Source organism: Rhipicephalus microplus, chromosome 9, assembly GCF_043290135.1.
Source record: "Rhipicephalus microplus isolate Deutch F79 chromosome 9, USDA_Rmic, whole genome shotgun sequence".
NCBI classification, from domain to species: domain Eukaryota; kingdom Metazoa; phylum Arthropoda; class Arachnida; order Ixodida; family Ixodidae; genus Rhipicephalus; species Rhipicephalus microplus.
The window spans coordinates 71,873,941-72,018,119 of NC_134708.1; the positions used below are offsets into that span (position 1 = coordinate 71,873,941).

Below are 144,179 nucleotides of genomic sequence, written 5' to 3' on the forward strand. Positions count from 1 at the left end.
ACTGTCTTAGCTATGCACGGCACTGGCCAACTCTCCCGGGGGCTTACATGAACATAAATACCCAACGAAGTGGACGGAATATCACCTTTTGTCATAGCTCAATAGGAAGAGTATCGGACGAACAGTTCAAGCGTTGTGCATTTGCATCTTGTCGGTTGAAGGAGTGATTTTTCATCCACTTTAATGAATTTCAATTCAAGTCACAATTACTACACTGCTGCGAAAGACAACTATTGATGTTGCCCCCCATACTTTCCTTGGCCTAATTGTCTTAAGGATTCAGGTCGTTGCATCCAAGAGACATAACTTAAACATTTACACAAGCAGCAATGTCACGCACTTCTGCATGTTCTTTATTCAACCACAACAATGAAGAGAAGTCTTTCAGGGTGCACCCCTACGAGAGCGATGGTGAGGTGTGCTACTGCTCTGTGCATTTCCGGCAGTGGGTGACCAACTGAAAGTGCTGCACAAATCTCTTTCCGCAGAGGTCGCAGGCGAAAGGCCGCTCGGCCTTATGGTTCCTCAGATGCGCAGTCAGGTCACATTGAAGTGCAAAGGTATCGGTGCAGTAAGGACACTTGTGGTCCCCAGTAGCACTGGGCACGTGCATTTTGTGGTGTTCAATGAGTGACGCCTCCTTGATGAAGGTAGCACCACACTGCCCACACTCCAGGCGCGTCGTGCTTCTCGGGTGGCTGTGAACATGCTTCAAAAGCTGCTGCTTCGTGGTGAACCTGCGTACAGAAAAGAGACACTTCGATGCCGTCGATCGCATAGACTTTCAATACAAACCTATATATGAGATGCCGGACATCACGCATGAAACTCTAGGAAAAGACGACTCATTCATATTAAACATATGCAAACAAGAGCATGTTGTTTGAGGTCCAATTCAGAAACAACAGCCAATACATTTTCGGTTCTTTAGTTTATGAGACCCTTTTCATAATTATAAGAATAGCTTTCCTTCGATGCAGTTTGCCCATCTAATGGCGGCTACTAGCTTCTGCAAACAGCGTGTACAAGTGCAATTTGTTCGCGCTATGATTCAGAAAATGTAGCCACGACTCTTTCGATATAAACACACATAATAGACGAGCATGAAACTCCCTCGTCGGCCTACTCTCCAATCGAAGCACAACATGTGCTGCCTTTAGTTAAAAAAAAATTCAATGAGGTGGTTTGAAGCAATTACATAACACATTAATAATTGCAAATATTAAGTATTAAGACAGATTCATTGAGGTAAGGAGATGGAGAGCAGATGACGGCACAAAAAAAAGAAAGAATGGAGAATGAAAGAAACTACGAGAAGGGTCTTTCATGCGTCAGAGAGAGATAACTTTAGCTGATGCCTGCAATGCGAAGTTGTCAACGAACTGCACATATACTTGTCTCAATGGCATCACATACATTACCAAGTCAAATGATCAGTGCAAGCAAAGAATGCGAATTGGATTGCGTACACCATGGGACACAGGTTGCACTTTAAGGTTCCGATACCGCTCTTGTGACGCCGCATATGATCTCGTAGCAGAGTGCGATGGCCAAAGTCCTTGCCGCAGATCAGGCAGCGCCGCTGATGCTTGTCAGGATGTGTCTTTTCGTGCTCTGCCATCTCTAAGCGGCTCGGAAAATTGGCACCGCAGAGGCTGCACCAAAACGGCCACTCTTTTTTGTGCACAATTGAGTGCTGGAGAAAGACATTGTGTGTGTCAAAGACTTCTCCGCAGAGTCCGCATTCGTACCCAACACTGCCTTCGCTGATGCATTCGTTGTCTTCTCGACCACCCGTCATTTGCAAGGTAGTGCCCGTAGCTGCTGCTTCGCACTGATCACTATTGGAATTTGGAAGCTCCGTCTTGGTGTTAATGTGCCCTGGATCGCCACACCCTGAAAGTTTTGAGAGAGATTTAAAACCTTAAATGGCAAAAGATTGCGCTAGTTCGTAGGTGGCTATCATGAAGGAAACTACAGCACGTAAACATAAAACACAAGAGATATCTCAATATCTTGCATCGCTCGTTAAAAAGAGGAAAGTAAAAAGGAATAGAGAAAATTACAAACACGCTCGGCACAACAGGCGACGTGACCATATAAAATATGCAGAAAGTTGCTGGGAGTCAACATGTGGCCTTGATTTTCCATTTAGGATCTGAAGCCCAACCTCATGCATTGAATGTTATGCATTATACAACTTGCACAATGAATCAAGCAGTATAAAATATCAAGCTCAAGGACAAGAACATTTTTTTTTCAAATGAAGTCAGGAAAGACCCATTCAATATACATTAGTATGCCTGGAAGAATTTCACAAATGCCAAACACAAAGGAGAGTGCTAGGGAAGTGGCAAGCTACCAATGATGAAACAAGAGTATAGTTTGTTAATCCTTCTTGCACATCATTCTACTCTACTCAAGACATACAATAAACTGATCATACATACGGAAGTGCTCAAACACACCTGTATCCCTAGTAAGTGTACAAAATTAGTTAATGTCGTTACAATGTCAAATAAGTCTTGACCAGCCTATTTTATACACACAGCACACAATTATGAATTTAAGCAAAGTTTATCCATGTCATTAATGGCAACTTTATAAAACAACAAACAAGATTAAATGCCCCAAAATCGCACTAATCGGGCAAGTCTTCAATAACAAGAGGTAGTCAGGGCAAGTGGACCAATAAACGAGAAATCATCAGCCATGACAATTTCTCATAGGGACCAGAAACTACACAGGAGATGTATTCACTGAAGCGAATAAAACTAAAATATACAACATGAGAACACGGCTACACACAGCAACACCAAGGAATGACTCTGTAAAATTATAACCACGAAGTAGGGCCCCAACATTAGTTTTTCTAGTAGCTTCAACTGCAACTTGTGGCATAACCAGAAAAGTGGTTCGGGGGATTCAAACTTCCCTCGAAAATTTTACATGTTCTATGTGTATATAGATATGCTCACTTTTACAAAACACGTATGAACGTATATAAAGGAGAGTAGGACTTGAAAAAGACATTTCTGGCTACACCCCTGACCAGAATCCTGTATCACCGTCAAATTGTTGAAGAACAATATGGCTCCACTGCAAAACAATCATGCAAAAATAAATTTGTATAAGCCCCGTATTACAACATTACCTAAGTTTTTTTAATTTTTGTGCCACTACAAAGCTAAATGCCATGACATAAAAGTTGCTTACAATTGAAAATCGAACCATAAAAGCATATAGACTGGTCTACAGATATTTGTTGAAGCCCCTCATAGACATAGTCAAAAACAAGCAAGTTACAGAACTACCACAACGTAATAAAAAAAATTTGCAGAACTTTTATGCTTCACTCAAGGGTCTTCCCAAAAAGCCTCATTTTTGATACATAAAAACCTTGCAACAAGCATATGGAATATAACCCCTTCATGAACGTCTCATGTGCAAGCACCCATATTTTACACAATGCTGATGGTTTTAAAACATGCCTGGTAATTAATGAAGCCACAGCACTCAAAACAACGGCACCACGAAAGAAAAAGGAATGTTTGCTACTCGAAATTGAGTTAGGAATAGCGCATGCCCCATCCTCGGTTCGGTCTCTGTGCTTGCAGCACGATGGTTTCATTGAACGCAATAAACCGACTAGACCAAAAGCCCTTGGATGCTTGGCATATTTTCACTAAATTCATGGAGTATTGTCAACTTTTCCTTCGGGCGCATTTGGGCACGGAGAAGTAGTTAAGACAGATTACATCGACAAGAATACTATATACACGTTACCTTTTACAATCATCATTACCTGGTTTTGCTTGTCATGCCTTTGCAACATATAAAGTGGTAATTCAAGCGGCGATTCAACAGCAAGCATAAGAGCTTCACAAAAATTGCAGTGGGACATGAGAAGAGTGAGACACTGACAACCACACAATGTTCTAGTGTTAGTTCCCTAGATGTTCAGCGCTAAGTAGGTAACAATGTCCCCAGTACGGTCTTGCAGTCTACATGGATAGTTGTTTACAGCATATGTAGCTGTGGTATCGCAAATGAACGCGCAGCGTGAATGCCTTTCCACAGAAGTTGCGAACAAACGGCTGCTACCTCGTATGAGTCCTCAAATGCATGCACAATTCAGACAGCCGATCGTAAGCCTTGGAGCAGTGATGGCACTCGTGGCACTTTCGATCATTCCGATCATGCTTCTGGTGCCTCTTGAACGACATATTGTCGGCATAGGTTTTTGTCGTGCTGGACGCAGTCGAAGCTGGCGTGGTTACAGTGGCTACGTAGATTCTTTATAAGCTACAGCTTCGTGCCAAACCTGCAGGTACATCAAACACATTACTTGTACGGTTACTGCAAAAGATAACAATCTTCAATGGGTGCATAGCAGCTGTCACAGCGAGATGTTGCCGAGAATTTCAAAAAAAATGAAGAGCTTCACGTAAACAGTGATCATTGTGTGTCTATCACCAGAAATGCTAGTCGTTATCTCATTATTTCTCTTAGAGTATGTGGTTATTAAGCTTAATTACAATTTTATAATCAGCTAACCTAAGCTATCAGTCCGAAGGTTGCGGAAAACATTTATAAATGGCCTATCTGTTAATAAAATCAAAGGTATAGCTTGTTAAACAACGAAGAACAAGCCTGGTACATTAAATGAGAGTTTTGTTTTGCTGCAAAAATAAGGCTGGTCTGCATTAAACAGACTGTAATTAATTATCTATTGTGCGATGCAACAAGCAATGTGCCATGTCGTAACTGAAGCCCCTCCAGCAACATATTGCAGCAAAAAAAATGACACACCCAAGATTTTTTGCGTCAGTACTCCTTTAGGACATTGACAAGCATACCTCCAAAGGTAACTAGTAAAGAGCCATAGGCATGGTCAGAGGGGGCTGGGGGTGTTTTAAGTTTACACCCCTCTGAAACGTATGTATATCGTAATATATACAAACATATGCACAAAAATGTATAAAGGGTAGTCAGACACTCATTTCCCAGAAATGAAATCCTGGATTCACCAATGTTAGGAGGGTCAAGTATAATTGTTAGTGCTACTGCTAGAAATTACAGATTGTTGTCTATCAGATGTGCAGTGACCATGAACGAATGACATAGTCTCATATGAGTTATTATAATTGCTGTGTAGCCAATAATTATCAACCCATTTGTAAAATCACACTTTACAGAGACACTCCTGATGATTGCAAATTTCATTGTAAGCCAAGAAAGCGCTATGAAATGAAAACTTTTCTCAAAACCTTCTCAGTTCAGCCGCTGAGCACATGTCCATTCATTTCACATGTGCCCTTCCATAACCTTGCACATGTAAAAAACGCAGCCAACACTCACAAGGCAGTTCCAAACACACACACAGGTGGAGGAGTATAGAAATTAAGTAGGACATGGTAAACCACTGCGCCACATCTTTACGTGATCTAGACAATGACACTGCTTAAATGTTCAATGCCAAGGTTCAAAATACAAGCTGTTGTAAGCCAGCATTGCATCATTCATACACTATGATGTATACACTTGTAGATACACTTGCACACAACATGTATATTGTAAGAGCAGAGACAAATAAGGGCAGTACATCATGTGGCTTTAGGCCAAACTGCACTCTGGAAAAAGCAGCTTGCAATAAACAGAAACGTTTGTCCAATAATGACAGCGATATAATGGTCTAGAGAGCTATCAACCATTTCTTCAAGCAAATGAAAACACCACAAATGCATGAGAACAGATTATTTTCACTATCGTGTAGCGGAAGTAGGTTTGCTACAGATCATATAAATTATTGATGTGATAATTTAAGAGGTCCTCAGAAATCATCACCACTGAAATCTGGCAGCGTCATACCTTTAATGCCATTTAAAGTGAGCGGGAAAGCCCTTTGGTACATTATTTGCAGAGCCTTTATTTCTATTGATGTCTGTGGGCTCTGTTAATGAAACATAATATGCTATGCAACTGTGCCTTTTGCGGGAACAGGGACTTTGGCTAGTATTTCTATGGTTGTTAATCGAGTGCACCACTGCTTCAGAACCACTGCTGTGAAAGTGTTTGGAGAAGCATTCATTACATCTAGCAAAGAATTAGATGCTTGCTTTGGATGTACAAATAATTCAGGCTTTACTTTACGAGCAAGGGGGGCCCTTTGAGCCTTTAGGTCCAAGGTCGAAATTGGGTGCAACTAGGATTTTATTTCAATGGGGGGGGGGGGGGGGGAGATTGCGTGTTTACTCTTATCTGTGTGTGTGTGTGTATGTGTACGTGTGTAAACAGTTTATACTGATGTGATAGCTGTAAAAACTTTTGGCAGTGTTGGCACACCTTAAACCACTGCTTCTGATGATGCCAATGAACTAAACGCCTTTTTCAACATAGCGTCAGACCAGGAGTGCAATCTGATCAGTGTGTGGTCACGGGGTGCTATAACGAGCAGCACGAACTTAAATTTGTGAAGCCACGCGCAGTAAGCAACACAGAAATTCTTGCATTAACATGCCTTCAATTTCGATTCACGGACGTGACATTAGCTATCTAGAGTCGAGTCCACTGATGCGACAGTTTCTAGATAATGTTTGCTGTATGACCTTTATCATATGTGCATTTATGCTAGTGTTTCGTGGTTCTGCGTAGACACCGTTTTATATATATGGCTATTGTTTTGGAATAAACCTTGTTTGTTAGCTCAGTGCCGCGTCTTTGTCTCATTCCGTCATTAGCGCTATTTTATTCTTTGTCTACAAAAATATGCACCAACCATTCCAATCAAGGGCAATGCTGAAGTGCAGTCTTAATTGAAGCCAGAACCATATAGTGTGTTTAAAGGTGCATTAAAAATATACATGTGCTTGTTGGCAAGCTTAACCATCATGATTTCCTTTTACCTTTAAAAGGCTTTGCAATAAGTAGTTTTGCAAAGCCACGAGTGCGCAGGTGGCACTCACACATGCTCGGGTCCGTAGTGTCGCAACACACCAAACGCCTGCAAATTGCAGGCGCCCCTGCGGGAGGGCGTTTTTTTAGAGAGATTAATGAGGCTTCGCTATAGTGCACTAACATAGTACAGGTAATAAAATATGCAAAACATTGCAAACTTTCTCAATAATGTGGAGGAAAGTAAAAGTTCAGCAATGGCTTACTTGCATCTTGTATGTACTCTTTCAAGTGCAACTACAATAACCGATACAGAATTTTTTCTCGATAGAGCGACTTTTGTAAGCACTTATTTCACTGTCCTTTCAATATTTTTCCAGCCCAGAAAAACAGGGGGCGGGAGATGGCTAGCAGTGTAGGAAGCCTCCTTTTGTATGCCGGGCCACATTTTCAGTAGCACCTTTGGCTGGTCCTTCGACACCAACTTCGCGACTCTGCTCATCACCAATATCTGAAGGCTCCCTCTCAATGGCTGCGCTCATGAATCCATTGTCTTCGTGAACTGCGAGTTTGAAGAAAGATGTATCAATAGTGATCACAGGGTGGCAGAAGACAATACTATTCCCATCTTGCTTTGAAAGAGTTCAAGAAATTTAGGAGAACACACCTTCTGCCGTTTTATGAAGGTTCTTGCCAATGGCAACAGGAGGTTCGACCTTCAGGGCAATGCTTGCATGTCCAGGATCTTCTTAAAATGCATCACTCTATCTACCTTTATTTTATTTATTTCAATACTCTAAAAAAAAATATGGCATTAAATGAATGAGGGATTATTATACAACTAGAAAGTACACAGGCAACAAGAAAATCGAATAAAGAAATACAACAGAAGTAGCTGCAGGATTCACTTAAAGCCTGTACCCAGAGTTCTAAGCAATGCTGTTTTACATCATTGATAAAACTAAAATCAAGCAATAGTACACGCCGAGAGAAATTAATATTTCTGTACCTATGCATATAGCGAAGATGCTTAAGTAAGATTTTATTAACAGCACAGCACCTTTAATCACTTCTGAGCCTGGTAGATATTAACAAAAGTGGGACTTCAACTGCTAAAAGCCAATGTACATTTAACGGAGCTAATGCTAATTACATCAAAAATTGCTGTAGGTCTACCTCCCTTATCTTGGATGGTAACGTGTATATTCTGCAAGTTCATTGCACTCTGCTGAATAAGATGCTGAGCACTGGTTAAACTGATCCATGCATTATCAGTTTCCACCTTCTTACAAATATTACCAGCAAGTGCTGTATCCCAAATCTGGAACGACTTGTTCTTCGACATCAACATTCAAGAATCACTTTTCCAATCAAGAGATGAGTAAGGGCAATTGTAAGCTACGCACAAATAGGCAAAAGATACAACGGGGTGCAGAACATGCGACTAAGGAAGAAACTCGTAAGCTACTTGCAAGGCAGAGAAAGACTGGCTTGCATTGTAAATGCAGAATTGTATAAACTACAACAGTAAAAACCAATGTCCTCAAATAGCAATCTCAGTTCACTCTACTTACCATAGCATTTCAAAGGTCCATTAACTCAGGAGAAAGATAGAGAAAGCTACTTTAACAAACCATGTAGAGGTTTGCCTAACATTATGCTTAGCATGCCATTTCATATGGTTATCATGAAGAGCTACGTGCTATAAAGAGATACGAAACATAGATGAAACACCACAATGCTAAACAAACTAACGTATCTTCCCTTTTTGAGTGCCAAGTATTTTTCAGTTTCAGGTATCGGGCTTGTGTCCTTGTCGGTGCGCAATCACGTGATACCGCTTCACAAAACACTTCATGCATGAGGGTGGTAGCTCTCCAGGTTGCTATCTCAGGTGGTCGATTACATACTCTCCGAGGAAGAATGCCTGGGGCAACAGCTGACAGTTTGACTCTCGTTTGCCTTGGTGCATCGTTACGTGCCTCAGACACGATCGCCTGTGAACGAAGGTGGCACTGCAGTGGATGCACACAAGAGCAGGTTTGAAGCCCTGAGTTTGCAATGCTTTGCCAGCTGCTTTGAGGTGGGAAACCTGACAGGGAGAGATGGGACCAAGCCACTGAATATGAAATGTGACGAGACTGACGTTGCGTGTAAACATCACTGCAATAATACTCAATGTTATCTTGTATTCCGTCATCCTCGTGTACTAGTGGAGATGAGAGATGGCTTGTTTTCGCCAAAAAATTACCTATACGCTAACATACTATCTTACTTTTCTTAAGCTGAAACAGCAACAAAACACTGTTGCCTATAATTACAGCCAAAGAGTCCGTGGATGATGCTCTAGAAACATTGCACAACAAATTTCAATCACAAGACAAACATTTCGCCACAGCCCTCACCTAAGGGTGAAGCATTTACCAGGCAAGCAAGACGTGCTTGCATGAAATCTTGGTATCCCAGCGTACCCAGAAATTTTTCTAAATGCAAGAGGTGATCTTAAGCCTCATGCTCAGCTACTTATCGAAGTTTTCTCCTCATAAAAAGAACCCCACTGTTCTACTATAGGGTGCAGTATCTTGGGTACTCTACCTTTCCCTAACTGCAGGAGAGTTCACGCACCCTCACAAACTCAATACAGCAACAGCTCTGTGGTATTTTTTTTCTTTAGATTCCATAAACAAACAAAACAAAACTTTTAATATCTAACTGCACAGCATGAAAATAAGGGATAAAACAGAAGAAAACATTCTAGCACTCACTGATGTTAAATTATTTAGCTTGTCATCTTGTCCACATTTTTTTCAGTGCTACAAGATTACGCCATGCATTACCAACCAGCCCAGTGTTTAAGACTGCTAGAAATGTCTAAACAATGCGTGTTGCAGATCAAGCAGAGAAATTTCAAGAAATCCCATCTGCACCAAGAGACAAGCATGTCAATCGCTGTATATGAAAATTCTGCAATGTTTACCATCAAGACTTGAGGCATTAAGAACAAAGCAGCAATTAAACTATGACTTGCACAGCAAGGTGTGAGGATCATGCGGTTCAAAACAGAACAGTAAGTAATGTAAGCAATTGCACACGAAACATTTTGTACATAGAAGTGAATGTATAGCCTATTCTGCGGCTTTTGCCCGTGCGAACTAGAGCTGAAGTGACTCCATAAAGCTGCGATTTAGGTCGAGTCGTCAAAACACTGAATGCAGAAAGACAGATACTAACTTGTTTATTTCCAGGAAAGGGTCAGTCAAAATAACACAGTCTAAATTCTCCAGCACTAAAATCAAACAGACAAAACCAACGGTGCTCACCAACAACACAAACAATCAAAACATAGACATGTGGTTTTTTGAAAAGTTTGAATCATCACAAATGTACAGAAACTATATGCGGTGACTTCCACTGTTGTGAGGGTGCGCTTGTGTGTGACAGTGTCATAAAGCCTGTGTGTATGATTCTCCCATAACACAAAACTGCACATGTTCTATTCTTAACACAAATCAATCAAGTTGCCTCAAACCTCAATATCTTCTACCCTGGGAAGCACTTTGTCACGTAAAAGCCACCATGCAAAACCATACAATACCAATCAAATGATCAATACATTCTCTAGGCTTCAGAGAATGTAATTTACGGTCACATATACCACTACACAGATATAATCAGAGTGATATAACCCAGCTCTGTATACAAAAAACAAAACAATTAAAGAAAGAAAATTATGGCACACCATGGAGTTGTGTGAATCAATACTTTTACAACGGTATGTCACACTTAAAGCATAAGAGCAAATGCATCATTCACGAACATTTTTCATGCGTAATGCTAGAATACTATGCTCATCTCACATTGTGCAGTGCTGGCACTGCAGTGAGATTTATGAATGCATTGTGTGGTGCACTCAAAGGTAGTATTCTCTTTGAGAACCACTTAGAAAGTAAGAAAAAAATTGTCCCATTGGAAAGATAGCTAAAGCTAGACCTCGTCAATGAAAAATCTAAGAAAGACCACACGGTATGAGAAAATGTCACATAGCGATTTAGATATTGTCATTAGGTATCTACCAACAAACCTCAAAATGAACCTTGGCGACGAGTGCGAGCTCAAGCTCACGGACCGTCATTTTGTTTGTAATAACCTAAACAGGCACCGCTGAAGCTATGCGTGTTCAGGTGAGAACAGAGCTGACGCATGAGTCGTGTGAAATGCCAGACCCACCACAAGACGACGCTGCACACACTGACACCAAGATCGACAGCACATTCTGAGCCTCAGTCGCTCCCCAACATAACTTAAGTTGTTCCATGAATGCCAGTACATCGGACTAGAACTCTACTGATAATATCGATTTAATCGAAGTAGATAAGGCATTAGGCCAGCATAAAGAGAGATTTCTTTTAGTTTATTTCTTGCAAGCCTGGTGGCACACATGTATCCGCCCCATTATAAAGAAGACGCTCATAGCATCTATCCATCCATCCAGCCGGCAGTTGCTGCAGTTCCCACCGATTCCATTAGATATCACACACAAACTCAGAGGCAATACAGTTTACATGAACAACTGAAGGTCCAAACTTTTAAATTTTCCCCAAATTTATTATGTTGCAGATTTTGGTATACAGAAACATACACTGATTATAAAAACAATACCTTCAGTTTAACACCCTAACTCCACGATATTGTCACGGGGAAAAGGCGTCGGAGAAACACATTTACTATCGAGAAAACAAGCAGGCACACAAGATGGAACCCAGTCTGCACTTGTCTTCCTTATCGAGTTTCAAGTTATTCGTGGCACCACGTAGCATCACCCCCCGGCGGCGAAGGCACCGTCTCGGTGCTCGGTTGGTCCGAGTAATATCGCTTCAGCCGAGAAACGTGCACGTCGGCACACGAGCGGGCGCTGGTGCTGTGAAATGGTTCAATTTCATAGCTCACATTGGTGTCAGCTTTTCGCACAGGCCAACTCGCCATGATGGCTTGCTGAGAAGGACCGTGTCACCACGCTGTAAGTTGACATCGCGGTGGCGGGCATTGTACTGCAGTCGTTGATGGTCTTGCGAATCACTAAGACGCAGGCGAGCAATTTCACTTGCCTGTAGAGCTCTAGAGATAACATCGTGGGCGTAGTCCGATGTGTGGGTAACGGTAGGAAGGAGCGTGTCAAAAGGTAGCGTGGGTTCTCGTTTATACATGAGAAAAAAGGCGAGAAACTTGCAGTATCATGCCGGGACGTATTATAGGCAAATGTCACAAATGGCAGGACCGCGTCCCAGTTACAATGATCGGTGGAAACGTACATGGCGAGCATTTCTGTGATAGTTCGACTTAGCCGTTCTATGAAGCCCGTTGGTTTGAGGGTGATAAGCTGTTGTGCACTTGTGTCTTGTAGCGCAAGAATGCAATATGTCTTGTATAACCTGGAATAGGAAGTAGCGACCCCGATCGGGAAGTAGTTGTCAAGGGGCGTCGTGATGTAGTATGACGTCTTCTAGGAGAAAGTTGGCGACGTCGGTTGCACAACTGGTAGGAAGGGCCCGCGTGATGGCATAGCGAGTGGGGTAGTCCGTGGCGACTGCTATCCACTTGTTCCTACTGACCGATAAAGGGAAAGGTCTAAGTAGGTCAAGACCTACCCTATAAAATGGTTCCGATGGTATCTGAATGGGCTGAAGGCGTCCTGCTGGAAGGGTTGTTGGCTTTTTGCGGTGTTGACAGGATTTACAAGAAGCAACGTAACGATGGACGGATCGGTACATACCAGGCCAGAAGAAGCGACGTCGAACACGGTCATAAGTTCTTGAGACTCCTAAGTGACCAGCCATTGGAAGTTCATGTAACTGCGCGAGGACAGTCCGACACATATGTTGGGGTATGACCAGTAGCAGCTCAGGTCCGTCAGGATGCATGCTGTAGCGATATATTACGCCGTCTCGGAGCAGGAACATACAGAGAGACGGAGGAGTTGTGGGACCACTCAGCTGTAGGATTATATCTCTCAAGTGAGGATCACGACGTTGCTCATCTCGGATGTTGCCGAAAGTGGAAAGTGCCAGCCCGCAAGTAGACTCGCTGCTTTCAGGAACGTCCGGTGGGTCAACTGGATGACGTGACAAGCAGTCGGCATCCTTATGGTGGCGGCCCAATTTGTAAACGACTGTGTACGAATATTCTTGTAGCCATAGAGCCCACCGGCCAAGACATCCACTAGGATCTTTTAAGGACGACAGCCAGCATAAGGCGTGATGGTCAGTGATAACTGTGAATGGCTATCCATACAAATATGACCGAAATTTGCCCACTGCCCAAACGAGCACAAGACATTCACGTTCAGCAATTAAGTAATTTCGTTCCGCTGGCGATAAGAGACGGCTAGCGTATGCAATGAGGCGCTCGCAGCCATGCTGTCTTTGTGCCAAAACTGCTCCGATTCCATGGCCACTTGCGTCGGTGCGCACTTTGGTTGGAGCGGACATATCAAAGTGGACGAGAATCGGTGGCATCGTAAGTCTGGTGGTCAGCTCAGAATGCTCTGGCTTGTTCAGGTCCCCACACAAAAGTCACATCTTTCTTCAGTAGCTCCGTGAGTGGGCGCGCGACATGACCGAAATTCCACACAAATCTGCGAAAGTAGGAGCAGAGGCCCAGAAAGTTCCGAACGTTGTTCGCGGAAGTCGGCAAAGAGAAATCTTTGACTGCGCGGATTTTCTAAGGGTCGGGACGAACACCAGAAGAATCAACAAGGTGACCAAGGACAGTGAGTTGGCGGCGGCAGAAGTGACATTTGTACGAGTTCAACTGAAGCCCTGCCTTGCGGAAAGCAGAAAGAATAGTCGAGAGACCCTCGAGAAGTGTTTCAAAAGTCGGTGAGAAGACAATGACGTCATCAAGGTAACACAAGCAGATTGAACTGTGAAGGAGAGCGTCCATCATTCGTTCGAATGTAGCTGGGGCATTGCATAACCCAAACGGCATTACCTTAAACTGATAGAGTCTATCAGAAGTTATGAATGCTGTCTTTTCACGGTCTATGTCATCAACTGCTATCTGCCAGTAGCCAGAACGGAGGTCAATGAAAGAAAAATAACTTGCTCCACTAAGGCAGTCAAGGGCGTCATCTATCCGCGGCGGGGATACACGTCTTTTTTTGTTACTTTGTTAAGATTCCGGTAGTCGACACAGAAACGCCAGCTGTTATCTTTCTTTTTGACCAGGATGACTGGCGAAGCCCAGGGGCTTGAAGAAGGCTCAATGATGTTTCAAGCAAGCATCTTGTCGACTTATTTCTGGATCACATGGTGTTCGATAGAGGATATCCGATAGGGCCACCGATATACCGGATTTGCATCGTCGATGCTAATCCAATGCTTTACGATGGTCATTTGGCCTAGTGGTCGGTCGTGGAGATCAATGATGTCTTCATACGACGCAAGAAGGCTATGAAGCGCGTGCACATGCTCGGCAGGGAGATCAGGTGTGATCATTTTCGTTATGCCATTTCGGGTAGTGCCCAACTCAAGACTAGGAGGTGACGGTGTATCCTCTATAAAAGCAGAAAGGTTGTAGTCGCTGGCCGAGGCAAGTGTTGCTAGGCATATTCCTCGAGGCAGTACTTGCACACAAATTCCAAAGTTGACAATAGGGAGACGTGTCACATTGTCCTTCATAGTGGTAATCATGTGCGGGAACGTTACATTGAATGAAGAAAGGACGGTAGCGTTAGGTGACACCACATAATCTCCGTCGGCCACAGGCGGATCAGAAGAGACGTCCATATACGTCACAGCTCGACATAATAGGCGAATGTGCTTGACGGAGCATAGCCTTGGCAGCGCAGGAGCAGGATGGTCAACGGCGTGTGGTAAAGCAAGTTGAACAACACCCAGAGAACAGTCAATTAGGGCAGAATGCTCCGACAGAAAATCTAATCCCAGAATGATTTCATGTGGGCAGTGGTACAGGACGTAAAACAAAACAGAAGTATGACATCCAGCCACAGTGACACGGCGACAAACATCCCAGTGACAGTGACTGTTGACGTTGCTTCATCAGCCACTCGAACTATAGTGATAGGAGCAGGCGTAAGCACTTCTTTTAGCCGAGCACAAAGACCAGAGTTCATTACAGATATGTGAGCACCAGTGTCAATAATTGCTATTGCAGGTGTGCCGTCTACATTTACGTTGATCAAGTTCTTGTGTCCGGGTAGCGTGCGCAGAGGAATTTCGGGTCGGGTCGTCAAGGCAGGCTCACCTCTAGGAGCTGCGCCCGCTAGTTTTTCGAGGACTGGTGGCGGTAGGAGGGAGAGGGAGAGCGGTTTGGTCGGGCAGGCATGGGTAGCGAAGCATTGTCGTGGTCGACGTATATTGGCATGCGGGAACCATTAGGTGGGAGCCGGGTGTTGGCGTAGTGCGGCCATGACTGCCAATTCCAAGAATTACGGCAATAACGTGAAATGTGGCCAACTCGTCCGCAGTGGAAGCAGATAGGTCTATCATCGGAGGTTCGCCATTCAGCCGAGTTTCGGTAATGTGGATGGTTGTACGGACGGCGGGGCATATCAGGTACACTAGGTGATTGGTCAGGTCTGTTAACTGGGCAGAGCGCCTGTAGTCCGGCGTTGGCCAGTTCCTGCTGGACAACGGTCTGTATTAAAGAAATTGTTGCACGAGAATTGTCAGTGGCACGGGCATGATCAACAATAGGAGATGTGGCCTCGATTTCATGGTGGACAATGCACACAATATTGTCGGTAGTAGCAGCGGCTGAAGGGAGACGGGCGTCTTCGCAGGTAGATGTGGCAGCCGTGTTGGGAAGGCGCGTAAATTGGGGCGTAATACGACGACTTTTCGCTTCTTCAAAGCGTCGGCATTCGTTAATGACGTCGTCCTTTGTCGAAGAGTTGCGGAACACAAGGAGAGTGAAGGTATCATCCGCGATTCTTTTGAGGATGTGCGCGACCTTTCGGATTCCGGCATTTTGTCGTCTAACGTGCCGCAGAGGGCGAGCACATCCTGAATGTATGTGACGTATGACTCAGTGCAGGACTGCAGTTGGCACGCGAGTTCTTTCTGTGCCGAACGACGACGTCCAATGGGCTTGCCAAGAGGTCGATGTTTTGTGTTTGTAAATATCCCAACTCGTGATTTTTTCTTCATGGTTGGAAAACCAGACTTTGGCCGTGCCCTCAAAATAAAATAAAATATTGGCCAACATGAGTGTCGAGTCCCAGTTGTATAGTGCACTGACCCATTCGTATAGCTGAAGCCATTTTTCAACATCCTTGTCGTCGTTGCTGGAAAAGGTGCCTGGGTCATGTGGAGATGTCAGAACGACGGTGCGGTTCGTGACGGCTGGATGCAACGCTGTTGGAAGCTGCGCGGTCTGAGAAGGCACGCTTGAGGAAAGTACCGACGAATCCCCGTTCTTGTCGTGATCAGCCATCGTAGAGGCATCCAAGGAACGCCCGCTTCGTAGAATCGTCGTGGATGTTGATTCTGGGAGGACCCGCACTCTCCACCAAAATGTTACGGGGAAAAGGCGTCGGAGAAATATGTTTGCTATCGAGAAAACAAACAGGCATACAAGATGGAACCCAGTCTGCACGAGAGCTTCGATATCGTCTTCTTCCTTATCGAGTTTCAAGTTATCCGTGGCGCTACGTAGCAATATTATCATGAGAGACGCTGTAGAGGAGGGCTCCGGATATTTCAACCACCTGAGGTTCTTTAACGAGCATCTAAATTTAAGTACACGGGCCTTAAACATTTTCGCCTCCATTGAAAATGCAGCCGCCGCAGCCGGGATTCAATCCCGCAACCTTTGAATTAGCAGTTGAGTGCTGTAACCACTAGACAACCGCAGCGGGGCAAGCACGCACTGAGGTTCACATATACTGGCTAACAGTGAATGCCATCAAAAGCGATTAAACTGGTAAAAACATAGAAGTTACAATTCGCAGATTAAAGAAAAAAGTTTTTTTGCAATGTCCGAAAGGAAAGGATGTTCATCTACACCATATACGTTAGAAACACATGGTTTGGTACAGTTAGCACTCAGTGCCAAGAAACATCACAAGAATCGGCAACCAGCACAGATTAAATTCAAACAAGCTTTGACAAGTGGCAACATGCTTGCTCTGAACAAGCAAAAGATTTGGCATTGAAACATATCAATCTTCTATATCAGCAAATTTCACGCATACATTACAAGTAATGTGTACTTAAGCACAAGGGCAAGCGATTGCAGGTGGAAATATACAGAGTCAATGAACATAGAGGACCTCATCACACTCTCGCTGACCAGAACACACAGCTACACAATATGGCAGAACCACATCATACCAGCCATCAAACCTATCTGTCTGCCTGTCATCATCATCATCATCATCAGCCTATGTCCACTGCAGGACAAAGGCCTCTCCCATGTTCTGCCAGTCAACTCTGTCCTGTGCTTGCTGCTGCCAATTTATACCCGCAAACTTCTTAACCTCATCTGCCCACCTAACCTACTCTCTCCCTCTAGCCCGCCTGCCTTCTCTGGGAATCCAGAGAAGGCAAACGTATGTGTCTGTCATCACATACGAATAATTCTAGCTGCAGAGTCGGCACAAATTTTTCAGCTTTTTTGTTTGAAGCAACTACTCCCTTTGATGGAGCAAGGATATGGGTCACATGCTCCGACAGATGCTCCAACAGAGAGCACATTCTGAACCTCAGTCGCTCGACAGCACAACTTAAGTTGTTCCATGGATGTCAGTACATCGGACTAGAACTCTACACAAAGCATTTCCTTCGTGCATGTCTTCTACTGCATGCTGGACCATCAGAGCTAGCCAAGGTGGAGCAATGGATTGCACAATGCATCGTTAATGTCATATAACCTTCCTAAGTATGCTCAAGGAAACTTCTGCATAGAGCCCTTAGCTTTTCAAATCAGTCAGGAGGTTAAAAAAAATGGCAGGGATTTAGTGCCAGATCGTTCAAAAAAGCTCAACACCCTAGCTGTGAAGCCATCGTGGTTGCTTAGCCAGTAGCAGTATGTTCGGAACTCATACTAAAAAGAAAAATACAGTAGAGCTATTCTCGAAACATTAATCTAGTGAACTGTACATTTCGATCCTCGCTGTTCGGCCGAAACTTGAGAAGCAGCGAGTCCTATTTTTGTTTCTATTTCTGCAGTGTCATTCTGTTGTCTAAAAGCTTTCACAACTCTCGACATGAATGAGAGGAACGGAATGCACTTGCGACAAATGCAGGCACTCTATTCCACGAAAGATTTTAAAAAAAGCTGCATAGTCGATGTTTCAGATTTCCCTGATAGTATTGCATGTTATGCCCACATGACTGAAAAACGCAAAATCGTAATTCGTTTTCAAATAAACATTGTTTTCAATGGAGGAAAATTTGATAAGTGTCGCCAGTTGGCGGTGACAATTTTACGTAGGTTGCGCTTTCTTAAGTCTGCGACCACGCCGACAGCCACTGATGCTATATACCGCAAATATATTTATTTTAAGAACAGAAGTAGAGGAAGTAGCTCTCACCGTTTTATTTAATTCTGAAGAAATTATATATTTTTTCAAAAACCCCCAGGACACTGCATTTTTTAAATTTAGTCGATTTCAGGACACTGTGGCTACCTCTGTGAAAATCGTATGCTGTTCATATTTGCAGTATGAATAGACCTTTATGTGAGCAAGCAACCTGTGCAGTTGTATTTCTACTTTAGCCTTTAAAGTAATAAATTTTTGTGCTTGAAACATCAAGAAGGCAAAAGGCAATATAAAAAAAGACCCACTCTTAATTTTGTTCAAAACCCCGCAAAATGTTTTCAGAAAACTTCAGAATGATGTCATGAAAAACATGTTGCACCATTTTTGTTGAAACAAAATTAGAAAGCTTTAAACTTTGTGTTTCTACAGCGTGGTTGCTACTGCGTATTAACATGTCTTGTGACAAGAAAATAAAATAACACGCCTTTTTTCTCCTAAAGCATGGCTTAGATAACAATAATGATGCCTTTTCGGTGAGTGGGAACTGTTTCGTAAAGAAATCAATTGTTCTAGTTAAAGGCGTTTGCGACACAATTTAGTCTTCATAGATGGCCACCATGCACTTTTTCATTCCTTTTTTCATTCCTTTAGGTTATGTTCTAAAAAATGAGGTAATACAAAAACAGTTAAGCTAAACTTGAAATTCGTGTAACCGAGCTGATCGTGCATTGAATCTCAAACAGTGACAGTGGCTAATGGTGAGTACCGCAGTGCCATCTTGAGGGCAACCCCCGCGCATTATTTCCCGTGCTTTGCCGTTCTGTCCGAGAGAACACTAAGATGTCCTTACATAATACATTTTTCCCGCTCGTCGCTGTCCCGCCTGTTCTTTAGATCTGCACTGTGCAGATCGTGTGGCGGATCGAGTGGCCTGCACTCTACGCCTTTGTGTAAGTAAAGTACTATGTGTGGTGCGGTCTGTTGCAAAATGCGACCAGGCAGACGATAGCAACTGACGAAGTGCGGCTGAGCCAGTGAGCCAAACACCATCAGAGATAGAAGTTATGCTTCTAAACGGTGCTTCTTTTTGGGGCAATCACTGTCCTCTGCTCTGAAAGTGGCTATGGCGAAGCATTATAGCCACGACCAAATTTTTCATGCGGACTATGTTATGGTGCACAAGAAGAAAATTCTGCTGTGGCTGAATTCTCTAGGTATAGAAGGTTTTGGCGCCTTTCTTTTGCAGAGCATCTTGAAGCAAGTTGCGTGCTCAGTTCCAGAGGGAAACCAGATCTGCCAGCGCTGCTTAAAGAGATACAAAGACATGGTTTCATCTTACTCAGATTTTAGCAATACTGGTGACTCCTTTGTTCCTGAGCAAAAGACAGTCGGTGAGATGAATAAGTTCATAAAGTTTTTTAACATTCCCCCTCCGAGGCTTCCTGGTCATATTTCTCAAAAGCTAAGAAAAGTTTACGCAAAGAGAAAGCAGAAAGGAATCTAATGTGCAATTTTAGGGAGAACTCTCTCGGGAGTCAGCGCCATATTTGGGACAACCAACAGTCCTGGGCCCTCAAGGAGGAAACGTGGCGATTGCAACGAATGGCTGACTAACTTGGGAAAAGCCTACCTTGCATCAGCATCATACCAAGAATGCCTGCAATTGTAGACGCTACTGCCAGCGAAGCTAGATACACGAATAATTCAAGTCGCCATACCAAATCTATCATGTTATATGCTTCGAGAGTCATGAATTTGACGTGAGAAGCACGTTGTGCCGGCTGCACCAGATCCACAGCACGATGATTGATGATGATGATTGATATGTGTGGTTTAACGACGCAAAACCATCATATGATTATTAGAGACGCCGTAGTGGAGGGCTCATCAAAATTTCGACCAACTTGGGTTCTTTAACGTGCACAAAATCTCAGCACACGGGCCTACAGCATTTTCGCCTCCATCGGAAATGCAGCCGCCACAGCCGGGATTCCACCCTGCAACCTGCAGGTCAGCAGCCGAGTACCTTAGCCACTAGACCACCGTGGCGGGGCTAGATACACAAAACAGGTCTCGCTTAACTGCTAAGGGTGTGGAAAATGCCATCAGATATTAGGCTAGAGATGAGCATGGGTGCTCATGGCCTGAACAAGAAGTAAATTGTGGCTGTTATTGTTGACGGAGAAAAACGGCATATCGCCAGAAGATTTATGATTCACTCAGTGCGGGAGTCATATCATGTGCTTAAAAAGACTGATCCGGGAATTCCTATGGCACTACCAAAGCTTTACTTGCTCAGTCCTAGTTGGGTTCTGCTTGCTCCACATGAAGAAGTTTGTCTTTGTGTGCATTGTGCCAACACCACGCTTTGTGTTTCTACTTTGAAAAGCTCAATGGGGGATGAGGATGGGTGACCAAGGACTTGAAGGAACTGTGCATATGTTTGTCACCAACAATGCAGTGCCACCTAGATGACGGTGAGTAGTGTCCTTTGATAGATCTAATAACTATCAGAATATTGGGGACACCTTTCAAGACCGACGTCTCTTATGTGGTGTGGGACGACCTTACAAAGAAAATCTCCTATGGCTTGCCTTGTGATGGAGCTTGCAGACTGGATCTCCAAAAATTGGGCTCCGCACGATTATGTGCGGTGAACACAATCTGCAGCAATTCATGAAGCAAAACAATGCGAGCAGCAAGCATTGATTATACTACATTTTGACTTCGCAGTTAATTGAACAGCCGCACCGTTTGTAAAACAGTCGCCGTCAACCAGCGATGCTTGTCGAATTTTCCTCTGTTCAAAAATTTTTTTGTTTGAAAACGAATTGTGATTTCACACTAATCTGTCATGTCAGCACAACATGCGGAACTACGTATCAGGAAAATCAGAAACATAACAGATTCAGCTTTCTTTTATCCTTCGTAGAATAGACCCTACCAAGATCCACTGTTGAATGCGTAAATTTAATAGACGGTGCATTATTTCTGATTTGGTTTCCGCATTGGCCCTCGAACTAGGTTTCTTGTGGCCTTTCATACAACGCATCTGCGAAGGTCGAGACACACTGCCTGCATTGTTCGCAAGCATCTAGGTTGCGCTCATACGGAAGGACAGACTTAATAAGTTTATTTAAGTATCCCGTGATTATGCATTTCGTAGACTATCTCCTTTCTAATAGTATGCTCTGCAAGTGGGACACATTAACGTGGTCAAGAGTGAAATGACGTTGTGACTTGCCCCATTCTTGTGTAATTGGCCGAAATGGACATGGCCGTTGGATGGACATGTTCGAGAATAGCTCACCAGAACTTCCTTTCAGTTGCCAGCTTTTATCTAGGTACCACTAGGCACACAAGCGCATCGAGACGCTGCGCTGACGACTAAATTACGAGAACATCATTGTTGTAGATAAATCGGGACAAAAACACAGTGGCTACAGAGTTGCAAGTTAGTGGCCCGTTTTCTGTCGGTGCACAATCAAGTGTCCTCGCTGCACAAACCTCTCGTCGCAGATGTTACAAGCAAATGGCCGTTCCCCGGTGTGGATTCTTTCGTGCTCCACGAGATAGCCGCGCTGGAAGAAAGCCTTGGGACAGTGTCTGCACTTATACTTTCGGACGCCTTGGTGGACCCTCTTGTGCCTGCACAGTGACTCCTTGTACATGAACCTGGAATTGCACTGCTCGCAAACGAAAGGCAGCTCGTTGCCGTGGGTGCGCAAATGCTTCGACAGCTGGTGCTGCAGGGGAAACCTGGAGGATCGGGAAAGAAGGAGAATTAAAACGCAGGTTGCAGCACAAGAAGAGTGTGTGGTTAATTTCTATAAAATGTCTGGTCACTGTCCCATATCTTGCGCTGCTCTGCCATAATGTCAATAAACCAACTAGTCCGCCTAAGAAACAATATGACTACCTATGCACTGGAAGCAAGCCTTCAAGTGGTAAAAAACAAAAGGGTACTTGCACAGAGTGCAGAACTGGGGATGTCTATTGCTGCATCGCCACTGAACAAGCTTGACCTGGCGAGCTTCCTCTCAAAGTTGTTCTGGTCAAACAAGTATGCCTGCAAGCCAAGCTCGAGTCATGGCCAAGACAAACAAGCAGAAATTTGTTTGCATGAGTAAAGTGATGTTTAGGAATTGAGCTAAGCTGCATGATCCACAAGAACAATGGTATAAACTGTTTTCTTTTTTTTTCTGCTTATCTTTTATGGTGGTTGCAGGAAAATGAGTAAATTTGTAAGCTTTTACCATAGGTAAAGATTGCTTTGGTGACGTTCGATGCAGGCTCCCATCATTTAGTTTTCACAAACCACCCCAGGTTTTTGAAAAATTTCCTGCCTTTTCCAGACATGGCCAGGTATTCCGAGAATTTCAGGTTCTCCAGGTTTGTAGACACCCTGATAACCTTTATCTGCTTGCTGTTCGGTTTTTGTTTTCTTTAGAATCTAGTTTGTTTTGTCATATTTACTGTTTTATTTATCTTTATTTCATTTTATTTTACATACTGCAACCTCGATGAGGTTATACAGAAGTGTGAAAAAAAAAATAACAAATGAATGTTCATGAACAGCCTTTCAGAAATTTTTTAAGTGGTAAGAAACGGGCACCCCAACAGGGCAATTGTTCCAGGCTTCGATGGTTGAAAGAAAAACGCTATATGTTGACATATCAGTGCTGGTGAAAAAGATTGAGATCTTATGGGCACGGTAGCTATTCATAAAGGCCTGTAAGTCTCAAAAGTGTAGAGAATCGAAGGGAGGAGAACTGATTCGAGTGCAACTGATTCGAGATTTCAGGCATTCAACGTGGCAAAGCTTTGCAAGTGTAATTTGCAAAGCAGGAGAAAAAACAATGCTGCGGGCCATTATCAGTGAGACAGAACAAGCAAGATGAGTGATATTGACTGATATGTGGGGTTTAATGTCCCAAAACCATTATGTGATTACAAGAGACACGGTAATAGAGGGTTCCGGGAATTTCGACCCCCTGAGGTTCTTTAACCTGCACCCAAATCTTAGCACACGGGCCTACAGATTTTTGCTCCATCAAAAATGCAGCCACCGCAGCTGGGATTCAATCCCGGGACCTCCGCATCGGGAGCCAAGTGACTTAGTCACTAAACAACCATGGCGGAGCAAAAGTGAGAGAAGAAGACAATGATCTGAAGCTGTCGTGCACCGTTACCTTGCGGCGAAGTGTCCAACTATTTGCTCGTAAATACTCTCATATTAGCCTTACGTCCAACTCCTTTCACGTAACAATATTTTAGGGGCGAAGCATTTTAGGGTTTGGCTTGTTAGCATCTAACGTTGTCACGGTAAGTGACGTAGCCATGGTTCATCGTGAACGGGTATGTGAACACAAAAATGGGTAAATCACAACACTCGCCACCGGTCCAGTAAAAATTAAAAAGGCAACAGCTGATCCAAGAAACAGCCAACTATGTTAGTGGCACTGAAGTACCCTTCTTTAGATGCCTCAGCGAACTGAAACTGGGCATTTAGAGAAAAAAAAAGCACCACCTTAGAGTGAGCCACGTCCCGAGCCGCAGTTTTCAGAAGTTAGTGGAACGGTAACACCCTTCCAAGTTACATGCCCGGCTTCAAGCTTAGCACCCCAAGCCCTCATCTAAAAAATCCCTCTCAAAAACAATGCATGCTTCGCCCCTCCCCACATTTCACGTAAGTTTGAGCTGGAACCCGTTTCCCTACATGCTTGCCCAACCCAACTTTTTTAATTTATTTTGCGACCCTATTGCTGTCATAATAAAAATCTGAATCTGGTGAGTACGATATAATATCGTCACCATCAGCCTGACTACACCCACTGCAGGACAAAGGCCTCTTCCGCGTTTTGCCAGTCAACCTCGGATGGTGTTCCGCCAGTCAACACGATCCGAGCATAACATATGACCTTCAGAACTCTTAATCTGCGAAGTAAGAAGTAAGTGAGACTCACGCCGCGGAGCACAGGTGGCATTTATAGTCGGGGCTACCATAGTGAGACTGCATGTGCTCCCAGAGCCGAGTCCGGTTGACGAAGACCCTGTCACACCTGATGCAACGGTGCTTCCCTCTTCTGTTCCCGTGCTGGGCTTCGTGCTTAGCCATGTCTTCTGAGTGGGCGAATGCTGCGCCGCAATGGCTGCACCAGAACGGCAGCTGATTGATGTGTGTGATGGAGTGCTGGAGCAGGTGCAAGCATGTTTCGAACATCGTGTCGCAAATCTTGCAGTAGTGCTGGTGATCACCGAACCCCACACATTTGCCCACTGTCTCCACTTGAACGAGAGTGTTCGATGGTGCAACGAAATTTCGTGTGGTCTCCACTTGAACAAGGAGAGTTTCTGTTGGTGAAACGACATTTTGTTTGTTCACATAAGTGTCCGGTGGTTCAGTTTTAACGAGAGAATTTGTGAGCACAAGCTGTCCGTGACCTGCAGAAATAAGAATGAAGATATTGAAATATGGCTTAGTTTGCAAACGCTGCAAATACGGTTGTAGACAAAAGTTAATGCAACATAAGCTTGGCAAAATCAAAACTAAACTGCCATTTAGCCTCAAAAATTAGCCCCAAATTAAAAACTTCAGCTAATAGTAGCTTCTGCAACCTACACAATCATCAATTAAATTAGAAGGGTCAAGCATTAAAATAGCAAAATTTTTCATTTCACTAGGATCTGCATCCTGCAAACATTTGTCCCTGACAGTACACACACATTTACACTGGCAGAAAGAAATACTGAAAGTGACAAACTTAGCACACAGTGAAAAACAATAAAATCTTATTTTCTAAGGCCACTTTCATTGCTTTATTTTCACTTTCAAGAGGAAGCTGTGCAGGATTTAAATTTAAGCTGACATGAAATGAAGCGTGAAATAGAACAGCTTATATACACAGGTATTGATGAGATCTCAAAAACTGTTAATGGCTCCTTTTCAACTGTTAACCACCAAGCTTGAGCTGTAATTGTCCTGGCAGTTTATACCAACATCTTTAAAGATTAGTATGTCCATGCACAAACTCCAGCTCCTTCTCAACAGACCCTTTTTATAATCCGCAAGTGCGTTTTTCAGAGCTGGATGTTAACCCAACTAATGACAGCACTTGTTGTGCTTCATGTGAAGACGAGGTCCTAGTTGCACATGCTGGGGCTCGTTTATTATGCTTAATTATGTCAACAGAGAGGAGGCCACATTTTCGACATCATAGCACAGCCAAAGTGCGCTTGAACATGCTTTTTGCAATAAATAACTTGCCACCATTAGTAGGGCTAACTGTAGAGCAGGAAAGCTTGCTTTACAATTATGAAAAGGGTCCATAGCTTGCCAGAGACTAGTCAGGCTTGTCAACTCAGTTTTGGCTATGCATATGAAATCCTGTTTTTGGCCACCTTCAACAAACAGCAAGGTGTGCTCCCAGGCACTACGGTGATTGAATGAAATGGCACACCATAAAGCAACGTGGCACCCTAGTGCACACCAGTGCGATTTGATGATGATCCTTTAATGTTTTTGGTTTGTTTCACTATTATATGTTTAGATAATTAAGTTCAAGCCTTGCACTTGGATTGATTACCATCTTTAGAGCAGGCGTCCATTATTATTTTGGCTGAATACAAGAGATAAACTTTATGTGAAAGTTCATTTTATTATGGAGACGTGTTTTGTACTTTCACCTTTTCGAACATGATTCATCCACTGACACCCCCCCCCCCCCCAAAAAAAAAAAAACCTCTCCACTGGACAACACAAAAAGGAGCCTACTGTCTGTAGTTAGTATGAAAAATTAGCACTTTTTTTGATGTATGTGATCAATTCTCACTTCATGAGTGATCAACAAAAAAGAGTCCATATACTTGGCTGTCCTTGTTTATGTTGATGGGACAGTACAGGCATTGTAGGGCTTAGTTCTCAAAAGCAGTGCTAGTTCCTGTTATGTTTTTATGGCTTTGTCTTACCTGACTCTCCAAAGGCAGGAATTATACAGGAAAGCATTATTCATGCATTCAGAACATGAAGTGTGTGACAAACACAAAGATGTGCGCAAACAAGAGAATGCAAGCTGATTAGCAAATCTACATCAAATCGACATCAAAGCAAATGCATCCTTGAAAAAATTGCACAATGAGAATAGTAAAGTGACTCGTGTGCTTTACTATCTGCAACATACTGTAAGGAATTTCATAAATATCAAACTATTAAAAAAATTTGGCATTTCCAACTGCTACCAAATCAATAAACGTGAAAAGCATAAGTCGACAGTGTTTAAACTCAATCTTCAAACACGAAAAGGCGTGCGTGTTAAACCTTTCTCAAAAGTACACGGGATACTCCATGGCTTCAAAGTAAGGATTGCTTGGCTGTTTTAGAGCTGGTGCCTATACGCAATTCCAGACACTTCTTGATGGTGATGCTTCAGACTTTTGGACGGCAATTACGAGTATTTCTGTCAAGTTGCATCCTCGTGGCATAAAAAGACAGCACTGCAAATGTTTCGAAGCTATGGTTGCTTCTGCTAATGCATAGAAGGGTGCGTAAGTCGATGATGGTGAGTGAAGGAGATGCCGTCACAAGGCTTTCATTTGTGCAAACAATCGCACCCGGCCCTACATTCTTTTGTCACAATGGTCACTTGTCACTTGCAAGGCAGGGCTTCGTGTACCCGTGACAGTTACGCATGCAGATTCATCCTTAGTGATCACATCTTCTGAAGAATGGATAACATTTTCTGGAACTATTTTGCAGGACCCTGTAAGATAAAAGAAAATGATGTCAATAAATAAATGCATTCACCATGGCCGAGTCAATGTTTCTATCCCTATCACTGTATTTACGTGACCACCACTGCACACTTAATGTAGTGCCCGTCACTCAAAAAGCGACTATGTTCCCTTTTTCTAGGAGCCCTAATATCTCTAGCAGATGCAGTCACAGGTTTTGTAGCAGTTCACAACAGCATTTTAAATGAAACTATTCTTTGAATAAATGAATGAACCTTATTTGAAGTTCGGCAGTTTTATTTGGGGAAAATGAAAAAAAAATATTAGGTTCTGATTCGATCATACACTGTAATGAGCACTAGCACCATTTTTCAAGAGGAATTGAAGGTTGTGGCTTCAATTGCCCTAAAAGCTGGAAACTTTATTTATTCGATTTAAGCAATACAACATGCTTTTTATATTATTTGATGGTAACTACAAGCTCATAATAATGAATACATGCTTTTGTTGTTTTCCACATTTCTGTGCTATTTGACTATTTCAATTTGCCTTTGTATAATTGATAACACTGATAATAAAACGTGTTGCATTTGTCACGTAAAGTTGTTCATTAAAATTGTTTTTTGTCTCCACTTGCTTTTGACTACTTCCTTGTTATTTTTCAATAGTGAGTATAACCATTATGTTGTGTATTGATCGTATTTTTATTGTTAATCAAGCTTATTCATTATCACTCACAAGTCTGTATACTATTACTGTATTTTTTGTGATTACCCCATCCATGTGGCCATAGGAGGTCCCCCTGTCAGTTTTTCTGAAACTTTGGGACCTCCTGCTGTAATAATGCTAACCATGTAACTCAACTGAACTATTTAATAAACTTGACTTGACTTGACTTTTCCAATAGGTTCAAGGAAGCAAGATGTGATGCTTTTTGGAGGTCTGTGACACCAGTGAACGGCACGTAAGCAGTTCTAAATAAGTTTTCTAAGTTCTCTTAGCATCATATCATTTTTGTATGTCTTACAATTACACAAGATTAAACTGGCAACCTAACAGTGAGTGCGCCAAGCAGTTGGCGTAAAACACAAACATACATCCCAACTAAACTCTCCCTCGAGCCTTCCAATACTACCACGAATCTTGCGATACTGGTTTGGCTAGAGCAATAGAATACACATGAAAAGAAAGAATGGCCATCCGAAATTTAGGTTTAGTTGTAGCATTTACAGTTCCAAGCAATCAATCTTGACTGTATTTCTTAGCAGACTTAGAGCACTTCTCATCAGCACAATAATAATTGGCACATTTATTAACATTTGACTCGTTACATGAAAGCCAAGTTTTAAGAGTTATCAGTATCTTTGAAGAAACAGAGAAGCGTTTTTTTTTATCCACTATGGACGTGTTCGCACAGCTATGCACATGGCATGCTGCTCACAATGATGATAACGACTCATGAAGTGACACGTTTGTGCACAGCAAATGCAAAGCATTCAGAAAAGTACGCTGCAAAAAGTATGCTGCAAGAACAAACGAAACTAAATGCAGAGTGGCATAAAAACGTGAAACAAGATAACACTTTAAAACTTGCTTTCAATGATCTATGCTCAGTACTACCTGGTGCTGGTCCCTCTAGAGAAATTGAATATGGATCAAAATCTTCTGTGAGGATCAGAACCAGCAGTAAACCTTACTTACCAGCTTTTCCCGAATAATTTGCTAGCATTTAATCTTTGAAATGTGCCCCAAGCACTTTAAGCTGCTCCTCTTTTTATCATATTTTCTCCTTGTAACAGCCTCAAAATCTTGTACCACTACATGCAAAAGGTACGTGTTAACTAACACAAGAGGTATTGCAAAGATCGAAGGGCTAAGTAACAGGATGCGGAAGCAGATGATAATTTTAAAATGCTGACGTTCAAGCAACTACACTAAAAGCAGGCATTAGTAAATGAACGAGCAAAAGGGTGTTCAAAAAACTCTACAATGCCACAAAGCCTCACTGTTACAGTGTGCTAGATTAATTAAACTTAGTGGCACTGCATCCATTATCTGTGACATCAACAAGAAAGCAAAAGCACTTAAGTACAGTGAAACTACAAACAGAAAAGTCTCTGAGCTCCTGCTGCCAGCACCACTGCCAACATCACCCACGGTTGTGGATGAGGATATTCATTGTGGAAACTTCTTGAAGTTTGAAACACAATTACATGAATGAATCACTTTCGCAATTTCATAATGTCTTTTCATTCACAACTTAAAGTAGCAGTGGGAGTCTTAGGTATAAAAAGTTGAAATCGGGCTTTTCAAATATACTGAAATCACAGCACAATACGAGTACAAGACACATTGAAGTGAAGGCTGAATATTGAAGATTCCAGTAGTAGACTGCACAAAAGGCCTCACAGTAAGTAGTCAGCATTACAGACTCCGCAGAATCGACCCTGCAGTCAAGCCTCCAGTGTGATAACATTTTTTTTTCTTTGTGCTGTCTTTGTGCTTTCCCTGCTAGCAATGTACCAACTCACCCAAATCAAAGTCCTGTTAGACATAACAGCTGTTTCTTTAATTAAAGGCACTGAGACCAATTAGAGACCTTTAACTGTCATCTTAATTTCAGTACAGTAGATGCTTTTTAATCACCCTCCCATTGAAACACTGTTGCCACGGCTGTGAAACAAGCGTACATGTTTGCCCTGATCAGAGCAACATCACAGCTGTCAAGTGGGCAAGTTCACTATCTACGAGACAGAAATCGCAAGGCACTAAGTGGTATCAAAACCCACTGCACTGGTTACTCTACTCACGAACAACTTATCCTAGCAACGAAGGACAAGAAGTCGATAGGTGGATGGAAACCCGTCTGGTCAGGAACAGACATGAAGACGGTTAAAATGACATTTATCTTCAATCATGGAGAGTGTGTTGTTTTAATTATTTTAATGAAGAAAAAGCCACAAGGGTACAGCTTCCGCACATGGTGCGAAGTAGTCTGGCATGGCGCGCTTTCACATCGCTGTCGAAAGTGATGGCTGCGGGCAGTCAGCATTTCATAATGACGCCACTTAGTGTTCAATGCACGTAAAGGCACGACATTCTCACTTGTGCAAAATGCCAAGTGACAACATATAAAGTAAAACAAACACACATCTCACCGGTGTAAGCTTTGTCTCAAAAAACTACATATAGAAAATAAAGTAGCATTTTTATATCACACTAAAAAATAACTGATGCAACTGCTGAACAAGATTTATTGGCAGTGAAATAGGTACAATTTGACTCAGTAGCCTTCGCTTCATTTCCAAGAAGTGTTGTCCACAAGTTAGGGTACAAATACAACAAGAAGGAAAGAAGGTATTTATTTTCCGTAGATTTCTCACCACCTGAAAAGTACAAATATCTCACAGAAGACAAAACAAAAAAAAGAGCTTCATTCAATTAAGCTATGAACTTCAATACAAGCCCTTTTTGCGTGCTTACACAGCAAGCACATCAGATAACACAAAGCCAGAAGTATGTTGCCTTAACAACAAAAATGCAACGAACACTTTCACATACCTGATATAAGTGTAAAAAAAAACCAGAGATGTGCTATATTGTCACAGGTAATGGGTATGAGCCATAACTGTAACGTGAAATCGCTTGGAAGTAGATAAAGAAGAGAACATTGCTTCCTGATCTGGGAGCGAGCAAGACGTCAATTCATGGCTGCCTGTTATTTCATTCGTGGCACTGACGGAGGTGCTGGGTAAATGCGCCTCGGCTCCAGATTTTCAGCCGACACACCGATCTACTTGAAGCTCCCATAGCAAGAAGCAGTCGCCGCCTGCGAGGACTATCTCCCGAATACGGTCCTCTCTCTCAAGACGAGATAGCAACCTCGACTACCAACCAGGCGAGTCAGACCAACGACGCCTATTCTTTTCTCCCGTATGTTTTTTCATGCGCCGCAAACACCACGCTCATTTCATGGAGACATTTATGAGGATGTTGATGACTGGCTTGATCACTTCGATCGAGTTGCCAACATCAACGAATGGGATGAAGCTCGCAAGCTGCGGAGAGTTTACTTTGCGTTGGAAGACCCTGCCAAAACGTTGTATGAGAATCACGAGGATTCCTTTGCGACGTGGCAAGAGTCCAGCCGACAGTTTCGCCATGCATACCACAGCGCCGAAAGAAAAGAGAGAGCGGAGCAGGCCATCTCGTCTCGGAACCAATGACCAAACGAGAGAGTTTTGATGTTTGTCGAGGACATGCTTCGACTCTTCAAGCGTGCTGACCCTGCAATGTCTGAGGAAAAGAAGGTGCGGCATTTAATGCGTGGTGTAAAAGAGCAACTCTTCGCCGGACTCGTGCGCAATCCACCGACGACTGTGGCTGAGTTCATAAATGAGGCAACCGCAACGGAGCGTACTCTCCAGCATCGGTCGTCACAGTATGAGCGCCACGATGTCACCACTGCTGCATGCTCTATCGGGGCTGACAGCGAGAGGCGTGCCCTCGCAGAGTTCATAAAAAGCGCCGTGCGGGACGAGCTGCGCCAACTCCAAGCAGCGGGACCCCAACCAACCGTAAATGCTCTCGCTGACCTAATCCGAAATGAGATCCGACAGGTGGTCTCCCCACTCGCGCCAACAAGGCCTGAGGCCCCTGTGCTAACTTATGCGGCGGCTCAGCGATCTGCGGCACCACATGCTCCTGATCCCACTATGTGGACAATGGATCAGGCTAGCCATCAATTCCAGGGCACCTCTTCGACTACGCCACCCGTCCCAAGGTTCCCAAGTGCACCCACTTATCATCCGTCTGGATCGCGACAGAACGCCACAAAGGCCAGCGTGTGGAGTACGACAGATAACCGTCCACTCTGCTACCACTGTGGCGAAGCCAGTCATGTCTACTGCAATTGCCAGTACCGCCAACTTGGTCTCCGTGGCTTTCACCCTGATGCTCGATGCCCGCGTTACGGTGAGCGTCCCCGTGACATCAAAGCGTACTTTACAGGCCAGCAAGCTCCTCGCCTTGGTCAACGCCCCCAATCACGATCACCATCAGCTCGCCGCCCCACGTCACCTAGCATTCCCTCGTCATCTTATGCTCTTTTCAGAGGATGGTCACAGAGTCCCCACAGGGGAAACTAGAAACTGCAGCTCCTGGAGGTGAAGCGGCATCCCAACGAACTGTCAAAGAGCCTCCCACGACGCAAAGACCCGACAAAGATTGTTCTGATTTTTCAGTCGTTTCCGAAAGTCTTAAGACTGTTTCCGCCTACATCACCGTACACGTCGGTAATCCCATCGTCACTGTCCTCGTCGACACCGGTGCCGATTATTCGGTTATGAGCAGCGCCCTGGCATCCTAACTGAGGAAGGTAACTACCCCTTGGCAAGGACCCCCGTTGCGCACGGCAGGGTGCCACCTCGTCACGCCGACTGGAATGTGCACAGCCCGTGTTCGAGTCCATGCTTCAACGTTCACAGGGTCTTTCCTCGTATTGCCTGTGTGCTTCCGTCCACTCATTCTGGGACTGGACTATCTTTGCGAACACAACGCAATTATTGACCTATGAGACTTGCAGTTGTCGTTCGAGGACTTGTTTCATTCTGAACCTGAAAACACCCACTTATCTAAGGCTGCCCTACGTGTATCCTCCGAATTTGTTACTCTGCCTTTCTGCAGCAGCCTCGTAATCAGCGTTGAATGTGACCAAGACGCCCCCGATGCTGCAATTGCGGAAGGAAATTTGTCCCTACTATTTGCACAAATATGCGTTGTCAGGGGTATTGTTCAGCCCAGGAGAAAGCAGGCTTGCCTATTAGTTGCGAATTTTAGCTAGGAGTATCGTCATCTTACCAAACACACTGCGATCGCATACCTTGAGGATATTGCCGACGTTCCTGGTCCTTCAACATTATCTGCCCTTTCGTCTTGCGACCATTCTGCCATGACATTCGCAAGCACTCTCGATGTAAACCAGGGTGCGCTGTCTGCACAACGGGAACGTCTTTTAAAGCTACTTGACTCATTTCAGGACTGCTTCGCTACGACTTCGAAAGTGAACCAAACACCGCATGCCAAGCATCGTACCATCACCGAGCCTACTGAGAGACCCATTTGACAGCATGCCTACAGAGTCTTGCAAAAAGAACAAGATGCTATACGCCAACAGGTCCAGCAGATGCTCAAGGACGATGTCATCCAGCCGTTGACCAGTCTCTGGGCGTGCCCTGTTGTGTTAGTAAAGAAAAAAGATGGTACACTGCAATTTTGCGTCGACTACCGAAAGTTGAATAAGATCACGAAGAAAGACGTGTATCCTTTACCACGAATAGATGACTCGCTGGACCGCATTCGCAACGCTCGTTACTTTTCTTCCATGGATCTACGCAGCGACTATTGGCAAATTTCTGTTAATGAGTGCGACCGCAAAAAGACCGCCTTCATTACTCCTGATGGACTCTTCGAGTTCAAGGTCCTTCCCTTCGGCTTATGCTCTGCGCCAGCTATTTTTCAAAGAATGATGGACACGATTCTTTCTGTGCTAAAATGGCAATCGTGTCTTGTCTACCTTGACGATGTGGTCATCTTCTAGGACAAGTTTGAGTAGCACGTACAGCGCTTACAGACAGTTCTTCAGGCGATTTGAACAGCTGGACTTTCTCTCAAACCTGAGAAATGCCACTTTGCTTTCAAGGAACTGAAGTTTCTTGGTCACGTTGTCAGCCACGCTGGTATACACCCAGACCCTGAGAAAACGAAAGCTGTTGCCACATTTCCTGTCCCAACAAACAAGCGCGATCTTCGCCGATTTCTGGGACTGTGCGCATATTACAAATGCTTCGTCAAAGGCTTTTCTAAAATCGCTGAACTGCTAAATGAACTTACAAAGGACGGCGTACCATTTGTTTAGGGTCAGGATCAGCATCACGCCTTTGACAAGCTACGAAACCATCTCCAATCCCCACCTGTACTCGGTCACTTTGACGACAACGCTGGCACAGAGCTACACACGGATGCCAGCAACGTCGAACTTAAAGCTGTATTGGTTCAATGGCAAAATGGCGTAGAGCGCGTGATTGCCTATGCTAGTCGAACACTATCATCCGCAGAGAAAAGCTACTCTGGAACAGAAAAAGAATGCCTGGCCAATGTTTGGGCTATAACAAAGTTTCGGCCTTATTTGTACGGTCGACCATTCCGGGTAGTTAGCGACCACCATTCTTTATGCTGGCTCACCAACCTCAAAGATACTTCCGGTCGTCTAGCACGGTGGAGCCTTCGGCTGCAAGAATTTGATGTTACAGGCATTCACAAGTCAGGAGGCAAACACACCGATGCTGACTGTCTCTCACGTGCGCCAATTGGAAGTACGAACGCGGACGTTGAAGAGGACAATACATTCCTTTGCTCTGTATTAGCACCTAACTTGGCTCAACAACAACGCGACAACATGGAGCTAAGCCCGCTCATTGACTACCTCGAAGGCCGAAAAAGCAATCTTCCTCGAAACTTCGCACGTTCGCTGGCCTCGTTCTGCATCAGGGATGGAGTCCTCTATAAGAAAAACTTCGACCGTGCTAAGGCTACGAACCTACTGGTTGCGCCGACCTCGCTTCGGGACGATATTGTTACGCACAATCCAAATTATAAAAGAATAACTGTTTATTGGGGCTAACTTGTGCTCGAAAAGTAAAGGAAAATGTAGCGGCGTTTCTAACAGGCGATCAGCAAAAGAAATCAATCTCCGAGAAGCCCACGAGTGGTGCACCACTTCTTTTTCGTTAAAAATCTTGTGCTGAGGAGGCGCGCGTCGTCACAGCCTTTTCTTGTCTTATCATCGGGCCGCCGGTCTCTTGGGGGGCGCACAAACTAGCGCGCGTAGTTTGAATACTGCGCCTGCCTTGCGTCATTATTCCTCCTCCAAGAACGCAACGTCCCGATGCGTAAAAGCAGTGTTGCTGAGATGGTCTGAATGTGTGGTTTCCATTGAAGAAATAGGTATTCTTTATGATCGTGTGTGTATAGTTCGATGTTCATCACCTGTCATAGTATGGCTTCTTTCTGACTGCATGCACGAGTTCTGTGTTCCTTCGGCATCTTGATGAGCTCACTTGTCCTTCCGGTGACACCTCGTAGTTCAAGGAGCTGATGCCATGAAGAACTCGGTAAGGGCCGAAATAGCGGCGCAGAAGCTTTTTGGAGAGGCCGAAGTCCGCACGAAAGTCCAAATCCAAACTCGGTCGCCTGGTGCGTAGTCGACTCCTCTCCGCCGGTTTGCATCCTCGCGTTGTTTTATGTGGTGTCACGCCAACTGCCGCGCTTCTTCAGCTCGCTGAATGAATTCGCTGATGTCAGGCTTGTGCTCTGTATTGTCGCTTACAGGCAGCATTGCATCTGATGGTGTGGTAACTATTCAACCATAGACTACCTGGAATGGCGTCACTTTAGTAGTCTCCTGCACAGCAGTATTATAAGCGAAAGTGGCGTACGGCAGTATCTTGTCCCACGTACGGTGCTCCAAGTCAACGTAAATGGACAACATATCGGTTAGAGTTCTGCTGAGTCGCTCGGTTAGCCCATTCAATTGGGGGTTGTAAGCCGTTGTTTTCCTATAACATGTGTAAGTAAGTTTCATAATAAACTGCGTCAGATTGGCTGTGAATGCAGCTCCTCGATCCGTGATAACGACCTTTGGGGCACCATGCCGTAGTACAATGTTGTTGACGAAAAATTCAGCGACTTCTATAGCCGGTGCCCCTGGTGAAAGAGGCTGTCTCGGCATACTGGGTTAAGCAGTCTGTCGCCACTACTATCCATCGGTTGCCCATTGCTGACGTAGGAGATGGACCAAGTAGATTCATTCATACTTGTTTAAATGGAGATTCAGGGGGTTGGTTCGATTAGTTGGAGAAATCCTGCAGGTTTCAATGGAGGCGCTTTGCATCTCTGGCAATCTCTACATGTCACATAATGCTGTACAGCATCCAGTAACTTTGGCCAGTAGTACTTGGTGCGGATGCGAGCCAATGTTCTACTCACTCCGAGGTGTCCTGCTGCTGGGTCATCGTGGCAGGCTTCCAGGATTTCGGGTCGCAAGGCCGAAGGAACGACGAGTAAGAATTTCTCCCTGCTCTGCTCGAAGTTTCTCTTGTATAAAACATTGTTTCTCATCAGGTATGAGGACAATCCCCGGACAAAAACTCGAGGGACACACACGGGTTGCCCTTCCAGATGCTTGATCAGTTGAAGCAACTTTGCGTCAAATCGTTAATATTCAGTCATGCCGCGGTGCTGACGGTTCCAAGAAACGTAAAGTCCTCTCCATCTTCCACAGGTGCAGATTCCACTGGTGCACGTGACAGGCAATCAGCATCGCTGTGCTTGCAACCCAACTTGTATACAACTGTTATGTCGTATTCTTGCAACCTGAGGCTCCATCTAGCAAGTCGCCCAGAAGGGTCCTTTAGGCCTGCGAGCCAGCACAGCGAGTGATGGTCGCTCACTGCTCGAAATAGTCTACCATATAAGTACGGTCGGAATTTCTGTATGGCCCATATTACCGTCAGACTTTCTTTTTTCGTCGCCGAATAATTTATTGCAGCTCTCGAAAGAGTGCGACTAGCATATGCGACCACTCTTTTCTCTCCGTTTTGCAGCTGCACAAGGACGGCGCCTAGTCCCAAATTGCTTGCGTCCGTGTGAATCTTTGTTTCGGCTTCTTCGTTGAAATGTGCAAGGACAGGGTGGTTTAGGAGTCGCTGTCGTAGCTCATTGAACGCGTCTTCATGCTCCCTTGTCCAGGTGAAGTGGTTAGTGATTCCACAATCGTCGAAAAATCTTTGATGAATTTTCTGCAATAGGCACAAAGTCCTAAGAGTCGTCTCTAAGCCCTTTTATCCGTCGGCCTAGGAAACTTTTCTACAGCTGCTGTCTTTTCGGGGTCAGGTCGAATGCCTTTAGAGCTAACCACATGACTGAGGAAAAGCAGTTCATGAAAACCAAAATGGCACTTTTGGGGTTTTATCGTCAGCCCTGCTGAACTAATCCCTTCGAACAGTCCGTAGTCGTTCTACATGCTGATCGAAGGTGGCCGAAAAGATCACGACGTCATCGAGATAAACAAGGCAGGACTGCCATTTTAACCCGGACAGTACGGTGTCCATCATCCGCTGAAATGTGGCGGGTGCGGAACACAGGCCAAATAAGAGTACCTTGAACTCGTATAATCCATCTGGGGCGACGAAAGCAGTTTTCTCGCAATCTCGTTCGTCCACCTCTATCTGCCAGTATCCGCTCTTGAGGTCTAGAGAGGACAAGAATTTCGTGTCTCATAGTCTGTCAAGGGTGTTATCGATCCTTGGAAAGGGATAGACATCCCGCTTTGTGACGACGTTCAATTTTCGGTAGTGAACACAGAATCGCAAGGTCTGGTCCTTTTTCTTTACCAGGTGAAGCCCATGGTCTGGCCGATGGTTGAATTACGTCTTCCCTAAGCATTTCCTCAACTTGGCCTCTGATGACTTTTCTCTCTTTTGGTGACACTCGGTATGGGTGCTGGCAAATAGGTCTAACAGATTGATCGGTTATGATGCGGTGTTTGGTGATGGATGTTCTTTGCACATTCGATGACGTGGAAAAACACGAGGCGTACTCCCGTATAAGGCTCTGGATTTTTGTTTCTGGTTCGGTGATAGGGCTGCTTCGATGTGAATAGATGCGAGTATAAAATCTATACCGTCAGGGTGTAGTGGTGGAATCTCGGAAGAATTCAAATCCATAATCGGAATGTAATCGTGCAAGTGGCCAACAAAAGTTCCCTTCGCAAGATGTAGCAACCTCATTTCGGAAATTTGTCAGGAAGACACTCGTACATCCATCACGCAGTCGTACAATACCTCTTGCTGCACAGATCGCTTTCTCGAGTAATAGCCCAATATTGCTTTCTGCCATTCCTTCATAGTCGTTGTACACATTGCTTTGTACGGTGACAGTGATGATGGATCTTGGAGGTACTGTTACATCATCACCTGCAATCTGCAGCGCATCGAATCGTTTTTCACTCTCGAATGTCGCGATAGCGTGTTTCGTCGAGAACGAGACGCACATTTCCTGCAAGTTTATCACTGCGCCATTGACCTGCAAAAGGTCCATTCCAATAATTGCATCTCTTGAACACTCACTCCGACAGGACAATGAAGCTGGCGACGTAGGTGAAGCCGCGTATTGCGACTCTAGAAGAACTAGCGCGCGTAGTTTGATTACTGCGTCGGCCTTGCGTCAATATTTTACATGCTAGTCGCGACGAATTATCATCCGGACACCTTGACTACACGCGCACCTTGGAAAGAATTCGCCGCTCATACTACTTTGTGAGGCCACGCCTCACAAAGACAGTCAAGCAGTACGTCCGCACATGCCGCGACTGCCAACGCCGTAAGACTCCACCTGTCCGACCAGCAGAACTACTACAGCCTATCGCCACGCCGAAAACACCATTCCATCAAAATGGCATTGACTTGCTCGGATCGTTTCCCACATCTTCGTCTAGAAACCGGTGGATTGTGGTTGCCACCGATTATTTAATGCGTTACAGCGAAACAAAGGCCCTGCCCAAAGCTACCGCAACCGAAATCACCCAGTTTTTCGTCATTAGCATCGTACTTCGTCACGGAGCGCCAGCTGTGATAATTACTGATCGTGGGACAGCTTTCACCGCAGAGATGCTTCAAGAAGTGCTGAGCCTAAGTGGTACAGAACATTGGAAAACCACTGATTATCACCCCCAAACAGACGGACTCACTGAACGGTTGAACAAGACCATTGCAGATATGCTGTCTATGTATGTGGCCGTTGATCACAAGAACTAGGATGACATACTCCCTTGCGTAACTTTCGCTCACAATACAGCAGTCCAAGAGAGTACGGGTTTCACACCATTCTGCTCAATTCATGGTTGAGAGGTCACTACAATGCTTGACGCAATGCTCCTTCCCAACAACCTGGGCGTATTCAACGCGGACTCTGCCTTGTTCGCTCAACGCGCCGAGGAGGTCCGTCAACTCGCCCGATGCCGTATTCAGGCTCGCCAAACTGCCGACGCACGCCACTACAACCTTACACATCGAGAGGTTACCTTCCAACCAGGCGATGAAGTTTGGGTGTAGACCCCCATTCGACAGCGTGGTCACTCTAAAAAGTTGCTGCGGCGCTACTTTGGCACGTACAAAGTTCTACGCCGACTCAGTGACGTTACATACAAAGTTGTCCCTGAGGGCACCTCAAGACGGTCCTGTCGGTTTCCACAAAGTAATGTGGTGCATGTGTCAAAGCTCAAGCTATATTTTTCGTGTTAGCAATCGAACGTGGACTGACTTACCATGCAATGACTATTTTTTGTCACTTTTGTTTCTTTTTGATTGTCTTGTGTCCCAACTCTTTTCTTTATTGAGTACTTCCATGATACCAGCCCATTTTTTTTTTTTGCCTTACCACGCAGTTGTTAGATGTCATGGTAGCGTCTTTCTTTCTCATTTTCTTTTTTTCAACGCTCATCACCAGCATCGAGACAATGCTTTTCGAGGAGAGGGAATAATGTCACAGGTAATGGGTATAAGCCATAACTGTAGTGTGAAATCGCTTGGAAGTAGAGAAAGAAGAGAAGATTGCTTTTTGGTCTGGGAGTGAGCAAGACATCGATTTGTGGCTGTCTGTTATTTCATTCATGGCAATTTTTTATGTTTTTATCGCAATGCTTGTTTGATTTTATGTTTCCTTCATCTCTATTTTTTTTTTTAATATTTAAACTTCATCTTTATATAATGGGTATTATCCACTTACAGCACTGGAATGTCTAATAACTTTGACAGCTATCTCTTGTTTAGAATATAGCTTCTCGCCACAGAATAGTCTTCTGCCTTTCTTTTTGGTTCATCACTTGAACGAAAAAAATCAAATTAAGTTTAACAAGTAAGCACGCTTTTCACACAGAAACAGTTTGCCCAACTCTGCAAATGAGTACGCGTAAATTTGAAGTACAGCCATGCAATTTTGTACTTGGACTTGCAAAAACTTCTTCGACAGCCTCTTAGAGAAACAAGGTGACGTACATGTATATGAGAAAAGTCCTCAAAACGACAGACCCAGCAACAATGGCAGAAAAGGCAGCAAGAAGAACCAACAAAAGTTGCATTTAGTTCCATGTAAACCACCGTTCCACCGTAAACCACCAGGTTAAGGATATCATAGCTGAAATAAAGAAGAGGAAATGGACATGGGCCAGGCATGTAGCGCGTAGACAGGATAACCGCTGGTCATTAAGGGTAACTAACTGGATTCCCAGAGAAGGGAAGCGGGTTAGGGGGAGACAGAAGGTTAGGTGGGCAGATGAGATTAAGAAGTTTGCGGGTATAAATTGGCAGCAGCAAGCACAGGACCGGGTTGACTGGCGGAACATGGGAGAGGCCTTTGTCCTGCAGTGGACGTAGTCAGGCTGATGATGATGATGATGATGATGATGATGATGATGATGATGATGATGATGATGATGATGATGATGATGATGATGATGATGATGATGATGAAACCACCGTTCCATTTGTGTCACAAGATATACCACTCTCACTTCAGTGCTTCCTGATTTGAGAATTTTTTTTCTTTTGTTTTTTTCACACTGCCAAGTTAGAAAAATTTCTGCTTAGTCAACTGACACATACTTTTGAAAACAACTGCTTCAAGTACAAACATCTCGCAGGACAAGCTATTCATTGTGCCACAAAAAATGAGCAGTTCAAAAATCAGTTGTCCGTCCCTTTAGGACTGACAGTGAGAATGCCATATTCTTTTAATGAAATGAAACGGCGAACTTCTAAAGCAGAACACTGAATAACTGCAATCACTCAAAGGTGCGATCTCACTTTATAGCACATATATATTTACGAAAGTTCGTAGAGCACTTTAACCTAGGGAGCATTAAATTACACCGTTTACATGCAACCTCGGAATGTTGGAAACAAATGTGTGTATAGTTTCCCGAATCTGCCACGCTGCATTCTTGGGCACAGTACACTACAGCTGTGTAGCACAAAACAGCCAGAATACAGCTTGAACAGAGGAAGCTTTCAACCACATTTACTATATACCAACTCTTGAACGGACATTTGGTGGTAACATGTTACTTATGCACTAAACAAGGGTGTTTCACAAGTGATTGTTGTTGTGCAACCAACTTATATTTGCATATCTGAAATTCTGGCATTACTGAGTGCAGAAAACTAAAAAAATCATAATGCACAATGTCTGACAAACTTGGGAATATTGATAGATTTTGAGAAGCTGCTCATTTTCTTTTTTTTTTTCCAAATGTCTTTTCTGCTCTCCTTGTTTTCATGTTTACACTCACATGCCAACTTTTCTTTTGAATATTAAGTACAAATATGTGTTAAAATTACACACACATATGTAAACATACAAAAGCCAGTAAATGCAATCATTGTGGTGTGATAAAAGGATATCTGATCGGACCTAAGTGTTTTCTTGGTTGCCCCAAAATGAATGGCCGGGTAGCTACAAAAGACTGTAACAATGTGCCTATTCCCTGTACATGCTTGTCCAGTAGGGTTCGTAAAAGATCCTCTTCTGCAATCAAGCGAATGATCCCGTGGCTAGGAATGGGTTCAACCAAATGCCTATTCATCGTAACTGCTCAACTAACGGTCTACACTTTTGTGCGCAACCAAACCATTGGTCAAGCACCTGCAAACAGTTGCATTCAAGAACAAGGTTTGAAAAATTCTGCAGGGCCAGCCATCTCTAAATGTTACTGCCTACAGCTCGGCTTTGAAATCAAGCCGAGTCACAGTTCAACTGCTCTTGCTATATTATTGTAAACACTGGGTATAAGTGGAGAATAAAAGCTTCTCTTGTACAGAAATATTACCAGTGAGTACAGATATTGTAATCTTCCACACATATTCTCATGACATTCAAGTTTCATCCTAATACTCGTGACAAAAGCACACTGTCAACCTATCCAGCAAAATTTAGCCCATGTAAGGTCGTAGAAGCAAGAAGATAAGACTTTTTATTCTTCGATATGTGCAAGCGTTAATGTGGTCTTACGATAAGACACCTACAGCCGGCAACACGAAACATGACTTCAACAGCCCTTTTTTTTTTGTTAAACACCTCATTTATGACTTAGTGCTTGGCCAGCAAGGTCAGCTTATTCCCAGACATTCAAAACTATCACCAGCTCCTTCTCGCAGACATCCAAGGGGGCACGGCAAGGCGGTGAAGTGAACGCCTTGCAAGTGCTGCCTTTCTTTGGCTTATATTGCATGCTGCATTCGATTATGAGCAAGCAGGGTGGAGTGCCGGGTAAAGCTTTTCTTGCACACGTCACAGCTGAAGGGCCGCTCCCCTGTATGGGTCCTCGTGTGGTCCGCCAGGTGTCCTGAGTGATAGAAGGTCCTGGGGCAGTGCGGGCACTTATAGCGCAGGGGGCGGACGCCCTGAAGCTTGACGTGGGCACTTGCGTGACCAGACAGTGCCTTGATGTTGATGAAACGGTCGTTGCACACTTTGCACTTATAAGGCTTATTGTGGCTGTCCAGGTGATTCAAAAGTTGCGGATGCATGGCATACCTGGGAGTATCGACACAGAGACAAGGCAAACACTGAACCCATGGTAAAGTTGGCAAGCAGCCACACGTCTTTAGTGCATTTAGACATTTCATAAGATTTTTTTACTACAGTGGAACCCCGCTGTTACATTCCTCACTGCTACGTTTTCTCGGCTGTTACATTGTCTTTCATCAGTCCTGGCATAGCTCTCAAGGAATCCCCTGTATTGCCAACCCCGCTTTTGCGTCGCAACTGTGAGAACGATCCTGCATGACGCGTCGCAACCTAGTCGCCCGGGCACCGCCATTTTGATTTGACATTTGGCAGTCTTGGCCTGGCTTGGCTATAAAAGATTCTACAAAAAGCTGCAGGCGAGTTGGAGAGGCCACCCCTAGATGGCCATTTGTGAAAAGTGCTATCACCATCATCACTGTGCTTACAACGTAAGTTTCACTACGAAATGCCGGAAGTGCACGACAGTCCCACCCACCGTGGTCCCACCGATGCATGTTGTGGCTCATCTTCAGTTGCTGTTGTGTACGCTAAGGCTGTTACTGTTGAAATTGTCAACGTAATCTATGACAATTTCGGTGCTCGATGCCATGCATTACGTCGCATCAGCGAGGAGTGCAGTGAGCGCGTCAATTTAGAGCACTGTTTCGCAAGGTGTAGATTCCATGTGGACAGTCCAGGAAAGCCTGCCATCGAAGCTCTACAATCGGAAGCAGCCTCTTGAGAGCAAGAGCTCAATGAGGCAATGAATGCGATGAGTGCCACGGGTACGACGTACGACTACATTGCTGTGGATACTGCAGTCGCGACATCGGACTGCCAGACAATCGCACAGATCGTTGCAAACTCAATTGCAACTGAAGACGAGGACATGGATGACGACGACGAGCACAAGCCTCACGATTCTGAAGAGTTGGCAGTGGAGTCAACCGATCTCAACTTTGCAGGAGCCGTCGCAGCCCTGGAGTACTTCGCAGGTACGTCGCATACCAAAGCGACGCTGAAAGCAATGCGGCCTTCCAGATTACTGAGAAACGTATGGTGCTTACCAGCGAGCGAAAGAAGCGGCAGTCAACTATCTTGAATCATCTAAGTCATAGGTTCATCTTTCCAAAATAAATTGTTTGTAGTCAAGGCACCGGAGCTTTCATTCATTTTCGAAGCTTTCTTCACTCTTGCGTTTTCTCGGCTGTTACATTTTTCTTACCCAGTCCGCTGGACAATGTATGAACGGGGTCCCACTGTGCTCACATTACGCCAAATCATCCTGCTACAAGTCATTAGCACAAATTGAAGGACGTCCCATTCGACAAACAAAAAGTGCACCAGCATGGCACATTCTTGACCATGCCTGCGATGTAATGAAGACAATAATCAAAGAAGCATTCGTGTTGTTGTTGATCAGCCATCTTTTACTATAGCTTCTTCAATTGTCATCTTTTAGCTCATGATTAAAGCGTGAAAAGTATTGGCGCAATACAATGAAGCTTTGCAGTGGCCAACCAGTGGCTCTTCATTCCAGCAGTGAAAAGCTGGCTTCCACAACAATAGTGGCAATGTTAATCGTTATTTTTACCTAGCACCTCTAGCAAAGTGCCATGGGTATAAGAGTAGGCCAAAATTAAGACCTATGTACAAAACAAAGTCGCGGGCAATGCAAGACCCACAACCAGGAGTCGACGCCTGTCCCAAAACCAGCGCAACAAAAATTTTTTCTTCTTCAAACCCCTCAATGTGTAGGAGCCACAGCCGATTGCACATAAATGATATGTGTCAATACATAATTCTTGCTGTTTCACCATCTTTACCACATTGTCATGTGGCAAAGATGGTGAAACAGCAAGAATTATTTTTCCTTTTCTCATTTCCTTTTCTTTTGTTTTCTGTTTCCTTTATAACAGATGCAATAACAGTAGGGGAAGCGGTTGTGAATTGCTGCTTTACTGTCCGTAGTACAACAAAGTCTATAATAGGTCTAAACTACGTGGGGACATCAATTCGCTGTGTTTTATTTGCCATTCGAGCACAAGACATAGTTTCTACATCAGGGATTAAGGCCCTGACCTAAATACTACATCAGCATGCATCATGGCCTTGGGCATTTTCTTTTTATGCGCGTGCATGTTGGCCACTTCTTTTAATTCAGCTGTGCACTGCATTCTCTAGAAATGCTAGGGCTACTTAGACTGTCTAGCATTGCTATGAGGCTGGCGGTACGTCATCAACAAAGACCAATCAGAATGTGCAGTTGTAAGCCAACAAAAGGAGCCGACCATGGCTCACCGTGGCATGTAGCAGCACAACGCAAAAGCTATGGTAGCTAGGCTATGCAACAATATGCAGACACAGAACATATGTTGGTTACTTGAACAGAGTTATGTGACTGACTATGACTTGAATATGATTTTAACTATGAAAAAGTTATGTGAATGACTTTGAACAGCCCACCCTCATGCACTAAAATCCAGCCTCCAAGTACCACTGTAGAATAACTTGCTATTGCGAAATGTAGCAAATAACACAGGCGAGAAAAGCAGCAATGGCTACAGAAAATCAGGCACCGTTCTAAAACAATGCCAACGCACGACTTTAATGTTTCAGAAATCTAACCAGTGGTTCCAACACAAGATAAGATGATAACTGTCAGCTATGGCGGTTGGGAAGCGTTCAGTGTTATGCAAACACCAGAGCTCATGTAGTTCACATTTTTCTAGTGATTGACAGAAAGCCGTATCCAGTGAAGTTACAGAGCCACAAAACTGCTTATATGACTATATGAAAAAAAAAACCAAAAAACAATGAAATTAGGTCAAAGAATGCGCCATGTTGAAAAGCTTCCAATATTCAAGTTTCAAGATGGGAATCTGTTGATAGAAAAAATTATTGAAGTAAATGATTCAGGGCACTTTGGTGCTTTCAAGCATTGTGGCTACAGCTTACATAGTCCAAATCTTAATTTAAAGAAGAAGATATAAAAGAGAAAGCAGATATGACTTATGTCATTTACTGCCCCTTTATCAAAATGATCACCTCTCTTGTAACAACTATAAGGATTACTGCTGCAAACTTAACTCGATAGAAACACTCTGAGGGGATGCAGCATTAAGCATTGTGGTCCCGCAAACCGTCGTGAAATTACAGAGGCATACGACAGAGTCTGACTTCTTAACGAAGCTAAATGATCTGTAGCACATCTTGCTTTTCTCTGCTTTCTTGTTTCTTTGTTTTTCTACAATGTTTGTATGTATTCGCATATATCTTGAGCTTTGTGCCACTGTATGTCATGCACTGCATAATTTCATTCGTATTCACTGACTGTGTTCCAAATCGTGTGGTCGCAATCTTATGTGCATAACTCAACGCAAGATTTTTAGCACATGAAGCTTGTATGTCGTGCACTCATGCTAGTGGGTTCATTCTAGAATCAGCGTAAGCACAGCAAATAAGTGAATAGACAAAAACAAATAAACAAGCTCAGTGGCACGTCACCGACTACTCACACCATGGGGCACAGGTGGCAACGATATCCAGGATGGTCTTGGTGAACTGTTGTGTGACCTCGAAGCACGCTCCCGCTGACGAATATCTTGCTGCACAGTGCGCAGCAGAACCGATCCTTATCGACGTGCATGCTCTCGTGCTCCGCCAGGTCCTCCCGGCACACGAAGGTGGCGCCGCAATTATGACACCAGAACGGCGAGTTCCACGAGTGCGTGACCGAGTGCTGAAGCAGGACTTCCGCACTGCTGAAGTATTGCCCACACTGTCCACACTTCTGCAAACCACTGTTTCCGTCTAAGCTCTCCACATCTGGTGCTACGTCTGTCGCTTCGATGGGAACATCTTCCGAGTCCTTGGACACCTCCTCTCCTTGGGCACCTGAAGTCCAGTTTGTGACAGTGTCGTCCCTTCCTGTGTCTGTTGTGGACGCTTCGTCAGAGCTGGATGGGGGTTCCTCCTTGATAAAAATGATCTTGGGTACTTCGAGTCCTGCATACAAGAAGAAAAAAAAAAAGATCGAAGCGACTAGCTCGTGGATTTGATCACACACCTTTTCCTGTTAAGAAACAACTTTTGAAAGTCATCAAAGCTATCGCGGCTACATGAAACAAGGAAAACCTTATAAATTTGTAATTTGGTAATTTAATTTTTTTGGCTACTTCACTGTAATTAACACTCTTACAGAGGAATTCCAATGCCTTTGTGTAAACTTTATTGACTTATAAACACTGCCTATGTCCTCTTTCAATACAAAAAATGTAATTATCAATTTAGTAACGACACAAAAGTGCTTCGTAGTTCATGGATCGCCTACCACTCCTGTGCAACATGTGATCACCAGCCTACGTCCTTTCGAAACAAACTGAATCTCAACGAAAAAAAAAAAGTGACAAATTACAGAAGGGGTACCAGAATCGTTTGATACCACTTTTCAATAAACTAACAAATAGCAATACATTGATACAAGTTGATACAAAAGCAGTTTGTGTAATCACGCGGCCAATACAAATACTCTAAAACTGTGCATAAAGGACACAGATAAAAGACACAACCCTGTGAGCTACTTATGGCTTGTTCATTGAATAGCACAATAGCATCCAACTGGAGTAAAAATCCATTCACATGTTACCTCGCGCTTGCCACAAAACAAAACACGCAACTTTTCGAGTGGTTTCGAACCAGTACAAGCAGCAGGACTACAAGCAGCAGGACTGCATGCATTCATTTTCATAGCATAAGCCAGACTATGAGCTCGAGGACACACGCAGGTACAACTACAAAGAAGAAATGAGGTTACAATGCAGTCATACTTTCCGTATTTCATTTTCAGATTTATCGGTATACTTCAAAAAAGTTCAGTAGTGCAGTGACAGCACTTTAAAAGGCAACAGCAAGAAAACAGTGCATACTAGAGAAACTGTACTGGCGCAGCACATTAGAAGCACCCCTTACAATTTTATTTACAGGCGTCATTTGAGAACCCAGATAAAATTGTCAGCGCCACCTAAATCTTGTCACGTCATTCCCTTTTACAAAATATTTGGCGGATTTTCAGACTCCAGTTTTAAAGGATATACAAAAGGGAAAAGTAATGTTTATTTCGCTACCGAATTACCCTCTCACGATATCAAAAGCGCGGCCCTTGCTGCATGAAGGCATCTGGTAAGTGAGAAAACGCCGCCAAGTAAAGCGCATGTGGCAACACTGCCGTGACATTCCCGCACCTATTTGCTGCAATGCCGCTGATAGAAAAGGCATTGTCGCTGCAATGTCGCTGATAAGAGAGGCATTGTCACTGATTTTGATGGCCTCTACTAAGGACTAGATATCAATGGGTAAACATAAAGCGCATTGTTCGCTGACAGAACCACAGACCTAACACACTAAGTCTAAAAATTTCACAGAGCCAATTTAGTCGAAATATGAGAGAGCACTTTCGTATTCCATAACATCCCGCTGACAGCCCCATGCAATGATTTCAGCACCAAATTTAGAAATTTATCTTTGACCTTAGTTTTTATTTCCATCAGCAAACCTATGATAATGAAATCAATTGCAGTAGAGTTTTAAAAAAATATTTGACCAGTCTATATTGATTCGTCGTTTCACCTTAGCGTTCCTCCAAGAGCTAAAAGATACTTTGTAGAGTAGAAAAAATACCGCACACAGTCAAAATTTGTGCGGAGCAGTAAACATTAGCTAAACAAAACAAAAACCCACATAAACTTTGTACAACAAAACTGGAATAAATTTACACAAATAATATGAGAAACAAAACTTACAAAGCTGTGGTTGAATGACTTTCTCAAAATAGCCATTCACAGACTTAATCTAGCCAACAAACAATAAAGCCGACGGAAACATAGTGGACAGTATCGTTTGCTTTGAGAATTAATTAAACTAGGAAAACATGGGGAATCTGAAGAATAACTTGAATGTTTCATCGACTTTAAACATTTTTGTACACTACAGCTAAAAACAAATGATTTCCGTGGCTTCACTGTTTGTTGGTTTCATAATAACCCCTAGATCAATTCGCATGTTTTCATTCCCAGACTTGAGGCACATGCGGTGCATCACACCGAGCTTATTACAGATACACACATGAATGAATCGTTTGTGGCGTGTACCTACAGTTGCCAAATCTGACTTCACCACATTACTCCCAGGTTTTTAATCAGCAAACATGATGAGAAGAGCAACTGCCCGCAGTTTACGTGGGTGGCAAAAAAAAACAGTGAAACATCAATGCAAGATGCCTATAGCTGAAAATTAAGATGGTCTCATAGCCACGAAATGGACAATGAAAAAGCCCAAAGACAAAAATAAACACACTTGCACAGAATAACAGAATAAAGAAAAGCGAGTATGATAAATAGCCAAAAGGGAGTCAAATCAAGGGAACTTCTCAGTGACGATAAGAAGCCAGAGCGACATAAACTTAATTCTTTGGAGAGACTGCTGCTAGCAATAGCCATGTCTGCAGAGCGTACAGCAACATGCTGGTCAGAGGCCATGATCACAAAATGAGCGCAGTTCACTTATTCACGGGACCTCCTGACACACACAATTGGTTGTCATGAACAGTGACAAGCTTTGGCAATGCTTGGGGCTGTTGTTTCAAAAATATGTGTGAGATGAGGACAATGCTCTTGTAACAGCCATGGTCGGCAGAACCTGTAAGACATAGAATACCCGAAAGTCAGAGTGAGGTCAACAAAAGGCCTTGTGCAGTGAAAACTTATTGTAACACAGTCACATCTGATTCGAAAATGGCTTTGCTATATCGCAATATTCGTTACAAATGTATATTTAAAAGGCCATATCAATGGCAAGACTATTCTAAACTTACTTTATATGTCTCACTCTACAGGGCATTAATGTTGAAAAAAAAAAGGGGGGGGGTAAATGAGCATAATGAAAAGTGCACTATGCACAGTTATATTTTAATTTAAAAAAAAATGTTAGCTCCACACACAGAACAACCATCACCTTAGAAGGACAGTTGTGCTAGCTGGTTTTCCCTTGAACCGTGAGTACAATTTTCTTGGCAAACGTAAACACTACAGATTGACATCTAAGGTTTGACACAACTACCTAAAACAAGGATCTCAAACATGCGTACCCCTACTGGTGGCCTGCGGTCTTCACAAGATTGTCGAATAATCCTTTTTTTTTTTATTCTCTTTGTAGCTATCTTCATGAGCTATGCAGATGCGCCTGGTCCCAAGAATTCTTTTCGTGAGACACCCCATGCGGTCACATTGTGTTAAAACATAACTATGGGACAAAACCTTCGTACGTCAGAATCCTGCCCTATGTCAGAACGTTGGCATATTTTTCAAAATATGCTGTCAGGTTCCCTTCAGATGTGACCTATATGCGACATGGGGGAAATGTCTTCCTTTACCGGCAATGTTAGATGACATTTTGTTCAAACTCGCCCTTCTCTCACGACTGAGAAATTCTCTCACTCCCTCTCATGTACTCATTCCTTGCCCACAAAGTCATTGCATCGTTCGCCAGACAAACTGGAGCATGTCCGCTGGTAGCAGAGCAGAAGAGGAAGGCGGTGAAGGAGAAGGCAAAGATGTGTGCCAGGTTATGATGATGACCACTTGTTATCTATAACACACAGCTAACCTTGACTCTTAACGCTCTAGTAACCGCCGAGGTTTTATTTCTCACAGCCACAATATGATAATGAGGGATGCCGCAGTGGAGGGCTCCAAAAATTTTGACCGCCTGGTGTTCTGCAACGCACGCCGAATGTACACAGTCCTCCAGCATTTAGCCTCAATCAAAATCCCTCTGCTGCAATCAGGATTCAATTCCATGACCTTTGGGTCACCAGCTGTGCGCCATAACCACCACTAGACCATGGAGAGTATGAGCAGAAGAACTGTACTTAATTGGATCATAACTTATGTAAGTGCTAAAGGCACGTACGTAAGACGAGCGAAGGACACAGGACAAGCACTTGTCCTGTGTCCTTCGCTCGTCTTACGTACGTGCCTTTAGCACTTACATAAGTTATGATCCAATTAAGTGCAGTTCGACAAGCACTTGTCCTGTGTCCTTCGCTTGTCTTACGTATGTGCCTCTGGTGCTTACATAAGTTATAGATCAGCAACTAGCCCGAACCCAGTGCCTCCCAAGTTACAATTGGGGATGACATGTTCCTGAAAAATAACTTTCCCGTGGATTTTCACTGTGCGACAAAGAAAACAAAATAGTTTATACATGCACCATGATAACGGTGCATGCCTGAAGCAAGCAGGCCAGGAATTAGGCCAGGCTATGCAAGCATACTACAATGACTATATGTGCAGCAAAGTCTTCAGTTTTGTGGAAAAAAACATGGGCTCATTTTGTCATTTGCAGCACCCAAAGTTCTGGTATGAGACTTCACTGTAATCCTGATTCTGTTGGTTGCGATATGCGATACTCGGTAAAAAAAGTAAGATAAACGTATACTTCTTCCTGTATGCTGTTGTGACAGGTGATAGCCAGCTTTTGTCATGGTTAATTACACGCAACAAGTTAAGGTTATGGCCAACATATGGGCAGACAACTAGATCATGATGCCACCAAGATGCAGGGTTTCTCGCTCACTGGTTTTCGGCAAACTTTCCACGCACAGACTTTTGTGTAGTGAGAAACTTGTATGCTTTAATGAGTATTAAAAAGAAGTGTAACAATTTTCTTGAGCAGTAAGGAATGTGCTAAGCGGACATGACTGTAGTGCTTCCCGTCGCTGCTTTTGTGCCTGTTAAAATCCAAAGAGTCGTGAATATGCACATGAGCATTTACAGAAATACACCAAGAACGTAATATTAGATTGACACAGTATTGCTATAGGCATCCATGCACTGCAATGATTACTTCTGCAAAATTCATCCAGTACATTCATTGATGGCAATATAAAAACAGCTACATTGGCTACAACATTTCCTGTTCCTCTTTCAAATTTGGATATGTTTATTCTACACCCTCCCAATCTCGGCTAAGCCACCTCGAGGAACATGGCACGAAAATTCTTTGTTATATGCGGTACTTAGTGAAATCAGGTTTCCTTAGATCGAGTTTTAACTGTAGTCGGCCAGTGCTCGATCGGTGTCAAATGGGCCCTGGTAATTCACTTTTCAGCAAAGTTCTGCGAAAAGCGATGTAGTAGGTTGCAGCACGGGTTTCAAGGCGCTGCAACCAACGGCTTTAGCGCATCAAATGAGCTCTCACCTGGGAATTCCTCGGTGCTCCCTCCATGAAACGATCTTACCTCTAAAATTACAGGCCGCAGGGTGTGGACAGTGCATAGGTTTCAAGATTATAATACGCATTTTCAAAGTGTGTTTTCTGGTTCTAGTACATACGTACCAAACGGTAAAGTGTTCAATCCATCTAAAGCATCTGTAATGATGACAAAGCGGCGATCGTGCTCGGCGCATACCTGGGAGAGACGAAAGACGACGAAGACGAAGTCAGAATAAGAACAGCCGGCCTGCAGCAAAGGCGTTGTCTCTTATTTCTCGTCGTTACAATGGCGCAGTCGCGAACTACTGACCCCGATATCCCTGCGTCCACTACACTTCGAAGTGGACGAGTGCTCTCGAACTCCCCACCGATCACGGACGGCGTCCAAGCCTCCACGGCGGCACCGCATCATGACTGCAGCGAGGCCATTTCTCGAGGCTTCTCTCTGTTCGCCCAAGAGCTCAAGACATCCGGGTTTGGCTGCGCCTCTTTTGGATCGTTCAACGAGAACGAAATTCCATATTTTCATGGATTCAAGGATGACCCTACCAACTGGGTAAGCGTGATAAACTCGGTTGCCCTTAAATACTCGTGGAGCGACACGATTAAGAAGTCGGTCGCTGAAGGACGTTTGCGAGGATCTGCCCAAGCGTGGCATCGTTTCCAAGGCAGTACATACGCTACATGGCAAACATGGAGCGCGGCCCTGATGTCCGCGTTTGCGCCGCTTCCGAGCGCTTACGACGACCGTTTCATGACCATGCGGTCACGCCGGCAAGGTGCAACCGAGGACGTCGCGACTTACATCTACGACAAGCTGGACCTTTTACAAGCTTGCGATATACAGTGGACCTCCTCCGCAGCCAGGCAGTACATCATCGACGGGATCCATGACTCGACGCACGCAGCCGTCTTGTCCGCCCACAACCACCCAGTCCACATCTCCACTTTCGTACGCCAGGCAATGGAGTTGCAGGACACGTCTCATCGCCGGGCGGCTGCAGTTGGCCCAAAGGAGCCAGCTTCACCGAGACGCGGATGCTATACGTGTGGCCGCATCGGGCATGGGTATAAAAGCTGCCCACAAAGCCAACCTCAAGCGATGCAATATCAATCACGCCCACTTCCAACCCTCAAGGTCCGCGTCGACGGCATCGGAGAACTGACAGCTCTCGTTGATACCGGAGCTCAACGTACGGCGTTGCTTCGCCGCCACGCCTCCGAACCTCTCCAGCCTTGGACTGAGCCACCACTGCGGGGTCTCGGTGGCGACGTACTACCGGTCGGTGCCCTAAACCTGCAACTCAACACCGAGGCCGGCAGCAAGTTTTTGTCCTCGGTGCCCGTCTTCGACGACCTGCCCACAGACATGGTTTTAGGGGCCGACTACCTGCTCTCCGGGGAAGTGCGCCTCACGGTGGAAGGAAGTACCGTCAACCTCCATCCTGTGGCTCCAAGTGTGCCTCCGGCGCAATCCCAAGGTGAGCTGACGACGCCACTTACACTTCCCGCAATACTCGAGAGGCACGCATCGCTCTTCGCTGATACTACTACTCAGCTTCCCGGAACTAGCGTGCTAGTGCACCATATTACTACCGACAATCATCCGCCGGTGTCCATACCGTTACGTAGATATGCCGAACGAGAGCGGATATTAATTGACCAGCAGGTGCAAGAAATGCTTGCCGCAAGCATAATCAGGCCATCTTCTAGCCCGTGGGCAGCACCTGTTGTCCTAGTCCGTAAAAAGGACGGCAATCTCCGATTCTGTGTTGACTACCGAGAGCTGAACAAGCACACCATACCAGACTCGTACCCGCTACCACGCATTGACGACGCTATTGACGCCGTACGAAAAGCGAGGTTCTTTTCGTCGCTAGATTTAAAAGCAGGGTATTGGCAGATCAACGTGGCTGAAGAAGATAAGTTTAAGACGGCCTTCCGAACACCATCTGGCTTGTACGAGTTTAATCGGATGCCGTTCGGTCTGCGAACTGCTCCAAGCACCTTTCAGCGTGCCATGAACACAGTGTTAGGCACACTGATAGACCGTGCCTGCGTCGTGTACCTCGATGACGTTCTAGTCATCGGGGAAACAGAAAAACAACATCTACAAAATCTCGACACGGTTCTGCAGAGGCTATACAACACCGGCTTTCGACTTAACCGCGAGAAGTGCCAGTTTGGGTTGACGACAATATCTTATCTTGGTTATCAGATATCTCATAATGGCGTACGACCCTTGCCTGAACGTATAGACGCCGTTGCCAAATACCCTGCACCAACATCTATAAAACAGCTCCAGGTATTCCTAGGAATGGCGTCATACTTGCGCAAGTTTGTACCGAGCTTTGCGTCAACTGCTGCTCCACTCACGGACTTACTGAAGAAAAACGCCCAATTTCAGTGGGGTCCTTTGCAGGATAACGCCTTCCAAACCCTCAAACACCAGCTTACACATAGCCCGGTGCTCTGCCACTTTAATGAAGATTGGATGACAGAAGTCCATACTGATGCGAGTCAGATTGGCCTGGGGGCGGTTTTACTTCAACGTGACTCGAGTGGGCGTGGGCACGTCATCTGCTACGCCAGTCGTAAACTATCGGACGCAGAACGGCATTATCATTCGAATGAACTGGAGTGTTTGGCTGTAGTATGGAGTGTGGATGAAAAGTTCCGCCACTACTTGTTTGGCCGACACTTCACGGTAGTAACAGACAACTCCGCGATTGCGTGGATGTTCCAGAAGCAGCACCTCAAGCACAAGTTTGCCCGATGGATTGTTCGGCTCCAAGACTATACGTACGACATCCGTCACCGTGCTGGAGCACAAAATCAGCTTGCGGACGCTTTATCGCGAAATCCGATCGAGGAGTTCTCCACACGAAATCGAGAAACCTGGATCCTGTTTTCTCAACAGGACGTGACCAAGGCTCAGCAAGCCGATGGAAGACTCGCATCCGTTATAGACTCCATTGGCGATGCGGGACGCAATGCCAAGTTTGTCTTACGTAATGGAACGCTGTATCGGCGTCACTGGGCCGATAAAAGCACCGAGTGTCATCTCCTGGTCATTCCTGACACCTTAAGATCGAGCGTACTACGCGCCATCCATGACACTCCCGAGGGAGGCCATGTTGGCTACAGAGCCACCTTACGCAAGGCACAAGAACGTTTTTGGTGGCCGAAAATGGATAAAAGCGTGCGTTCATACGTTGCCAGTTGCGAGATTTGTCAGCAACACAAACGACGTCCTGGAGCTCGACATGGACTTCTTACGCCGATCAAGCCTCCAGAGACAATTTTCCACACGTTGGGCATAGATCACATCGGGCCTCTTCCAATGACGACAGCGGGCAATCGTTACATTATACTCGCTGTGGACTACTTGTCCAAGTTCGTAGAGGTCGCGGCCGTGCCTTCGCTTGCTGCTAGCCATGTCATCCGATTCCTGAAAGATCGCTTCGAATGGCGACACGGTCTTCCTAACAAGTTGATCTCCGACCGGTCGACCACCTTTCGCAGTCGCGAGCTCCGCACTTACCTACAACAAGCTGGAGTGGACCATCACTTCGCGTCGGCATACCATCCGCAGGCGAACGGACTGGCCGAAAGGTCGAACCAGACTATCCAGGCTAGACTCGCACCGTACTGTAAGAATCACAAACGAGGTGAGGCCGACTGGGATGATCATCTCCAAGCAGCTGCGTACGCAGTGAACACGGCGGCACACAGCTCCACAGGAATTTGCCCCTACGAGATTGTCTATGGTCAGCTCCCGCAACTGAATGCTACGTTCGGTTTGGACACTCCCGTTAAAGTAGGGCGTTCCGCTGCACGCCAGAGACTTTGTCGCGATATCCGTGTGGAGGCGCGTAGGAGGATTGTGCATGCTCAACAGGCACAAAAGCGATACTACGACCGACGCCACCGTCCCGCGCCGAAATACAGTGTAGGTGATGAGGTGTGGCTACAGCGAGGTGCGCCATCGTCTTCAAACAAACTGCACCCAAAGTACGACGGCCCTTACATTATTTCTGAGCGCTTGGGAGATAACACTTGGCGAGTACGATCCACAGCTTCTGATACGCGCAGAGACAAGAGAAAACGGAATAACTTTGCGGTGCATGTGTCGCGGATGAAGAACTGCATACGGCGGCAAACGTGACATTGGTTTGTGTTTTTCTTACAGGAGTAGACCAGCTGCAGCGTGGCCGAGTGTAATGATGACAAAGCGGCGATCGTGCTCGGCGCATACCTGGGAGAGACGAAAGACGACGAAGACGAAGTCAGAATAAGAACAGCCGGCCTGCAGCAAAGGCGTTGTCTCTTATTTCTCGTCGTTACACATCTTTTGTGTCTTACTCTGGCGTATTCGCGATGCTTTTAAACCTTAAGTCCAAAACATCGTGCGGACCGGATGATCTGCCAAATATGTTTCTAAAAAGGTATGCTGAACAAGTCGTAAAATTCCTGTATAAAATTTTTTGTGTTTCATTGTTGTCATCAAAGCTACCAGGTGACTGGAAGGCCGCTCACATTAGTCCCGTATTCAAAAAAGGGGACCGTCTTTCTCTTCAAAACTATCATCCTACATCTCTAACGTCATCCTGCTGCTGTAAATTAATTGAACATATAATTGCCACCCAAATAGTAAACTTTTTGGACCAACATTCTATTTTGACACAATTTCAACACGGGTTTAGAAAGGTATACTCAACAGTAATGCAATTGGTTACAGTAATCCACTCTTTTGCACTAAATCTTGATAACAATAAGCAAACTGACATAATTTTCTTAGATTTCAGTAAAGCGTTCAACAGAGTACCTCACGATAAACTGATTCAAAAACTTAAGCGTATTGGCCTTCCAGACATTCTCGTAAACTGTATTGCCGGATATCTTACTAACCGGTCACAGCTTGTTGCCATTAATGACCACCGTTCACCATCTCTTCATGTCTCATCAGGTGTGCCCCAGGGAAATGTACTGGAGCCATTGCTTTTTCTCATTTATATCAACGATATTGTCAATGTCATAACACCTACAGTACAAACTAGATTATTTGCCGATGATTGTGTTTTGTTTCGTGATATTTACTCTATTCATGATCAAAACAAACTTGACACAAATCTTTCCAATATAGATCAGCGGTGTAATGAATGGGGAATGACCCTCAACGTAGACAAAAGTGTCTCTATGTGTCTGACACATAAAAAAAATCCGCTAGACTATATCTACCAACTAGGGCCGTCAACCCTGAGAGAGGTCACTAGCTATAAATATTTGGGCTTGATCATAACTAACAATTTATCTTGGAACGTCTACATAGACAATGTATGTTCAGCTGCCCTCCGAAAACTCGGCTTTTTAAGACATAAACTGTGTAACTGCCCTTCAAATGTAAAGCTTCTATGTTATTTTTATTTTGTAAGGCCTAAATTAGAATACGCCAGCACAGTGTCGGATCCTTATACTCATGTTTAATATTGATAAAATTGAGCGGGTTCAAAGAAAAGCAGTTCGTTTTATATACAACAAATACCATCTGATTCACCCTCTGCACTAATGACTGCAAATGGCATTCAGCCACTTGCTTCGCGCAGACTCAAACAACGGCTTGATTTCGTTTTCTTGCTACTTAACACTAAACTCGCCGTTGATCCATCACTGTATCTATCTTTCCTATCAACTAGGCAGACCCGACATCGCCATCCCAATTTGCTTACCCCATATTTCGCGAGAACTGATGTCTTTATGTATTCTTTCTTTCCAAGGACAGTGTCTGATAGGAACAAACTATGTGATCCCCATTCATTGTGAATTAAGTAGAGAGAATTGCATTATGTATGGTGCATGTTATTCCAGTTTTGTTTTATGTGATGTGCCCTTCCTGCTTGGACCATTTATGGTTCGCAGTATGTACTAAATAAAAATAATAAATTATACCATTTCTTGAGACAGAGGACGTTTTGCGCGCTGCATAGTGGGCCCCTCGGTGAATTTTCGGATTCCCGTGCAGCGCACAGTAGTCTCGGAGATAGCAGCTACTACAACGTCAAACAAACGACGCCGCGGGGCGCGATACGAGCGCGCACTTTCACTGGGTTCACTTTCGAAGGATGCCACTTCGGAACGGGCTTTCACACGGACCAAGGTATGAAAACACAACTAAACGGTGCTTTTCATTATATTTCGCCGCTGTATTTTGCGCTGCCTTTCTACCTGAAGGTGTTACGGTGTTCACTGTGAGCACGGTTCAGCAACGCGACGCACAAGCAAAATAACCTGAATGCTTTAGCCACTGAACACCTATACACTACCATTCGTTGATGTTCAGCTGAGCTGAGCATCAACAGACAACCACAGCCAGCAGAACACCTACCAGTTTAGCACAGCTCCACAGGCAACTCGCAGATAGAGGCGATGATGGTGTCGTTGGCGCTTCCGCTGTTGCCTGAACCCCTGCCTGGACATGCCTTGTGTGTACAGAAATTCCAGGAAGGGTTTAGCATAACTTCTTTGTTTAGTACAAGCAGAGAACAATAGACGGTCGGAGGAATGTAATAGTAGTGTGAGGTTTAACCATGGTTTAACAAAGAGCCTACATGAAAGAAAAAAAAAAAAAAGAGCTGCGGTGGCAGCAGCGTCGTCATAGCGCCAAGTATAAAAATGGCTTCCATGGCCTCTTCACGATGTCTTCAATATTTCCTGTTGTTTTTTGCTTAATTCCTTCGAGTAATTGTTTCTTCGCGGAACGAGAGACATTTGTAAGCACTTCCGTCATCACGGTAGCTGGCTCCCCGGTGGATGGCTCCTCTCCATCGTCCACATAGCCGATGCTCGCGGGTGAGGAGACACTTTCTTAGAGACAGAACGAAGGTTTATTTACATGATGGAAGAGAAATGGAACTGTACAGCGATTCAGCTTATGTACAAATGTCTTCGGCTTTTATAGCCCGTCGTTTTCTGTACACGGCAATCTGAAGAAGGCGGCGACCACTGTTACCGCGAATCAGGTAAATTTTACCCCCGTATTCAGAAACGCTACTTGACTTGAACTTGACTTGAGCCCCGCCGCGGTGGTCTAGTGGCTAAGGTACTCGGCTGCTGACCCGCAGGGCGCGGGTTCGAATCCCGGCTGCGGCGGCTGCATTTCCGATGGAGGCGGAAATGTTGTAGGCCCGTGTGCTCAGATTTGGGCGCACGTTAAAGAACCCCAGGTGGTCTAAATTTCCGGAGCCCTCCACTACGGCGTCTCTCATAATCAGATAGTGGTTTTGGGACGTTAAACCCCACATATCAATCAATCAATCAACTTGACTTGAAACCACCTTCAATGCAGTGCGTTCGCAGCGGGTCTGTGCGTTTGTGGTGCCTCGGCACGGCCTAGAAACAGAGCGTTCGAAACGCGTTTGTGCTGCATTGAAGTCGGTGACAAGTCAGTATCAAGTAAAGCAGCGTTTCTGAATACGGGGGTTAGTGTTTCACCCACGAGAAAGGATGCAGATATTGGACAGCTCGGCTAGTGAGGAACACGGGCAAAAATGTCCAATTGGTGGAGTGCACGAGCGCACCACACAATGATGCACCCGGCCCACGCCTTGAAGACATCGCAGGGTAGTCCGGTGGAGGGGGAAAGTGGAGCTCCTCTCGGGAGAAGATGGCCGCCGACACAAACGTCAGCCGCGGTACAGTGGCTAGAATAGGAAAGCGTGATGAACGGGCCGGCTAGCGCTTAACGCCTTGGGAGGAAACCGCTAGATGGCGCTGGCACACGTTTGGGAGCTAACTACCGAAAGGGCAAAAATGAAATAAGGAGGGAGGCATTTTACGATAATTCAAGGGGAAGCGCTTTACTGTTTGAAGCGAGATCGGGTTGCCTTAGAACGCGTAGTTATAAAGCAAGATTCAGTAAAGAAGAAGAACAATGCACATGCTGCGGGAAAGATAAGGAAACGGCGGAGCATGTTCTGATTGAATGTGGAGATATCCACCCAGGTGTACGTTTGGGCACGAGCCTACAGGAAGCCTTGGGTTTTAGGGACAACAATGGAAAGCTGAACACACCCGCGATTGAAATAAGTAAGAGACGGTTAGAGTATTGGTGGCAGAAAATTAGAGAGAAAGGACAAAAATAAATATTGGAAAAATAAAATATGGACAGTGTGCCGTAAATGGCAGAGAACTTAAGCTGAAAATTTACCTTTTTTCCATTAAGATAGAATTTATCGAAGTAGAGGCATTAGGCCAACATAAAAAAAAAAGAAAAAAGGTTTGTTTTTTTTGTTTTTTTTTTGTCGAGCCTGGTGGCATACTTGTCACCACCCCGTTATAAAGGGGACGCTCATAGCATCCATCCATCCATCGAGCCTGGTGGCATACTTGTCACCACCCCGTTATGAAGGGGACGCTCATAACATCCATCCATCCAGCATCCATCCATCCACGTCACCCAAGCTGGCGATGCGCTGCGCATGTATGAGACGGGAATCAAGCACGCGCGCGGGAAACGCGAAACATATAAAATATATTTTGTTGCTCGTGCATGGTTTCCAATTGCGACCGAGAAAATATGCTCATAAGCTTCTGGAATTACTGGATGCCTGCGCGGGTGCGCGACTGAACTGAAATATCGAAGGGGTGCCGAAAGTGAGCGCGTTACGGCACTGAAACATTTTATTGATGTGAAATGATAGAAGAGTGGAACGATGGACTAGGTAGTGAGCCACTCTTTGCAACACCTTCTACGGCGAACCATCATTTCAGGGACGAGAATCCCGAGTGGTATCTTAATCAAAACCTTTTATATTCTGCACACTGGTCATACAAGGCATTTCCGAGTAGTGACTCACTATCTGTTTACAACAATGCATACTTGATAATTGGTCGCGCGTCTTTCTTTTTTTTTTATTCCCAAGGAAAAAAGTTTTATACTTCACAAGCACCCCACAGAACATTGTTTCCTTTAAACTGAGAGCAGATGACGCGCCTTGGCTTCAGGTACTTCTTTTCACGGGAAGATGCTCGCTCCTTGTGGAGTGCCTTGTGTAAAGACGCAAATGGGTGAGCAGAAAAAAACGTGTTCACTTGATTGGTGAGGCTCGAACCATGTTGTGCGCAGCCCAGTGTGACATCTGTGTTTTGTTTTTGTTTTAATTCAGAAAAAAGGCTCTTTCAAGCTGTCACTGTCAAGCTCGTTGTCGCAAAACCACTTTGAAAAGGGGATTTCAAGGGCGTCTACAAATACGAAGAGATTCACGAAAAAGCCTACCAATAGGCGTCCGCACAAGGGTGGCAAAGGGGATGAGCACCCCCTAGTCATCTGTGAGGGGGACGCTAAATCTGCTCTATACATTACATTGACTAGGCAGCGGGGCACACTTTAAGTCATCTAAAGGGGGGGGGGCGCAAAATCTGCCCCATACCCTGAATTAATAGGGAGGGGGCGCACTGCAACGAACCTTCGCCCCCCCCCCCCCCCCCTGAACGACAAGCACGCCTATGGGCCTGCCCCTTTCTATGCGGACCATTTCGCCGTTCACAGTGAGCTCGAAGTGCCGGGAGATGTACATACCTCTCATCGAAGTGCAGCTTGCACACAGCCAAGTTTTCTTGAAGCGGCTTGTCAGCGCGCGGGATCGCTCTCCACCACTGCGCAGAGCTTTGTTCTTACTGACACCGAACAACCTGTCTTGTAGCCTGTAGTGCACCCCGGGACGAAGCAATGACTTCATTTTCGCGCCATGAGAGTGCATACAGAAGCATTGGTGTGAAAGTGCCACAGAATAAAAAAAAAAAAAAAAACGAGGACGAACGCGCCCGACCAACCTGTTGGAAACGTGCAAACAACGTGGATGGATGGATGGATAGATATGGCTGTACCCTTTAGATTAGGCGGTGGCTAGCGCCACCAAGACATAATACTCAATGAACCAAAAAATTAGATTTTTTTTTCTTTAAAAAGTGAGTTTGAGGATTCGTACCTTGCAGTAAAGGGTTTAATTTTCACTCGTGCCTTGACTTTAGCCCCCAATCAGATAACCTCCTCATAGTTAAGTCTACCCGCTTAAAGTCTATTTTGCCCTCCCGGTCCCTAAACCCCAGTGCTTTGAAAAAAATCTGCGCCATCATCCTGAACTATAGGGTGAAGCCCTTTACAGAACATTATCAAGTGTTCGGCAGTTTCTTCTTCCTCTCCACACGCACTGCATACTGTGTCTACCCCTTCGTATTTGGTCCGATATGTCTTGGTTCGCAGTACTCCCGTCCTGGCCTCAAACAGTAGAGAACTACCCCGAGTATTGTCATAGATCCTTTCCTTGGCAATTTCCTGCTTAAAAGTTCGATAGATCTCTAGTGCGGACTTCTTAATCATGCCCATTCTCCACATGTGAGTCTCCGTTTCCTTCACTTTCTTCTTAACCAAAAGTTCTTTTTGGTTTGGCCACCTGCTGTTTTCTAAGTATTTATCAGTCAACTTCCTGGTTCGCTTCCTTCATTTTGTATCGACATTTTTTATGTACAAGTAGCTGAAAACCTTCCTAGCCCAACGCTCCTCCCCCAGTTCTCTCAATCGCTTCTCAAATTTTATCTTGCTGCTAGCTTCCCTGCACTCAAATGATGTCCATCCCATATCACCTTGTACTCCCTGATTTGGTGTATTCCCGTGAGCTCCTAAAGCAAGCCTACCTATTCCACGTTGCTTAATTTCTAATCTTGCTTGAACTTCTGATCTCACGCACAAGACGGCATTGCCGAAGTCAGTCCAGGAACCATGACCCCTTTCCATATTCCTCTCACAACATCATACCTATTGTACTTCCACAGTGCCCTAATTTTCATGACTGCTGCATTCCTGTTACCTTTAGTCGTCACGTATATTTCATGTTCCCTCAGATACTCGGTCCCATTGCTTATTCATATGCCCAGATATTTGTATTTATCTGTTATCTCTAGCGTGACCTCCTGTGTTCTAAGCTCATTACCTTCGTTGTCATTGAAAATCATGACTGCTGATTTTTCCTTACTGAATCTAAAATCTAGCCTATCTCCCTCATTACCGCAGATGTCCATCAATCTCTGCAAATCTTTCTTGTTGTTGGCCATTAACACTATATCATCTGCGTACATTAATGCTGGTAGTGCCTGATCAATGAGTTTTCCTTGTTTGACTAAAGAGAGGTTGAAGCGCAGTCCACTTCCCTCTAATTTGGCCTCTAATCCTTGTAGGTACATCATGAATAATAAGGGTGACAGGGGACACCCCTGCCTAAGCCCCCGTTTTACCTCTGCAAGCTTGGATACCTGTTTTTCCCACTTTATAACTACCTTACTACCTTTATAGATATCCTTTAAAAGATTAGTGACTACATGTTCCACGCCTAGTGTGTCCAGTATTCCCCAAAATTCCTCTTGAACCATGCTATCGTACGCTCCCTTGATATCCAAAAACGCTAGCCACAGGGGCCTGTGTTCCTTTTCTGCTATTTCGATGCACTGCGTAGTGAGAACAGATTATCTTCCAACCTCCTGCGTTTCCGAAACCCATTCTGCAGTTCCCCCAGCACCCCCTCATCCTCTATCCATGCCTGCAGTCTTTCCTTTATAATCTGCATCGCCAGCCTGTAGACCACTGATGTCACTGTTATAGGACGGTAGTTGTTTATGTCAGCTTTGTCCCCCTTTCCTTTATAGATATCATGCTCATCCTGCTAAGTTTCCATCCATCGGGAACTTCACCATCGATTATTATTTTGCTGCCTGCCTCTCTCAAATCCTGCTTAGACTTCGGACCTAATGTCTTTATCAGCCTAATTGGAATGTCATTTGGGCCTGTTGATGTCCTACTAGGAACCCTTTTCTCAGCCCTTTTCCACTCTCGTTGTGAAAATGGAGCCATTGCACCACTTGATTCGTCCTTGTCTATTGTGGTGCATAAAGTACTTCTTTGTTGAAATTTTTCTGTAACCTTTGTTCTTATATATTCAATAGCTTCGTCCCCTTCTAGCCTAGCACCTTGGGCTGTAGTCATAAAACTCTGCTCTAGGCTCGTCTCATTTCTTAGGGAGTTTAGATGGTTCCAAAATTTCGCAGCTGCCTTTCTATCTTTTTTATGTACTTCTGCCAGCCACTGAGCTCCCTTTCTTCTAATCTTTTCATTGATCAGAAGGGATGCATCCCTTCTACAGCTTAGAAAGGTTTCCCATTTTCTTTCAACATCATCTGTTAGTTCACCCCGCTGCTTAGCATGTCTGTGTTCCCTAGAGGCTTCCTGACGTTTTGCTATGGCTCTCTTAGCTTCCTCATCCCACCAACTTTTGGGTTTGTGTGTTCTTTTCCGGGGTGACTTGTCACGCGTCTTAGCAAGCTCTAGCTCAAAGAGTCTAATTAGATTCGTGTATGTCCACACTGTTTTATTATCCTCCGTGATTACTTTCTCAATTTGTTTAGTGGCTATTTCAATTTGCCTTTCTGGATAAAAATTTTTTTCCTGTAGTTGCTCATCTTGCCTCCTTCCCACTTTCACTGCTCTTCCAAAACTTAGCTTGATACGTTTGTGATCACTACCCAGACTTCTGGAGCCACCTTCATCTATGTGCATTCCCCTGGGCTTATCATACATCCTATGTGACATCAGTGCATAATCTATTGTCGACTGCAGCCTTCCTAGCTCCCATGTTATTTGCCCTTCACACTTCTCGGTACTGTTGCAAATGGTCAAATCAAGCCTTTCACACATATCCATGATCATTTCGCCTGTCGGATCGGTATACCCGTCTATATCTTCTATGCGCGCATTCATGTCTCCTAGTATAATTGTCTCGCACTCTCTTCCTAACTCCTGAATGTCCTTTGATATACACTCTACCATTGCCTGGTTTTCCTCTCTGGCCTTTGCTCACGTCCACAAGTACACGAAACCAAGGAGTGTCATTTGACCTGCCACTTTTCCTTTTAGCCATAAATGTTCCTTGCACTCCTGCTTGACCCTTTGCCAGTCTGTACTTTTATGAATGAATGCCCCAATACCACCCCCTTTCTACTGCCTTCTGTTCTATTACAATATTCCCACGCGTAGTCCGGATTGTTCGGAGGTTGTTCCATGTCCCTGAGATGTGTTTCTACAAAACCGTATACCATCGGCATCTCTTCCCTTAGCTGTTCTTCTATCTCTTCCCACTTCAGCCTGTTCCTACCACCCTGCATGTTAATATACCCTATGTCTGAATTGGCTCGGCGCTCGTGGCTACGTCTATTTATGCCCCGGACCCTACCTATCTTAGATATTGGTGTCACTTTGGAATCGTATCTGTCCATACCACCTGTTTATCGGCGCGCTCCGATAAACGACTGCGCGCGCCCCCACGCGGCTCCTCCTCAGAGGCTTCAGTGCGCTCCCTAGGCGCTGCTTGCCGCTCATCACACTTCCCTATTCTAGCCACTGTAGCCGCGGTCCATGGCTGCGTTCAGCTACAGTGTTCCAGAACCTTCTCGAACACGGCAGTCCAAAGTGGATCTCCTCTGGGGAGAAGATGGCCGCTGATACAAACGTCAGCCGCTGTCCATGGCTGCGTTCAGCTACAGTGTTTCAGAACCTTCTCGAACACGGCAGTCCAGGCGCTCGATTCCTCAGAACGGCTGTGGCGATGTCATCCCACGCTTCCGAACCATCGGTTCTTTGTCAGGACCCCGCGTGGCGACAATGGCTGTGTGGAGAAGTTGACTCCCTGAGAACTGCGACAGTGATGCCGTCTGACGCTGTTCGACCCCGCTCAACAAAAAGATTATTCGTGAAGCTTCCGTTGATTGTAACCCGACCACGGTGTCGTGCTCTGTGCTTCCGACCAGGCACCAATATCGCTTTGAAAGCATTCTTGCAGACCGGCTCACGCACAATAGGCACCGCTCACTGACCAGAGGGAGCTGCGTTGCTCACACTGCCCCGTCTCGAAGCTTTTGACATTAGCCGTTAGGGGCACGCAGAAAAGAGACGCGTGCTCGCGTCCCCGAAGTATCCCGGGCACAATCCGCCAAACAGATGCAGGGCGCGAGACGCGCGCGTCACGTTCCATTTTCATCGATGCCTTCTCAAGGTTTCTTTTTTATCCGCTAAGCATTGTATTCTGGCGCTGCAGTCAGACTGGAAAACTCGACTGAATGGTGCCTATGGCGTCTGCTAAGACGAACTGCCTGGCCAAACGTAACACCGAGTGTTGCTGTAACCTGACCTTCAGTTTCCTGGCTACTTTAAGCCGGTAAAGAGTTTTTCGCTGTGCCTAGATGGCCGGACGCTGGGTCATCAAGACTCATCATGCATAGCCTGCAAGACGGAATCGTGAAGACTCTTCGGAACCACGAGAAGATATCGTGAGCCGGTCGCAGTATAGTTTTTTTTTTTGTACACTAGCCCATCGCGGGTGCAGAAGCGAGTCACTGATGATCTTGACTCGGTAGGAAGGAGCTGCTGTATGGTGCAGTCCCTTTGCTGCTCAGTCTTGAAGGCGTTGCTATCAGGAAATGGCAGGTCCAATGATGCGATGTAGGTGTCGAACTTGTCCGCATCACAGACCGTCGATGGAAGCTGTAGTCGCGAAAGGCAATCTGCATCAGCGTAACGACGACCACTTTTATAGTATTCCTGTAGACGGAGTGCCCAACGCGCTAGCCGACCAGGTGGGTCACGCATATTGACCAACCAGCTGATCGAATGGTGATCTGTCACGACGGTAAAGAGGCGTCCGTACAGGTAGGACCGGAAGAGCTGCACTGTGAAGACTACTGCGAGGAATTCTTGCTCTGTGACGGTGTAGTTACGCTCAGACTTGCTTAGCGAGCGACTTGCATACGCAACATGTTCTTTGTTATCCAAGCGTTGAACCAACATGGCGCCTACACCGACACCGCTAGCGTCTGTGTAAAGTTCTGTGGGAGCCAGCCGAGTCAGGATCCAAGTGTCGAAGAATCGGATGGGATGTCAAAAAGAACTTCAACTCAGAAAAAGCGGACGCATAATGCGGAATCAAGTAAACTGGCACGCCTTTCCAAAGCAGCCATGTGAGTGGGTGCGTGATATATTCAAATCCAGGAATGAATCGACGGAAGTACGAGCAGAAGCCCAAAAAGCTGCGCAGTTCTTTCGCCCAGGGAGGTTGTTTGAACGCCTCCACTGCGGCCGGCTTCGCGGGATCTGGTCGTATGCCTTCTTCGTTCTTCAAGTGTCCAAGGACGAGTATTTGGCGCTCTCCGAAACGACATTTCTTTGAATGAGTACCAAGCGTGGGCAGTTCAGCACGAGGTCGAGGCGTGTGTTGTGCTCACAGAAAGTGTGCCCAAAAATCACAACATCGTCCAGATAACACATGATTACTTCCCACTTCAAACCCCGCAGAATATGAAGCACTTAAAAGTTGCAGGCACACTGCATAGTCCGAACGGCATCATATTGAATTCAAAAAGTTCATCTGGGGTAACAAATGCCGTTTTCTCTTTGTCTTCCTCGTGCATTGGAATCTGCCAATACGTACTCTGACCTCAAATCGACAGACGAAAAGTAGGAAGCTGATGAAAGACAGCTCTATGGCATCAGCAATGCGTGGTATACGTACTTCTTTGTGATGACGTTGAGACGGTGGTAGTCGACGCAAAATTACCATCTCTAATCTTTCTTTTTAACCAAAATTACGCGAGTAGCCCATAGACTACATGACTCGATCTTGAATTAAATTCTTCTTTAGCATCTCTCCAACCTGTTCATTTATCACTGCGCGTTCCAAAGGTGATACCCGGTATGGTTTTTGTCGGAGAGGTCTATGAGATGCCGTATCTATGCGGTGCTTTATAAGAGAAGCAGGGAATGACAGTGAAGCCTGTATCTATGAAAAATCGAAAAGACCAGCATGTTTGTGCAGAATACTCGCCAGGTCATTACGCTCGTTGGTGCTAAGATACTTGTCGATCATTGCCATTATGGAGGTGTCTATGGCGAGCAGATGATCGGAATCGGGCTATCCTGGAAAATCGCTGCTCTCTGCAAGGATGGCAAGGGAGAACACTTGATGTTGACGAATCTTAGAAGGTTGTAGACCCTATCGGAAGTATCGAATGTTCATTGGAGCAGTTGATCATCCACAAACCAGTATGCCCTTGCACAACCGACAACGTACAATAGGGTATTAAAACATTTTTCTTAATGCAGCTGAGGTGAATGGGTTCTACGGTGGCATCAAATGCCGTTTCGGTTGCAGGGGAACTGACAGGAACACACTTGGCAGACAAGGCTGGTACAGCTGTGTCCATGGACACGCTAAGGGTGCTTTCCTGACAGGGCGGGTTTTCCATAAACGCTATTGGAACATTTTAATCTACTGTAATCTCTGATGTGCGGCAATCGACACTGGCACCATGAAGCTTCAGGAAATCGAGGCCTAGAATTACATCATGCGTATACGAAAGAGAACAGCAAAATCCGAAATAAATTTCTGGCACCCCAAACTAACAGTCACTGTGCAGATACCAACAGGTTGTAAGACATCTCCGCTCACTTCCCGAAACGTATCAGCACGGTCCCAACGGAACATAACCTTTCGTTCAAGAAGGAATTTGAATGCTAGACTCATCACTGATATGGTTGCGCCTGGGTCCATCAAGGCCATTGTTGAAGCACCGTTGATTAGCACATGAACCCTACTTCTAAAGATGCAAATTAATGGAGGTATTTCTATGGAAATCGAAGTCTGTCCAGCGACCTCACCTCCAACGGTCGTGCCGACTAGTTTTCAGGAGGAGGCGAAGGGTAGCGGCGCCGAGGAGACGGCGACCGATTGGAGCGAGGGGCTGGCGGGGGCGCCATACTACGGTCAGAAGCCGGAGAACGGTTTCGCAGTGGCCTTGGTATCTGGTGAGATGCGCTTCCAGAGAACGGTGATGCTTCTGCAAAGCCGGACAGGTGGGCTCTCGGTGGTGGTCGTACCTCGGCGGCTGCCGATAGTTGCAGTACCTGGGAATGTGGCCTTCGACGCCACAGTTGTAGCAGACGGGTAGGGATCACTCCCTGAACCATTGCTGAGAGCGCTCCGCTGTGTAGGGTCGCCTATAACCGAACGAAGTGGAGCAGCTTGCTGAACGGGAACTGTTGCGAACGACGGACCGATCCCGCCGAAGCCACCACTGTTGCGAAAGACGGCGACGCCGACACGGCCCCGAAGGCGCCACTGCTTTCAACTCCGCCGGGAAGGTCACCAGCCGTTTGGTAGCGTATGTTTCTCAGCCCGCGACTGCTTCTGCGCAGAGCTGATAAGACGAGCGGACGAGACGACGGACGAGACGACGGTGAGTTAAACAAGGTTTATGTACAGCATATATACAGAGGCGTTACAATTTCGGCACTGGGGCCGACAGAGACTCGAAGAACCGAGCTCTCCTCTCTAACACATAGGTCAGCTTTTCGCCTAAGACCGCTGACTCACACACATGTCGGCTCTCCGACATGGGGACTCCTCTCTCTCGTAGGACTGCCGATCGCGACGCGCCGCAGGGCTTCTTTTATTTACACCGGGTCCAACCAAAATGTCCAATCAGAAGCGCCGATGGTCGTCAGGGCAGATTCTTCCAATGGGGTTGCCGCGCCATGCGTCAGACCACCAGACACGAGAACGCCGGCTCGCTGTCACGTGCGCCGCTGACTCAATGCACGTGGGCGAGAGAGGCGCCGCGCGTGTTCACGCCGTTGAGATGTTCGCGTCAGGCGGACTGCGGGCTGGCCTTGACCCAGATTGCCTTTTTCCGAGGCACGGACGTTTGACGGGGACTCGCTGGCATAACAGCACCCCCGCCGCCAGACAATGCACCGGAAAGACGAGCTGCTTCCACGGGGCTCGGATGTCAGGTGCGCTCGTTCGCCAGGTCCCTCCAGGTTCGCCTCCAGGGCCATGGGGAGAATACAGCTCCAGACTGTTCCGGGAACACGTCCCATTTTGACGACGGATCCCAGCTCCACTGGCTTGTCGCCACAACTTGCTGACCAGCTTCACTCGTCTCTTCTGACCATCTTCGGTTTCAGCACTTGTCGATGGTTCTGCAACTTGCGAAGAACGGATCGACAACAGACCACACACGACACACGCAAGTGCCTTCGGTCACCCGACAGAACACCAGACACAGCATAATACAACATATACCTATCTACGTGTTTATCGGAATTTTGTTCCCTCTACATCAAGAGGCACATGTGGGACAAAAGACTCTTAAAATGACAACTCAATTTTTTTCCCCACGTACAACAACGTAACGAATTAGAATACCACAAAGTTGGCCCCTTGAGATCACTCTGAACGAGAGCGCTCAGCCCAGGTCGTGATGAGGTCAAAATTTTGCCCCGAATCGCCAGCCAGAAACCGAAAGGTTGAGAAGGTACTAACTAAACGCACTGCTCAATGCACCTGCATTAACGTTTACCTTTCCTTTTTTTTTCTTTAGCGAACGTCAAAGTTGCGCTGTGGAGCAACATGCTCCACCTCAGTAACCGGCCACTTTTAGGCGACGATACCTATGCGGCACCAAGAGCGGCTCACACTTGCGACGTTGCACAGGGGAACAACGATACGACTTGCTACTGATTGACTCCTCACCGCTTAGCTCGATATCGTGTTCGATCACCGTCGTGTCTCCGGGACGGTCCGACAACACATACCCAAACTCGGAAACAATCTTTCTCAGGTCCTCTTTCTCAGGTCCTCCTTCACTTAGGCTAGGCTCTAGGTTTATCTGCTCCCGGATTACTTTCGATCCCCCTTCAATTACCTCACTAGAACTCAAAATTTCTGCTTCCTCTTCCTTTGAAGCATTCAACAACAGATTTACGACCGCTTGATGTTGAACGCATGGTTTCATCAAGTTGTAAATTTTGTCCGGCCGCCTTCCTAATTTCACTTCATAATTTGAATCGCAAGGCTTCGATAATACTGTGGCGGGCCCTTCCCAATCAACCTCAAGCTTGTTCTTTTTGAACGGCTGCAGCAGCATTACCTGACTCCCTACTTCAAAAGCACGCTTCTTCACCGATTCCCCGTAGTGCTCCTTCGACAGCACTTTTGCCGCGTTTTTCTGGCTTTCCACTAGCGCTTCAATTTGGCTTTCCACTAGCGCTTCAATTTGGCTTTCCACTATTGCTTCAATTTGGCTTTCCACTAGCGCTTCAATTTGGCTTTCCACTAGCGCTTCAATCGAGAGATCCTCACGCTGCTCTCGAATGAGCGTCTCTCGATCAACTCTTGGCAGCTCGCTCCAACTATCCGCTACAGGCGAGAGCGTTGCAGCCCTCTCGCTCTGACTCAATGGCGCCATGTCGTCTCCCCTTTCTCCGGAAACCGCGCCGGTCGTGTAGGCGACGGGCCGCTCGCGTGACTGCTCACATGACTCATGCGGAAACTTTCCTTTCTGGGGTTCCATCGACCCGCCGACAAGGTCACTTGAGAGTTCACCGCATGGAACCAGGTCCAGCTTCCGCGAAAGCTTTCGCGCTCGCGATCGCGTGAGGGCCATGCACGCAAAGTTGGGGAAGAACGATTTGCCCTGCTCTTTGAGGAGCTGCTCCGAGTTGTTGGAGAAAAGATAAGGGAAACGATCGTTCAGCGCGGCAGACACAGCCGCTTCGGTGCGAAGCTTACCGAACGGGCCTTCAATGACAACCGTGGCGATTGGTAAGCGAACACTCTGCTCCTCGGCGACTTGCCTGATCCACGCGCATTCTCCTGTGAAGTCATCCGGAGACACCAATGAAGGATGGACAACGTCCATGGTTGCCGCTGAGTCTCTAAGTGCTTGGCATGTTTTCTCATTGACCCTAATTTCTTGGAGATACGGCTCCAACAACCGAATGTTTTTTTCTGATTCTCGGATCGTTGCGAAGGCAAACTTTTCCTGACAGTTTCTAGCGATGTGCCCTTCCTTTTTACAGTTGTAGCAGATTAGCGGCTTCCGTTTGTTTTCCGATTCAAATGCCTGTGAAACGATCGTTCAGCGCGGCAGACACAGCCGCTTCGGTGCGAAGCTTACCGAACGGGCCTTCAATGACAACCGTGGCGATTGGTAAGCGAACACTCTGCTCCTCGGCGACTTGCCTGATCCACGCGCATTCTCCTGTGAAGTCATCCGGAGACACCAATGAAGGATGGACAACGTCCATGGTTGCCGCTGAGTCTCTAAGTGCTTGGCATGTTTTCTCATTGACCCTAATTTCTTGGAGATACGGCTCCAACAACCGAATGTTTTTTTCTGATTCTCGGATCGTTGCGAAGGCAAACTTTTCCTGACAGTTTCTAGCGATGTGCCCTTCCTTTTTACAGTTGTAGCAGATTAGCGGCTTCCGTTTGTTTTCCGATTCAAATGCCTGTGTGGTAGAAACCTCACTCGATTTCTCCGCTTCTGTTTGCCCTTCCCCTACACTGTCCTTCGTAAGAGACGGGTCCTTTTTGAAATTACGGTGCGGAACGGGTTTCCGTTGATCAGGTTTCCTTGAAAAGCCCTCTTTCCTTTCATCCTTTTCAACGCGCACTGCCCTGCTATGCAACTTTCGGCGAGTATAATACTCCTCATATACTTAGAAATTTTGGCGCAACCTCGACTCACGCAAACACTCACACAAGCACACACACTTACACCAGAGCAACACACACGACACGATGTATAACCAACTAGCCCAACAACAAGTTTTAATAATACTCCTCAGCTAACTCAGCTGCCTTATTTAACTGTACTTCACCAAGTTTGTCCTGCAGCCAAAGTCTGACATTATCCTCGATGCAGCGGTAGAATTGCTCCAATGCAACGCATTCCACCACTTTATCGCGGTCGTCATACACACCTTCGCCCTTGAGCCATTCAATTAAATCGGCCTTAAGACGAAACGCGAAGTCAACGTGCGACTCATTCCCCTTTTCAGCATACCGGAACCTTTGCCTGAAAGCCTCGGGTGACAACTTATAACGTCTCAAGAGCACTTCCTTAACCTCGTCATAGCTCTCAAACGCTTCCCTCGACAAGCAAGTTATCGCGTCGGACACTTCGCCGGGAAGAAGAGCTAGCAGGTTCCGCGCCCAAAGAGACTGCTCCAAAGCATTTCGCTCACAGACGTGTTCAAACTTGACGAGATACTTCGCCATGTCCTCGCCTACTACGAACGGTGGCAGTTGGTCCCGAATTCTAAAACCGCTGACCTGAACTGTTGGAGAAGCTACGCTAGGCGCCTGCGAACACTGTAGGATTGCCAATTCTATTCGTTTCATCTCGAGGCGCTCCTGTCTCTCGGCCTCCTCGCGCTCGCGACGTTCGCGCCTTTCAGCTTCTTCACGTTCGCGAGCTTCTCGCCTTTCTTCACGTTCGCGAGCTTCGCGCCTTTCTTCACATTCGCGAGCTTCGCGCCTTTCAGCCTCCTCACGTTCGCGAGCTTCTACTTCTCGCCTTTCAGCCTCCTCACGGCGTGCTTTGATATCCACCCAGGCCTCATCGACTTCCTCAGCCGACACTCCCTCATCCTTCATGATCTCAAGGATCGCTTGCTTTCGTTTCGCACGGCCCAAAGTAATGCCGAGTTCCTCACAAATTTCGATGAGTTCCTTCACTTTAAGGTTCTCCATCGTTCATACTAGCCTCTTGCTGTTTGCCCCTGTTAAGAATCTACTTGCCGTACCCACTATAAGCCTACTAGCAAGACGCGCAAGCAATTTTTCACACTCCCGTGTTTACCCCCTCCGCATTAACTTTGGTTTCAAAGCGCTTCGACTTGGCTTGAAACGATCAAAGCTCACTTCAATGCTTCACACAGCCCTTCTCTAAACTACTACAACCTGAGCTAGAGTAGTCTGGTGAACTGAGGGGAAAACATCAGGCACTCACCGCATCGATGTCGCTGACGCCGGCCGATCCCGCAGCTGCCAACCACTGTTGCGAACGACGGACCGATCCCGCCGAAGCCACCACTGTTGCGAAAGACGGCGACGCCGACACGGCCCCGAAGGCGCCACTGCTTTCAACTCCGCCGGGAAGGTCACCAGCCGTTTGGTAGCGTATGTTTCTCAGCCCGCGACTGCTTCTGCGCAGAGCTGATAAGACGAGCAGACGAGACGACGGTGAGTTAAACAAGGTTTATGTACAGCATATATACAGAGGCGTTACAATTTCGGCACTGGGGCCGACAGAGACTCGAAGAACCGAGCTCTCCTCTCTAACACATAGGTCAGCTTTTCGCCTAAGACCGCTGACTCACACACATGTCGGCTCTCCGACATGGGGACTCCTCTCTCTCGTAGGACTGCCGATCGCGACGCGCCGCAGGGCTTCTTTTATTTACACCGGGTCCAACCAAAATGTCCAATCAGAAGCGCCGATGGTCGTCAGGGCAGATTCTTCCAATGGGGTTGCCGCGCCATGCGTCAGACCACCAGACACGAGAACGCCGGCTCGCTGTCACGTGCGCCGCTGACTCAATGCACGTGGGCGAGAGAGGCGCCGCGCGTGTTCACGCCGTTGAGATGTTCGCGTCAGGCGGACTGCGGGCTGGCCTTGACCCAGATTGCCTTTTTCCGAGGCACGGACGTTTGACGGGGACTCGCTGGCATAACAGAACTGCCCGCCTCTGTGGCGCGGGACCGGGACGAAGGCGTTGGTCATACAGCTGGTCAGGCGCGAATGAGTCTCGGCATGGCCACGAAGTTCTAGCTTCGCTAACGTCCGTCGCACATACCGATGGTGGCAGAGGAGCGAACGGCGCCGGGTAGTAGGATGAACAGGGTAGGCGGATGATGGATGGTGTCGTCGACCAGCATGGGTTGTCGCTGTAGCTCTTCGCGCACTATTGCCCAAATAGTGGCGGCAGGGTCGGCTGGCGGGCTCACGTCGACGCTGGCGACCGTTGTTACATTTGCCAGCCTACCAAATTTCGGGGCAATACGACGGGTCTTCAGCTTCTCAAAAGTACGGCAGGGACGTTGGACGGCGGAGACTGAGGGGAAGTCTTTCATGCCTATCGAAAAATTGTGGACGTCCTCTGCTATACCCTTCAGGAGGTGTCCGACCATGTCCTCTTCAGACATATACGGGTCTATGATCTTGCAGAGCATCAGAACCTCCTCTATTGTAGGTGGTACACGTTGCTGCAAGAGTCTGAGCTCTTTGAGCCAACGTGTGCTCCACGCTTTTCTTTTTTCGAATCAGAGTGGCCGGAGCACTTATTCAGTTCTTCAGCGAAATGATCCCACGTTGTTAATGAATCTTCGTGGTTTTCGTACCACATCAAGCATCAAGGTGGTTTCCGTGAGAAACAGCGTGACAGTCCCCAGTTGTTCGGTGGGATCCCAGCCGTTGTACCGGCTCACTCTTTTGTAGTGTGTCAGCCACGCATCCACATCTTCCCCTGCTCTTCCCGCGAATGGGCGGGGTTCCATATAGCGATACCGAGGTGCAGCCGGCACTGTGCGTGGTTGAGAAGACGTGACCTTTGCTCTCCGCCATGACGGTTGTTGTCGGTGGCAGACCGGCAAGACGACGGCTCCAGCGAAGTTCAAACAGCTGTGGATCCGTGGTTCGTCGACGTGCTGTACGCCGCACCTCCACCATTCTGCTACGTTTAAGGATTGGGTTTATTCCGCCGGTAGACTCAAAGGTGTCGTGCACCGGAGGCCTATCTCTTTGCTTTGCTTTGCTTTGCTTTCATAGGTACATGGCACGTACCCATTTTGGGGGATTGGCCAAGAATGCAACGTAGAGACTGTTAAATGTTATTTTAGGTAAGCTATAAAATTTAAAACCAAAAATAAATGAAATGGCAATAATACGTGAAATACTCAATTTAACCAGAAGTAATATGCTTTTGAGCCTGTATCTCAGACTGCCGTAAGAACCTGACGGGAATAATTTTGAAAACTTAAGTTTTAAATTAACGAAATAACGAAGAACTTTAAATGCCAGATTAAAATGGCACTCGTTCAGTAGTTATAATGAAATCACACACGGCATCAAAGGCATCTTTGTCGCAGTATTCCAAACCTGATGCACCGAAGTTTAAACATTTTCCTCCGATAAGGTCAAGCCTATTTTTGTAAAATCGGTAATTAGATGTCGAGTTCTTATAAGAGAATATCTTGCACATGACAAAAAGTAATGTGCGATATTTTCCAGTTCTCCGCAGAATTGGCAGAGGTGTGATATCGTCAGACCAGCCCTGTACCAGTAAAAGTTCAATGGGGGAACACGAGAATCTCGCCTGCCGAACGTCCTCTTCTCTAATATCCCTGTTCCCCGCTTCCCAGAGGCTCATACCCAAATCACATATGCAGTAACAGTATATACGGAAAAACAACAGAAAAAAAATAAAAGCATGGCCTCTATCTGTTTATCGGCAAAAGAATTATCCTTTTTTGGAAGAGAGCGTGTAACCATTCCTTGAAAGAAACCTTGTCATGCTTTTATTTTTGTTGTTGTTGTTTTTCAGTATATATTTTCTTTCGTGTTAATCAAAATTCAGTTGCTAGTCAGTGCTTGTTTGTGTCTTTTCTTTAGTATCCCCGTCTTGACGATAGCTATAGCGCGATAACAGAACGACGACAAAGAGATAAGAAGGATACGAGCGCTAACTTCCAACTTAGTTTATTGCGCAGAGCGCGAAAACATATAGACAGTAAACCATGTGACAAAAACCATGTGGCACAAAGAGCAATACATGAGCAAGGAAAAAGAACAACAACAAAATCACAGAAAAAGGCAAAGGAAAGTCTATAAGGAAACGAAACAGAAATGTAAATGTAATATAACTACTTGCGCGCACCGAAACCTTCGAGGAACCTTAGTTCCTTCTTGTCTCTTTGTCGTCGTTCTGCTATCGTCATGTCATACCAACTAGCCCAAGCTGCCACACTTCCCCGTCTTGAGTTCGCACTGTACGTACTTCATCATGCAAAACCAACTATAGCCCAAAGTCTCACTCTTCCTCTTCATATTTCTCTCTTTCTTATTTAATCCCGCGGTGTTTGAAAAACTGCTCTGCAGGAGCGAGTTTTCGGGGGTCTCCCGGTATACGCGTTCCCTTGTTGTTGTTGTTGTTCTCCTATTGTTAGTGGCACATACCCACTGTGGGGGATTGGCCAAGAATCGAGTGGTTTTAAAAATTACTGTTCAGATTTGGAATAATTGAGGTATAACAGAAAAATTACCGATAGCCTAGGAAAGTGTGGTGCTTAATGTAATGCATACAAAAATTTACATAAACGAATTTATTAATAGAATAGAGCAATAATCTGATTTTATACGTATATAACTATGTGGACATGTTAGGATAATGAAACTGGTTAATTAATCAACCTATTAGTTTCATCATTATAGTCCCGGACGGCCGCGCATATATACTGTCGCATTAGAGAAACCAGAAATGGAATCTCCAAAAGACAAAATGACAGGCACAGATAAGTCCATAGCAATACCACGTAAAGGTATTTCTAAAAGGGTTTTTTGTAATGTGTTAAACCGCCTGCAGGTCAAAAAAAAAATGGTCTATTGTTTCCAGTTCATCACAGAATGCGCACAGTGGCGAAGGTGCCTGAGCAGACCTGTGTTTATAGAAATTTAGATTTGGTACCCGGCAACGCAGCCTTGTGATAGCTACTTCTTGTTTTCGAGTGCGGCAAAAGTCTCTTCGCCAGGGGTATAGTAAAGGGCGATATTCTGTAGAGTTTGTTAGGGCTGAACCTTTAAAGACTTGTGTAAGCGTACGTCTGCGGAATCGAGCAGCAGTCACATAAGCGGATGATGGACAGAGCGGTAGAATTGGTTCGCTGATTGACGACTTGGCTAAGGAATCGGCTATTTCATTCAGAAACAAACCCTTATGTCCAGGCACCCAAACTAATCGTACTTTTCTCAAATGCGCAGGTACTAGTGCATGGAACGCCTTTGTTACTTGATTATCAGCACCAACAGAAAGTGCCGCACAGAGAGATAGGGAATCTGTTATTATGACAGCTGATGTAATTGCTGTATCTAACTTGCGTAAGGCGAGCACTACTGCCAGAAACTCAGCCACAAAAACGGGTATGAAATCGGGTAGTCGAAGGGAATACATCCAATTTAAAATCGGGCTGAAAATACCAACCCCTGACTTTTCGTCATATTGCGATGCGTCTTTAGCAATAATAACGTTCGTTGTAATACGGTGCAGGGGATCTTGTAGTAAACCATCCAAAATATTATGGGGAAGTAATTTGGCATCATTAGGAAAAATGTCGTTGAATAGAATTTCCACCGGGGCTGAATTATCACGACTCGGCATGATGTCGCATATGCGTACGTTTAGAGGCTCAAGTAAATTTTGCACAAATATAATTTGTGGGGTGTGAAATCGCGGCCATCTAGCACCAAAAAATGGTTCCGGGGTGTAAATAAAGGCTATTTTTGAATGTCGTAATGGTGACTCATAAATTCCTAAGAATGTCTGAACAGTCAGAAGGCGAATTCTACAAGAAAGCGGAGGGACCCTCGATTCGAGATACAACACATTGTTAGCAACTGTTCCGGGAAGGGCAAGGCATAAGCGCAAAGCTTCTCTTCTTAGAAGAATTAGAGGCCGCAACTTGTAAGCTGGAACTCCAGAGAAAAGTACACAACCAAATTCCAAAATGGGACGAACGTACATGCGATATATCATTACCAATGTGTCTCATCTCATATCTATGCGGTAGTTGCTTAGCCTACGTAATATGCCGCTGGCCCGCACACCTCTTCCGGCGATATATTCGATATGAGGTCGCCAGTTAAGCGATGTGTGATAAAGTGCTCCAAGGTATTTAACAGATTCCGCCTGCGGTATATCCTCATGGTGGTAAGACACAGGGTGTTGCAGCGGGAAAACAAGGAGGGCACATTTACTCGGGTTAAGCAGAAAGCAGTTGCCATCGAGCCAGCTCTCCAATATATTAAGGTAAGTCTGCAGCAGGGGCGGCGCCATGGGGGGGGGGGGGGGGGGCAAGGGTGGGCTGGAGCCCCCCCAAAATTCTCGCCTGCCTCCCCCCCCCCTATGCCCACCCAAGTGCCCGGAAGCATATATTGAAAACCTAGTAGGAGCAGAGCTAGCTTGCCCCCCCCCCCCCCCGGAGGAACTCACTTTTCGTGGTTGCCCCCCCCCAGTAAAAACATCCTGGCGCCGCCTCTGGTCTGCAGCCGTTCGTATAAGGTATAAGGTCTTCCCTTGTCTCCCCCGCAACCTTGACCGCGACGCGAGTCCGTGGAGGGGAGTCCGAGGCGCGCGTGCTCCCGTCCGCACGTGCCCGACACGTGACGTCGGTGGTCCCCCCCTTCTGCAGAGCAGTTCTCTGTTCTCTGCAGAAGGGGAGTCTCTCCAGCGTACGATACGTGGTTCGAGGTGACCAACAACAACTTATCTTGGGGAAGACGACTGGTGTTCCCAGCGCCTCCTCCTTCGGCGGCCGGAGTCGCACGATCACTGGCCTTCAACTTTCGCGAAACAGGTTTGCGTGAGCAGCAACTGTTGCTTCCCAGCGACGCAGCCAGAGGGAGACGAGGCTGACCAAAGGTGGTGTTGGGCTGACAGGGTTTGGCGTATCAGCCGAGGGGGGGGGGGGGCAAGGGGGGCGCGAGTTTTCTTACTGTAAAAAGTGGGGGGGGGCGCAACTTTTGACAGTGGTTACTCTTCCCTGCACGCTGGGGAAACCAACAAGTAAGGCAAAGTTTTCGTCACAATAGTAATCACTCAATTATGTTCTTACGGGAGACTGAAAATGGTAGGAGGCAATGTTACAACATAGGGAAATTTCGCCAACATTTCCGCTTTGACGATTTTCCTTGTAGGCTCTTTGGGGTGCGGGTCGCCTATGCGACGCTTTCGCGTCTTGTGCAGAGCAGGCAAGCGCTGAACAGGGGTCCCATATTATTACATCCCTTGTTTATGCTTTCATTCCACTGCGACTTGTTGACGTCGTTATGGATGGGAACGAGCAAACTTTTACGGCAAAAGCCTTTGTTATAAAATCACAACTCGGGTCACGCGCAGTTGTCCACGACCGCCGTCGGTGTCCGTAACCACATAGCGCGAAATTGAAAAAAAAACAAAAAAACGTAGCACCAAAGACACAACGGGGCTTCAAACCCATGTCTGCTGGGTGCCAGCCCAGTATTCTACCACTGAGCTACGCTGGTGCTTTCGACTTGTTGGCAAACTTGCCTTCGGCAGGCTTGATGTCGGGAAAGCAATCGCGTCAATACGACTCATAAAGCGCTTTCAAAACAGCGAAAGAACAACCAGTCGTCGCACAACGCGAATAGCGTAAACAGTGGGCCGTCCAATGCTCCAACCAATTACAAAAGCTTGTTCTTGTTCTCCTGTTAACTGTGGCGCATACCCACTTCAGCCATAATTCCTGATTGATTTATATGTGGAGTTTAACGTCCCAAAACCACCATATGATAGCCATAATTCCTCATCGTCGTCAGCCACTGTATGAATTATTGGCAGAAAATTCCTTGCAAGTGTTTAGTGGATACCACGCTTCTCAGACTAATGACGAAAAACAGCATAGCGAATGCCGGCCTACTACCCAAAAACATTTGTTATAATGACATAGTGGGTATGAAGCAAGTGTGCTTGCAGTAGTTACCCAATGAGTGTTTTGAAAATGCTCTGAAAGGCCGCTCTTCCAGCTTTCGCAGTCACTGTGCTGACACTTCCGCACAGGCCTGGTGTTTTTTTTTTTTTTTTTTACGACCGGTCAAAGCATTCGCTGCTTCCGGAAAATAATCTTCTTCGAAAAGGATATATCGTCACCCCTGCTCTGTCGAAGCTGTTAGGAGGCGATGAGTGTGACGAATCGTTTTTGATGTTTAAGTTTTTCCGTATTAAAACGCGAAAATTTGTGTCTGCTTTAGTCTCTGATAAACCTTATCAGCTTTGCTTATGGTAACTTGGAGCCATAGCGGCAGCTTGCGAAGTAGCCACGAATAAAGCAGTGAACTCGAGCTCACTAGGAAGCTCAGCTTTTAGGCTTGCCCCACGACTTAAGCCTGCGGACCAAGAAGAAAGTGAAAGACCATGGTTTTGAGCACTATGTAGGCTTAGTTAAGAGTCGGGCTAGTGCATTCTCACTCAACTTCAATTGTCCTTTACAGCTCAAAATACAACTAAGACTGCAAAGAAGCACACACGTGCCGCGCTGCTTATTTCTCTCTATTCCTCTTTTTTCTCAGCAAGTATGAGCTCACAGAGATGTATACGCGCACAAACTACTAAACACCGCTATGTTGCAAGTGGGAATATTTTATTATACTCCTAATCCATCTCGCCAACTGCTATAAGTAGCCGCTGCTTATGTGATTGGCAGCTAGCCTACTTGAATTACATTTAGAAGGAGATGCTTTCCGGCTTCTTCGGGTCATGTAACATGCAGGCGATTTTGAGGCACACAGAAAATTTTAAATGCCGAAGAACCAATGACAAACAATATGCCGTATTGAAAATAGCTAATTCTCTCATTATTTACGTGGTCGTGCATTAGTGGTCATTACGCGAAGGACCATTTTCGCGTCATTTGTTGCCTCGCGTAACCAGCTGGTGCTGTGTGCATGACAAAGACTGTTTACACCAATCATACACAGCTAACGACCATTTAGAAAGGAAGCAACGGGGGATACTTTAACGTTATAATAGTCCACGTTTTGTTCTTTCACAGGAAAACTTTGTTTAGCCCGTTTGTAATGGCGTATTTATGCAGGTGCATGGGGGCCCTTTGAGAAATGTTAATACAAATACAATGAGTGTAAACAATTTATTACGCCCCTATGTTAATAACAGTGATATAACAATTGCATTATTATTAATATTGCACGCTCCAGAAAGAGTGTTCAGACTATTAGCAAACAAGGCAAATTATAATACACACAAGCCTGAACATATGCAAGAAAGTGAAGTACTTATTACGAAAAAAATATAACAGAAATCATTCGTTGAAATAACATCGATTCCTCCGTCATGGGAATCAGCCTATAACACGAAAGTAAAACGCGCCTTTGCAAGCGCAATTAAATATTTACTGCACATTGACAAGGAAGGGTTTGCCGAATGTATGTTCTGGGGTTTGGCAGCTATAGCCCCGTTCAACGCGGAGATATCTTCGTTGACGCTTGGTACATCCATGATACATTTATGAAACAAAGCATTGTGGTATCTGTAGATGTTAACCGCCAAAGCACAATCAGAGAAAGAGGCGTGATAGCAACATGAGCGTCGCATACTAAACGCGGAAAATGGAGCTAAGGGTGCCATTTCTCGGCCTGTCAAAGTGTGATTGAACTTCGATGTATCTAAAAAAGCGTGAAAGTGCGTCGTGTCACCTCCTCAGTGTATGCAAATTCATATAAAAGTGCGAGCACGTCCACGAAGCTCTCTCTCTCTCTCTCTCTCTCTCTCTCTCTCTCTCTCTCTCTCTCTATATATATATATATATATATATATATATATATATATATATATATATATATATATATATATATATATATATATATATATATATATATATATATATACACGACGAAGGCCGTGCCACGGCCGAAACGTTAGTAAATACAATCCTTTTCTTATGTGCTATCTGCAAGTTAACTCAATATATATATATATATATATATATATATATATATATATATATATATATATAGTGAGGTAGGAGGTAGGTTTGTCCCCCCCCCCCGCCCACTCGCGAAAGAGTTGGTACGCCACTGCGGGTATATACAACGACGCAGCACGGCTCCAAGTAGACAGCGTGGCTTCCTTCACTTTCTTTTGTCCCAGCCTTCCGAGACACTGACTGCCGTGCCTATACGTCACTCCCCTTCCCCGATCCCTCTTGTAATCGGTTGCGCCGATTAAATCGCGCGCAGCTCTTGTGCCTTGGCTTTCTCGGTCGGCTGCGCGTTGCGTTAATTCGGGCGCGTGTCGGAGGAGGAGAGTCTAATGAGTATAATTTTCAGTTTTCCCCCCTGTCTTCTCTTCCGTTTACCTCACCTGGCCCTTTTATTCCAATTACCCCATCCCTGTGCCGACCTGTTGAGGTGTCGTCGTAAAGATAGACAGTTACGGGCGGCACTTTTCTCTTCTTTTCCTTTTAATAACCACTTAGATGTGTATATTTGCTTTCTCTTTAGACGAGGAGGCTGCCTGCTTGATTTCTTCGATGTATCACCCTCGCCGGACAAGTTTGCGTCGAACCCTTTGACTGAGCCGTACAGAAATGTGGAATAAGGAGGGTCGTGGGGAGGGGTGGCCGGCTATCTGCCTTTGTTCCCCTCTCCCTTTGCGTGGCTTGGGAGAAGTTCCTGAGAAGTGTCACCAATTAATTAGTTAATTAATCATTTAATTAATGAAGCGGTGAAGAATGAAAGGACGTGTGGCGGCACTGGAGCTTGCAGTGGTCAAAGTGACGGAGAACCAGCCCACGTTCGTCTCTTTTCCATACTGCCGTGTCGTACGGAAAACAGCAGACGTCCAACCGAAGGACATGCAATATTGGCGCAGTAGAAAAGCGTAGAAAGCTTCTACTAAAATAAACCTTGAAGCCTTACGGGACGAAACAACGATATGAGGAGGAGGAACGCCGTGCTGGCACATCTTTGATGGCCTATTCATATCAGGCCGTCTGAAATTAAAATATAAGCACGTGCATTCTTTCAACTAGTTCTATATAGTACTGCTAGCGCGGCCGGGAGTCGAACTTGCGTCTGCGAGTTCGACTCTTCACACAAATACGTTCACACACACTAGCAGATGACACAAAACGCGTTATCAGCTGCGTTCTATTCTACTTGATCAGATTGATTCAGATGAACGAACGACGGAAGGGTGGTGGTGGTAGTGCTTAGAAGAGGAGAAAAGCACCTAAGCAGCCCGGTCGGGTAAACGGCGCAGTGCCTCAAAGGAAGGGTCGACTCACAATAAAGTCAATCCAGCAAGTCGAACTCGACTGACGGGCAGGATATAGACTGCAGGTGCGCGCTCGCAGAAAGAAGCGGGCGCAGGTGCAGTCAATTTACAGTATCGTGCCACAGCGGGGCATGTCAAAGAGCGCCAAGTCCCTGCTAAGCCTTCACGCACACAACCGCGCCTGCTTAGAAGCGCTCGACCACGTCCGCGAACGATACAAAAAAAAAAAAAGAGGAAAAAAACGCGCAAAACGAAGGTAGGGGGGTTCTGTGGACCCCTCACCCCCTGCCTCAAGACGAGAGCGCGTTCGTCCATGATCCGTTACCCGCCTCTCCCGACCGGGTTGCAGAAATTAAGTGCCTTTTCTCATCTTCTAACAACTACCACCACCACCACCATACTCGCCTTCCTGAAAGATGCAAACCTGGCCGTGGAGCTTCTTCGCAAGTTATATTTCTTTTTTTTCTTTTTTTTGTTTCTTATCCTACCTATTATCCTCTTGCTCAATGAATCTTTTATCCACTTGCGATACAGCGGTGGAACAAGTGGGCCCTCCCTGGCCCTCTCACAGTCTGTCTCTTTTATCCACATCCCCCGCGAGTATGTCTGTTGAGGTGCCCTCACTGAGGGAGAGTTACCATGCACTTTCCCCCATTTTCCTACATATTCCTTTTAACTTTCGTTCAGTGAATAAAGAATCACTCATATAGTCGAACCTGTTCGCGGAACCTGTAAGGAACAGTAGAAACGGTTAAGAAAGAGGGCAAAAAATTGAAAGAAGGAATCGACGCTAGTATCTTTCATGCGAGTTCCAAATGGAAAGGGTAAACTCATGAAGACGCCGTCTTCTTTCCTCTGTCCACTGTCCCTTCCCGACGTCCGTCATGGTCATTTCCTCGCCAGTCGTGCGCCCTGTGTAATCGAAGGCGTTTTCTTTAACCTCTGCCCTCACCATCCTCCGCCGCCCACTTGCGGAAGGTGAATCGCCGCTTCCACTGACAGTCCTTTTTTGACAGTGCTGGCCCCAGCAGGTTATGTGGTCTTGGCAAGGCTTTCGCCGACCAAGCGGCTACGTCGGACCGCAAGACGCCAAGTTCACCGGGACTGTACTGCCAAAGCTCATCCCGGCTTTAAAAGGTAGGACGTCATGATTATTGTCATTGCTGATGTTTTAATTGACGGGAAACGCGTGTTCGAAATGGCCTGATGGAGCAAAGTGGGCAGCTTGCGGATTGACGCTCTGTCCTCTCCCCTTCGCTTATTTTTTTTTTTTCGTCTACGTGGGTTGCGTCGTTCGCCTTTATTCGGAATGAGCCAACTAGCCCAACAACACACTATGGACAACTGCCGCAGAAAGGGGCGCAGCGTCAAAAAAAAAAAATCGCATGATTACCATCGGTTATTCATAACAATATACGCGGTTTTATGGCCCAGAACCACGATATGATTATGAGGGGCTACGACGTAGAGGGTGCCGGAAATTTCAAGCAACTGGGTTTCTGGGCCTCCAGCATTTCATCCCTAAAAAAAAAAAAACGTTGGTGGGCTAGCTAGTTCGCTTGCATCGATGAATTGCGTGTAAGAGTGGCAGGCGAGAACGTAGAAGTTCGTGTCGCGGGTCGATGCCGCGGCCGGCCTCAAACCCACGACTTTTGGCTCAGCAGCGCACCGTAACATCTGTACCACCGAGCTTTATTGTTGTAGTAATTCACGTTGAAGCGGTATAGTTGAATGAAGTTGGTATAGGGGCATGCACAGCGATGGAATGGAAATCAAAGTTCAGGCAAGAAGAGATGGATACGAGAAAGAAAGAAGACGACAGCGCCACTAACACTAAAACGGCAACAAAGACGGGATCCATGCATGGCTACACAGGAAGAGCTGAACTGACGCACTTCGCGTCGTTCGTTTGCTTTCTGAACTTTTGTTTATTACGTGCAGGTTATCGCAAATTAGTTCTGCGAACTCCTGGAAAGTGGTGGAAGGACCATGAAAAAGAAAGGAAAAAAAAAACATTGGCAACGACTGGTTTGTACCACGAAGTCGCGAGGAGATACAGATCGATATCTCAGAAAAAAAAAAAAAAAACGCCTCTAAATCAATGAACTCCGTCTTGATCCGGGCATCGGGCCGAGACTAATACCTTTCCGGTGCGGTCGCCCACACCATTTGAACTAAGCAGAATGCAAGCAAGTGGCAGTGCTTCACCCAGACGCTTTGCTTTTGAGGAATTAGTAAGTGTTTCTTATAGCTTTACGCTACGTGTAACTTAGAAGTGTGGCAGCTTGGGCTCGTGTCTTTCGTGTCCTTCTTGTCTCTGTGTCGTCGTTTTGTTCTCGCGCTATAGCTATCGTTTATGCTACAGGCGGGTAGTTGTCAATGAAGCCCTTCATACGGTGGTCGTAGTGGTAGAAGAGGAAGAAATGCACCTAATTTTCTGCAGCCCCGTATGGAGCACGGCGCAGTGGTGGATTATGTTAGGATGTGTGTGAATGGATGAACTTAATTATCCAGCAGAGAGGCCCCGCATCCAGGAAGTGGGGAGGTGGGTTAGATTCTTCGGGGAAAGGCAGGGGTAGTTTCGGAAGGGAGCCGGCAGAGAATTGGGAGATTATTCGGGGAAAGGCAAGAGCCGGACGACGCGACTTGTGGCACTTTCGGCGAACCGCGTCCGCTTTCTCTTCGTCTTCGCTGGCTAACCGCGAGGTCCGTCCTAAACTTGCGCGTACAAGGCGCCAACCGGGGGGGGGGGGGGGGGGTTCCTGACTGGAAAGACCAGAATAGATGCTGTCAGTCTGCTCAAGAATGATTACACAAACTACAGTCCACCAACGGTCACTTTTTTATTTTTGATGATATTCTATTATTTATTTACAATACTGCTACTCTCTTTCGAGAGCGTGGCAGTCGGGCAGTACGATTTTTCACAAAAAACTTTAACGAAAAAAACATAGTTCAAAGCAAACACTTACAAGCACAAAAGGATAACATGAATATTGTCAATACATTCGAAGAATGCAGGAGTTAACTAATAATAACGATACTTGACATACAGAATGGTGTCAAAATACAATGCAAGTTCTAAATATTATGCACGCACAGTTTTTCTCTTTGTGACGTAAATTCAGATAATGATTCGGTGTCGGTTATAACAGCATCCGATAAGAATAACGGAGAAATCCATGTATTGGCCTGCGTTCTACATGCTTAGCACACTTAGTGAAGCGGCGCCCACGGGTGCATGTAGACAGACATTTTCTTTTTTTTTGGGGGGGGGGGGGGTGCGGATCAAGGCTGCTTTTTGATATGAAGTGAGGGACAAGCAGGCAAATGTGGTGGAGTATCATTTACGTCCCAAACACCACCATATGATTATGAGAGACTTCGTAGAGGAAGGCTCCGGAAACTTTTGTTATCTGGTGTTATTTAACGTGCACTGATATCAATCACACAGAACACGGGCCTCCATCACAATGTGACCGCCGCTGCCGGAATCGAACCGGGGACCTGCGGGTCTGCAGCACAGCACCGTATACTGCTACGCCATCGCGGCGGACTTTTGGCGATACCTCGCTAAGTGTTCTGGCATGCTCGAGCTAGCCCAAGCTAAAGCGCTTCTTTGCGGAGTCTGTGACAGTTCTAGGCTGGGGCTGGTTGGTTGATTGGAACTACTTCATTCAGGTCCTGCGGGACGCGCCCTAGCACTTAGCGGGCGGCTCCCACGTCGGTACAACGAGGCTAAGCCTGTCGGCCGCTTCGCGAGACAACCCAAAGCTGGTCGGCCAGGTGCGGGCTGCGGATGGCCGCCTGGCCAATGTGGAATCCGAGCTTGATTGAATGCGCCCCCATATAAAGTGTGCTAATGTGGTGGACTTCAGCTCGCATGTGGGGCACACGTTATCGGGATAGTTCTCAGGGTATGTTGTATGCAGAGTGTAAACATTCGGATATGTCCCCGTTTGTAGCAATGGAAACGTGAGGTTGAGGTAACGGACGGAAAAATTGTCGGCACCCCTTCAAGTAGTAGTGCTGCACTCGGGGACAACTTTCTGTGGCAATAAATGGAGGGATATGGAGCCAAATTGGATGTGTGTGCCACCGCTGTAGAATGTATTGCCACAACTGTGTCCGTGTTTTCTGCCTGAAAATAGCAAAAAGAACAATATTATTTTCTACTGGATGCTGTTTATAAAGAGACGCTGCACGCACCGAGGAGATATTCATATTTGTTGTTGCTTTCTGAAGAGTCATTTCGCATTTTCGCGCCTCTGAAAACGTCACACGTATTACGTAGACTTCACGGTCAAGATGGCGTTTCCGTCTCCAAGTGAGCGCGCGTCGCCCTGCTCTGCAGCTATTCCAACGACTCGCCCAAGGAACTTGTGTCAAATATCTCTCCCAAAATAGAGAGTTTTAGTACTGCGGAATGGTGGTACGTACGCATCACGCAAGCGCCTTGCGTTACGTGGCGTCGTTTGCCACTAATCGGCTTTTAGTACGCCGTAGTACCCGCGTACGTAACGAGCGTGAAGCGTGTTGCGTCATCTGGTAGATCAAAATAGAAGTACGCGTTGTTGACAGCCAATGTGAGCCAATCCAAGCGTTATAGCCAGATTATGGCCATATTTTAAGCCACAGAGCTGGCCTGTGCTTGCCTTCGATGCCGCAATTTTGCAAAACGAAGTCTCGCGCTGTCGCGAATTCGTTCGAGAGCGGCGCGATCACCTCATACGTATACGCACGCACGCATCTCATGCGTGCGTACGTAGCAGCTGCGTACGTAACGCGATACGTGCGCGTTGCGGTCTGCGCATGCGCACTACGCAGAGCGTGGCGTCCTTACGTACGCAACGCTGCCACGTACGCAGCGTACGCAGTACTAAAACTCTCTAATGGCTGTGTAAGCAGACGTATCAAATTGTGTACTGGGTTGATCACTTGAGCATGGCCGTCGTGCGAAACGCGAACAGGCCCGAAAAACTTCACGGAAGATTACAGGAGCAGTAACTCCGCCCCCGTAGCTAGCCACGTGGTCGAAGAGAAGGGGCATCTCGCGCTCAGGGACGTCCGAGATGTCGCTGCGTTGAGAACCACTTAGATTTGGCTGCTTTTCGAGCACTGAATTTTGTACCGAATTCCAGTTATTCACACAAAGTACTGAAAAAAAAAACAGCTCGCAACTTTATTGCGAATTCCACTGGTAGATCCGGAATGGCCGCCGAAATCTTGGAGCGAGCACTCGGAGTGTGCCAAACGAGATCTGCGAGTGGAACACGTGAATGCCCTGCGTGAGCTCTCTCTGGCAATTTTTTACGCATACGTCACTAAACCGGTACCGGAAACGATTTTTTTTTCTGCTCTGGACGTTTCAATGACAACTGTGTCGCCACTGCAAAGCACACATTTCGACCACGCAGTCTCGCCGAAAGCAGGGCTACCGCTTCCCAATTTTAGGAATATAAACAACGGCACAGAGTTGCTAGACTGCCTCGAAAAATGCTGAGGGCAACCCAGCTGCCCGACTGTACAGGGAATGACGGCAACGCATTCTCGGAGTTCCGGGGAAATACGTCTCTGCAAGACGGAGCACGCGGAACGCTACGTCGTGGAGTGGATTTCTCCGAATCTACCAGTGGAAAATGCGAACTTGCTCTGACTCTACCAGCGAAACGCGGATTGTCAGCTTTGGAGCAAGAGAACTTGCTCCCGCTCGACGAGTGGAATTCTCCATTAGAAACGACACGAGCGAACGCATCGGCGGCGGCGCATTCAGAAGGCTGTGCACAAAAGCGAGACACGTTGGGTCATGCCGACTCGCTGCTGCTGCACCGTCTACTTCCAGTGTTCTCGGCAATCGTAACCCAAACCAGGCTCTCGATGAACGCGTCCTCTTTGAGGCTGCCAATATTCGTCGTGCTGCATGAGTAGTTTGCAATTTGAGCCGATGCGAGCCACCACCGACTCCTTTGCCGCCATGTTGAATCTACGGCCGACTGTTTAGATGACATGGTTCGAGTGCAGCCAAGTGGGAAGAGGAGTCGCTTTCGCGTGGTGGGAAAATTGGTCTCGCACCGATATTTAGGGTCGAAGCTCCTTAAAACGTGGGCCGGTCGTCACCTGTGTGTATGCATGTATGATGAGTGGGGCGAATGATGAATGATGATGATTAGGGCGATGCTTCGGAGGGTTTTATTGGCAAACCGTGAATCATCCGCTGGCCGCGTCCGTCCGTCGTCTGTCTGTCTGACGCACAGACGGACGGACGGACGGTCCGGAAGCAAGAGCGGACGGACGGAAGTGTGGACGGACTGACGGACGCTTCGCCCCACTCATCATCATTCACTCCTTCCGAACGCCGAATGGATGCTGTTATCGCGGCTCACAGAAGCGACACGCCAACAACACTTCACCATGCAGTATGTATTGAAATCAGGTCGTGTAGACTTCGATCTTTCGCGCACTGACCGTGCTGACGACTGAGCAGGAGCAAGCAGTACCGCTTACTTTGCTGGCAAGCCGCTGTCTTGTAACGTGTAACCGTCGACGCCAGCGGCGTTGGCGGGTTCGTCTTGCTCTGCAAGACCATGACAAGCTCGCTCACGCCAACTGCTACCTCTTCCGGGAGATCGGGACGTGAAGTAGGCCACTACACAGAGCGGATTCCGTTGGCTACAACGTTCAGTTACGTGCACAGCGACATGACAATCGAGTCAGACTTGGCCGCCATTTTTGAAATTCTTCCACGAGCGCTCCTGTTGGTAGACTGTACTGGCACAGAACACTTATATACTGCCATTGGTATTGGTTCGCGACGACCAATTCAACGGCAGGCACAGCAAAAAAAAAAAAAAAAAAAGGCAGCATATCCACGGAGTGAATGATGGAGAGTGGGGCGAAGCATTCTTCCGTCCGTTCGTTCTTGCTTCTGTCCGTCCATGCGTCCGTCTGTGTGACCGTCCATGCGTCCATCTACCCGTCAGTGCGTGCGTCTGTTCGTCCGTCCGTCCCTGCGTTCGTCCATGCAGCCGCCCCTGCGTCCGTTCATGCGTCCATCCATGCGTCTGTCTGTGTGTCCGTTCGTTCATCTATTCAACACTCCAAGTCCCACCATCTCGCATCTTTTCATCATATATTCCCCATATAGAAACACCGCCGTCAGGCGGACATTCCAAGGACTAAACGAGAGGTGGCACACGCACACTTTCTTATGGCTTGCGCTTCAGGTCTACTTCCCACCTTTAACCACCTCGAGTTCATGGTATATACTAGTTCATTGTATTCATGGCACTGCGGCTCAACGCTCGCTAAACCTTTCTAAAATTAAGGAGGTTACACCCAGCGAGTATAACGTAGAAACACTTTCTTGTCAGATAGTGCTCAATGTACATGCCAATGGCTGATAATGGAGATCGCAGCGTGCGCGTTAACTAAAAGCCGAATGCTCCTGTCTCTCATTCCCCATTAGCCGCCATTGGCATGTACATTAAGCACTATTTTTTATTGTTCAATAACGCACTGAATAAATCTCTCAGCCGCACCACCTAGGAGGTCAAAATGTTATACTTGTTACATACTACAACGGTTACGAGGGACGTATGGGTGCCGCTATAAGGAGCTTCGCCCCTAAAAGAATCGCTCCGAGGGCGATAGACCCGCAGAAGCAAGGGGTGTTGGCAGAGGGCTCTTGCGGAAGATCTCGCCGCCGCCGAATCGGATTCGGCGCCCTTCGGGTGGCCGGAATGTTCACTGTGAACGAGCCATGTGTGTTTGAAAACATTATTTTGACTGATATCAATGACAATCCAAACAAACTATTTTCTTGTTGAACTGTAGGTACAGAGAATCGACGCGATCGGACGCGTCTGCACCGAGCTCCGGAGTTTTCCGATGTTTCAGTAGGAAGACGTGCCATAGCTCAAGATTTCTTGTACGAATGGTTTCTGCAAATCATACCGGTCCCGAGGATACAACTTTCCGACAGATATTGGTCACAATTTTCAAGTAAGCTTTTCATCTTTTCACGCCACGCCGGCAAGATCCGCCACTGGACGCCTAAGCCTAGCGACGCTACACCGAACGCCGCTGTCGCGGCCGCTGGGACACTAGCCGACATGGAAATCGAGGTCGACGGCGTCGAAATCTCTCTCGAAGAATGGTCAGACGATTCCTGGACACCACCTCAAGGTTTCCGAGCCCAGGCGAAACGTCACCAGGCACTTAAGCAACAAGCCCAAATGAACGACGCGCAAGTAAGCAAAGCCCCCAAAACTCCACCAACCCCCCGGCCGCCGCCGGAACTGAAACGCCATCCCTTGCCAAGACTGCCGTCGCACACGTACCACATCGTGGGACGCCCCAAGACACCCATTGACCTCACGCGCACATCACCCGGAGACTTGCAGAGAGCACTGCTTAAAGCGGCATCTCTGTGTGACCTGGACCCAGCCAAGCGTGATCAACTACGCATACACCCAAGGAATAACACTTTCACCGTTAGTGTGGCAACCACCGACCGAGCAATCGCGTACCAACGCATCACATCAATCCTCCTCGGAGAAGACCGGCAGATTGAGCTACACATGTACGCCCCGCCACCAGACGACGCGATACGAGGCATTTCTTTCTACGCCCACACGTTCCCCACCGATGATGAGACGCTGAAGGACCTTCAAGACAGCAACCCTGACTACCAAATAGTAGGTGGCCGACGCATGGGAAAAACGAAGAATTTACTTATAACGCTGCTCGGGGACCACCTACCTAGATGGCTTCTACACCGTGGAGGTCTCATTCGAGTATACCCTTTCCATCCCAAAGTAGACGCATGCTTCAACTGCCGGAAGACCGGGCACCGCTCCGATGTGTGCCCTCAACCTAGGCGCCGACGCTGCCCGCGTTGCGGAGAAGACCACGAGCCACCGCCGCAAGGAACGCCACCAACATGCCAAGCACGCTGTATCGTCTGTCAAGGAGGACACATGACGAACAGCTCAAGATGCGAGTACCGCTTCGCCAAAAAGTCTGAACCACTTAACGCAGCACAAGCAGGAAAGACGCTACAAACCGAGTCACCAGCGACGCAGCAAACCTCAAATGACGATAGCCCGCCTGCCTTGGACGAGCGTAACTACCCCAGTTTCGGGACATCACAAACGCCGACGAAACGCGACAGCCGATCGAAGTCACGATCTCGCCAGGGTCAAGCAGCCTCCCACTCTAGGTCCAAATCAAGAACCCGATCATCAAGTCGCATCCCACATGCTGATATATCCAAAGCACCACCAAGCAACCCTAGTGTAGCATGGGCGCCAAGCGCAGCGTCTCCGCTGCCATCATCTCCCCCGCAGCCATCGAAACCGTGCGCCTCAACGCATGACCCGCTCGTCAAGGAACTTACGCAAACAATCAATGCGTTAAAATCCCAAATGGCGACGCAACAAGCTCAGATCGAAGTGCTCCTTGCGCAGAACCGCTCCCTAGAAAGTAAACTGGCAAAGGCCAGCCAGTCCGTGCATAATTCAACTCAACAGCCCCAACCACCCGCAGCAGCCAAACGCAAAGCAACGACTTCCACGGAAACGCTGCAATCCGAAGAGGACATGACGGCGCGAATTATTGAAATGGTCAACGCATCCGTTGCTGAAGCCCTCCGCACGACAGTCCAAACCACGGTCGTCAACGCCGTTCGTGCCGCCGTAACAGAAGCCTTCGCAACCGTAGACTCACGCCTAACGAACATAGAGACACGGTTCTCAAACATGGAAGCCACCGTAAACAACACCGTAGCCGGATTAGAAGCACTCAGAACTGCCACAGACACCAGTTTTGCAGTAATCAAGCAAAGCATGGCCAGAGCACCAGCTACCACACGCAACCGAGTGACCTCTCACTCTTCCACCCAGCACAGCGAACCCACGACGGCCTCAAGTAATGCTCCAGCTGCTGCATCATGGCCAGCACCCACTTGACTATATGGCAGTGGAACTGCAGGGGCTTTCGTAAAAAGAAAGCCCACCTGCAGCTACTCGTACAAGAAACACAACTGCCCAATTGCCAAACGCCTCCAGACGTCATCGCACTACAAGAAACAATGGCTTCTGTCTCACTCCCTGGATACATCGCTTTCCAACAATTCACCGACTCGCACAACCAAGAAGCCCCAAGTACAGGCACGCTCGTCCACAAGAGCCTCACGGCGAAACAACACGACTTAGAATTCTCGGACATTCCACACACGGTCGTTGAAATTCTTCCGCGAAAACGCTCGCACCAATCAGTCTTCATCCTCAACGTATATTGCGCACCCCGGGCACGCGCCGACGACTTCAACCTGCTCTTCCAGAAAACCACATCGCTTTCTCGAGGCGCACAACTGCTTATACTGGGCGATTTCAACGCCAGGCACCCTGACTGGGGCTACCTGCAGGCGAACAAACGAGGCAAGAAGCTATGGCAACTCGGTCAGGACCTCCGGCTCACTCTACTAAATGACCTGCAGCAGTCACCAACCCGCATAGGAAACAGCGTGTGTAGGGACACGTCACCCGATCTCACATACTGCAAGAATATTGCGCAGGCCAGATGGGAGAACACCTGTCAACTCGCTGGTAGTGACCACTACATCATTGCCATCCAGGTACAGACGTCCGCTGGCAAGAGAGTACACAACGCCCTCGCTCAAATCACGGAGTGGCCAAAATTTAGAGACATCCGTGAAAGTGAAGCCCCAGAACGCATAACAAACCTCAAGGAATGGACAGCCTCCCTAAACGACCACGTGCGACGCACAACGCGCGAAAGTAAAGCAGCAGAGGAAACGCCTGCCACAGACTCTCGTCTTCTCCACATGTGGGACGCACACGCCAGCCTGCTGCGCAGATGGCAGAAGCAGCGCTACAATAAGAAATTGCGTCGCCGCATACAGGCCCTCTCTGAAGAAATTGAGCGACACAGTACCTACCTCGCCCGCCAACAATGGGGCCAGCTGTGCAGCGGACTCAACGGACAGCTAGGCAACAAGAAGACGTGGCACCTGTTACGCCACTTACTGGATCCCGACGACTCGAAAACAGCCGCACGGCACAGACTTAAGCGACTTGTCCACCAACACCCCGGATCAGACGAAGATCTACTAATTGAACTGGCGGACAAATACATCAACCAAGCCCATCAACCAGCGACACCGCTACCACCCTATGAAGGTAAACCAAATCCAACTCTTGATGCCGACATCACAGAAGCCGAAGTGTATGCAGCCATTCTAAAGCTTCGCACAACTTCGGCACCAGGTCCAGACGGCGTCTCGAACAAAACAATCCGCAACCTAGACGCAAGGTCAGTAACTGCCCTTACTGAATATTTCAATGACTGCTGGCATGCCGGAAATATACCAGAAGAATGGAAGCACGCGAAAATAGTGTTTATACCAAAGCCCGGAAAAAAGGCAGACTTATCAAATCTTCGCCCCATCTCGTTAACTTCATGCCTTGGCAAACTATTTGAGCACGTGGTCTTGGCTCGGCTAGAAACACTTGCAGAAGAGCAAGACCTTTTCCCCCCAACCATGCTCGGTTTTCGCGCCCACTTATCTACTCAAGACGCCCTCGTACAAATCTACCACGATTTGTTGAAAGACCCCGTACGCGCGGGCACGCGAGCAATGCTAGGCATAGACCTACGCAAGGCGTTCGATAACGTAACACATGAAGCGATAGCCCAGCACTTGGCTTCAACAAACCCTGGGGAACGCATTTACAACTACGTGTGCTCTTTCCTCCAAGGCCGTACTGTGGAACTTTCCCTGATTGACAGCAACGCCACGAAGAGACTTGCCCTATCCAACAAAGGCACGCCACAGGGAGCTGTTCTTTCACCTTTCCTCTTCAACCTTGTAATGAGCCAACTCCCACAGTTACTAGACTGCATACCCAATATCCGACACACCCTATACGCGGACGACGTGACGGTATGGACCACTACTGGCTCCGACGGACAGATCGAGGAGGCACTGCAACGTGCTGTGGACACAGTGGCCGGATACGTCGCGTGTGCAGGTCTCGAATGCTCAGTGGAGAAATCTGAACTCCTCCTTCTTCGTCCTCCTGACTACCGTAAGGTTAAACACCCGCCACTACCAACCATCACTCTCAGAATGGCCGGATCCGAAATACCGATAGTGCAGCACATGCGGGTACTCGGCCTTCACGTACAAGCCGGCAGGGGCAATACCGTCGCACTAGAGAGGCTTGCGGTCACCGTCACTCAGACTGCCCGTCTGTTAGGAAGAATCTCCGCGCGGAAACACGGCATGAAAGAAAAGGAACTTCTCCAGCTGTTAAACGCCTTCGTAACCACAAGAATAACTTATGCCTTACCGTACCTACGACTCCTCCAGGCTGAAAAAGAAAAAGTAGACAGACTTATTCGCACAGTCCACAAGATCGCTTTGGGCCTCTCCCGCACCACATCGACCATGCACCTCCTCAGCCTTGGAATTCACAATACAATAGATGAACTTATCGAGGCTCACCGAACTGCACAAATTGAACGATTGCGTGGTAGTAAAACCGGAAGATGGATACTTCAACGAATCGGAATTCCCTCGTCACCAAGCGGACAAGACTTGATCTCGCTACCGCCTCTCCTCAGACAGCGCTTCATTGTGCAGCCGCTGCCGAAAAACATGCTGGCCGGCATTCATGACGGTAGACGATCAGCCCGCGCCAGAAACCTTCACAATACCTATGGTACGAACACAAAAGTGGCTCACGTCGACGCGGCAAGCTACCCAACCCCCAAACAAGCCTTTGCAATCAACGTCTCGTCGAAACGTACCCCAGTCGATATAGAGCCTACCACGAGGTGCGCCGGCTCCATACGCACACAAGACCCAACCGAGGCCGAAGAAGCTGCCATAGCACTCGCCGCAATGGCCGGTTTTGAAACAATTATCAGTGACTCCAAATCTGCTATCATCCGATTTGCCCGGGGCACTGTTTCCCCAACCACGGCGCGCATCCTCCGTCCTCTGCCCCGAGCGGCACGCAACGCCTCAGGCGACACTACTGCCAGCAGCACCGACGATGACGATCCTCGTTTAATCCAACTCATCTGGGTCCCAGCGCACGCAGGAAACCCGGGCAACGAAGCCGCCCACAGACAAGCTCGAGGACTCGTATGCCGAGCGGTGGGCCAGACTTCGGACCACGATATCGAAGCAACTGAAGCACTCATCACCTTTCACGACATCACACAGTACTACAAGCTATCAAGGCAAACCAGACCACCCCCGCACCCGGAACTAAACAAAGCTCAACAAATCACTTGGCGGCGGCTTCAAACGAACTCATTCCCTTCCCCGTACATATACAGGCACATATACCCTGCCTTATTCACATCTACGTGCACCCTTTGCAAGACCCAGACCGCAACCTTGGATCACATCATCTGGGGATGCAGCAAGGACCCTCCCCCACCAAACCTCCTAGGACAGTCACCTTCAAGTGAGGCCTGGGAGAGAATCCTCACGACCACAAGCCTGGACACCCAGCTCCGGGCCATCAAACGCGCTGACGAGGTGGCGACCAGGCATGGCCTGACAGCCCTCGCCACTTAGGAAACCGTCAGCTGCCTTAATAAAGTTGTTTACTACTACTACTATTTTCTTGTTAGACATGCGTTCACGATGGTGACTGGGGGGGGGGGGGGGTAGAAAAAGTGGGTAACGATTGTAAGTACAGGGTACCCGACTATGGAAGAGCTTAAAGCCGTTCCCTGGGTCCCAAAGTCCAAAGGGGGGGGGGGTTAGAAGAAAGTGGGTATCGATTTAGGGGGGGGGGGGTAGAAAAAATGGGTAACGATTTAGAGTACCAGGTACTCTACTATGGGAGAGCTTAAAGCCGTTTATCTTTGTCAAACTGAAAAGTTTCGTGGTGGAAGCAGGAAATGTAATAAAGCTACCACTTACTTGTCACGAAAGCCTGTCTATACTCCCCGGCTTTTCGGAGGAACCGGTGGAAAGTGAACAGTTTTTGGAATGCAGCACCGAAGGTCCTCGGACGCCATTATCATGAGAAACCCGTATCGACATGAACCTTTACTTTAAAGTGGCCATGACGCGCAATTTTTTAACATAATCCGTGTTATGCGAGTAATTAATTGTGCGTTCACAAACAAACTGCCAAAATTTGAGCGCACTTGGTGGAGCACTCAATTTATATTCGGATATTTTTGCAAACACACGAGCTACCCGAGAGTCGGGCAACATTGCCACACTTGCGAGCCGTGACGTAACAAGCTCCCCGCCGAGCAGACGCCTGCATTCCAGCGAAGGATCTTGCTCCTTGACTTGCTGCGTGCTCACAATCGAGCCTTTTCAGCTTAAGCTCAGCTTGGCGTTAAAACTGAGCGATCTGCAGCGGCCGAAACATTGGCAGAAGACGACAGCTGCTCTCCAAGCCGCACATGACGTCACACACGTGATCACAAAACAGCAGTCACCGGCGGAGTTTAGAGACGGTTTCAAGGTCACAAGCTTTGTCTCCCAAAAAACTTCCGGTAACCTCGTTTACCAGCTCGTAACGTCAAAACTGACAGCACGTTTTTAATTCTTTTCAAGCATAAGGAAAATCTTTCGTTTTTCACATTTAAAAAAAAATGTGCGTAAAGTACGAGGAAATGTTTCATAATTTTTATGTAGCTCAAAACAACATTTATTTGAATATATTTTTGTCAAATAAGGAAAGGAAACTATAGAATATCAGCGGACTATCTTCTAGAGATTTCGTGGTCTACCAATGCTATTACAGCACATCGGTGAACAAAACCGGAAGTCATCAAAAGGCTGTGTTTTGTTAACCTTGAAATGGTCTATAGCCGGCGATTTATAGGGTTTACTTAGCGCTCAAATATCCTTTTACAGTGCGTTTTTTATGGATGTATAGGTACAATAGTCCCTCTACTTTTATTATTCGCTGAGAACTGCGAATTGCTGAGTGAATGTCTCAGAGCTCCTTTCTACAATGATGGACAGGTCTGTCTGGTTAAAAGTACGGGCTAGACTTGCCCCCCCCCCCCCAGATGATCAAGGGGAGCGATCTCCATCGCCTGTCACGCATGCCGTATATTGTGTACTATACCGCTCATCCGTGATTATTGGATCGGTGTCGAAGTTTCCGCTATATGTAGGCATCAATTATGCACTTCATCGTCGTCTGAGCAATAATCAAATCACCGTCATCTGTCCAGCTGATAATCATAATCGCTTCTTCACAGAATTCGCGACGCTTGTTCGCTCCCGAGTTCGTGGTCAAATAAGCGTCGTTACAACCGAGTCGTCGTACGTGGTGGAGGTGCATCCAAATGCGAGACAGCCCACTTACTAATGAGATTTAAAAAAGAGCAAACAAACAAGAACCCGGAGGTAAACTTCATTTTTTTTATTCGATACAAAAAAAAGAACTTGGCGTGACGTGTGACGCGCATGTGCGTCAGCCAAGCGCATCACAGCTCTGGAATAGTTTTGATCTCAGTTCGTGTGGACCAAGCTCGGAGAACACGCTCAGGCGCTCGATTCACTCCGAGTAAGATCAGTGCTAGATTAAAATGTATGCGCGTGAACACATCTGACAGCTAAGGAGATCGCGAGATCGAAAAACTATCAAGGAAGCAATAGGGTCACTCCGGCATCGCGTGTACATTGCAGCTGCCGGGGTGTACAGGTACGAGCCGCATTCCTGGACTATCATTTCAAAATGCAAATAATACGTAAACTAAATAAAGAGGCGCCAGGTCGGGTCGGAGCATGGAGGTAAAGAAACACACGGAGAAAGTGTCAAGCAACACGATTGAAACTGAAAGTATCGGCCTAAGACGTCATCGCCACATCAGAGAATCTTCTGCTACGCGAGAGCTCACTTGTAGGGCAGATACGGCATGCAAAGAAAAAAGAAAAGAAAAGAAAACAAACAGAAAATGTCTTCACGGAGAGTTCCGCTTGCCAAGGTTGAGCTACGTGACGCAATGCCCTCTCCTAGCCTACTTCTTTCTCCAATAAGCCTAACACTCGACAAGAGTGCCCGGAGAGGTAGTAAAGTAAACGGCATAGGCGAGATCCACGCCTTAGCGACAGCCTTGGATAACGTATACTGAGATCTCGAAGGCTACGCTTTGACCGAATGCACGCGTATACCGCGGAGACCAGGAAACTCGTCACGAAGGCAGCGTTTCAGACCCCTCCCTCCACACACACACATATCGAGGGAAGAGGGATGTAAGACTAGAGAGATGCTTTAATCTCCGAGCTCCATTTCGACCACCTCCTCGAGGAACGGTTTGAGCATGGGCAAGAAGACGCGCTCGACGGTGCGCAGGTCGTAGCCGCTGTCCACGTACACGGCTCCGGCTACGGATTGGAAGAAGTTCTGGATGAAGCAGCGGCGCTTCTCCACGCCGCTCAGCTGCTTCAGGGTCTGCAGAGGCAGGTCGTACGGGAAGGGCATGCAAGAGATGCAAGAGGAAGGCGTTACCCGAATCGAACATTCCATCCATTAGTTAAATAATAGCTATTAACAAGTTGATCATTCGTTTGTTCATACTTTGCACTAGGTGAGTCGAAAAAAACAGCATAATCCACATGTTCGTCGCACAAGTATAAGTAACCATAAGTAACCAATGTTCTATATTTGCAGATGTAATATAGTTATAAAGTTAAAGGGACACGGAAATAAAGTTTAGACTGAAAATTGTGCTCTGTAAACTCTACTTTCTCTAATTTCACCAACACATGTTTGATAATTGAAAATAAATTCAAGGTAAGAGCTTCATTTTTAAAATATCGTGCCAAAATATGTGCTCACGTACGTCATATTTACCTCGCAGATTTCAAATCTTATTTTTTTTTTCATGTTTTTGCCACGTTAGCTTAGCGAGATTTTTTTTTTAAACCTCGCAAGATATTTTACTGATCATGAACTGCGTAGACCTTCCCAGTAGGCGCCGCCCGAATCCGTGACGTCATCACGTCACGAATGCGCTTGGTCACGTCAATCCGTGACCAAGCGCATTCTCGTGGCAGGCGCACACGGTGGTTTCGGTATCGTGCAAAAAGCTAATCGTTTCGTTTTATCCGGATTCGATATACGCGTGTTCGATCACACCATAGCGCGCTTCGTCGAGACAGTGCTCACATGTACGTCCTTGATCAGTGACGTTCTCGTGTTTGATGAAGCGAATTGTTCGTTTTACACGGATTCGTTATATGCGGATTCCATCGTATCATAGCGTGCTCTGGCGAGACAGTTTTCACCTGCACGTCCGTGATCAGTGACATTCTCGTGTTCGACGAAACGAATTGTTCGTTTTACACGGATTCGTTATATGCGGATTCCATCGTATCATAGCGTGATCTGACGAGACAGTTTTCACCTGCACGTCCGTGATCAGTGACATTCTCGTGTTCGACGAAACGAATTGTTCGTTTTACACGGATTCGTTATATGCGGATTCCATCGTATCATAGCGTGCTCTGACGAGACAGTTCTCACCTGGTCGTCCGCGATCAGTGACATTCGGATTCGTTATATTCGGATTCAATCGCATCACAGCGTGCTCTGAAGAGACGCCGGCTCTCACCTGTACGTCCTTGACGTTCTTGATGTACTCGTTGAGGTGCTCCCAGTCCCGGCGGTCGTCGATGAAGACGGCCTCGTGGAAGCCGTTTCGCACGGCGAGCAGCGCGTACGCCTCCTGGCACTCGACCAGGGCGCGCCTCTGCGCCAGCTGCTCCTTGGTCTTGACGGCGCAGTGCTCGAGCAGGTACTGCGAGATGATGAACTTGAGCACGTAGTCGCCCACGTAGTCCAGGGGGTCGCAGAAGGTCTTGTTGTTGGGACGCTTGCTCTGCTTGTACGTGCGGTGCAGCAGGGCGCGCAGCAGGGTGCCTGCGGTGCCGAGAGGGGGGAGTCTCAGTTACACTCGGTTACAGCCAATAGAACAAGATACCAGCTCTGCCCACAGCCATTGCCCCGATTTCCAAAGAGTACATGTATAAATGTTCCAGCTACAACCCACATCCCCGACGTACGTCAAACAACTCGAGTTCATCTTAAAAATGGTGCCAGTCACCGTTCCACGTGACCACAGACACCACATAGAACAAAAAATAGGCATCTATAGCGGCGCGAGGACTGAAAGGTGGTGGTAGTGGTTAAGGTGGTAGTGGTTCGGCGACTGGTGGAAGTACTGGGCAGTCTCACGAATGCTGCAGACACCCCCCCCCCCCCACCCCCCAGGAAGCCGTGATAAGAGTCCAGTACCAGTCAATATTCCCGTTTATCGGACCAGCCGCCGAATCAGGGGATTGCATCCGGAAGTCGAGGATACTGCTCCCTCTACGTCGAAAAATATACCCAGCACCTACACCAGTTTGTCACGATGAGTCACAAGTACTGGGGGATTTGCTAAACCACCGGGTAGCTAGCTCTAGGACGAAGCGTCAGTCGTGGCTGGCTATCGAGCAAAGAAGAAGCACGCGATCTTCTTTTTCCTCCAGATAGAGAGCCGCTCTTGCTGTCGACCCACTACGTGCTGGTGGCAATTTCTGCAGCCCGGTAGGGAGCATGGCGCAGTGCCTGGGGCTGTCTTGTAGTGTAGGTGTGTTAAAGGGAAGTAGAGGTGAGGAGGAGAGAAAGAAAGAGGGGAACCCCACCAGCCAGGACAGAAAGAACAGCCGAGCTGGTGGCGTTCCCCTCGTTCTTTCCCTCCTCCTCACGTCTACTTTCCTTTCACACACCAATACTACAAGACTACGTTTGCTTTACACCGTCCCTTCATTTCATTGCCCTTTCCCAACATATGTTGTACTATAGATAGCTACGCTGTGCTTAACACTCTGACTTTATTCTTTCCCTTCTCACTACCCTTTTACACCCTCTTCCTATACATATCTAGTAAGTGTACTCTGGGATACGATCTCGGCATGCGCCGCCATCATCGAGCACGTGACAATGGATGACACCGAGTCAAGCTGTAAAATCTCGCACGAAGTTGTTTCGCCCATCACGTGCGACACCATGGACTATGAACTACACCGCAGACATGGAAGATCAGAGTCCACCATTGAACATCTGCTTCGCTGTTGGCTGCATAATGTCCTTCATCATAACTGCAAGGCAAACGATCGAAGCACGAACGTAAGCACGGTGGCGGTATTGGGCTCGGTAATGGCGGATGGAAGACCGTAACTGACGTCACTTGCAAGTTATTTATATTATGCTGAACTGCACTATTTCAGGCTATGCCATGCTTCACTCCCCTCTCCTCCTTTTCTCCCATTCACCCTTACTGTCCTTTCCCCCACCTTTGTTACACAAGGCAAGCTGTACTTTGTGATCGGAACGAAGCGTCGTGGTGCTGCTTTGTCTTAACTGGCAGTGGCCAGAACTCGGACGAGACACGTCACACATGTCACGTGACTAGCCGATAAATATAATATGCAAGGTAGAGACTTCGCGTGGTGCGTGCCGTGCTGATGCCGGTCACTTTTTTTTCGCTTATGTTTTTACTCATTTTTTACCTTGTATATTACCTTTGTCGTTGTGCGCTAATGTACAGTAGAGTCCCTGAAAATGATGGAGACCGTTTTAGGGAATCAATCGACCAATTAAAAAAAAAAAAACCTGACCTCCACAACTCAAACCGATCGGCTATACTTCAAATCGCGAGTGAACGAATATCGTTTCACATCCATTTTCGCAGTTTGTTTGAATGCAATAACCAAATTCCCGAGATTGCCTTAACGATTTTAACCGCCTCCGTGACACGCTGATTGTGCACGTAGCGGTTGCGGACAAGTTTGTATATACAGTACCTATCTCTGTTTGCAGGTACGTGCTTGAATATAGCACTTACCCGTAATGAAGTTGCACCTGAAGACGCAAATATCACCGGTTCTTCAAGTCGTTTTTCTTAATCTGCGCCAGCCAAACATGCCGGTGCTTTCCGGAAAATCGCAATGTGCGTTCTCATTTTTTTAGGTAATAACTTTCGGCAAAGAGAACACCCTGACGCTCTGCTCGCTCTTCGTGGACTGTTATATCGAATTGCCTCACCAGCAGCTGATAATTGTTCAAACTCGCATCGTTAGGCAAAACTGAACGGGCGCATGCACGAGGAAACAACACGGCAGCGGTCAGCCGCGGAGTCAGTAGGTACCCGGGCATATCGGTGGCGCAATTCGGAAGTGACGGAAGGGGCGCTGCGTGACGCACGTGCTCCGTGCCTTCGACCGTGTGAGCTTCGGCCCAGGGGCCACGTCTTGCATACACTTGTGTGTTTAAAACAAAGGTGTCTAACGATTTAGAGTGTATAGTTGGTACTCTACTATGGGAGAGCATAATGCCGCGCCGTGGGCCAACCACATAGAGTAACATGAAAATGACAAGATTGGTCACTCGGGCCAAAACAAAACGGCTGAGCTACGCAGCTTCACCCCAGCCGTAAGATGACAACACATCACTCAATGCTTCGAGGAAACACGCGCACTAGTTATTTATTACACTATTTTTTCTAGTGCATTATACGTCTACGTGTTTTCGCGTATGTGATAGTGGCCTGAATCCGTCTTTATCGTCTGCGATTGTACGGTGCGATAACGTCGGGCTGGGATCGGGCATGAATCGGACGCGAGAGAAGTGCACATGGCGTTGATTGATATGTGGGGTATAACGTCCCAAAACCACCACATGATTATGAGAGACGCCGTAGTGGAGGGCTCCGGAAATTTCGACCACCTGGGGTTCTTTAACGTGCACCCAAATCTGAGCAAGTGCACATGGCGTCGACGCGACGCCAACGTTGTCACGCTCCGTGTTAATGAGCGTTTTCGGCAATGAAGAAATACTAGGCAGCAGCAGGAAGACGCCATAAAAAAGATGTGCTGCGATAACATGCCTGTCGTGCGTCGTGCTCTTCGCTTGTTTCGGCTGCCTCTCAGCTCGGCTGCTTGTAGGTACGAACGCCATCAATACTGTGTTATGTTACTGCGTATTGCATTTGTCGTTGAAGCCTTAACCTAACATATCTGGCGTCCAGTGGCTAAGGTACTCGGCTGCTGACCCGCAGGTCGCGGGTTCGAATCCCGGCTGCGGCGCTGCATTTCCGATGGAGGCGGAAATGTTGTAGGGGCCGTGTACTCAGATTTGGGTGCACGTTAAAGAACCCCAGGTAATCAATATTTCCGGAGCCCTCCACTACGGCGTCTCTCATAATCATATGGTGGTTTTGGGACGTTAAACCCCACATATCAATCAATCTAACATATCTGGCATCGTGGCGTTTGGCGCAGAGATCTTTTTTTGTGGTCCTCACTTTGCGTACTGTTTTCGTGGATTGCTTCACACGAAAGAAAGCTGTTTGGAATGCTCGCAACACGTTTGCGAGAAAATTCTTTCTTGGCCCAAGAAATTGAGTCGTCGCTCGCGTTGATAAGTTTTCTTTGGCCGTATACATGTATTCGAACTCGCTGAATGAGTGATATTTTGTGAAAAGTGCAACTATGTTTAGTATCCTTATCTGTGCCGTTCTCGAATTGCCTGTAGCTCGAACGAGCGCAATAAGAGAAGTGGTTAATCTAGAAAAAAACGTTTACTAGCTAAAGCTAGGACGTAATCTTTGAGTAAATACTCCTGCCTCGTTAACGGTTCGCATGACACCTAAAATTGCTTTGTTTTTGCTTCTGCAACTGCTTGTGGCTGTTTTTCGCGAAAAAGCGATCTAAAGTGTGCAGGAGGAAAATTACTGCGAATGTGTGAAAGAAAACGTAGCCAACAATTTTTCTTTTCTTCTTTCGGTTCATACCAGAGTCAAGTGCTAAGGCAACTACTGCCGTGTCGCGTTGTGCACTGCATGTGTAGTTGTGTGCGTTTATTGCAGTTTTATTCTGCTGCGGTTCTGGTTATATTATTGCCCATAGGTTTATTTCGTGCGTTTAATTTATAATCATAATATGACAGCTGTATTTTCGCGTCTCACAGTGCAATGAACCCGTCTTTGTGCCTGCGTTTATCAAACATTAACAACCGAAAATATCACTTGAAAATAAAAGTTCTCGCTCCTCCAATGATTCTCATATTTTAAATTGAATTGTGTGCATAGACACACATTGCCATTGTGTGCTTGCCGCTCTAGCGGTGCAGCTTACACGAAGCTCATCGATGCATGCCAGCGACGCGCTAAAGAAGTAAATAAAGTATGGCTTCAAAGATTATCACACACGTAGAAGTGGTCTCGGAGGCTGTTATATACCTAGCCACTATAAAATGGCCTTAGAGACCGTCTTTTCTGCGGTCTGCCGTCTTTGAGGCTGCAAAGTTTCTTACAACCAGCCGCAGGGGCCTACGGAAGTGTCCTCTCTTGGCCTTTTATATTACTCTATGGGCAAACCGTGAAAAGATGTCAGCGGTCTCCTCAAGTCTGTGTTCAGATTTGGAAATGTGGTGAACGATTTAGAGTACGTAGTACTCTACTATGGGAGAGCTGGAAGCCGTCCCGCGGGTTTTGCACTAAGAACCAGTAGCTTGCATGACAGCTGATTAGATTCAATACACCCTGAATTGGATACCGATGTTTTTGCCTGACTAAAGAAAAACACGTTTGAGTCGCTGGTTTTAGACAAGAAGCTCGAACGTCCTGATGAATTTCACTTGGGAATTTTAATATTGCTGCTCAACCGAGCTTAACTGTTTAGATAGTAACAACGATTCTTTATGTTTAAACATGCGCAGCATTCATGGTAGCCCAGAAAAATGACTTAATGTTTGAGCGTAAACCAGCTAAAGCGAGTGCCTTTCACCGGACAAGCGCACCGCTGTTCTGTGGGCGGAAAAGCTCCTTGGCACACGTTTCTACGTTGAGTGGCGTTGCGGTCACCGTCGATATCGACGTCGGTCGATATGGCGTAACTGATATACATGACTATTCAAAATGCAAAAAAAAAAGAATCAGCAAAACCCGTGTATTTTTGGGATTCGGTGTTACGCGGTGCACGCGGAGGAAAGTTGACTGTGTAGTAATTTTTTTTAATGAGCGAAATTATGAAATGACGCTAAAGATGTGTACAAATGTTATACGCACAGAATTGTTGAACGGTCACATATCATTTACATAAGCAGTTCTTTACAGTTGCGTAACTATGCCAACAGAAACATTTGGTACTACATAGCAACATAAGAAGCGGCAGGCTGATACGAAGCGCTTGTGCTCGCAAGGATGGTAAGCCTGGACACTGCTGCACAAATCAACTAAAATAGATGGTGCTTAACTACAATTTAGGTTAACCTGACGTGACGGCTGTATCGTATTAGTACATACGTAAGTACGTAAAGTTTACAAAAAATTCTGGCTGCGGCCCTGAATGCGTGGCCTCAATGTGTGATGATGACTTTTGCTTATTCGTCTCGGCGAAGCCAACGCGGGAGCCCGCCGGTACCGATGGTCAGTTTTCATTTCTCATGAGGCATCTATAAGGCTTTCACCTCCAGACATACAGAGTGCGCTGTAACTGTACGTACAGTGCGATCCAATATTAAATGAAACGCACGAACGAACAAGTTTCAATGTCCGGTCTAGTTGGTAGAGATTCATCTTCAATGCAAACGAAATTGGCGGACGTTTAAGTTTCGCTTTCGCTTGACGACTAAACCGCCATAGCATAATCAGGCCTTGTGTGCATCGCTTTCTCAACTGCTAGCCTGCTTCTGTTCTCAGTGCATGTATCAGCCGTATACCGTAAAGAAATTAACGACTGCACGCGTAACATTGGCCGTTATAAAGTGTCTCTGACTGCCTAATGCAAGCACAGTTAAGTGCCTACTGCGCCTTTTTCGAATCAGCGAAGCGCCCCCTATACACGTCTGTAGTGCAACACGCGAACCCATGCAGCTGTTCAGTCTATTGACGGTTCTGCTTCTGATGATGATCATACATATCCGAGCGCTTTGTGACGGGCGGGCCTTTAGAAGACTCATTCGTTGCCCGATTCGCACCTTTTGAGGCCCGGCCATATGGTACGCTTCTGGCGCGCAATATATACGATGCGGTAAGAAAGCTATTTCCCCTACATGATATTCATACAGGTTTTTTTTTTTTTTTTGAAAAGCAGTTTCAACAAATATTGTGTATCTGTGCTAGGACACTTTTTTTATTACGCAGACGGTTTAAGTTCGATGCTCACTTAGAACCGGAAATTTTGATTATCCGTTTTATTTGATTTTTTTTTTTCGATTTTTCGGTGACGGGCACTCAAGATGATGATTTTTCGTTCGCAACCAACGACGCCGACGCCGGAATCGGGCGAGCTTGCCGGACCGTAGGTCGGCAGACTCACCCACGATTTTGCTCCCTCAAACTCAAACCCGGGACGAGTCGAGTTTGGCTGAGCAATATCCTCCCAAGTCTGAGTCCGAGTGAGTCCGGTTAAGGAAAATTTTGTCGAGTCAAATATATTTCATGAGTGAGCCCCAGTGACTTTCGCATGTTTTTGCCGAAACATGCCCTCGACGTAAGGTACTTGTCCTTACAATACGCAATGAAACGGGCGCTCGTAAGGAAGAGACAATTGGGTAAGGACATATCCACGACTCAACTCTTTGTCTTGAACTCGTATCCTCCGAGCCTCTCGTTGACGAACTTTTCCGGGTACTCCATCTGAAGCTTGATCACCAGCTCGGGCTTGAGCACGAAGTGCGGGTGAATAGTTCCCGCGTTCGAACCTGGTCACGGAGAAGAAAAAAAAGATGACGATTATGATAATAATAATATCTGGAGTTTCACGTCCCAAAACCGCGCTACGATTACGAGAGACTCCGTTGTGGACGGCCCCGGAAACTTATAGCGTGTGGCGTTCTTTAACGTGCACTAACATCGCACAGTATATATATACACAGGCTTCGACCATTTCACCTCCATCTAAATGCGACCGCCGGTATCGAACCCTCTACCTTCGGGTCACCAACCAAGCACCGTATGCACTGTTCCAACGACGCAGGGATAAAAGCAAGAGAGATATTTGAAAGTCCCTCTAGCCATGTACTCGACTCAGCTTCTCCGCTGAGAGAAGAGTCCATCATGCCGCGCATGACGTCACCGACGCCATGACAAAATGGCGATCGCGGGCAGCATAGTTTCCTAATATACACTAGAGGGAACTCTGGCGCTAGTGTCTATGGGAGCTGCAACGCACGGTACTTCAGCGAGCATGGGAACGATGGGTAGTACACAGATTTGTCTAATCTTCATACCTCTAACCTGCTTCTGGCTCCGTGTGTGTTCGTGTGGCTTGGAGCTGTTTTTTACGAAAAAAAAAAGAAATGTTCAGCGTTTGCGCTTCACAGCCTTATTCTTTTAGGCTTATCGTTTCGAATCGGGTCACAAAGTTCAAAAGGGTTCATTCTTTCCTTCAAAACAAAACTGTAACCAGCAGTGAACGAAGCCGCAAGTACGATTCGTCGCCCACAAGTACGAAGACTATAGGCAAATATGTGTACTACCCATCATTTCCATGGTCGCTGAACGATCGCAGCGCCAGAGTAGTTAATTTAAGGAAACTCTACGGCGGGCAGAGGGCGCGGCTTATACATGGAGGAAAGTAGATGAAGGAAAACGAGAGGAGAGAACAATACGTCATGTCGGCCAAGCACGTGATCAGAGCGTGCGGTACGTTTTAGTACTTTCGGTGTCGTTCCGTTTTTGAACCTCCTGCGTGACCCGGCCGGTCGGTGCCGAAAAAAAAACGCTATCGGACACCTTATAACCTGAACTCCCGGCAAGTTTCGTTGTAGACGCAAAAGCTGACGTGTTGGGCCGACACTGGCTTCAAAAGAGATTCGCGCCAAAGCTAGCTGCGTGACGTCATGCTCCCTCCTTTCTTCTTATTCCTCCATGATTTTATATAATAACCAGCGGCTTATAGGGCTTATTTTGCGCTACAATATATTCTAGCACGGTATATTTTTTCATACATTTACAGGCACCCTTTACTGCTATTTTTTTTTCGTTCAAAATCGTTAATTGTTGGGTGGGTGCGTCATGCACCATTTAGCGCATTCAAAAAAAAAAAAAAAAAAACTCACCGTTCTGAGACGGCTTGCTCGTGGCAGATGAGCCGGCCGTTGGCTTTGGTGCTTCTTTCAATGGAGACTTGGTAAGCTAGAGAAAATTAAGAAAGGCAAACAAGAAAAAAAAAGGAAGCGTTTATGGAAACACAATGTCTTCGAAAGTTCACTATGCGTGATGCTTTCACGTTACAATTCGTTTATTTCATCACTCCGTGTGTGTTGTATACGTTTTAAAGAGATATACATGTTATTTTATCAGTTATTTTACGTGAAAATATTTTTTTTTTGCAGAAACGTTGGTTCCAATGGCATCCAGCTGTTTATAACGACTTTAGTATACACGTATGTCGTTCGTTATCAATTGTGACAAAGTACCTGCTGCTTCGTCCCCCTCAACTGGTTGGCGGTCCCGTTTTAAGTTCTAGTTATTATTGTTATCGTTTGCGCAGAAATGATATTGCATACGGCAGCACGAGCTGCCAAAGTAGGCAATATTAACGCGTAAATGGGGGTATCAAACCAGCAAGAATACACGAAGGCAAACAAAACATGACAAAAAAAGGACTTTCAGGCCGGAACAAGTTCTCACAAATGGAAAGCAGTTAGTAAGCTGTTAGAACACCGCTCTACAAGTGATAGTAAAATAATCTCTTAAATATATAAATAGCTCATGCTTTGCTTCACCTACCGAAAAGAAATACAAATATTTGCAAAAAAAGTTGAGCCATCCCGCTCAGTGAAAGGGGATGTACAACGAAGCGGTTTGGTGCACGCGACACGACACTTAAATGACAAGAACTATCATTAGAGTCAAGAACTCGTTTATTATTTTGGTGCATTGGGCGGCATCGGCACGACGTGTTCTTATCGCCAGGATCTCGAGGAGCTCCTTAAAGGGCCACTCACCAGGCCCCATACCAAATCTTAGTTAGACAGTAGATGTTGTTGGATGTCCGATGAGGAACATTTTGCCACAAAAATTTTTCGAATCGGTTCATCCCGAGCGGAGAAAACATGTTTTCTGAAGCGGCGCGAAAAGGAGGGTGAGAGGAGGCGAGCTCGAAACCCTTGCCGCTCCTCCGCGTAGCCTTCGCAAGCCAAATCTCTTCCCCGCTCTCTTCGGCATACGACCAAGAGGTGACGTGCGCGTGACGTGCCCGAACAAGTCCACCCCCGAGCACGCGAGCGGCGTTGCTTTGTTGACCAGCGTTATTTTGTGGTCTTCTGCCTGTTTCTGCTGGATGGTTTGGAAACGCTGGCTTAGACGCGGTAGAGTTGATAAGCACAATGAGTGCGCGAACGCGTAGGAGCGTTCCACGGCGGTCGTCGGTGGTGGTGGTGGTGGTGGTAAAAAACATTTATTTCAGAAAAAGTTTACTAGAGAGTGCCGACGTGGCCCATCGGCGTGCTAGAGTGGCAAGACCCTATTCCGGGACGCCAGTGGAGCTGGAAGCTGCCCGTGCGCGCTCCACCAAGGAGCGTTGTGCAGCCAAGGTAGAGCAGCCGAGCAGGTGCTCCTCCCAAGCCTCTCTAGTTGGGATAGGAAAAGGGGATGAGAAAGGGACGGGATTAACTGGGCACGATGCTACGACGTGATATGTGTCGGCGAGCACATGACAGGTCGAGCAGGTGCCATTGATTTCCGGCAAAAAGTGCCTGGCGACCGCCGGACTGATAAAGGCGTTCGTCTGCAGGCGGCGTAGCAGTCGTTCGTCCGCTTTCTCCAAACCGCGTGCGGGGTCCGGGTAGAGGCGGCGCGAAGCCCGGTAATAAGCCAAAATTTCGCGAAAGCGCGTCAGGTTGGTATTGCAAGATTCCGTCTCGGGACATGGAGGGGCAACGGCCCGGACAGGAGAAGCGCGGGCAGCGGCATTTGCCGCCTCGTTGCCGGGCAGGCCCGAGTGGCCTGGGGTCCACACTATACGAATGGGATGAGGGTTAAAGCGCCAAGAGGCTGCCTGTAGTAGGCTAGCCGCCAGCGGAGCAATGGAACCCTGAAGGTACTTAGAACAGGCCGAGCGCGAGTCCGTCAGGATGGTGCGTGAGGCAGGGTGAGAGGCGGCCAAAGCTATGGCAACCTCTTCAGCGTGCGTTACTGTGTCTGCTCGAAAGGAGAGGCCATCTACGTGTTTGCCCTCTGTAATCACGGCAGCCGTGAAGTGACCCGACGGGGAAGGACCCGAGACGTCCACGTAGAAAACACCAGGACGATCGGAGTGTCGCGTATGAAGGGCCGCGGCGCGTGCTAGTCTACGGCCAGGATGGAGGTCAGGGTTCATATTACGGGGTAGAGGTTCCACCCATAGCTTTTGACACCAGAGCTCTGGTACCGGCTGCAGAGGGTCTTGGTCAGATATCGGGTTAAGGCCAAGTCTGTGTAGAAGACGGCGCCCTGAAGGCGTCTGTGACAGTCGATTGATTTGGTTAACGCGATGAGCTTCGCGCATCTCTGCAAAGGTGTTGTGTACCCCCAGAGCCGTGAATCGGCTGTTGGAAGTTGCAATAGGTAGGTCCAGAGCGCGTTTGTATACTGAACGAAGAAAGACGTCCAGCTGGTGCTCGTGTCGACGACGCAGGCGAAGGTAAGGCAAGGCGTAGAGGACGCGACTGGTCACAAACGCGTGGGCCAATCGGAGGGACTCAGACCCGCGGAGGCCACCGCGCTTGGTAGAAACTCGCCGTATCATGCGGCTCACCTGTTAGCTGGTGCGTCTGAGGCCTGCTATTGTGCCCTTTGGATCCAAGGACGATGTGAGGTGAAGGCCAAGAACCCGAATATTTTGCACTGACGGGACGGGCCCGGACGGAAGAAAAATTTGAGGCGGCGGTAGCGGAGAGACTGAAAGAAGAGCCGATTTAGCTGGAGAGCACTCCAGGCCGCATGAACCTGCGTAGGTGTCCACCAGAAGGGCAGCCTTTTGCAGGCGTTCTTCGATTTGCGCTAAGGAGCCGGTGTTGGTCCAGATTGTGATATCGTCCGCATATAGTGCGTGTTGTATTCCCTCGAACTCGCTTAGAAGAGAGGGGAGGTTCATCATCGCCAGGTTAAAAAGCAGAGGAGACAGGACTGCCCCTTGAGGTGTACCGCGCGTGCCTAATAAGTACGGGCCGTGTTCGGTAGAATTAAGGCGAATGAAGGCGGTGCGATGTGATAGAAAGGCGCGAATGTAGTTGAAAGTCTTCTGCCCGCAGTTTGTGGTAGACAGGTTAGTGAGTATAGTGCTGTGCTTGACGTTGTCGAACGCCCCGCGGAGATCGAGAGCGAGCACGGCTTTATCGTTATGGCGCATAGTAGTCGGCTCTATGATATCGTGTTGAAGCTGGAGCAGGACGTCCTGCGCCGACAGATGCGGGCGAAAGCCAAACATCGTGTCGGCAAAGGTGCTCCTGGCCTCCAAGTAGGCGGAAAGGCGTTCGCGAACCATGGTTTCCATTAGTTTGCCTGCGCAAGACGTAAGTGAGATAGGTCTCAGTGCCTCAATACTAACGGACTTTGCCGATTTGGGAATGAATGTCACGACCGATGTGGTCCATTCCGTTGGAAGCGGAGAACCGTCCCATATCGAATTTATAAGCTGGAGTAGCGAGAGGTGTGCTTGGTCGGGAAGATTTGCCAGGAGCGATACTGTGATTCCGTCGCGTCCAGGGGCCGTGCCCCGTCGCATTTTCGTGAGTGCAAATCGTAAATCAGAAAGCGTGTATGGGGCGTCGAGGTCGGTGTTAGGGGCGCCGGAATACGTATATGCTGGGCCTGCGGGATCAATTGTGCGGCAGATGTAGCGGTCACAAAGTTCTCGCGCGAGTTCATCCGTAGTGCCCTGAAATGCATGCAGAACACGGTGGAGCTGGCGTTGCGTTTCTCCCCTGGTGGTGGAGGGATCTAGAAGGCTTCTAAAGAGTCGCCACGCACTCTTAGAGCTCATCTGGTTTGCAGCCTTCGAACAGGTGTCTGCCCAGTTAGCATCGGAAAGTTGTGCGGAGTATGCGGCCGCCTCTGCAGTGAGCGCCTCAATGCGAGCGCGAAGTTTCCGATTAAGTTTGTTGCGTTTCCAGCGCCTTATGAGCCCGCGGCGAGCGTGCCAAATATGTAGGAGGTGTGGATCGACTGCAGGAGTCAAATTAGAGGTTGCAAGGGTGCGAGTGTTCGCTTGTTTCATATGAAGAGCGTATGATGCCCACGCTGCATATTCGGTCGAGGAGAGGCCGGCGGGGAATGGTTGCATTCTGAACTGAGTCCAATCGGTGAGACGGGCTTGGCCCCAGTGTTGGCGCATTTTCTGCCGCGGTGTGAACGAAATGCGGAGTAAAAAGTGATCGCTGCCTAGGTTTTCGCCTAAATTTTCCCATGTAGCATCGCGGATGTGACGGGTGAGGGAGAGGTCGGGGCATGTGTCTCGCGTGACCGAGTTGCCGGAACGTGTGGGTTGTGCCGGATCGGTAAGAAGCGTCAGGCTCAGCGAGGAAATGAGCTCCTTGAGTTCTCTGCCCCGGGCCTTCTCGTAGTGGTAACCCCAGTGAGGGCTGGGGGCATTAAAGTCCCCGACAATCACCAGTGGTTGTCGGGCCGCTATACGCAGTGCCTGATGGAAGAGATGCGCAAACGAAGTTCTCGAAAGGCGAGGGGGACAGTACACGTTTAAGATATGTATTGATGGTTGGCCCCTCCGCTGAGACAGCACTGATATCATGCAGTAGTCGTAAGGAAGATCCAGATCGAGGTCGATCTGTATCGCCGTGTAAGCTTTATGCACGAGGAGGCATGTGGTGGTGCCGCCTACATAGGAGCAGTATCCAGAAAGGGATGGAGCAGGGCCAGATTCTTGGAGCGCCAAGACGGCCGGCTGAGAGCCAAGTGAGCTGAGGAAAAGGGAAAGATGTGAACGCTTTCGCCTGTTCCCGAAGCCTCCAGGGTTCCACTGTATGATCTCGAATTTAGACGCAATGTTTGAACGGAACATACGATTGGTAGCCATCGTGACTGTCCTAGGTTTTATATTTGGTCCTCCATGTCCCGCTCGGAATCCTCAGAGGCAGGGAGGGGCACGGAGGCCGGATTGTCCGACGGCGGGGTGGTGGTAGCCACCTTACGACGACGCCGTGGAGCTGTACCCTCACTGCTCACCGAGCAGGAGCGGGAACGCGATGCCTTGGGTTGAAACTGGGTGATTGCCCAGGCTTGAATAGCCTGGGTAACCTCTACTACTATGCGTTGGACCGAGAAGCTGGTGAGGAGGTGATTAATCGAAGCTTCGACGCGCGTGAGGCGTTCCTCAACGCGCGGGGTGTGCTCTTCGCTAGGGAGAGTTTGGTTAGCGGGCAAGAGAACCTGAGGTGCCCCAGGAGCCTCAAGAGCTTCTGGAGTAGATGTGGCACCGGTTCCGAGCGCTGGAGTACACATGGCTGCTTGAACCGGCGGTTTAATGGGAGTGGACTTAGCGTGAGGACTAAGCTTGGACGTAGCTGGCGTAGCCGCCTGGACAGAGGAGGCAATACCGGATGGCCTTGCAGTACACTGTTGTTGGGGTTGAAGTCGCTTATTTAAGAGTTCGAGTTGTTTAGTTAAAAGAGAATTTTGCTTTTGAAGTGCCGCAACTTGCTGGCGAAGGGCCGCAAGTTCGGGAGAAGGAGGATCGACAGAAGGGGGTGAGAGAGGCTTAGAAGCAGCTTTCCCTGCCCAACTGCTCACCTGAGGTACCGCCGCTGGTGCTTCGAGCGGTGGGAATGCTTGAGAGTCGGCGTGGAGTGGTGGAGCCGAATGATGCAGGTTTGTGCTGCTGTCTGGCTGTGACGAACATGAGGTGGTCCCTCGAGGAGATGTTGAGGGCTGCTTGTGTTTCCGATATTTTCGGTATTTTGCCGTGCAGCCACTGGTCCCAGTCTCATGGGCGCCGTGGCAGAGGAGGCACTTGGGGTGGCAGTCGTGGGCATTGAGACCTGCAGGTGCGGGGGTTCCACATTTGGCACACTGGGTTGGAGCGGCGTGAGGGCACTGAGGTGGTCGATGACCGATGGTACCGCACTTGGTGCATACAGGGACCGTTTTCTTGTAGGCGCGGATATACGTCGCCACGCAGTGGTAGAAGAGGAAACGGGGTAACTTCGTGCCCTCGAAAGTCACCACCGCCGCCGCGGAATCTCCGAGTTTGCGGACCGCAAGGATAGTACCTTGAGGCCAATACAGTTCAGACTTTATCTTTTCCGGGCTTTCAGCAGGGTTTACATTGATGACGCCCTTGCATGTATCCCCTGGTGCCTTGGCGTGGCCTCGAACGGGTAGCTGCTGATCCCCCACTTGCAGCTGGAAGTCCCCGAGGAGTCGCTGTGCCATAGGCAAAATGGTGGTGCTACAGACCAAGATGTTCTGTTCCCAGATTGGCCACACTTGAATTTGCGAGGTAGTCCGGTCGCCGAGGTAGCTGCGGATGGCGTCGCCCGCGCGATCGGCCGGGACAAATGTGCGTAGCTCGCAGGGAACGCGAGGAGTTTGACGCGGACGCCACTTGCGTTGCTTCGCTGGCTGCGAGGACGGAGCAGAGGTAGGCACACCGCCGGAGGGATGGCGCGCCGGCGTTCCTTGCAAGGCTGGGGAATGGTGGCCCGCCGTGGCGTCTCGTTGTTGTTGAGACGCAGACTTCGATTTCGCTTGCTTGCGTTGCCACAGTTTCACCATGTCGTCGAGGTATTCATCTTCTGATGGCATAGTGTTTTCGGAGGATGAAATCTCCATGGACAGCATTTGGCTTGAGGTAGGATCATAGCCCGTAACCACGTTAGCGGCCGCCATCGCCGGGCTGAGAGCCCTTAGCGAGGCGGCGTTGTAGCCGGGAGTGAAGGACGTCCCTCAAGTTGTCAAAACTGGACCCACCTGGACGAAGGTGTTGTCTAGGCGAAGCGGAGAACTTGGCGGTGACAATAAATCCAAGTTTCAGGGGTACCAAGGCGGATGTCCGCAGAAATAGCAGAAAATCTACGGAGGCGATGTGGAGTGCGTCCGTCACCATCGAGCGCTCGCAGCGCCCCCCCGGTCTTCGGCTGAATGCGCTGACCGCGGGTACACGAACGCATGTGAAACGCCGACACATTAGCTTCGCATCTCGTTGCAATTCACGGGAAACAAATAAAAAAAGACACTCACATTCCCTTATTGTGTCTCATTATTTATCTAGAGCTTTATTATTCTCTTCAAGCAACAAATTACATAAACTACACAGGCCTTGTTAAATAATTTTCGCCATGCCACGTGCCACTGTCTGCAACGTCACAGCATAGTCGTCTACGTAGAGGACCAACTTCACTGCATTGCCATTCGTACGTAGGGCCATTCATACGCGCACGTCATGCCCTCATTCTCCGCGCGCGCCAGCGGAAGGGAAGGGGAGCAGCGTTCATCTTGAAATTTGACCATTTTTTGTGGCGCGTAGCGTGACCAATTTTGGCAGACATGATCATGAACGCCTTGTCTACGCATTGCGCTTGTCAGCTCAAAATTGTCAAACCTGGTGAGTGGCCCTTTAAAAGGTGTATCGCGTGACCACGTAAACGCATGTTAGGCATCAAAATATCTCAGATTACTGCATAGATGTACTTCAAAAGGACGCTGCATATGTAGACAAATTGACCACTTGAGCGGTCTATCATAAAGCATTCACCATTTTGGTCGATTCGTGTCCCTCCAGTTCGTCAAGGATGTCCGACATGTCGACGAAGCCGTCAGCGTTCTCCATTGTCAGGCGGACGTTTATGCTGTGTAAAAAAGAAAGAAGCACGTATACGTAAGAGTAAATAAAAAGTTAGTGATAAAAGACATGAAATAACTGTGATGAACACTTCGCTCAAATGTTCGGAATGAAGTAGACACCGTTCAGGTTAGTGCAGTTAAACCTACAATCTAAAACGAAGTTTTCACTAGTAATTGCGCAGTTACCCCGAAAAGGGTGCTTTGCTACCCCAAAAGACGAAATTATTGCAAAAGTTTTCACACGGCAAGGAGGGGCGCTGTTCTCCTTGTGAAGGAGAACAGATCTATGATAATACTCTAGGTAGTTCTCTACTGTTTGAGGCAAGGACGGGAGTACTGCGAACCAAGACATATCCAGCCAAATACGAAGGGGTAGACACAGTATGCAGCGCGTGTGGAGAGGAAGAAGAAACTGCCGAACACTTGATAATGTTCTGTAAAGGGCTTCACCCTATAGTTCAGGATGATGGCGCAGAGTTTTTCAAAGCACTGGGGTTTAGGGACCGAGAGGGCAAAATAGACTTTAAGCGGGTAGACTTAACTAGAAGGAGGTTATCTGATTGGTGGCTAAAGTCAAGGCACGAGTGAAAATAAAACTCTTCACTGCAAAGTACGAATCCTCAAACACACTTTTTAAGGGAAAAAAATAAATATAGTTTTTGGTTCATTAGGTATTACGGCTTGGTGGCGCTAGCCACCGCCTGATCTAAAGGGTAGAGCCATATCCATCCATCCATCCAGGAGGAAAGCGCCCTGTTCTGGGAGTAACTGCAGAAATGTTCGCACCGTGTGCAAACGAACCATCGGTGCCTACATGAGCCTGTTTTCTTCCAGACGGAGCCATGGCGCGGTGTTGTAGTGGTTAGTGTATACGCGTATGCCGCGGCTGAGTGCTCATGAGTTGTTTACTCCTAATTTTCTGAAATTTATTTCCGAATGTGATGCTTGCGCATTGATTCCGAATGTGATACTTGCGCACTGAGCACCTGACAATCAATAAAGCACAGTATGGGTTTCAAAGGGGTAAGTATAAGGAGTCGGCGCTATTAGATACGAAAGAGGAGATATTAAAAAAAAACATGGAAAACACAACCTACGCCACAGGTCTTTTCATTGACTTGAAGAAGGCCTTTGACACAGTCAAACACGATATTCCGATATCTAAGTTGCATGATTATGGTGTAATGGGCGTGGCAGCTAAACTAATAAAAAGTTATCTTACCGAAAGAAAACAATATGTTAAGGTGGGTAACCTTGTTTCCCCAATGAAAACTGTAAAAAAATGATGTACCGCAAGGTTCAATCCTTGGACCGTTACTATTTATAACATATATTAATCATCTGTGTGATATTCCACGATCCCCAAAATTAATTATTTACGCTGACGACACCAGCATATTTTTACAGGTAGAATACTCATGCAAGAAACTGAAGCAAATGATTACTTACTCAAATTAGAAAAATGGCTTCATCAAAATAAGCTCATGCTTAATATATCTAAAAGTAAGTACATAGTATTCGAGTCTATCAACAAGCGCTACGAGGACGACATTAACATCTTTTTCAGAAAGCAACGGCTGGAGCAGGTTAAATCACAAAAATTCCTCGGAGTGTCGTTCCAAGAAAATTTGTCTTGGAATACCCATGTTGATAGTCTCACATCCGAACTAAGTAAGACTGTTGGGTGTATATTTAAAATAAATCCACTTATACTAATTTAGCTTAAAAACGATATACTACGCTCTTTTTTATTCGCGTTAGAATTATAGTATGCTAGTATGGGGCACTACAAGTGAGAAGAATTTAAATAAACTAGGCTTACAGAAAAAAGTTATCCGCCTATTCGATTATTATTATGGCAACCCAAGGGAGATGCCTAGCGGTCCACTATTTATAAAACATGGTATACTCAAAGCAAAACAGGTGTATGAATACAAGCTATTACTTTACATTTATAAAAAACTCCACACTATTACGGCACAGGAAGGCGCACTCATATACTCGCTCCGTAGGCAACAAATTCGCGTTCCTGCTACTAGGACTGGATATGGTAGAACCCTAATTGCATACCGCGCCCCACAGCTTATAAATCATTTAGGTGAGCAATTAAATTTTAACCTCTCATTAACGCAATTCAAATATCACATAAAACATCTCCTCATTAATTGAGTATAATGAAGATCATGTTTCCAATAAACTTCTCGCTAGGTTCCACATATACTCTCACCTTTAGGTACAAAACTCTTGTATATACAGTGGTATTTACGTACATATGGGTCGATGTATGTACGAATATATGAGTGTATTGTATGAATATATCAATATGTAAGTGCGTGTCTTTTTGGATATGTAATGAAAAAAGCCTCGATGTCTGATTCTGTGTGTCTATGCAGCCTATTTTTTGTATTTATATGTCACCTATTTTTGCTTTTATGCTATTTCTGTGTTCTGTTATTATGCTGCTCCTTGTATTGTTATAATTATTATTCAATGTAGCACTGTTTGCTGAACTTTTATCATTTCGCGTAGCGAAGCCACGTCAGGCCGAATGGCCTTTAGCTTCGCTTCGTTTTTCTGTATCTCACCAGAAATAAAATCTGTTCATTCATTCATTCATTCATTCATTCATTCATTCATTCATTCATTGTACATCTAATCACATGCCTGCGCGCAATTCAACATTCTGGTTAAGTAAACCACAATCGAATTTTTCTTTTGCGAAAAATAGCTGTGTCTCCCTTGAGGAGTAGCCGCGAGAGTGGGGAGTAACTCTGCAGTTACTCCCAAAATGGTGCAATGGATGAGACAGGTTAGTTACTCCTGTAAAGGAGCAACCTCGATACCCTGCACTCTCCTTTACTTTTCAGAGTGTAAACATGCTGCTGGTGTTATATAACGAATATCGCACGCAGCAAACCATGAAAGAGAACGCAAACAAATGATGATGATGATGATGATGATGATGATGATGATGATGATGACGATGATGACGATGATCATTTTGATTTGCTTGCACCCGCCCACAAAGGGGGATAGGCCAAGAACCGGGCGGCAGGACCATCAAGTGAATTAGTTATGAGTCAGGCATTCAGGTAGTCTCGTAGCCGAAAATATTAATAACAATGGACTAACAAGGTAATCTTTTTGTTGCCGTAATGTACGCACACACAGCAGAGCGAACCTCCCTGTGGCTATATATAACCTAATGTAATCCCTCCAAAGAATAAAATTACTGCCTTGTTTATTTTTAAACCTAGCTTCTTAATTGGTTCGACCGGGTATTCTTTTCTTTGATAAGGATATCGGTGACAGTATAAAAAGGAACAATCTATTGTTTTTAATTCATTTCAAAAGAAACATAACGGAGATGCTGTATGTCCAGCTTTATGTAAGTGATAATTTAGGTGCGGAATTCTGCATTGTAATCTGGTGATTGTAGTTTCTAACTGCCGAGATACACACCATTGTTTGTTCCAGCAAAATGTTTGACTGTCTACGAACTCTTTGACTTTATCCAATGATATTTTTTTCTGTTTCCTTGTGCAAACAAGCATTTCTATATCTGAGCGATGTTACATAAGCGAAATCAGGTAAAATAGGTAAGAGTGGTGCGCTTAAAGATGCTTTGGCTAACGAGCCTGCCATCTCATTCGGATAAATCCCGCAGTGGCCAGGTACTCATAGCAAGCGGAATTTTTTCAGGTTTGCTGGTAATAGACTACTAATCATACTCAGTAATGTCAAATTTTTTGCCGCAGATAGTGCAGTGCATAGAGATGATCAGTAAGTATGACTGGAGCTTCTGATTCGCTTGCAGGAAGTTTACGAAGTGCTAGAATTATAGCAAATAATTCAGCGATGAGTATAGACGTATAATCTGGCAATCGAACTGAAAAAGGACCAGTCGAGAAAAGATGGAAAATCAACCCATTTCATTGCGCGCGCGCGCGCGTGTGTGTGTGTGTGTGTGTGTGTGTGTGTGTGTGTGTGTGTGTGTGTGTGTGTGTGTGTGTGTGTGTGTGTGTGTGTGTCTTTGCTTTCGTATTCAATCTATTGTCATTGTGCCGTTATTTAACTCGGGTTTTGTTTCGCCATATTGTCATTTTGAACTAAACAGCGACGGCGTATTATACATCCGCCACACGAGCCTATGTATACTGAAGTTGAGAATCACAAATCTCGCAGCAGAGAAAATCACACGCTTGGCCAGTGTCCAGAAACGCCATGCCACACTGCAGTACTGTCAAACGAGCACTGATTCAGTTATTTAGTTTCTTGCGGCGTTCAAGTTTCTTACGTGCACTGAAATCTCGAAAACGGTACGCGCGCACTTTATAAAGCCGAAACGCAATGTTTAACTGTCAAGTATATACGATGTGTGGGAAATTCCGTTTGCCGCAGTTTGTGCGTCATGCAGGCGTATCTACACAGTGCTACGGTAGACGAAATACTCCTCGCTAGGTCTAATATCACTCGAATAATCATCGATCCGCTTTGCTATTAATTATCACTAGTTAGGCACGCGTTTGCGCCACGTCAGCGACATGGCTCCGTCTTCCTATTCTTATGAATACTAGAACACTGCCACCTGAGTTCTATTACACTGTTGATGTTATTACTGGCCCTAGAATTTTTCTTTTTTTTTTACACCGGCGTTCTGAAGCAGATACGTATACCCCCGTATTCACAAACGCTCCTAGACTCGACTTTCACCCTTCACTTGACAGAGTTGAGCACTGCGCCACAGCTCGCCTCAAAATGACGCTGCACTACTCGAGAATCGCAGCACATTATTGCTGATATGCACGTGACTTGCCGTGCCTAGAGAAGGCGCTCCGATCGGCTTTCTCAAGTGAAGGAGAAGCGTTGAGTGAAGGGAGGTTCTAGAATACGGGGGTTAATCTCCAACGCGGAGAGCACTGCGCTCGATTACATGGCGTCAGGCGCAGCTGTGGGCAGATGCATTTGTATACCGATGCGCACGCATTGAGTGTCGGTGCCAAAGTCGAAAGCCCAAAGAAAACTAAAACACTAGCGCGATGGAAACGAGGACGTGACGAGAACACGGAATAGAGTCTCGTCTCTTTGGAACTTTTTTTTTTCTTGCTCTCAAAGCTGACTCCCGTAATACGAACGTTCCAACAACGTCCACAGGACGGCGCAGAAAGGCGAACGCGCTTGCGATTCGAGAAGAAGCAACGTGACTTCACGTGATCTGTCGAAGCCGCGGCAGCTCATCGCAGCAGTGCGTGATCATCTTTCTTATAGGGGCGAAGCTCCTTATGGAGTGGCTTGTGCGTCCCCCGTTGTCGTAGTGCGTAGACAGTGGTGGCACATACCCGCATACCAGTGGCACATGCCCGCCCTCGGGCACATATCCGCATGTCCAGATGTTACGAAAAACGTAGCACGGGGTCGTTATCGTGCTCTCGGTGTTAACAAAGCGCTGACAGCAGAAACAGCAGGCGTTAATACTCTCGTTTAGTTCTTGGATTGTCCGCTGGATGGCGGTACTTGTATATCATGAATGTATGATAAAAAGCAGCGAAATGACGCTAGTTGAAGTGTTCACTTGATGGACGGACGCATGGACGGATTGACGAACGCTTCGCCCGACTCATCATTGATTCCGTGCACATGGATATGCTGTGATTTTTAAAATTATTATTCTGTAGTGCTGGTGGGGCCGCTGTACGTCGCGAAGGAGCACATTCTGTAGCTAGTGATTTTCTAATGTACAATCAGCAGCGCGTTCAAGGGGCGCTTCCAGGCATGTAGTCAGCGTCATTCGTCTGGTGACCACCTGTTCGACGAATGTAAGAGGGCATTGGCGGGTTCATTGTCAGCAAAAATAAACAGTACTTCGAGGCAGAAAGCACTGAGACGGGTTGGTTGGCGGAACGCGGAAGAGGCATTCGCCCTGCAGTGGGCGTAGTTGGACTGATGATGACATGATGATGATGTTACGAGAAAATTCGCGTCAAAGCAGTAACTACGCAACACGAATGCCCCAACCCTCCCCTCATATACACCGAATAACCACCCCTGTCTAAACGAGCGGCTGGATCCGCCACTGGGTACAGTCATCGAAAAAAAAAAGAAGTTTAAAATCGTTAAAAATTATCATCTGAGAGAAAGGTCGCATAAGCACATGCGAGCTCCAAACCGTCTTTGCTTTTATATTTAACTTTACACGTGATTGATTAACAGCTCAACACCGTCGAAAGTACGCAGGGTGGCACTTCCTTTTAAGCGCTACAATAATTCTTGGGGAATGGGTGTTATACGAAAATAAATGAACCTGAAATGTGATAGAAACTGAAAACATGCAGAGCATCCATGTAGCATTGAGACCTGTAGCGCCAAACAGACGCGTAGAGGTTGCTGATTGAGCAGGAAAGTTGGCACGAGAAAAATAACGATAATAAGCAAATAGAGAAAGGGGGGGGGGGGGGGAGAACAAAGTTCGGCAGAACAGGACAAAAAAAAAAACTGGAACCATGGAGAGTCGTCTTAGACTCGACGGTAGATATTTAACAACGACTACTACAAAACTGTGCGCCAGTTTGCCATAACAACACATGAAAAAATGAAATAGTAACAATGAAAACAAAATAAGTGAAATAGCAGATAACGTCTCTCTAAAGAATTAACTCGGTGATTTTGCTCGAGAACCTCATACCTGCTGAGGAGCGTTAACGAAACCCAATAAACGAATCATAAAATCGCGTTTCTTCTGCAGACTTCTTTATGACGTGGCAACAAAGTCAATATTTCGAGCCGCCATGTTTCGGTAGTCGGTTCATCGGTCAACTTCGAAAGAAGCACGCGTCGTTGTGCGCAGTTTCGGTTTCTTACTGTCGCTTTCGCGTCCGCAACAACAGCTCGGCGACATATCGAGCAACGCACCAGATGGTCGTGCAGCCGAGAATGGATGAACGACCCCGAAAACCGAAACGACGGCAGCGCGAGTTGGAGACATTGAGTCGAGAAAGAGCACAGCGAGATGCTTGGTGCAGAAGACTGAGGTGCAAGGAGGAGGAGGAGGAAAAAACCTTTATTGATGCTGGCTGTGCCAGATAGCCCTTATCCCCACCGGGCTGGTTGACATCCCTAGTCCGGGACGTCATTAGTCGAGGCCGCCACCCGAGCCCGCTGGACTAGAGTTCGCTGTTCCTCTAGTGTGGAGCTATTGAGTAGGGTCGTCTCCCAGTCCTCTTTGGTGGGGTTGGGAAAGGGGGTTAATTTTGGGTTCATTTGGCAGGCCCAGACCATATGGTAAGTGTTGGCCACTTCCCCACAGTACTGGCACTGCCCACTTATTTCAGGGTCGTAATATTTTAGTATGGCTGGACAGAGCAGCGTATTTGTCTGTAGGCGCCGCAGGATGCGCTCCTCCGTTTTCGATAGAGGCGCAAAAAACATATCGTGAAGCAGGAAGAGCAGGAGAGAAGACAGAACATTGGCGCTGTTCTGTCTTCTCTCCTGCTCTTCCTGCTTCACGATTTGTTTTTTTTTTTTGCGCCTCAGTCCTCTGCACCAAGTATGCACAGACTAGCCCAAAAAGCAAGTCCTTTTAGCACAGCGAGAGTGTATACGGTGACAACAGCATAGAAAGAGTAAAAAATAAAAATAAATAAATAAAAAAGCTTGGCTCAATCAGCCATCGCTCACACGCGTCATTTGAAGAAGAAAAAGAACATGGTGTAAAGAAAAATGAGATTAACGTAGTCTTGTAGCCGCTGCGAGGTTACAGAAAATAGATTAGATTTGTGGGGTTTAACGTCCCAAAACCACCATATGATTATGAGAGACGCCGTAGTGGAGGGCTCCGGAAATTTTGACCACCTGGGGTTCTTCAACGTGCATCCAAATCTGAGCACACGGGCCTACAACATTTCCGCCTCCATCGGAAATGCAGCCGCCGCAGCCGGGATTCGAACCCGCGACCTGCGGGTCAGCAGCCGAGTACCTTAGCGACTAGACCACCGCGGCAGGGCGTTACAGAAAATAGTGTCACCTAAAATTACAATCATTCATAATTAACGTTCAACTCTGACTTATTCTGGGTCTTACAAAATACAAATGCCAAATCTAATGTGTACGATTCGCTCGACTCTTGGCCGAACCCCCTGTGTGGGTATAGGTGCCATTGTTCCAAGGAATTGATCATCATCGTTTTTAGCCAGACCACAATACGCAACGCGTGCACGCTATTCGAAAACAAAAACGATGAAAAAGGCTTCAGAAAAACTTGTTCCTGACAACAACAACAACCACAACAACGATAACAACAACGACAACAACAACCTTTCTTTCTTTTTTTCTTTCTTTCGCATTGCGCAATGCTCCCTCCATAGTACTCTTTCCTTCCTATACGTGCCACGATGGTCAAGCGTGAAAGGCGCTCGACTGCGGTCGTCGGATCGAATCCCGGCCGAAGGCGGTTATGCTCAAGGGCCCGTGTACTTAGCTGTAGGTTGCAATTAAAAAAAAAAAATAGGTGGTCGAAATTTTCGGATCCCTCCAGTATGGCGGCTCTCATAATCATATCACGGTTTTGGGACGGTAAACGCCAACCGCTATTATATTATTATCCTTCCTTCATGCCGGAAATAGAAGCTTCACGCGTACTTGGCAGCGCGACTGTTCAGTTGCTGCCGTCAGCGGTGACTGTCATGTGTCCATACGCAGGTGACATATCCATACGTGTAATGAGATGTGGTGACGTGATGTGACACGTCACTTCGGTAGCAGAAACGGCGGGCAGTGTACGATGGAGAGAATCGTTTATTATGAAATCGACGCTTACAAAAAAATACGCGTGTAACCAGCGTTACATTCGATGCCCAAATTTCTCGCCGGTGCCGGGCTTTTCGCGTACGACGCCACCAAACGAAATTTGTGAGACTATAACAAGCTTCGCTTGCAAAAAGAAAAAATGGCCTGTCTGTGCGGACGAAACTGACAAAACCTAAGTGTTTGTTGTCGGTAGCTTCTCGGAGAAGCCTTTTATAATTTGCGTGCTCTGTGATTTATATAACTAACTTTATATAAATGTCCCTTTACATAAAATTCTTTCTCAGGTAATATCCTTTCTTCAAAACAAGTTCATAGTAAATGTGTTTAAAATAAAAGAGGGGCGAGGCATGACGCCACGCCCGCGGCCCTCAACACTCGCCCACACGAAAAAAGCGAAACTATGCACATTGCCTCGGCAAACAAAGAGCCACAGCTGTCGCTAGCTCAAAGTAAAACGAAACTATGCACACCGCCTTCGAAGCTCCCACCCGCAGCTGCTCTGTATATCACTGCCTCGCTTTTTCTACATAAGCTGCATAGCTTGGCGATGTAAAGGCTCTATAAGGTACATTAGCGGGAGTGAATTTATCCCTTGAGAAATCCAGAAGGCGCATAAGTATGGAGATGTTTAGCTCTAAACATCCACTTCGATTTATTTAACTTTGGTATCAAGAATGCCGAATACGGTTTCGACAACCTCTGATTATTTTATTGCGTGGCATTTGTATCAAGCTCCAATCCGCTATTGCCAACGCTCTGTTTTCTTTTTCGAATAAACGTACTTAAGTAGATGTTTCGGGGCCTGCTTGTGCCTCAGCGACTCTTCTCTCGCGTAATACAGCAAACTCTCACTTGCGTGAACGCCCGTTTAACGAATATTTCAGAATAACGAGATTTTAGGAAAACCCCTCGCGGTTTTTCTACGCATTCTACGAACGTTTTTCATGAAAGTTGACGTAACTTCTGAAAAGTGAATATTTAGGTTGGGCGCACTCGATCTGCAGAACGGGGCTTTATCCTGAGATCAGTCGCATGAAGTTTTGCGTCCTGCAGCGGTGGCATATGCGTGACACCCCCCCCCCCCCCCTCGCCCAAATCGCACGTCCAACGGCAACGGTGCAACATCGCTTGCGAATGCAGTACCACCGAGGTAAATCCGCGTGCACCTCAACACTTGCGCAGAGCTGCCTGATTCGGAAATTGTTTTCCAGTGTTCGTACTAAACAGAAAGAAGAAGAGTGCGACGAAGAAGTTGTGATGGCTGAGGCTGTATCTATAAGCACATGCTGTGCGATATACTAGAAAGTTGCGATACTTCAAAATAAATTGCATTTTCATAATTAAGATAGCTTGACCAGCGCAAAAAGACGAAACACTATCAACGCTGTGCCTGTGTGTTCCTTGTCAAGTGTTGCGTCTTTTTGCGCTGGTAAATTTATCTTAATCGTGAACTAACTCACCCAAGCAGGACTTTTTGCATTATCTTTATACTTTCGATCTCATCTATGCTCTCCCCAACGCTGTCCGTTTTTGTGAACTTCCAGTCAAGTGAACTATACATCCTTCCGTCCCTTGAAGTTCACTCAAGTGAGAGTTCACGGTAGTTTTCATCGTGACATTGTCATGATTGATTGATGTGTGGGGTCCCAAAGCAACCATATGATTATGAGAGACGCCGTAGTGGGGGGCACTGGAAATTTCGACCACCCGGGGTTCTTTAATAACGTGCACCCAAATCTGAGCACACGGGCCTACAACATTTCCGCCTCCATGGGAAATGCAGCCGCCGCAGCCGGGATTTGATCCCGCGGCCTGCCGGTCAGCATCTTAGTACCTTAGCCACTAGACCACCGCGACGGGGCTCGTGACATTGTCAGCAAGCAAATCACAAGCGTACGAAACTGGAAGGTAATGTGGCGTAAAGACTGTAGAAAGGCTAAATCTATAATGACGGGGAAAAAAACTAAACCTTACCGTGAACCCGAACCCGACTGGTCTAAGAATAAAGTTTCGTCCACTCCTCCAATCCTCTCGGAATATGCGACACTTATTGTTGAAGTGAAATCGCAACTGTCAAGTTTTACAGGAAAACACCACACCTATCACTTCTCATTTTTTGTTTCGGCATAAACAAATGGTAACGGGCCGTAGTGACCGCTATACTCCTTTTCATTTCATTCATTCAATTCATTCAGTCCAGCCGCCTCGGTGAAGTAGTGGTTAATTGAGGTGCTCGGCTGCTGACTCGAAGGTAGCGGGTTCGATGCCGGCCGCGGCAGTCACATTTCGGTGGAAGAGAAATGCTAAAGGTCAGTGTGGTTAAGAAACACCAGATGCATGTTAAGGAACACCAGATTCACCTTAAGGAATACCAGATTCACTTCAAAGAACACCAGATGCATGTTAAGGAACACCAGATGCACGTTAAGGAACACCAGATGGTCGAAATTTCCCGATCCCTCTACTACGGCGTCTATCATATTGTTAGTTTGGTACCAAAACCCCACATGATGTTATTTATTTTATTTTATTTTTACATACTGCAGACATTGGGGCTATCCAAAGAGCGGGATTTTTCAACCGAACACAAACAGAAAGGCAATACAACACTGCAAGAGAAAGAAAAAGAAAAACAAAGAGAAGAAAAACAGGATTGACATTCTTAACAAAGCGCGATTCAATACATTCATTCAAGAATTCATCTAGAGGCAATTATCTGGTTGACTGAGGTAAAATAGTCCATTTTTTTCTATAGTGTGCAGAAAGAAACTTAATTAAAATACGTTAGTACGTGGATGAAATGGTGTCAGATTGAGTTTGTGGCTATTTCACGTGGGTTTTAGTTTATCCGAAGACAAATATTTGTTAGTTAATGTGTAGTATGGGATATTAACAAAAATATGTAGCAACGTTAGGCGTTCGAGATCGCGTTGCTCGGAGAGTGTTTGTAGACATAAGGTGGAAAGCTGAGGGGAGGGTGAAAAATTCCAGCCGTAGCGTCGGAAAATAAAACGGATGACTTTCTTTTGAACCTATTCCAGTGTGTTGATGTCACACACTTTATGAGGGTTCCATACGGGGCAGGCATATTCGAGGATGGGGCGGATGAGCGGTTTATATGTGAGCAATTTTGTTTCTCGTGGAGCATCTTTTAACGCACGATTTAGATAACCCTGCTAGGTATAGTTATAACCGCACACACGTTTCACAGAGGAGTCATTGAAAGAGTAATCGAACAGAGAAACAGAGGTGCGTTCACAGAAAGCAAGAGTGACTGTTTTAACAAGGTTTATGTTCATTTGCCATGCGTGACACCGCCCACAAAATTGTGCAAAAGAATCATTAAGTAAAATGTGATCATCATCGGAATTATTTACACTATACAGTACACAAGTCGTCAGTGTAAAGGCAGGATTTCGGTAGACGCATAGTTGGGCAAATATTTTATGTATATTATTAATTTATTCAATCACATTAATTTTTTTCACACCAAAAAGGGGAGACAGGACTGAAAGCTAATGCAGCTTGACGTGTTGTTTCGACGTGTTATTATTGCGTTTTTCTGGTAACGCTCGTCAATGCGCGTGTCTCTTGAAATGCTTCTTTAGAGCTAGCGTATCGTTGCGGAAACGGCAGTCCATGCTTCTTATCTTTCGGCTCAGACCTTTATGGTGGTGACCATGTGGCTCTGATAGGAGCCTATCGGGCTGCAGTGTCAGCTTCTCCTTTTATCGCAACCGTCGCTGTGTCTACACTCCCCGGCGATGTCTCCGCATGTAGTACGCACTGATAACGCGGAACGTCCCGCAACAGCATAAAAATATGTAAATGCTGGATTCACGTCTAAAGCAGGCTTGCGTGTGGGTATATACTACGTATACCCACACATATATACAAATGCATTCATAAACATACATGAAGTATGGCTAAACGTACCCCCACCTCCTTAGAAAAGAAAAAAATCAGGCTACGCCCCTGAATTCAGACACGTGCATCGGATCAAAAGAAGGTTGTTGGTGTGATTAAAAAGAAAACTAAACATTTGTTCTGACGTTTTGAGCGGGTACCGTTTTTTGGGAAATGCCGGTCTCAGTGACGTTCGAAACGTCTGGCTAAATATTGCTTTGCTTTGTTTTTTCACTACGACCTATTCATCGCATACATATGTAAACAGCGTCCAAGTATGGGTCCTTCTGTTTGCATCCTTGCCTAACGCGCCGCATTATTCATAAGATTGTGATTTTGAAAGTTTCTTAAACGCACTTTGCCTTGTTTGCCTGAACCAATTTTCTGACCTGCTACTCCGCGTAGCTAAGGGAAAAGGGTTTGTAAAGAAAGTAGAGATGAGAAGTTTCTGTCTTAATATCTCTCTCTCTCTCTCTTGTCTTGCGTGAAGCAGTCAAGTAAAACGTACGCTATACAAGATATTTGCATCTGTTTCTTTTTGCTTCTTTTTTTCCTGTAACGGTTCGTATTCATGCTGCTGGTATTGCGACACTTTGTTCACCAGCAGCACCGGTTTGCCAAATTGGCCTTGAGAAATATTCCATCCAACCCACGAAAGCAGTTGCGTCGGTTGCCCACTGCACGGGCGTCGAAGCGATGTATTCAAATTTTATTCCGGCGTTGCAACGCGCGCCAAGTTCCTGTCGTCATGCGCGCTGGATTATGAAGAAAAAGAACACGAACAAAAAAATAAAATAAACGATTCGTTTATTTTTTAATTCATTGTGCCCATGCGAGCGGGATAACTGACAGCTACCCCTTCGGCAGCAAGAAGCCGCTATGCGAATTTCTCAGAAACGAAAGCTTCTAAGTTGGAAGAAAAATTTGTCCTAGTCCGGGCATCGAACCCGGGACCAACGCTTTTACGGGACGGTCGCGCTACCAGATGAGCTCAGCATGGCGCGAGGGCGAACCTGTCAAAAAGTCGTTAACCCAATAACTGCAAGTGCGTTAACCCAATAACTGCAAAATATTCGCAATATTGCGCTTCCAGTGGACGCTAACGACAATCGCTTCCTGAAACAGTGATTCTAGTGGAAACTTAAGGGCCGGTTTGGCTTTGTTAGACGCTACGTCAATGAGAAGAGGTTAGTCTGTTACTTCCCATTAACATTAATTTGACGGCTTGTCATATATAGTGTATCTATTTAGTAAGCGAGTACCGTGCTATCCTCGTTTGTGAGGGTTTAGCGGAGTCGAAAGACAAATAATTATATTACATGCGGTTGAAAAAACCAGAAAGGCACATCGTTTACTAAGTGTTAACAGCAGAAAAATAGACTGTAAACCATTGCCCCGGGGATTAAACATCCTTCCTAAACAGTACAGTGCAGTAGAGTTACGATAAGCTGGCTGCACCGTCACAGGCTACAGGGAATGGAGCCTGACATGAATGAGCGTTTAACATAGACCCGACGCTCACCCGAAAAAAAAAAAAACGTGTCACAGCGATACCTATTATAACTTCACGTATTTTTTTTAGAAATTTCACGACGAAGGACAAATTCCGTGTATGGTAACTTGTGCAAAAAATATTGGCAATAATAATTTACGAGAACAGGCTCAATCGTGTGGTTGAGACCAGAGGCTTAGGCAGAAATTTGTTTCAAGGTTGGGGGTCAACTTCTTAACCTGAAGGTAGGGGGTGGGGGGCAGGCAAATGGTCATTTTGCGCCCTGTCTTCCACGCGAAATAAAAAAAAAATGAGAGAGAGGGTGTGTGTTTGTGGGGGGTGGAGTGCCGTTTTTTGGCTACGCCACTGGCTCGGACTTTTCGAAGTTTAACGTAATCTATGCAGTCCGGCTCGGTGGATCAGTAGAGGGTGCTCGGGCGGCCGCTGCAGACGCGTTTCGACGGAGGTGAAACGGCAGAGGGAGCCACCACTACGGCATCCCGTCATAACCATATGGGGGTTTTGGGACGTTAACCTTCACGCACCGATCAAAACACCAATATTATTAACCTATGTGCGCAGAAACAAAAAAGCGGCTACCGCATAGCGCGGAGGTGCCGCTTGTTGGACCCGTGCTTTGAGCGTCCTGCCTGACCCGGTTGCTATGGCGACTGATAGCACAGCACTTATCAGCAGCCGGGAAACGAATGCGTTCGGGGACTGTCTGAACAGAAGCACGCATTTTGTTACTGTTTTTTTTTTCATATCTTGTTCAAATAAGGCGACTGCATTTAGCGCCCTATCTTCGGGCTTCCTTTGTTTCCTTTCGTGGCGATCCAGCTGGTACGGCGGAACAAAAGCGGATATCGCAACCGACTCGACATGGAGGCCACATTGCGCACTCGCGAATATGTCTTCTTAGCGACGACTTGATAAGATTTATACGGCAGCGTAGAGTTTCGGCGTAATCATCCACTAGTGAAATGCATGGACTACGCAATGGATAGTGGAGCACGGAGAATAGAGTGTGGTAAAACAGTTAGGAGTTGTATTTAGAAGCCAGTGTTTCGTTGGCTCTCTTCCATCCAGAGACGTAGCCAGAACTTTCTTTAGAGGGGTGGTAGTGGTGGTGAAGGGGGGGGGGGGGTCTAACGATAAACCATATGCTTTAAACAGGTTTGAGCGTGTACTTGTGTATGCACGTATACATTTAATTAAACACGTATATGCGCCTTGTTCGAACTGCTGTTTACATTCTCGACGTTTCAACGGGAACCCATTTTTCGAGAACAATATTTGCAATATTGATAGCGAGTGTGTGTGTCCTCTTGTACCATTTTAAGAGAAGAGGGGGAGAGGATGGAAAGAAAGGGAAAGAGTAACTTAACCAGAAAGAAGGATAAAAAAAACATGATGTCAAGGGGTTCAATACGAACGATCTCACCTAACGCGAACATGGGCACACATGCACATAACGCGAACATGCATATAATGCGTAACAGGCGCACATACAAACGCACGCACGAACATACGTAAAGTACGGTTGAAACCTCCACCCCCCCCCCCCTCGAATTCATTATATGCACTGGCTCTTTTATGGAGAGAAAGAGATGCGGAAATATTGCACAGGATTAGGTGCAACACCACGCCAAAGGAGTGTGCTACAGCGGCATAGGGTGGCTTTACGTCACATGACGTAACCCCAGAATTTGTGACGTCATGATGATGTCGCCGCGAAGACGTCGCAGCGATGGTCCATTTTCCCGTTTGATGAGGCACATAAGGATTTTTACCTTAAAGCAGTTGTTTTAAAAGGGCGCATATACTATTATACGTAGAACCTTGCGGCCAGGGGCGGTGCCAGGATTTTTTTTTTTTTCTTTTAGGGGGCACTCATGACAAGTGAGTTCCATCAGGGGAGCAGGAAAGCTAGGAACCTATGCGTTGAGTTTTGACTGTAATTGCTTTTTTTTGGAAAGGGGAGGGGCAGGCGGAAGTTAGAGAGGGGGCTCAAGCCGCCCTCCTTCCCTACCCTCCGCTGGCGCCACCCTTGAAACGGGCACCGATGTAAACAACCGTATTTTCTTTCATACATCCAGCACTGTCTAGCACTTGTTTGTAATTATTCGTGCAGAATTGCTTGTGGACATTGCGGGGCTCTTTTAGTCAAACTACGCTGATCACCAGACGAAGCCAACAAAACAGCGCGACCGGCGTGAAAACCGAATCGGTTCCGACCTTTAAACTTGTCCCTATCGCACGAAACATCCGGCTTCTTCGTGGTTGTTCCGACACCGGAACGTCTCTGCGCGTGTCGAGACGAGATAGCACGTTTGCACGACGGAGTCGGAAAGCTCGCCTAGCGAGGCTACGAAAGAAAAAAAAAATGGCAGAGCCCACGTACAGTGGGAATCGATGATATGCGAAGCGCGAATAAAGAAGGCTGATATGTCGCTTTAAAATCAGCACAACGTTACGAGGTGGAGGTAAATTATGCCGTACACGACTTCCCTGTGATGATTATCACGTTTGGAAGTGTCGTTTACCTTCGTAACCTATTCACGTCACCTGATACCAAGTTTGGTATATGTGGAGCTAGTGAAACGGCCGCGAGCACGCTATCAGCGTATCATGTAGTTCAGTTTTACATGACACGTATGTCGTGATCAACATGTTTGCACGTGTCATTTACATTCGTCGTCAGTTCACGTCACGTGATACCAAGTGGGTAACTAGTGAAACGGCCGCGAGCACGCCACGAGCGTAGAATGTAGTCATGTTTTACACGACACGCATATCATGATTATCATGTTTGGACTTGTCATTTACCTTCGTCGTCTATTCACGTCAGGCAATACCAAATTTGGTATATGTGGAGCTAGCGAAACGGCCACGAGTACATCATGAGCGTGGCATGTTTTCATGTTGTTACTTGACACGCATCTCATGATTATCACGTTTGCACCAGCCGCATACCTTCGTCATGCATTCACGTCCCGTAACTGGCATATGTGAAGCTAGCGAAACGACTGCGAGCGTACCATGAGCGTGGCGTGTAGTCATGACTTACATGACATGCATGTCATGATTTTTCATGTTAGGGTCTGCCCCTTCTGTTCGCCATGCAGTCATGTTATACCATGCCAATTTTGCAACATGTCATGTGAACGAAACCACCACAAGAGCAGCAAGACCATGAAATGTAAATCATGACATAACTGTCATGATAGTCATGCTATGCCTAGTCAATTATACTCTTCATGCAGTCATGTTATGCCATACCGAATTTGGTATATAACCACCTACGAAATGTTCAGGAGAGCTAAAATTCGTAAGCGGATAGATAGATAGATAGATAGATAGATAGATAGATAGATAGATAGATAGATAGATAGATAGATTAGATAGATAGATAGATACGCTCAAAGTCGCTGAAGTTCGCTAAGAAATGCTTCGCATTTAAAAAAAAGAACGCGAGAGGAGACAACTGGAACGATGAACTCAAATGATGAACACTCACCCTTGTGGTTCGTGACACCGAGGCCACAAGAAGAGGCGCGCTTTTGTACTCTCTGGAAGTCGAAAGAATGTAGCCCCACGGTCTGTCGTCGATGGCGACTGCGCGGGCTGTGCAAACGACGCCGCCAAAGCCAATGAGCTCGTTGCTGCCGGCTCGCCAGACCCCGCGAGCGACCTCGGAAACTCGCTGGAAAGTTGGAAAGGGAGTGGCCGGGGAGAGTAAGTGGAGAGGATGACACCAGCTGCTCAAAGGCAGGCGGCGGAAGTAGGTGTACCAAGGGAGTGTTTCCACCACGCTGCCAGCAGCAGGGGAGTCAAAAGTTCGCTTTTAGCGTGTGGCAGCTTGGGCTAGTTGGTATGGCATGACGATAGTTATAGCGCGAGAACAAAACGACGACACAGAGACGAGAAGGGCACGAAAGACCACGAGTGCTTTCGTGTCCTTCTCGTCTCTGTGTCGTCGTTTTGTTCTCGTGCTATGGCTATCGTCGCTTTAGCGGCTTTACATCCTCCTTAAGGGTGTTCTGCGCATGTTTGACTCTCTTGTGGGACTCTTGTCAGTGGGCAGGAGGAGGGAACAAGCGAGGCGGAGATAGCTGTTTCTTTCTTCCTTTTTTTCCTTCTGAGGAGGTATTTCCTACTTTCAGTGCTGCTAGCCAGCGCTCTCTCTCTCAAAAATATAATAAAAAAGACCCTCTTATTTAACCTTATGCTGCCTATCGTGGGATCGTAATACAGTGGCGTCGCCCTCCGGCATATGCAGCTCTTGCAAACGCGGGTTCTCCGAGCACTTCGTTATCTGTCGTAGCACCCGCTTTCGAAACTCGGTTCGCAGTTCGTTTATTTTTTTTTTGCCAATTCTGTTCGAGAGGAGAGGCGGGGATGCCAGAGAAGGGGGGTTATGTGGGCTTTAATATTAATTGATTATTATTATTATTATTATTATTATTATTATTATTATTTCACTGGCAAAAGCAGTAAGCAAAAAATACAAACCAGCACTTAGAGGGGCCGACAACTGGTCCAAACGTGTGATTGGATCCTGATCAACATGAAGACGCCATGAATTAGAGCGACAGATTAAACGCATGCTTTTCGCAGCGTCAGTAGGGTTTATGTTTCTGAACCGTGTTTGAAAGTCCCAATGAACTGGTGTGTCGAGCAGCCTAAGAGAAGAGCCTTAAAGATGAATTATGAAGTATTTCACTTCGATATATATATATATATATATATATATATATATATATATATATATATATATATATTTATTTATTTATTTATTGAAAATACCTTACAGGCCAGAAGGCATTGAGTAAGGGGGGTTACAGTGAAAAATCGCATGTAAATTTCAAAATAAAAACGGTACAATGTCGGTTAGTAATAACAAAAAAAAATTAACAAAGCAATAAGTCAGCAATACGTAAACATGGCGATGAAGTATATAAGAACACTCCGTAACATAAAAACCCTCGGAAAAGAAGTAAAAGAACGTCAAGATGAAATATTAAGGAAAAGATCATTCCACATGCGGATGGCTTGTGGTAGTGCGGATGTGTTGAACGCGTTCGTGTTTCCAAAAATGCGAGTGAAGCTGAGATGGTTTTGTAATCTGCGTGACGTGTAGAGCGGGCGTTGAAGGTGCAACGACGATGTTTTGTTACTGTAGACGTACTTATGAAATAGGCATAACAAGGACACGTGACGACGAACATTTAATGCTTGGAGGGAATGATGGAGTTTAAGCTGAGTCACACTGGAATTGATGTCATAGTTTCTAGAAATGTAACGGGTGGCTCTGTTCTGGATTGTTTCCAGCATGTTAATTTGATACTGAGCGGAAGGGGACCAAACAGATGAGGCATATTCAAGTTGCGGGCGGACGAAAGTTAGGTAAGACATTTTGCGAATGTTAGTGGGACAACGACGAAGGTTTCGGCGTAAATACCCCAATGTTTTGGAGGCTTTTGCACAAACGTTAGTGATGTGATCAAACCAGGAAAGCCCTGGTGTAAGGTGGATGCCAAGATACTTGTAAGAAGTCGCCGTGGAGAGCCTGTCACATTGCATTTGGTAAGTGAAGTTAGATATGACCTGTTTACGTCCAAAAGAAACAACTTTACACTTATTAGTATTCAACCTCATAAGCCAAGTGCTGCACCAATTAGAAATAGTGTTCAGATCATCTTGAAGGATGGAGTGATCGTTAGGACAGTTTATAGGTCTGTAGAGCATGCAGTCATCAGCGAAGATTCTGATATGCGATGATATGTTAGTTGGGAGGTCGTTGATGTAGATAAGAAAAAGTAATGGGCCAAGAACGCTCCCCTGTGGGACGCCAGAAGAGACATACGAAGAGGGAGAGGAAGAATTATTAACGATTGTGAACTGCTTGCGAAGTGATATATATATATATATATATATATATATATATATATATATATATATATATATATATATATATATATATATATATATATATATATATATATATATATATATATATATATATATATATATATATATATATATATATATATATATATATATATATATATATATATATATTAGCGATCGAAGTATTATTGTCCATTCCCGTTCGATTCTGTGCTACTTGCGAGGTAAAACAAAAGCGGTGCTGCCTACATGACTAGTGGCCCATATCGAGCGACGGCGCATGCGCAGCACACCACCCGGCACGAACGCGAAACACTCTCGCGCTATCCTCCCACGATATGCAGCGTGTGTTTCATGTATACGAGCCCATAGTCGCCGCGGATTCAAATTTTTTTATTATAAATGTTTGAAGGCATTTTTTTGTCATATATGTGTATCTGTATTTATCCAGATACATATATTTGTATTTAACCAGATCTATGCATCTGTAAATACAGATATATTTATCTGTATTTAAGATGCAAATACCATGGTACAGATACAGATATCAGCACTAAAGTGCACATAAAAAGTTAGAAACTGTCTAATCGGACTTTCCGCACACCGATTAGTAACTCTCTAATTGAAACTACTCGTCCGGTTTCGGTGCTTTAGAAAGTGGTTAAATAATTTTTACACAGTTAAACGAAACGCACAACAATGGCGCACCTGCTCCATGCAGTAGTAAGCGACGTGCCTTTCTTCGCGTCATCATGCAATGCGTGGGCATAATTTTACACTCTAGGTAGAGTTAGCTGGAGTACCTTGCATACATGCATCTGGTTCGTTCAAATGCCGGTGCAGCAATGTTACAGCATAATGGCATATTCGTTGTTACGTTTGCCAAAAATAATAAAGAAACGCTCGTTCGCACTGTTGAATGGTGTTCATAATGTTGGCTCATAAATTTTGGTGGCCGTTAGCGGGACCAAATATCTGGAAAAATGATCCCGAAATTTTCTTCTCGACGGTTTTTAATTCGCTAAACTTTGCTATAGTTAATGTTTCAAAATCTACCTGACGTGGTGGCCAAACTACTGGTTATGGGTCTCACCAGAAAGGTGAGCTCTCGGGATCGAATACCGTCCACTGTGGCTGCATTTAAATGGACGCAAAACGCTGGATGTTCGCGTGCTCAGATTTATATGCACGTTAAAGAAACCCAGGCGATCGAAATTTTCCGACCCTTTCGCTACCGTGTCCTTCATACTTATGCCATCGCTTTAAAATATCAAACCCCACCAATGACACGATGTTTCCGACATGCCTGCTTTAATGCGAATCACTGTAAGTGGTGGTTACTTGGAACGGTCACCAAATACCGCTGCTTTGGTTATCGCGAGCGAAAAACGTAGTAGGTTGCAATGTTTTGCGGGTTGGTTCAGTCACCGAAGAAGCACGCTTCGCTTCGCATAGTTTCGTTTTCGAATCGCATCCACCAGCGCAATTGAGAGTGGACGAGTGACCCCGGAAACCGAAACCATGGCAGCACGAATCGGATACCCTGACTTGACAAGGAGCGTAGAAAAGACACGCCTGGTACAGCCGGTCACGGCTCGCACGTTCTCACAATGTCTCAAAAAGAAAGAAAGAAAGAAAGAAAAAAAGAAAGAAAGAAAGAAAGAAAGAAAGAAAGAAAGAAAGAAAGAAAGAAAGAAAGAAAGAAAGAAAGAAAGAAATGCCAGTAGAAGAACGACTGTCGCGGGAGGGAGCGTTGCCTGGTCAGACCGAATGGCTCAACATTAATGCAATTAACATTAAATTAAACACGAGTGCAAGTGCAATTAACAAAGTTGGCGAGTTGGTTGGCGAACATTGGGGCAGAATAGCACAAAACACGGGGCATGGAGAGAGAAGCAGAATTATTGAAGTGAAAAAATGTTGTCGCGTGGGGCAGCGATAGGAGCAGAATACAGCGCTGGCTACCGCGTTTTATTATCATTGTTTTATTTTATGCTTTTTTTAAACAAGGACATATATAGGCAGGAACGTAGAACAATTGAAAAAAAATTCCACCGACACTGTCATGCGACACGACCAGTCAGCATGAATATAAATTTCGATAAATATTAACAGTTTACATCGTGCCGTAAAAATCAGATGTCTTGTCTTTGACTGCATGCCTTTTCGTAAAACCCGCGTCTCACGGCATTGCGTAAACTGTTGTGTAAACTTTATTAACACTATGTTAACGTTTCGCAAACTGCGTTACGTAAACTCATTACACAATGCAGTGAAAAGTGACAGACTTTTTGCCTTTGTGTGTGTGTGTGTGTGTGTGTGTGTGTGTGTGCGTGTGTGCGTGTGTGCGTGTGTGTGCGTGTGTGTGCGTGTGTGTGTGTTGCGGCACCTAATGAAGCAGATCTCAATCCCGCAAGCCCTTACACGTGGCCTCCGAGATTTACTGCGGCGATCGAACAAGGTTACATGAACGCCACGACGAGTGAGTGCCTGGTATATATAAATCAAGTATTACTATCGCCTCGGAAATTGTAGAACTCTTGTTTGCGCTAAGTCGTGTCAGCACTTTGCCAGACATATAGTCCCAATCAGCACTTGTGTGCGCAAGGTTTTCCGCATAAGACTTTCCTAAACCATTTTTCCATGCCTATAAAACCAACGAGAGCGGACTCTGGATCTGCGATCGTTCGGACACTATGGGAATGATGGGTAGCCAGTTGTTTCCTTCCTCCATATGTGTAGCACACAAATTTGCCTATATAGTTTTCGTGCTTGCGGGGTTCGAACGCACTTTCGGCTTTGTTTGTTGTTGTGTTTTGGTTTTGTTTCGGACAAAAGAACGCCCCTTTGTGAACCTCGTGACCCGATTTCAATTGGTACTCTTAAAAGGTTAAGGTGGTGAAGTGCAACGTACGGCGGAACATTTGCTCAGTGTCGTCTCTTAACAAAGCAGCTCTAGTCCACGCGAATCCAAAGGGAGACGAAAGTATGAAGATTAGACAAATTTGTGCACTACCCATCATTTCCATGTTCGCTGAAGCACCGTGAATTGCAGCTTCCATAGACACTAGCGCCAGAGTTCCCTGGGGTGCTATTCTGGACACTGTCTAATTCCGCCATATTGGAAAATTTCGTAATGGCGGTATTTTTAAGCCAATCAGAAAGGTCGTAGCACCTCACTTGGCCTGTTAGCATCGATCGATGGTGGAATCTGACATGAATGTAAACATTCGACAGAAGTCTGTCTGGTTGGGTATGAAAGCGGGAGATGATTTAGAACCCAACCAAAAGTTTTGTAGAAACCTGACGTTTCGAAACCAACTTGGTTCCTTCCTCAGGGGTGACTGTGGAGACTACGTAGCAGCGGCGTCTTTAAAGCACTCGCGGGGTGTATAATGACCCCCCTCCTCTCTCTCGCTTTGCCGTGGAGCGCAGTTGATGTGTCTACACTGGGGGAAGGGTTCCGAGGGATCGGTTGATGTTATGGGCTGTCCTCTGTATGTGCCAGGACTAGAGTAATAACCTTATCCTCCAGTTCGGCTCGCTTTGGTTTCGAAACGTCGGGTTTCTTCAAAACTTTTGGTTGGACTCTAAATCATCTACCCGAATCTGACAACATGGCGGAATTCGAGAATGTCCCGAATAGCACCCTTGCATGATGTCCCATAAGGAGGGGGCAGGCCAAGTTATTCGGCGCCCCACCAACAACCCCCCTTGCGTGCGCCTGTGCTTAGATGCGCACGTTCTATTAAATTAACAGTATTCAACCTTTGAGGAGTTATTTTTCAGTGCACCCAGTATCAGGGTGACCGTCCGTCTAATCGAATGGCTTTCTGTTGTTTCAGAAGTACCAAAAGAGGTGCGAGAGAAACGCAAGAAAGAGGTAAGAACCTGCCGGCTGGGACGCACGGCCGTGGACACAAATGTTTTCGAATTGTCTGCTGTCGCACTTGTGTATCATCACCACACAAACGACAAAAAAATAAATAAAAACAATCAGAAACAGGGAGAGATCACTTACTAATTGTAGAGGGGGATTCAATATAAGACATTTTTATTAATTTTATCATTTTGTAAATAACGAGGCATTTGATTTTAAAGACGTGGGGGGGGGGGGTATTTTAGAATGTTTTTGGGTGGGTGAGAGGGTTCAGATCGCAGGGGATGGGTCTTAGACGTTTGTTTGTTTCACCTAGAATCATGGTTCACACCCACTCAGGGGGATCGGCCAAGAAAGCGCAGTGCATTTTTTTCTGTCAGCATTATAACTATGTGTAAAGAATTTGTATTATACTATGACTAACGTAAGAAAAAACTACGTAAAAAGAGCAAACAAAAAAATTTAAAGGTCAATTTGAGAAATTTTGAGATTTCATGTGTTGTGAGTACCACTCAGCTGCGTTTATTTCACCTCACAATTTAGAGTTTTCTTTTTTTGGGATAATAAATAATAGTTATTTGATTGAAGATCACAATGGGATACGTTTGGAGGCCTGAATATAATCGCAAACGGCATTGAGAGCATCCCTGTACTTTTTTTTTGCACTCCCTGTCTATATTCATACGAGGATACGTAACAGAAATAAGCCGATTTAGCTTATACGAAACGGCTCATGCCCCAAAACAATTATTTAAAAAATCGATTAATCAAAAATGATGATAGATAAATATTGTAGAAAAAAAAAATCTTGTCACTGTTTTCAGAGTTGTTTCATCAACTGGCCTGACTGGGCTACCGCTTTGGAATGATGATGCCTGAATATATTGACGGTGTGTTTGAGTTCGGTGTTTTTTTTTGTCTTTTTTTTCACCATCGAAAGCAGTTACAGTGAACATCTGTTGCGTGTGTACCCGCATGTGTCTTACCTGCGCTCTTTGAGTCACGTGTGAGTGCATTCTTGTTCATGCTGCGTACTACACGTAATCCCACACCTCCTCCTCTTCCCCCCCTCCGCCAACAAAACAAAAAAAGAAATGGAGCAGAAATTGTGCACTGAAATTTGCCTCAGTATACGCGTGTAGTACAATCCAAAGGGATGCCAAAATAAAATACTAAATCAATTTAGACCGACACCCTGAACTTAGGGCACCTAACCTTCAATCATTCCTGTCGCGATTATGAGTTTACGCAGAAAATTTCTCCTTTGATCCGCTCAATTCCTTCCCCCAGTGTAGGGTAGCAAACCGGACGTGCGTCTGGTTGACCTCCCTGCCTTTCATTTCTTCCATTCCTCCTTCGCGCCGGAATTCCTGGAAACAAGTGTCAGCGTCACGTTTTTAACCTTGAAAGCGTCTTTTGGTATTTCATCCACATTGGCTTATTAAAATTAAAGACGCCGAAAAGTGTGTGACGTCATAGCGCGAGCCTCAGCGGGAAATTCCATGTCGCGCCAAAGGCATCCTTGTGGCAGTATCCCAAGCCTGGGGAACCGAAGCCTAAATTCATTTTAAATACTCAACAAGTGCCTTTTTAACCTGGTATTTAAAATTCTTCGTCATTTCGTTAAGTTAAAACTTACCGCAGTCTGGAACACAGGCTCAAAAGCATATTACTTGTACTTAAATTGGATATTTTAGGTATACTTGCCATTTCATTTCTTTATTTTTGGTTTTAAATTCCATAGCTTACCTAGAATAACATTTACCAGTCTCTACGTTGCATTCTTGGCCAATCCACCAAAGTGGGTACGTGCCATGTGCCTAGGATAGCAAAGCAAAGCAAACCATGTCGCGTCGACATCTGCATTCCGTTCACGCAGATTTTCCTGCTTGCCAAGCGTCTTGTTAAGGCTTCGCTATTGTGAAAGAATATTCTTTACACGTGATAAACTGCTTCCTCCAGCGTGCTTCCTCTTTGAAGCCCGCCAGAGATATACGTGTGTTTCACCCGAATCAGAATAAATGTCACCCAATAATCCAAATGCGTCGTTGATGAAGTGTTTCTTGAACTACTTCATATACGGACAACTGCACTCGATTGCAGGGCTGTTCGAGGATTATCGCAGGGAACCTCATGCGCTAGAACATGTGCGTCTGACAGATTCAATCAGTTATAATAACTGACATATGCTATTTCCGTCGTGCCAGGAAAGTCGGTTTCTCCGCTGTACTGCCGTGTATCAGTGCCCCTGCTGTTCCGCCGAGCTTATGTCACAATTTGAAAGAAAATATGAACGGAAGAAACGACGCAGCGCTTCCACGGCAGCTGTGGAAAGCGGTCTCTCGCT

The 144,179-nt window shown here is 46.4% G+C and overlaps 4 protein-coding genes across 8 annotated transcripts; all 4 read right to left on the minus strand.

Moving 5' to 3' along the window:
- Positions 1-328: 328 nt before the first annotated feature.
- LOC119164779 (zinc finger and BTB domain-containing protein 8A) lies at positions 329-7,027 on the minus strand. 2 transcript variants are annotated; one of them, XM_075873807.1, is made up of 4 exons: positions 6,906-7,027; positions 4,105-4,324; positions 1,470-1,896; positions 329-737 (listed from the first exon to the last, which is right to left on the minus strand). In XM_075873807.1, the coding sequence occupies exons 3-4, from the start codon at positions 1,799-1,801 to the stop codon at positions 422-424; spliced, it is 648 nt and encodes a 215-aa protein (XP_075729922.1). In that variant the 5' UTR covers positions 1,802-1,896; positions 4,105-4,324; positions 6,906-7,027; the 3' UTR covers positions 329-421. The 2 variants fall into 2 exon arrangements, with proteins under 2 accessions (XP_075729922.1, XP_075729923.1); XM_075873808.1 differs by having other exon boundaries at positions 1,752-4,324.
- A 3,085-nt stretch (positions 7,028-10,112) lies between these two features.
- LOC119165578 (uncharacterized) lies at positions 10,113-24,718 on the minus strand. The gene is made up of 2 exons (XM_037417712.2): positions 24,364-24,718; positions 10,113-22,156 (listed from the first exon to the last, which is right to left on the minus strand). The coding sequence occupies exons 1-2, from the start codon at positions 24,618-24,620 to the stop codon at positions 21,853-21,855; spliced, it is 561 nt and encodes a 186-aa protein (XP_037273609.2). The 5' UTR covers positions 24,621-24,718; the 3' UTR covers positions 10,113-21,852.
- A 15-nt stretch (positions 24,719-24,733) lies between these two features.
- LOC119163251 (uncharacterized) lies at positions 24,734-61,788 on the minus strand. Of its 4 annotated transcripts, none has more exons than XM_075873812.1 (4): positions 61,599-61,788; positions 46,267-46,756; positions 27,070-27,156; positions 24,734-24,841 (listed from the first exon to the last, which is right to left on the minus strand). In XM_075873812.1, the coding sequence occupies exons 1-3, from the start codon at positions 61,777-61,779 to the stop codon at positions 27,099-27,101; spliced, it is 729 nt and encodes a 242-aa protein (XP_075729927.1). In that variant the 5' UTR covers positions 61,780-61,788; the 3' UTR covers positions 24,734-24,841; positions 27,070-27,098. The 4 variants fall into 4 exon arrangements, with proteins under 4 accessions (XP_075729927.1, XP_075729925.1, XP_075729926.1 ...); XM_075873810.1 differs by lacking the exons at positions 24,734-24,841; positions 27,070-27,156; positions 61,599-61,788 and adding exons at positions 30,056-42,775; positions 49,209-49,444; positions 58,407-58,603; XM_075873811.1 differs by lacking the exons at positions 24,734-24,841; positions 27,070-27,156; positions 61,599-61,788 and adding exons at positions 30,056-42,775; positions 49,209-49,444; positions 58,345-58,603.
- A 38,473-nt stretch (positions 61,789-100,261) lies between these two features.
- LOC119163249 (ribonuclease 3) lies at positions 100,262-135,804 on the minus strand. The gene is made up of 6 exons (XM_037415206.2): positions 135,560-135,804; positions 117,751-117,844; positions 110,117-110,192; positions 108,632-108,757; positions 101,622-101,929; positions 100,262-100,459 (listed from the first exon to the last, which is right to left on the minus strand). The coding sequence occupies exons 2-6, from the start codon at positions 117,823-117,825 to the stop codon at positions 100,280-100,282; spliced, it is 765 nt and encodes a 254-aa protein (XP_037271103.2). The 5' UTR covers positions 117,826-117,844; positions 135,560-135,804; the 3' UTR covers positions 100,262-100,279.
- Between the last annotated feature and the right edge of the window lie 8,375 nt (positions 135,805-144,179).

What these genes read in the sequence shown, in the direction of transcription:
- LOC119163249 (XM_037415206.2), bottom strand. Translation starts at nt 117,825, where the DNA reads ATGGAGAACGCTGACGGCTTCGTCGACATGTCGGACATCCTTGACGAA. An exon ending in GACACGAATCGACCAAAATG is followed by an intron (nt 110,193 to 117,750) that starts GTGAATGCTTTA and finishes AATTTTCTCTAG; the next exon opens with CTTACCAAGTCTCCATTGAA. An exon ending in ATACGAGTTCAAGACAAAGA is followed by an intron (nt 101,930 to 108,631) that starts GTTGAGTCGTGG and finishes TCGGCACCGCAG; the next exon opens with GCACCCTGCTGCGCGCCCTG.
- LOC119164779 (XM_075873807.1), bottom strand. Translation starts at nt 1,801, where the DNA reads ATGACGGGTGGTCGAGAAGACAACGAATGCATCAGCGAAGGCAGTGTT. An exon ending in TGCAACCTGTGTCCCATGGT is followed by an intron (nt 738 to 1,469) that starts GTACGCAATCCA and finishes TTCTGTACGCAG; the next exon opens with GTTCACCACGAAGCAGCAGC.
- LOC119163251 (XM_075873809.1), bottom strand. Translation starts at nt 61,779, where the DNA reads ATGCACTCTCATGGCGCGAAAATGAAGTCATTGCTTCGTCCCGGGGTG. An exon ending in AAGCTGCACTTCGATGAGAG is followed by an intron (nt 46,757 to 61,598) that starts GTATGTACATCT and finishes TCTTGTATGCAG; the next exon opens with GACTCGAAGTACCCAAGATC. An exon ending in TGCCACCTGTGCCCCATGGT is followed by an intron (nt 42,776 to 46,266) that starts GTGAGTAGTCGG and finishes CGATACTCCCAG; the next exon opens with GTATGCCATGCATCCGCAAC.
- LOC119165578 (XM_037417712.2), bottom strand. Translation starts at nt 24,620, where the DNA reads ATGTTCGAAACATGCTTGCACCTGCTCCAGCACTCCATCACACACATC. An exon ending in TGCCACCTGTGCTCCGCGGC is followed by an intron (nt 22,157 to 24,363) that starts GTGAGTCTCACT and finishes CCGATCCTCCAG; the next exon opens with GTTTCCCCTGCAGCACCAGC.